Raw genomic sequence first — 123,833 nt, 5'->3', positions numbered from 1 at the left:
TATGGGGGGGGGGTCTTTATTTGTTGTTTTTATTGATTTTTAAGATGGACACATTGTTGTCAGAAAAAGTGATCTTCATATTACTAATTCTTGCACTTTGTTGAGACATGTTCTGCAGCTTAATACCTGGTGGATTTTTGTAAATATTTGCCCAGAGTTAGCCCTACTGCAAAGTTTGAGGGCCCAGTTTCCACAGAAGACTGCCCTCACTTCCCACACCCACTCTAAGGAGTTTCAGCCAACTACAAAGTTAACAGGAACAGTCCCCAAGATTGCTCTCACTTCCGACACCAACTGCAACTTCAGAGGATCCCAAAATCACTCTCAGATTTAATACCTTGCGCAGAGAACTCATAGAACTCACTGAAAGTTCTTATGCTTATGGTTATGGTTTATTACAAGGAAAGGATTAAAATCAGCTAAAGAAAGAGACACATTGGGCAGAGTTTGAGGGGTACCCAATGCAAAGCTTCCATTGTCCTCTCCTGTGGAGTCAGGATGCCTTACCCTCCTGGCATCGATGTGTGACAGTGTGCAAAGAGTGTTGCCAACCAGAGAAGCACATCAGAGCCTCAGTGTTCAGAGGTTTTTAAAATTTTTAATTTAATTTTTTAAAAAGTTTCAGATGTACAATGTATTGATTTAAGAAGTATTCAGGGACTTCCCTGGCAGTCCAGGGGTTAAGACTCTGTGCTTCCACTACAGGGGGCACGGGTTCAATCCCTGGTGGGGGAACTAAGATCCAGCATGCCGGACAGTGCAGCCAAAAAAAAAAAGAAGTATTCAGAGTTTTTATTGGGGCTCCATTGTGTAGATGTGATTGATTGATAGATTGATTGATTGCCCACATAGTTGAACTCAGCCTCCAGGTCGACCTTTACCACGTGACACAAAGCGCCCACTCTACATGTTCTGAGAAACAACAGGAGTAAAGCTTAGGAGTTAAGTCTTGGAATTTTCTCATTTCTAGAAACCTCCGTTTAACCAACTGAATCTGGCCCAAGTTTTCCTGGCCCAGGTCCTACTCTCCCCAGTGGATAAAAAGTCTCTTGAATTACTCTCAGTTTGAGAGCAGACTTTCTTTTGTAAACCTGATCAATAAAGAAACTAGATCTTTGTAAGAAAAGCCAGTCCCTGTCAAATTCTTTTAGTTTTACAGCAAACATAAAATAATACTTTCTCCTGTGGCCCTTTTTTCTGACCTTCAGTTTGAATAATTTCCTCTTCCCTGTATGCTTCATAAAAACTTTGCTGCTGGGTTAGAGCACTTATCAGATTCTGTTTTCCTTTGTGGTTGTTTATTTACTCTTCACTAGACTGTGATTTCCTACTTTATTTATTTTTGTATCTGCGGTACAGCCTAATCCAGAGCAATGACTACTGTACTGAATGAACTGGAGCTTTGAGATACAAAGGACTGGCAGGAATAAGAAAAAGTCACGGTTGGTACAAAGTTTATCTAGATCAAGTCACTGGTATTTCTATAAGGTGGACTCCAAGATAACACAGAGAAATTATCTTTTTTTTTTTTAAAGATTTATTTATTATTTATTTATTTATTTTAGTTACTTTTGGCTGTGACGGGTCTTAGTTGCAGCACGCGGGATCTTTGTTGAGGCATGCGGGATCTTTCGTTTTGGCGCGTGGACTCTTCGTTGTGGTGCGTGGGCTTCTCTCTAGCTATGGCGTGCAGGTTTACTTTTCTCTAGTTGTGGCACGCAGGCTCTAGGGCACATGGGCTCTGTCGTTGTGGCACGTGGGTTCCAGAGCGTGTGGGCTCTGTAGTTTGTGGCACGCGGGCTCTAGTTGAGGCACGCAGGCTCAGTAGTTGTGGCACACGGGCTTAGTTGCCCCGCGGCATGTGGGATCTTAGTTCCCCGACCAGGGATTGAACCTGCATCCCCTGCATTGTAAGGCGGATTCTTTACCCTGGACCGCCAAGGAAGTCCAGAGAAATTAGCTTTAGATATGTGTCACAATTTAAAGAAACATTTTGCTGTTGTAAACCTGACACTAACAATATTATAAATCTACTATACCTCAATAAAAAAAAAAAAGAAAAAGAAAAAAAAAAAAAGGAAAGGACACCTCAAAAAAAATAAATAAATAAAATAAAATAGGAAGAATGGAGATGTCATATTGACCTCTTCATGGTAGGGTTAAAGATTTCCCCCATCTTCTATTCTTCTTGGAAGTATTTTTCCTGTTAATGTTTAATCACCTGTGTTCCTACAACACATAATTCCTCAAAAACCTATAAACAATAAACGTCTATATGAAAAAATAGGTTTTTAAAAATATAGAAATATTTTGGAAGAGGCAGCAAACAGATTGTCCAAATTCTTGAGGTCAAGTCGTAGTTTCTGCAATCCATGTCTTTAAAAAAATATATTTTTACAACTAGAAAAAAATACATAGACTCATTTAAACTTGCTTTCCATTCTATAAAAGGGGACAATAAGTTCTATTAAGTTTGTTAAAATATTCTTTTCTTATAATCACTTCTTGTATTTTAAGGGCAGTTTTTAAAAGTTTTTGTTTAGGAATTTAGGAGATACTAATCAAACAGTCAATGTCTGACTACATACTCAGAACATGTGTGGTGTAAGTGCCTAATATTAAACTTTTTGATTGTAATGTAAGTGCCTGACATTAAGCTTTTGGTTGCTGAGGCATCCATTTCAAAGACATTCATCTCCGATAAACATATTGCCAGCTGTGTGAGGAACTTATTATAGAAACAACTAGATAAGGAAACAGGTTGTGCACCGCCCCCATCCATGAATTCCCCCCTTTATTAATTTATTTTTTAAAAAATTTTAATTTTTATTTATTTTTGGCTGTGTTGGGTCTTGGTTTCTGTGCGAGGGCTTTCTCTAGTTGCGGCAAGCTGGGGCCACTCTTCATCACAGTGCGCGGGCCTCTCACTATCGCGGCCTCTCTTGTTGCGGGGCACAGGCTCCAGTCACGCAGGCTCAGTAGTTGTGGCTCACGGGCCTAGTTGCTCTGCGGCATGTGGGATCCTCCCAGACCAGGGCTCGAACCTGTGTCCCCTGCATTGGCAGGCAGGTTCTCAACCACTGCGCCACCAGCGAAGCCCGAATTCCCCCTTTTAGAAAGCCCTGGGTGACCTAGATAACTGACCACTTGAGGGGTCTGCTTCTCCCTTCCCACACCTTATTCCTACTCTTATGCCTTAACTTTGCCAAAAAAAGGGTGAACTCATGAAACCTTTGGTACCCCACCCTTGAGCACTAATAAAAGCAGAACCCCAGGTCCATGCTCCCTCCCTCTCTCTCTACCCACGACCTTGTGTGGCCTTGTAGCACGCCCTGTACCCTCCAGGACCTGTGAGTAATAAATCTTGTTCGTCAAAGTTCCCTGATGGTTTTGCTGAGATGTGTCCTGCAATCATAATAAGAACCAAAGAAGGCAGTCCAGTCACAACATTGGCCCTGGTGATGGGGGGTGGGGGAATGTCTGGCCAGTCTGGAGACTGAATTCAACCATGTGGGTGATCAGTGAATCAACCAGTCATGTCTACATAATGGAGCCCCAATGAAAACCCTGAGGCTCGGATGAGCTTCTCTGGTTGGCATTACTCCATGCACATTGTCACACATCAATGCAAGATTGTAAATCCAGCAAGAAGCAAAGGATGCAAAGCTAGGTCCTAGGCAGGAGCGATTCAGGCCACCCTTCCAGAACTGGAGCCAGGCCACAGACCCCTGTGAGGACCCCGTAGGTATGAGTTTCCGAGCTCTTAGGGGCATATGTTTGGCCCCACGGGCATGGGACAGAGGCCAGAGAACACTCTTCAGAGAAGAAAACAGATACATGGCCAAGTGGGTGTCAGTCCAGGTCCCAGACCAAAAGGGACTTAGGAAATTTCAAGGAAGGCACTTCGAAGTGTGGGAGCCTGAAGGGGCAGGGCTGGGGTAGAGGCCCCTCTTGCTCTGGTGTGAGGGCAGTTACCACTACCGAGAAAATGTTTCTTTCAGAAATGCTTGCCTTTTGCATTAGTTGAGTTCTAATAGCATCATTCCGCACCTCCCCCTTGGAATTTCTGTGAATGTATGCTAATTAAATTGGAAAGCTGAGTACAGCAAAAATAGAGATTTTTAAAGACTATGCTATAAAATCCTTATCTTCTCTAATTCTTTGAGTTATTAACCTCTAGTCAGCTTTCAAACTTTCAACTGTATGCTCTAGGGCCTTTCACATCTGCAAATCCTCTTTCTAGAATCTTTTATGCGCTATACAGATCAAATTTCCCTAGAAGAATCCTTCCTTGCCTGTGTTATTTCCATTTCCGGGAAGTGTTTTACATCTGCGTTGCAAAATAGCAGTCATGCCTCCTTCTCACTTACCATCCCAGGATAAATGTTACTTTCCTGACAAGCAGTTTGGATGCCTTCCAACCCCCAAGGCTCTGTGCATCAGTCCTTACGGAAATCCTTTTCCCTTCCAGACAAGATTGTCTTCTCCAGTACAAAACGGATTTTGTACTCTTTTGCCCTATCTCAAACTGCCTTCCCCCATATTCTCTAGAGGTCCAATTCTTCTAGCAAGGAGGTGGAATAAACCATTTCTGACCTGCCACACTCATCCTCTCCCACACCCTTGCTGGATTACTATTTCCCCTGTCTCCCTGCTTCCACGCCTTTGATCATGTTCTTGCTTGCACCTGGAATTCCCTCTCCGTTACTCCCCTTCCCCTCAAGTCACCTCAAAGGAAGAAGAGCACCAGTTTATTCACAAGGCCAAGTTAAAGTACTGTCTTTCCAAGAGCATGATTGTGACCATTTACCTTTCAGAAGAGTCTAAGAAAAAAAAGCACAGAATTCCTCCACATGTCAGTAAAGATTTCCAGCTTTAACCAGCCCACATGCTCCAGGCCAGCAGATAGAAGTTGAAAGGGACACAGGTTTGTACCCAGCTACCAGCTGAACTTGGTGGCAGGGTATTGGGAAAAAAAAAAAAAAAAGGCACAAATCACATGGAAGGATGTGTGGGAGGGGCGAAAAATAAAAGACTGCCTTCTCATAGAAATGTGTTTTTAAAATTTCTACAGGTAGAGCTGTCAGGACTGCATATCAACTTTCATGGGCCTGACACATTTTGGGCCTATGGGTCTCCTCCTACCGTAATGCATGTTCATGGGTGCTAAAACTTTCCTTTTTCTCTGATATAAGAAAAATAATTATTTTCTTCAATCCCAAGTTCATTTTTTTCTTTTGATTTTAAAAGAAATTTAAACAATTTAGTGAGCCTCTAAAGTATTGTGGAGGTCTAGAAATTATGCTTAATGGATAGTTAGCCCTGAGACTGTATCTTACAATGTAGCATAAAAGACATGATTTGGTATAGTGTTTTAGAGCTGTAATCCAGGAGCCAGGCTGTCTGGGTTTGAATCCTGTCTCTGCCCTTCTCTAGCTGTGTGACCTCAGAGGAGTTATTGAATATCTGTCTTTGTGACTCAGTTTCCTCATCTGTAGAATAGGGATAATACTATCATAGTTTATTGGGTTATGGCTAAGGTTAAATGGGCTAATATGTGCTAAGACCAAAAACTGACACACAGTTCTATATGAGTACTATAAGTGTTAGCTATTATCATTATTAATTATTGTCAATGTTAGGTGCTTAACCAATATATATTTAATGAAACAACAAATATTCTTCTTATGCCAAGGTATTATTTTCAGCAGCATCAAGCCACGTTAAAAGAAGGATTTTAAATCTGGACATAATTAATTATTTCTATTTTTGAGAAAGAGGAAAAGAAAACAAAACCCTCTGGGAGATGAGGCAAACCCTTGACAATATATGAATGCATCTTGTTCTGAACATTATTGAAATCCCAAACTCTTTTAAGCTGGAAGCATTTAAGAGGCCATCCTTGATTTATATTAAATTAGTGAGCAACTAAACTCTCTAGGTCCTTTTTATATGAAAAATGATCAAACCAGGTTTTCTCCATTTTTTACTTCCACAGTTCATTTTATAAACCTGGTTGGAGAACTTTACCTTATTATGACTACTTCACATCTCACTATTAGACTAATAGCTGTCTATTAAATCTTGATTTTCTTTTAGCAATCACATTAGTTTTCCCACCCATCCTTTTACCATATAAAAACTTGATAAGCATAGTTTCTCTGATCTCATGTAAATCATTAACATATATCTTATCTAGGGCAGGGTCAGACCACTCATCTAAGAGATTGCTTCTGGGTTGACATATTTTGGAGATACAGTTACCCAAACAGTTTTAAATGTCCTGATTACCATCATTTAGCTCAAATGTTTTGGTCTTAGCTACAGTGTAATCAGGAAAGACTTTGTAACAGGCCGATTCACATCCACATTTAGCTTGTCTAGGCCAGTAGTTTGCCCAGACATCAGAATTGCCTTTCAGAATCTCCTCCTTTAAAACATAGATTCCGAGGCCCCACTCCTCTGACTCTTGAGTCAGTAGGTTCTAAGTGAGTCCTGAGAATTAGTACTTCCGTTACGGCCAGCGCCTGGGAACACAATGCTCTTCCTAATCCTAGTGTGGTTTGTAGATCCGCAGCAGCAGCTGGAAGCTGGTTGGAAAGACAGAATCTCCTCTCCTACCTCAGACCTCTTGAATTGGAATCTACCGATGATAGATCCCCAAGTGATTTGTAGGCACCTCAAAGTTTGAGGAGCACTGTGTAAGCCATCCCCATAAGTTAGCTTTCTAGTTACTCAAGAAGAAGGAGAAGGAAAGGGGGGAGGGGGCGGGAGAGACGTTCTCCCTCCTCCGCTTGTTTAACATTTGGACTTGGACAAATTATTTCACCTCCCTTTACCTCAGTTCCTTTGTCTATCAAATGGGCATGGTAGTCATCCCTACCTCACAAGGATGTTGTAAAGATTAAACGAGTTAATGTGAAACACTGAGAACAGTCCCTGCCCACAGTAAGCTCTCAGTGTATCTGTTCTGGGTTAAACTGTTCCCCGCACCCCCGCTCCCAAAATATATTGAAGTCCTGACCCTTGGTGTCTGTGAATGTGACCTTATTTGGAAATAGAGTCTTTGCAGATGTGATCAAGCTAAGATGAGGTCATTAGGGTGGGCCTTAATCCAATATAATAGGTGTCTATAAGAGCAGGAAAATGTCACCAAGGACTGACAACCACCACCAGAAGCTAGGAAGAGACAAGGAAGGATTCCCCTACAGGTTTCAGAGGGAACATGGTCCCGCCAACACTTTGATTTCAGACTTCCAGCCTCCAGAACTGTGAGACAACTCTATGAGATCCAGTTTGTGGGACTTTGTTACAACAGCCTTGGGAAACTAAAACAGTATCTTAGGTATAGTAATTATGGTTGTGACTATTATTACTACCAAGTGCTGGCACTGGGGAGACTGTGGTGAAGAAGACCCAGTCTCTGCCCTCAGGTAGATTATAGCCCAGAACTGTGCTGGGAGTATAGTGATGAATGGCTTGATACCCATCTGGGGTTCGGAGGAGAACCACAGTGGGAGAACAGCTGGGAAGGCACTAAGCATTCTTGAGGGTCTAGAAAGACTTTCCAGGGGAGATGCGATCTCTGCTGAGGGGCCGGTAAGGTCAGGTAGGTAAGAAGGCTACATGTACTGTTCCAGGCAGAGGGACCGTGTTTGAAGACCCCTGAAATGAAAGAGATGACTTTAACATCTCTGAAACCACATCTGCCATTTCTTTCAGCCTTTGGTCTTGTAGGTCACCTGGAGGTGAGAAAATGAGTTCCTTTTACATGGCCAAGTATCCTCACTTTTTCTTTTCCACCTGGAGCATCAGTTCTCCTCTTTAGAGTGAGTGCCCTTCACACTTCACTTGAAGACTTTTGTTGGAAAGAGGACTGTAAAACGGTGCTTGAGTGATTCTGTCATCTCACTTTGGCCCTCCCTCTTTCCCTCTCTTGTTCCAGCATCGTGCTGCCATGGTCCTTCTGTCTACTTTAGTATTTTCATGCAATCTGGGTTATAGTCTCCCGATACTTTTCTGATAAGGGATATATTGGTTTCGGGGATTTGTCCTTAGTTAAGCAATACATCTTGACTCTTCTAGGTTTCTGTTGTGCCTGTTCTTTCAAAAATGTTCCCTCATTAGAAAGCTACCTATTTGGCCACACTTTTTTCTTTAGAACTATCAAGAAAATTGCTTTTATTCTCATTGAACTCATTTGCAGCTTTATTTTTAGTGTTTTCATTTTACTATTTTCATTTTTAGAAACTTGCATGCCTGTTGAATATATTATTCTCTTTGGGGGCTTCTAACCATAGATTCATATATGTCTTCTCTATAAGAAGACATATATGTTCATTCAGTGAACATATATGTTCATTGTTCATTCATTCAATTAATATTTATTGAGCATCTACTGTGTAACAGGCGCATAGAACCCTGAACAAAATGATCCACATCCTTGTAGAGATTACAGTCCAGTGAAGATTTGTGTCTGGTTGGGTCATGCATTCTTAGGGGGGGTTGTTTTTCAATATTATGAACCCTAAGGTGGCACAGAGTCTCTGTCAGGATCCTAACAGCCAAGGAATACAATAACGAGATGGTGTCCTTGAGGATAGTCTATGAAGGGACTGTTTACAAGGTTGTGGACAGGGTGAAAAAAGCTAAGGACTAGCAACAGCAGGACATCAGTTACCACTCCTGTGTCGAGGTCAAGGAGAGAGCTGTAGCTGAAGGTCAGGGCCTGCCAACAGGAACAGTGCAGCCAGTACCAACCTGCAGCCTGGCAGGGAGGGAGCAAAGGCAATAAGTACTGTACCTGTGATGGTTAATTTTATGTGACAACTTGGCTAGGCCGTGGTACCCAGTTTTTGGTAAAAGAGCAGTCTTGATGTTGCTAGGAAGGTACTTTTTAAGATGGGATTAACACTGAAATCAGTAGACTTGGAGTAAAGCAGATAAGCCTCCATAATGTAAGTGGGCCTCATCTAAGCAGTTGAAGGCCTTAGAGGGAAGAAGACTGAGGTTGCCAGAGGAGGCAGGATTCTGCCTCCAGACTGCCCTCAGACTCAAGACTGTAGCAGCTCTTCCCTGGGTCTCCAGCCTGACGGCCTGCCCTGCAGATTTTGGACTTGCCAGCCCCTGCAATCATGTGAGGCTCGCTCTCTCTCTCTCTCTCTCCCTCTCTCTCTCTCTCCCTCTCTCTCTTCATATACATATATATATAACACATACATATACACATATATATAAACACATGGGTAATACATATATGCATATATATACATACATATATAATTACATATTTGCACATATGGTTCTGTCTCCCTGGAGAGCCCTGAATAATACAGTACCTAACCACTCCTTCTCCCTTTGGCTTCCCACCAGCGCTTGCCAAACACAACAAGCGAGCTGGGGGAAAAGGAACCCGTGGATGCTGTCTGCAGAGGTCAGCATCCTGAGGCACCGAGTAGGGAGGAGAGGGTGGATCTGATCTGGAGGGCCAAATCCAGATTGTCAAGACAGCTACTTTCCCACAGAGAGGCCTTTCAGAGTACCAATCTGGCCATGCTACTAATGGCTTAAGTATCTTTCACAGAATGGAGCAAAGCTGAAGCTCCTGGCCCACATGGCTGGCTGCATCTTTTATGACCTCGGCCCTTCCTTTCGCACCAGCCTAGCCTCCTGCCTCTCCACCACCTTCGACTTTATGTTTCCGTGGTAATTCCCTGAAGCACTTATAATTCCCTACCCTGAGCAGGTGTTTTCACGCTGCTGTGCCTCTCTGTACACACCACTCCATCTGCCTGGGCCGCCCTATGCCCCCCATCCACTGGCAAAGTCTTGCTTATCCTGCCAAATCCAGCTCACATGTCACATGCCTTGTGAAATCTGTGAAGTCTGTCCTGTTTGCTTGGTCCCAGAATTCCAGCAGCTTCCCTCTCTGTTACCTCCGTGGCATACACAGGATTCACCGATCGCCCAGAATTCAGTTATTTGTAGAGCGCTCTGCCTTCCCCTGCACTGACAGCACGGTGAGGACAGGTGGGTGTGGTCCCTCTCCATGCCCCAGCCTCCAACTCAAAGCCTGAAAACGACAGAGGAGGTGAGCGCGAGCCCCCTGTGAAGAGGCTCCTGGGCTTCTCGCTGAGATGTTGGATGTGCCCCTCTTCTTGGAACAGTTTCCAACGACAACTCTAGCTTTTTAAAACCCGTCCATTCTGAATGTACCTGCATTTCTGCACATCCTACATTTTGAGGCAGCCTAGGAAATGCACTGCAGATTTCTTCATTGGCAAGTATCTGATGTCAACCTCACTCATACCAACTACCCACAGTGTGTAATGAAACACACTGAGCTACATTCTTCAGCTGCTTCTGGCAGAGTGAAGTGCATAAAAAGCAATTCAACAGTTGGACAAGGCTCTCTTGGTTCATCTCGTCCTGAGGTCTCAGCACCGAGTCGAGCTGTTCTAAAGCCCTTTTCAAAACTGTTTCGTCAGTTGGACACTAGAGATTCATTTCATGGGGTTCTGTTAAGGGAAGGGTTGCACTCGACACACAGATTTCTGTGTGTGTTGGGGGAGTGTGAGGGGAAAACATAACACGTTTATTTAGTTCAGTTTTTTTTAGTACAAGCCTTATTCATGTTTCCTTGAAATAAAGTATAATGTCCAATTTCAAATCAGTTTCCAGAATCTCTCTAAGCTTAATGTGGAATTTCCCACTGCCAGTAAATGCTGAAAGGCTGTATTTCAAGCTGAAGTTCATTACAAACACCACCCCACCCACCAAGAATGAGCCTCTTTTTGATTGTTTAGGAAGGCTGGGCTTAAGAACAGAATGGCTAAAATAACGACATAACAACGGAGAATAAATTAAATACAATCCTGCTAGATTAGTAAATTTTGTACCATTTCACGTGTTTAATACCTGAAAAATATTATTCCACAGACATTTAATTGGTGACGTGCATGTACTAGACACAGAGCTGGTTGATGAGAGGACGCCCAGTGAGATGTTTGTTTCAGGGCACAGGGACATCTGGCACCTCACAGTCAAGTATAACTTAAACAAGAGGAAGGAGAGATTTGCTGAGATAAGCTTGGAAAGCTTTGCAGAGAGAGTGACATTTGAGCCTTGAAAAATGGTAGTGTTTCAACAAGTAGAGATAGGGGAGAATGTCATTCTAGAAAATGGGAACAACGTGGGCCAAGGTATAGAGTGGGTCACATGTGGGGACCCCTCAGTGTAAGGGGGCCGTGTCTACAGCATTAGGTGCATTGGGACAGGTTACTATGGGGAGATAAGGCTCGAAATATGGCTTTGCAATCACATCTTCAGGGACCCGAATGCCTCTATAAAGAATTGTAGTCAGGAGGCAGTAGGGAGCCATGAAAAAGTTTGGGCAAGGACATGGCATGATCTGATTTGTGCTTGGGGTCAGCGACTCTGGGAGATAGGAAGTGTAATGGATGGATTTAAAGAAGGGTAAGTGGGGAGTTCCCTGGTGGTCTGGTGGTTAGGATTCCAGGCTTTCACTGCCGTGGGCCGGATTCAGTTCCTGGTCAGGGAACTGAGATCCCACAAGCCGCGCAGTGCGGCAAAAAATAAAATAAAATAAAGAAGGATAAGTTGAAGAGCTCTCTTCATGTTTATGACGTTTCTTTTTAATACCTTACTGCTTAGACTTTATAGCTTGTTACACATTAACAGGTACAAGTTGTGTATCCATGTCCTCCTTCCTCTCTCCAAAGGCAGGAATTCTGCCTCAGTGAAATCATTCCCTCCTCCTCTCCTTAGGATGATAATCCCTACTATTATAATACATGTAGCTTCTTGTGTGCAACTGACTTGAGTTTTGTGCCCCTTCTAGTAAAAGTTAAGTTTGTGTTGTAAAATATTTACCTATTTGGCTTAAAATTGAAATGTGAACTTTTATTTTAAGATATGTGAATTCTTTGATCTAGCAATTCCATGGATGGAAATTTGTCCTAAAGAAATAATCAGGATGGCCACAAAGATTTATCTCTGTATTGCATATAATAGTAATAAACTGGAAGCAGCCTAAGCATCCAAGAGGAGATTGGTTATGCAGCCAATTAAATATTTTTTGAAAAATGTCTAATAATATAGGTAAATGTTATAATGTAGTGTTGAATTTAAGAAACAGATAACGAATAAATATGATTCCATTTTTTTTTTTAATTTATTTTATTTATTTTTGGCTGTGTTGGGTCTTCATTGTTGTGCGTGGGCTTTCTCTAGTTGCAGAGAGCAGGGGCTACTCTTCTTTGCGGTGTGCGGTTTCTCATTGCGGTGGCTTCTCTTGTTGCAGAGCACGGGCTCTAGAGAGCGGGCTCAGTAGTTGTGGTGCAGGGGCTTAGTTGCTCCGCGGCACGTGGGATCTTCCCGGACCAGGGCTCGAACCCGTATCCCCTGCATTGGCAATCGGATTCTTAACCACTGCGCCACCAGGGAAGTCCGTGATTCCATTTTGAAAAAAAATTTTTTTAAAGAATTCATGGAGAAAGATTGAAAGAGTATTGCCAAAATTTTAACAGTGGATATCCTTGGTTGATGAGTGAGTAACATGGGTGATTTTTATGTTATTCTTTGGCTTTTCTTATATTTTCTAAATTTTCTATAATGAGTATGTATAATTTTTAGTTATTAGGAAAAAATGCTACTTAAAAATTGCTTTCATGCTAGAGGGTAGATTACAGTTCAGAACCATTCTTAGCTCCTTTGCATCTCTTGAATGAGTCTGGGCTTCAGAGTCTTTATTTGAATGAGAGGATTAGTTCCATAAACTCTAATACCATTTACAACTCTAAGATGTCTCACCACATTTTCTGTGCCTTTCTGTGTTCCCACAGCACCAGGTACCTACCTTGTCATAGCACCACCCATCACAAAGTAACTTAATTCTTATTTAGTTACCTTATGTCTGCCTCTTCCAGAAGGACCCAAGCATCTTAGAGGAAGGAACAGTTTTGTATCACCTCTATTTGCCAGGAGCATTCTGGTTTCAAGTGACAAATATATTACTCAAACTGATTAAAGCAAAAAAAAAAAAAAAAGAAGAAAACTAATATTAGTTCCTAGCGCTAAAAAGTCCAGGGGGCGATCTAGTTTGGGTGTAGCTGGATCTAATATCCAAATGATGGTACCCAGACTCTGTCTCTCTCTGCTCTACTTTTGTTTCTGTTGGTCTCCTTGTCAAGCTACTGGCCCCCTCACATTCTCATAGCTTCAGTCTCCTTTGGAGGGAGGTCTTTATCTCCTTGATAGTTCCACAGAAGTCCCAGATTGCTTTTCTTGAGTTCCATGCACAGCACTGTGGCCAGGGGCTTAAAATTTCCAGTTACTCCTCCTGTACCTGTGGTTGGTGGTGGTCATGGGGGGCAGGGTGCAAGGCTAGTCGCTCTTGAATGAACCACATGAACCAAGAATACGGAATTCGTGTTTTCCCAAAGGAAAATCAAGATGCTGTCACCAGGAAAGGGAGAAATGGATTCTGGGTGAGTAAAAATGACAGCTATATCTCCTTCCATTTGTATCTCTAGCACCTTGCACTGTGCCTGGCATCAACTGGGTGAGGACTCAGTAAAAACCTTGTAGAATGAATGAAGGATCAATGTAAATTGTCATTTTTTCCCCCCTCAGAGAAACTTAAATCTCACCCAATTCTGATCAGCTGGGTGTACTCATGTTTTCTATGATTGTAAATTCTGGCTCGGACAGTCTTTCAAATAGTTTTTAGTCTTCGCTACTAATAGAAATTTGAAGTTGTTTTTATGAAATCATTTGCCTCTTCAGCCTTTATTACATATTCATTTTCTAAGAATCAAGTGCGAGTTTCTGTTGGATTAATGTAAAATGAGCATGACCATTGTTACTCTAAGTTCCAATCCAGGCACAATTATTAACTGATTCATACTTTGTCTTTGAAAGACTGTTGGAAAATTTTTTTCAATAGTATGTGGGAAACAGTCTAACTCAAATATGGACTACTTTACTTAAAGATTGCAAAACTTTCTTGCCAGAAAAGAAAAAACAAAACAAAACAAAACAAAAAACCCCAAAGAATAATAGGAATTCTATTGCTCACCACTCTGCTTTAATACAGCTTGAATACAGGTGAGATGCAGGAGTTTTTTTCTCTTGTAATTGGACTTCCTTTTTTTTTTTTAATTTTTGGCCTCACCACGCAGCATGTAGGATCTTAGTTCCCTGACCAGGGATCGAACCTGTGGTTAAGGGAGTCTTAACTGCTAGACAACCAGAGAAGTCCCCATATTATTATTTTTTTAAGTTTAATACAAGCACATGTAAAAAAAAAATCAAACAGTACAAAAGAACATGCAATGAAAGCAAGTCTTCTATCCCTGATTCCTCTTCAAAGAGGCAACCACTACTAATAGTTTTTTATGCATCTTTCCAGAGATATTCAATACAAATATGTATAAGCATATCTGTATGTACTTATCTCCATAGCTTCCCTTTCCCTTTTTACATAAATGGTAGTATCAGTGTACTTGTCATGTTCCTGGTTTTGTTCACTGAATATGTCTCACAGAGAGTTCCATATTAGAAGATGGCTCCACCTTGTTCTTTTTAATGACTGCCTAGTATTTTAATAGAAGACTATACTGTAATCCTCTTAGCCATTCCTCTACTGATGGGCATCTAAGTTGTTGCAGTCTTTTGCTACCTCGCCAATGAGGGCTTTCTGCTTCAGCTGACACAAAGTGTTTGCCTTTTATTAAAAGGCATCACTGGGGAACATCCCAAAGACTAAATAAAAATAACAGTAACAAAGAATCTAAAACCATGGCATTGGCAAAGTACCACTTTGTAGTTCCAGGTAAAGTTCTGAATGCTCTAGTTTTCCTGGCAAATGGTACCTCTGTCCTCCCACTCTATTTCTACCTATTCCTGTTAGATGTTAAGGGGAGGGGTATTTTATTCTTCCTGAGGTCATTACCAACCTCAAGTTCTGGAACGCTGCTACTCCCCAGAGCAGACCCTGACACTCTAGAACCAACTGATTGAACTGAACTGCTCTTCTGGGCACCCAGCTGACCATGGCATGCTGGAGTGTAAATGTTGACAGTTGGTTGTGTATTTTTGTTTTTTGTTTTTTGTAATGCAAGTACCTGACCTTAAGCTTTGATTGCCACAGAGAGGCATCCACTTCAAAGATGGCTATCTGGAATAAACACATCGCCAGCCACAGTTAGTTAAAGAGCCAGACCACCTCTCCCTGTTGAGGCTCCTTTGTTTTAGAGATCTTGGTTGATTTTGATAACTATTTGCACCATTTGTTTTTCTCTTTCCATGCTTTAAATTCTGCTCTTATGTTTTAAATTCACCAATAAGGAATCAGACCTCAAAACCCTAGGCCTTGACCACAGGAAAAGCAGAATCCCAGGCCGTCACACTCTCTCTCACTTTCCCTACCCGTGACCTTGCTGTGTGGCCCTAAGTGTGCTGTGTAATTTCCAGGTCCTGTAAATAATAAACCTTTATTTTTTAAGCGTTTCCTGGTGGTCATTGCTGAAGGACATCTTGCAATCATAATAAGAACCACAAGGGCTGGTCCAACCACAACATTGGTTATTGATAATGTGCTGAGACCAGCACATTAACACATGCCAATCATTGATCTGTGTATGAAATGATAGGCCAGGTGGGGCAGACCTGGACAGACTTCCAGAACAGTGGCCGTGGGAGAGTCATCAAAGTGGGACCAATTCCAGAGTTGTGAACTGGGCTCTGCACTCTCGAACGCTACTCTTCCCTTGGGAGGGGAACTTATGAGCTGCCACCTCAATCACAAAAAGATTCAGGGGGCTCTGACCTCTTCTTGGACCTGTCTGAGGGTCTTTCTACTGAAGCTTACTCAGCCCTCTGTAAGTGGTTTAGATACTTCACAATGGAGTCACAAATACACACATTTACCTTGCAAGAATTCTATCGCGTGTCTCGTGTGTCCTTAGCAAAAAGAGAAAGAGAATTCAAATAATGCATGAAACGGCCCTGCTAGTCTACCTGATGAGTGTCTGCCCAGAAGTAGATACAGCTGTGCCTGAAAACAGCAATACTTGTCATCTGAAAACTTCAGGAAGACTGTGGGAGTGACTGCAAGGGTTTGAGCCAAAAAGTCAAACTATTGTTCCTGGTGTTGGTATAAGAGTGGCGATAGAAGAAAGAGGGAGGAATTCATTGAGAGTAATCAATGAAGAGTTAGAGAATCTGTTAAAATTACCTTCAACACTGACCACACCAAACCATGTATTTTTATGGAATTGTACTTGGTTTTGCATTTGAAGGATTTTCAAAGTTACCATTGACTAGATATGAAACGTACCCTTAATGTGGTTGAACTTAAAGCCCATTAGGTCTGACCCCACCATATCTCATTGGAACTTCTCTGAGGCTCACAGAGATAAAGTAGCATGCCAAAATTCACAAGCCAATATGTGTCCAGAATTCAAACGGGTGCTGCCAGCAAGGCCTGAAGACGTAGCCTCTGCTCTTTACTGTGTCCTCATTTATAATTCTATTACCTACATAACTGGGAGTATGAGGGTGGCTTTGGGGTGAATAACCAACTGGGTTTACCCAGGACTAAAGGGTTTCCCAGGACTTAAAATTAGGACATTCCCAGGCAAATTGTGATGGCCAGTTACCCAATTTGGGTTTTGAAAGGCTCTGAGTCACATGATGTGACCATCCCATTTCATTGATCTATCTATTTGGAATGCTTCCTCTGATATTCTGTGACTGGACCTTGTTCTGAGTGATAGGCTCAAGAATAATGCCTTGAAGTTTAAAATGGGCCCTTTAGAGTCTATGAGACCTAAGACAAGCCATTTGCAATGGACTTTGAGCTCTCTTCAAGTTTTTACTGAAGTCTTGAACTCTGTTAAAATCAATACTTTGATAATGCACATAATCACTGACTGATTCATATGCTTTATAAATCTGTTCCCATGATTTGCTAGAGGTTGTGTTTTGTAACAAGGTGAACAAAGCCAGTGACAGGTATTGTATTGCAATACCTTTCCCATGAGACGGGAAACCAAAGCAGATAAAAACTATGTGATGGGGCTTCCCTGGTGGTGCAGTGGTTGGGAATCTGCCTGCCAATGCCGGGCACACGGGTTTGAGCCCTGGTCTGGGAAGATCCCACATGCCACGGAGCAACTAGGCCCGTGCGTCACAACTACTGAGCCTGCGCGTCTGGAGCCTGTGCTCCACAACGGAAGAGGCCGCGACAGTGAGAGGCCCGCGCACCGCGATGAAGAGTGGCCCCCTCTCGCCACAACTAGAGAAAGCCCTCGTACAGAAACGAAGACCCAACACAGCCAAAAATAAATAAATAAATAAATAAATAAATAAATAAATAAATAAATAAATAAATAAATTTATTTAAAAAAAAAAAAACTGTGGGATGGATAGGAAGTTCTACAAAGAAGTTATACAAATGGCCAATAAGCACATGAAAAGATGTTCAACATCATTAGCCATCAGGGAGATGCAAAGCAAAACCACAACGAGATACTCCTTCACACCCACCGGCACGGCTCTAATAAAAAAGATGGACAGTAACAAGTGTTAGCCAAGATATGGAGAAATTGGAACACTCACACCTTGTTGGTGGGAATGTAAAACAACGCAGCCACTTAAGAAAACAGTCTGGCAGTTCCTCAAATCATTAAACATACAGTTAGCATATGACCTAGCAATTCCACTCCTAAGTATGTGCCCAAGAGGAATGGAAAGATATGTCTACACAAAAACTCACACATAAATGTTCATAGCAGCACCATTCACAATGGCCAAAAGGTGGAAACTACCCAAATGTCCATCAATAATGGGTAAAGAAAAAGTGGTATTTTCATACAATGGAGCCATGAAAAGAAATGAAGTACTGATGCATGCTGCAACATGGATGAACCTTGAAATATTATGCTAAGTGAAAGAAACCAGACTCAAAAGGCCACATATTTTATGACTCCATTTGTATGAAATATCCAGAATAAGCAAATCCGTAGAGATAAAAAGTTGATTAGTGGTTGCCTACTGGAGGATGGGGGAATTATGGGGTGATGCCCAACGAGTGCAGGGTTTCTTTTGGGGATAATGAAAATATTCTAAATTTGATTTTGGTGATGGATGTACAGCACAACTCTGTAAATATACTAAAGTCCATGGAATTGTACACTTTGAATGGGTGAATTTTATGCTATGTGAATTATATTTCAAAAAGTTGTTAAAAAAAGAAAAGAAAGAAAGAAGAGATTGTTCTAAGCCTTGCTTCTGTCTCACGGCACAGCCAAGACCACATTGCAAACCTCCTGACTCAACGAGGTTACATCAAACTCAAGTGCAACAAGTTGCCACCTCATCAGCCCCTCCCTCCGTGTCGGCTGGGGAAGTTCCAGGGATTTTAAGTTCCTTTCACTGTGGAGTAAAAGTAAGTGATGAATCACCTACCCTCCTACCACAGGCAATGGCAAGCCTGAAAAGAACTCTTGTTTGCTGAGTTTTTATCATTTTCCAGCGCTTTGGTTGAATCTATAGGAATATCTTTAAAGAACTCTCCCAGGAAGGAGAGTTTATTTATGATTTTAAAATAATGCTTAATTTATTCTCTGTACCCTGGAAGCTAGCAAGGAAAGAAGTTTGGTCAATAAAAGGCTCTGATGCCTGCTTTTCTATAGAAGTCAAGCTTCTTCCTTTGGACTGATATGAGATTTCTGATTATTCAACCTGGGCAGGGCTCAAGATATAAGTGCAAAAACACCATCTCCAATAAAGGGTTTGCTAAGCAAACTGACATTATGAACACATTTTCAAGGACTCATAAACCGACTTAAGAGAACAAGTTGTCTTAAAAGTTCTCCAGATGAACATATGCGAACAAAGCTAGTAAATAAAAATGCCCCTTCCCTAGCCGGTGTCTGTCTGGACACATAGTACAGGAGCTGGGAGTTAGTTCTTGTTGTTGGAGGCACTTGAAAAAATTTCAAAAGAATATCTTTTAAAGCTTTAAGATAAAAATTATTGATAGTCTCTAAAGCCACTTAGTTTCCTCTTTTCACTTATGCAGAATGACTTTTCTACTAACAACTCCAAGGTAGTGAACATTGTTGTTTAATACTTTTTATTAAAAGGGTATTTCATGGACTTCCCTTGTGGTCCAGTGGTTAAGACTCCACTCTTCCAACGCAGGGGGCGGGGTTTCTATCCCTGGTCAGGGAACTAAGATCCCACATGCCGTGTGGTATGGCCAAAAAATGATAATAATAAATAAAATAAATGAAAAGAATTTTTTAAAAAAAGAGTATTTCCTGCACAGGCATGGGAGAGGTTGCATGCATAGCCAGATTCTCTGGATTTGAATCCTGACTCTGCCATTTACTTAGGTATTTAACTTTTTTGTGCCTCATTTCCTCTTCTAAAATAAAGAACATAGCAATATTACCTGCTTTATTGGTTGTCCTGAAGGTTAAGTAAGTTAATATATATGTACAGCACTTAGGATAGTGTCAAGTACTATGTGCATTAGCTTCATTGTCATGACTTAGCCAACTCTACGGTGGGCCTAAAACAAATTAATCTTAACAACTCAACCTCACTTTTTTTGCACCACCTTGGGAATTTGTATTTGTAAAAAAACCCAATAATTAGACCATCAATGTGTTTAGCTAACGCTTTCTCATCAGAATTCTAATACGAAAAAAGGTGTCTATGGCCAAACGGATTAAGGAATAGAATGCATAAGTAGGACTAAGTTTGAGAATGTTTTTTTTAGGCAGGGAAAAGTTTACAGAATCCCACAGATGATTTTTTTCCATGCTTACTTGGAAAATGTCCTATGAATTAGTTTGAGACCCTCAAAACTCCACCATTTTGGGGAATGTTTGTATCTGGTGTGAATCTGCTACCTAAGTCAACATCGCTGAGCTTGTCATGTGACAAATGAGGTAAAATAATTGCTTCCTATTAGAATAGCGTTTAAAGATTTTAGATATAATAATTTCGAACTCCTATTAGACACAGGTGCTTTTTATGTTTCAAGTACATGCATGTTCAATTTATTAGTATTTTATTTTTGGTTCTATTCAAAAAACATTCCCAAGACGGCCGGCTCATTTTAATGGAGGCAAAAATTTCACATAACAGTGTGAACAGAGAAGTGAGTAGTGAGTATGGGTGGAAAGCATTTAATAATTAACTGAGATAGGAGGACCGGATTCTCATTTTGTTAAAGCCCTCTTTGCACTTCATGATGCAGTAACATTTCGGGATGGAATGAATATTGTTGATATCACAACTCCTTTGGGTGCTTTCACTCATCTGTTTTTTCTATAAGACTTACTCTGAATATGGAGTGATCCAGTGTTTATGCTGCAAGTCTGAAATAATACCATTCTTTTCAACTACTTAAAAATATGGAAATATCTTTTGTTCAGAACTCAGAATATGTGAGAGTGATATATTTCATCCAGAAAGAAAAAAAATTCAATGTTCTAATCCCCACATTTGAAAAAACTGGTTGTTTTTCTGAAAGGACCATGCAAATAAAATTACAAGGAATGCAGGTATAGTTATAACTGAGTTAACAATTTACCCAAGAGGCAAAGAGGGGTAAGTTGCTTTGAAATTTCATGGATCTGAGATAGTGATCTGATGCATTACTAACCGTTAGAACTGAAGTATGTTATTGTTTCAAGCCACTGAGGCTGTGGCAATGGAGTGAAGAGGGAGCACAGATCTGGGCTGGAATCCCAGCTGAGGATGGTGGGTCTGTTTGACTATAGGAATGGGCAAATGCTATAATCAAGGCTTGCTTTGTTTGTCCAGAGCAGAGGTCAGGAACCTTTTTCTGTAAAGTAGCAGAGAATAAATATTTTAGGTTTGCAGGCCATACAATCTCTGTTGCAACAATTCCATTCTGCCATTATAGTCAAAAGCAGACCTAGAAAATATATAAGTGAATGACTGTGGGTGGGTTTCAATAAAACTTTACTTACATGTACCAAAATTTGACTCTCATATAATTTTTCACATCGCAAAATGTTATTATTCTTTTGATTATTTTCAACTATTCTAAATTATAAAAACCATTCCTAGTTTGGGCCATACACAAATATGCAGGCCATATTTTGCTGATTTCCAGTCTAGATTTAAGATAATAATGGTGAAAATTTTTTTTTTAAACATCTTTATTGAAGTATAATTGCCTTACAATGGTGTGTTAGCTTCTGCTTTATAACAAAGTGAATCAGTTATACATATACAATATGTTCCCATTTCTCTTCCCTCTTGCATCTCCCTCCCTCCCACCCTCCCCATCCCACCCCTCTAGGTGGTCACAAAGCACCGAGCTGATCTCCCTGTGCTATGCGGCTGCTTCCCACTAGTTATCTATTTTACATTTGGTAGTGTATATATGTCCATGACACTCTCTTACCCTGTCACATCTCACCCCACCCCCTCCCCATATCCTCAAGTCCATTCTCTAGTAGGTCTGTGTCTTTATTCCCGTCTTGCCACTAGGTTCTTCATGGCCTTTTTTTTTTTTTTCCTTAGATTCCGTATATATGTGTTAGCATACTGTATTTGTTTTTCTCTTTCTGACTTACTTCACTCTGTATGACAGACTCTAACTCCATCCACCTCATTACAAATACCTCCATTTCATTTCTTTTTATGGCTGAGTAATATTCCACTGTATATATGTGCCACATCTTCTTTATCCATTCATCTGTCGATGGACATTTAGGTTGCTTCCATGTCCTGGCTATTGTAAATAGAGCTGCAATGAACATTTTGGTACATGACTCTTTTTGACCTCTGGTTTTCTCAGGGTATATGCCCAGTAGTGGGATTGCTGGGTCGTATGGTAGTTCTATTTGTAGTTTTTTAAGGAACCTCCATACTGTTCTCCATAGTGGCTGTATCAATTTACATTCCCACCAACAGTGCAAGAGTGTTCCCTTTCCTCCACACCCTCTCCAGCATTTATTGTTTCTAGATTTTTTGTTGATGGCCATTCTGACTGGTGTGAGATGATATCTCATTGTAGTTTTGATTTGCATTTCTCTAATGATTAATGATGTTGAGCATTCTTTCATGTGTCTGTAGGCCATCTGTATATCTTCTTTGGAGAAATGTCTATTTAGGTCTTCTGCCCATTTTTGGATTGGGTTGTTCGTTTTTTTGTTATTGAGCTGCATGAGCTGCTTGTAAATCTTGGAGATTAATCCTTTGTCAGTTGCTTCATTTGCAAATATTTTCTCCCATTCTGATGGTTGTCTTTTGGTCTTGTTTATGGTTTCCTTTGCTGTGCAAAAGCTTTTAAGTTTCATTAGGTCCCATTTGTTTATTTGTGTTCTTATTTCCATTTCTCTGGGAGCTGGGTCAAAAAGAATCTTGCTGTGATGTATGTCATAGAGTGTTGTGCCTATGTTTTCCTCTAAGAGTTTGATAGTGTCTGCCCTTACACTTAGGTCTTTAATCCATTTTGAGTTTATTTTTGTGCATGGTGTCAGGGAGTGTTCTAATTTCATACTTTTACATGTACCTGTCCAATTTTCCCAGCACCACTTATTGAAGAGGCTGTCTTTTCTCGACTGTATATGCTTGCCTCCTTTATCAAAGATAAGGTGACCATATGTGTGTGGGTTTATCTCTGGGCTTTCTATCCTGTTCCATTGATCTATATTTCTGTTTTTGTGCCAGTACCAAACTGTCTTGATTACTGAAGCTTTGTAATATAGTCTGAAGTCAGGGAGCCTGATTCCCCCAGCTCCATTTTTCGTTCTCAAGATTGCTTTGGCTATTCGGGGTCTTTTGTGTTTCCATACAAATTGTGAAATTTTTTGTTCTAGTTCTGTGAAAAATGCCAGTGGTAGTTTGATAGGGATTGCATTGAATCTGTAGATTGCTTTGGGTAGTAGAGTCATTTTCACAATGTTGATTCTTCCAATCCAGGAACATGTTATATCTCTCCATCTATTTGTATCATCTTTAATTTCTTTCATCAGTGTCTTATAATTTTCTGCATACAGGTCTTTTGTCTCCTTAGGTAGGTTTATTCCTAGATATTTTATTCTTTTTGTTGCAATGGTAAACCGGAGTGTTTTCTTAATTTCACTTTCAGATTTTTCGTCATTAGTGTATAGAAATGCAAGAGATTTCTGTGCATTAATTTTGTATCCTGCTACTTTACCAAATTCATTGATTAGCTCTAGTAGTCTCCTGGTAGCATCTTTAGGATTCTCTATGTATAGTATCATGTCATCTGCAAACAGTGACAGCTTTACTTTTTCTTTTTCCGATTTGGATTCCTTTTATTTCTTTTTCTTCTCTGATTGCTGTGGCTAACACTTCCTAAACTATGTTGAATAATAGTGGTGAGAGTGGGCAACCTTGTCTTGTTCCTGATCTTAGTGGAAATGGTTTCAGTTTTTCACCATTGAGGACAATGTTGGCTGTGGGTTTGTCATATATGGCCTTTATTATGTTGAGGAAAGTTCCCTCTATGCCTACTTTCTGCAGGGCTTTTATCATAAATGGGTGTTGAATTTTGTCCAAAGCTTTCTCTGCATCTATTGAGATGATCATATGGTTTTTCTCCTTCAATTTGTTAATATGGTGTATCACATTGATTGATTTGCGTATGTTGAAGAATCCTTGCATTCCTGGGATAAACCCCACTTGATCATGGTGTATGATCCTTTTAATGTGCTGTTGGATTCTGTTTGCTAGTATTTTGTTGAGGATTTTTGCATCTATGTTCATCAGTGATATTGGCCTGTAGTTTTCTTTCTTTGTGACATCTTTGTCTGGTTTTGGTATCAGGGTGATGGTGGCCTTGTAGAATGAGTTTGGGAGTGTTCCTCCCTCTGCAATATTTTGGAAGAGTTTGAGAAGGATAGGTGTTAGCTCTTCTCTAAATGTTTGATAGAATTCCCCTGTGAAGCCATCTGGTCCTGGGCTTTTGTTTGTTGGAAGGTTTTTAATCACAGTTTCAATTTCAGTGCTTGTGATTGGTCTGTTCATATTTTCTATTTCTTCCTGGTTCAGTCTCGGCAGTTTGTGCATTTCTAAGAATCTGTCCATTTCTTCCAGGTTGTCCATTTTATTGGCATAGAGTTGCTTGTAATAATCTCTCATGATCGTTTGTATTTCTGCAGTGTCAGTGGCTACTTCTCCTTTTTCATTTCTAATTCGATTGATTTGAGTCTTCTCCCTTTTTCTCTTGATGAGTCTGGCTAATGGTTTATCAATTTTGTTTATCTTCTCAAAGAACCAGCTTTTAGTTTCATTGATTTTTGCTATTGTTTCCTTCATTTCTTTTTCATTTATTTCTGACCTAATCTTTATGATTTCTTTCCTTCTTCTGGCTTTGGGGTTTTTTTGTTCTTCTTTCTCTAATTGCTTTAGGTGCAAGGTTAGGTTGTTTATTCGAGATGTTTCCTGTTTCTTGAGGTAGGCTTGTATTGCTATAAACTTCCCTCTTAGCACTGCTTTTGCTGCGTCCCATAGGTTTTGGGTCGTCGTATCTCCATTGTCATTTGTTTCTAGGTATTTTTTGATTTCCCCTTTGATTTCTTCAGTGATCACTTCGTTATTAAGTAGTGTATTGTGTAGCCTCAATAATGGTGAAAATTTTAATAATGAATATTAAACTTAAAAATTAGTCATGTTTGTAGGAGTTGATTGGTATCTTGTGGGGCTGAGGTGAAAGGACCCTTTGCTGACATTCAGAGCTTCTGATCTGAGAGTCTGCTGGGTGATGGAAAAGTCTCCTGGAATTTCTTTGAGATGCACACTGCAGCTCCAGCAGCCTGGCGTCAGAGGTCCTTTGTTCCCTGCGAATCTGATATTCTTGTGACAGTTTTTCTAGGTCTGTGCTTCTACAGTGTCTGTGCTTCTTTACCTCAAACCTCTACTTCCTCGTGAATTCCATTGCTTCATGGCAACTGCTTAATGGCTTTTCTTGGTTTTTCTTTCCACTTCTGCTGCCAATACTGAATTCCTCTCTGTCTCACATTTAAATTTTTGCCTTCTCCAAATTAGGAGCAGTTGCCTGGCCCTGTCCCGGGCTGCGTAGTTCTGGGTGTGCAGGCACGTTGGACCTAAAGTTCCCACATGGCCCTTTTTTCTGAGCATGGGCAGAGCTCAGGGCCATCCTTATGCTCCTTCACTATTAATTCCAATTATAATATCTCTTTCTCATTAAAAAATGGTCACATGCTCACATGCTTTTTAATCATTCCTCTTTCTTTTTTGTCTCTTTCTACCTCTTCTTTTCATTTTAGACTCCAAATAACAAAACAAAATATGACTCTTAATCAAGAGAGTGATAGCAAGGAATACTGCTAGTGATACACTTTTTATTATTATTATTATTATTTTTTACTGAAGTATAGTTGATTTACAATGTTGTGTTAATTACTGGTGTACAGCAAAGTCATTTAGTTATACATATATATATACATTCTTTTTTGTATATTCTTTTTCATTATAGTTTATCATAGGATATTGAATATAGTTCTCTGTGCTATACAGTAGGACCTTGTTGTTTATCCATTCTATAGATAAAAGCTTACATCTGCTAACACCAACCTCCCACTCCATCCCTCCTCCAACCCCCTCCCCCTTGGCAACCATCAGTCTGTTCTCTATGTCTATGATTCTGTTTCATAGATAGGTTCATTTGTATCATATTTTAGATTCCACATATAAGTGATATCATATGGTATTTGTCTTTATTTTTCTGACTTACTTCACTTAGTATGATCATCTCTAGTTGCAGCCATGTTGCTGCAAATGGCATTATTTTGTTCCTTTTTATGGCGGAGTAGTATTCCACTGTATATATGTACCACATCTTCTTTATCCATTCATCTGTCGATGGACATTTAGGTTGTTTCCATGTCTTGGCTATTGTCAATAGTGCTGCTATGAACATAGGGGTGCATGTATCTTTTTGAATTATAGTTTTGTCTGGATATATGCCCAGGAGTGGTATTGCTGGGTCATATGGTAGCTCTATTTTTAGTTTTCTGAGTAACCTTCATACTGTTTTCCACAGTGGCTGTACCAACTTACATTCCCACCAACAGTGTAGGAGGGTTTCCTTTTCTTCACACCCTCTTCCGCATTTGTTATTTGTGGACATTTTTTAAAATATAAATTTATTTATTTATTTATTTATTTTTGGCTGTGTTGGATCTTCGTTGCTGCACGTGGGCTTTCTCTAGTTGCAAGAGTAGCGGGGGCTACTCTTCATCACAGTGAGCGGGCTTCTTATTGCAGTGCCTTCTCTTGTTGCACAGCACAGGCTCTAGGCGCACAGGCTTCAGCAGGTGTGGCACGCAGGCTCAGTAGTTGTGGCTTGTGGGCTCTAGAGCGCAGGCTCAGTGGTTGTGGTGCACGGGCTTAGTTGCTCCGCGGCATGTGGGATCTTCCCTGACCAGGGATCGAAACCATGTCCCCTGCATTGGCAGGTGGATTCTTAACCACTGCGCCACTGGGGAAGTCCTGTGGACTTTTTAATGATGGCCATTCTGACTGGTGTGAGGTGATACCTCACTGTAGTTTTGATTTGCATTTCTCTAATAATTAGTGAAGTTGAGCATCTTTTCATGTGCCTGTTGACCATCTGTATATCTTTGGCAAAATGTCTATTTAGGTCTTCTGCCCATTTTTGGATAGAGTTGTTTGTTCTTTTGTTGTTGAGCTATATGAGCTGTTTGTATATGTTAGAAATTAAGCCCTTGTTGGTCACATCATTCGCAAATATTTTCTCCCATTCTGTAGATTGTCTTTTCATTTTGTTTATGGTTTCCTTTGCTGTGCTAAAGCTTGTAAATTTGATACACTTTTATTAATTTTTAAATTTTGAAATAAATTTAGATTTACAGAAAGACTGTAAAAATTAGTGCAGAGAGTTCCCATATATTCCTCACCCAGCTTTCTGTAATGTTACTATCTTACATAACCATAATACAATTATCAGAACTAAGAAATTAATGTTGGTTATATCTAAATAAAAAGACAGAGAGACAGAGACAGAGGGAAAGAGACCAGAGAGCTCTCTCTCTACACACACACATGCACACAAACACACACACACACACACACACACACACACACACACACACCCCAAAGAAAAGCCCTGTGAGGACATGGTATAAAGCCAAGAAGAGAGCCCTCACCAGAAATTGCACCCAACTGGACCTTGATCTTGCCCTTTCCAGCTTCCAGAACTGTGAGAAAATACATTTCTGTTGTTTAAGCCATACACACAAAAGAAAAGACAGAAAAGAAAAAAATAAATTAACACTGGTACAAAAACTATTGACTTTATTAGGATTTCATTAGTTTTTTGACAAATGTCCTTTTGGTGTTTCAGGATCCAATTGAGGATCCCACATATCATTCACTGGTCATAGCTCCTGTATAGGTGTCCTATGCTGTGTAACAAATTACCACAAATTTAGTAATTTAACATATATTTATTACCTCACAGACCACTTACAGGAGTCATGGCTTAGCTGGGTCTCTGTTTAGAGTCTCACAGGGCTGCAATTAAGACATTGTTAAGGCCTGGGTTCTTATCTGGAGGTTCAACTGGGAAAGAACCCTCTTCTCAACTCCCTCAAGTTGTTAGCAGAATTCATTTTCTTGTGGTTGTAGGATTCATGGCAGCTGGCTTCTTCAAAGCCAGAAAAATAGAGAGAGACTCCATTGCAAGACAGAGGCTGCATTTGTATATAATCACAGGGACGTAGCCAGAATCACATACCTCCCATCACTTTTACCACATTCCATTAGTTAGAAATAAGTCACAGGTCCTGCCCACACTCAAGGGGAGGGGATTACACAAAGGCATAAATACCAGAGGGAAAACTATGGGGGCCACCTTGAAGTCTGTCCAACACATCTCCTTAATCTCCTTCAATCTGTGATGGTTCCTCAATTTGTCCTTGTCATTCATGACCTTGACCCTTTAGAAGAGTACTGATCAGTTATTTTGTAGAATGGTCTCAATTGTGTTTGTCTGATGTTTCCTCATTAGACTGAGATTATGGATTTTTGGCAAGAAAACCACAGAAGCAATATGCCCTTTTCACTGCATCAGATGAGGAGGTACAAGATGTTGATGTTTTATTGCTTGTTATGACAACCTAGATCATATGGTTAAAGTGGTGTCTACTGGATTTGTCCACTGTAAAATTACTAATTTTTCCCCTTTTTAATTAATAGATATCTTGGGATGTAAACTTTGAGACTATACAAATATCTTAGTTTCCCCTTGAATTTCCAAACACTAATTTAAGCATTCTTTGGTGGATTTGTCTGCAACAATTATTATTGTGATGTTCCAATGGTGATTTACTATTTCCTTCATTCTTTATACATTTATAATTTGGAATCTCTCTGAAAGAAAGGTTTGCCTCTTCTCCCCCATTTAATTATCCAATAATTTATTTATGTTAGTATGGGCTCTTAGATATTTATTTTTTCCTATGAGTTATAGTCGAACACTATCATTATAGATTTTGTGGCTCAAATTGTTCCAGCTTTGTCCATTAGGAGTTCTATCAAGTGGTTCCCATATCTTTTTTTTTCTTTTTCTTTTTTTTTTTTTAATGCGGTACTGAATTCTGTTTGCTAACACTCAATTTAGGCTTTTTTTTTTTTTAATTTATTTATTTATTTTTGGCTGTGTTGGATCTTCGTTTCTGTGCAAGGGCTTTCTCTAGTTGCGGCAAGCGGGGGCCACTCTTCATCACGGTGCGCGGGCCTCTCACTATCGCGGCCTCTCTTGTTGCGGAGCACAGGCTCCAGTCGCGCAGGCTCAGTAGTTGTGGCTCACGGGCCTAGTTGCTCCACGGCATGTGGGATCTTCCCAGACCAGGGCTCGAGCCCGTGTCCCCTGCATTGGCAGGCAGATTCTCAACCACTGCGCCACCAGGGAAGTCCCCCATGTCTTTTTAACATGCCCTTTTCTTTCTGTCTCCCTCCTTCCCTCCCTCCCTCCCTCTCTCTCTTTCTTTCTTTCTCCCCCCTCCCTTCCTTCCTTCCCTCCCTCCTTCCTTTCTTTCCTTCTTTCTGTTCTTCTTTTAGCACTTCCTTACTTTCTGGCACCATAAGATGCTCCAGCCTCATTTTGTATACTTTCTGCCTCAGCTCTGGATTCAACCACTTCTCCAAGGAGCCCTGGTTCCTTTTATTGGAGAATGATTATTTAGAAATCAAGATCTGGGCACTAGGTGTACTCATTGCTACTGTAATGCCATTGCTTTTAGACCCTCTCAGTGGACAGAGCTAGGAAATATAAGCATGTATACTAACACATTTATATACACATATCTATATTTCTATATCTACCTGTCTGTATATATATTAAAAGCCTGTGAGTTCACGCTAATACCTCTGATTCCAACCCAGCGCTAGCAGGTTCATCCTAGCTTTCCCGGCTCCTCATTTGTAATTATTTTCACTGACAGTGAGAAAGCTGGCTCTCATTACCCATAATATATTTACCTATTTGTTCGAACTTAATACACATATAAAATAGTCTCAGAATTGCTAACCCATATCCCTGTGAGAAACAAATTTACAACTAGAGAACGGTGTTTGCATGCAGTTCTTTTTGTCTTTAGCTTTACAGTGGGCAGTCAAAATACTCGTTTTCTAATGTAACATAGGTTAGTTCTTTGCCACTGTCTTCAGTGTGGTCATGTTATTCATTTATAATACATTTATGTTCATATTTTACCATTTTTTAAAATTAATTAATTTATTTATTTATTTATATTTTTTTGGCTATGTTGGGTCTTCGTTTCTGTGCGAGGGCTTTCTCTAGTTGCGGCAAGTGGGGGCCACTCTTCATCGCGGTGCACGGGCCTCTCACTATCGCGGCCTCTCTTGTTGCGGACGCGCAGGCTCAGTAATTGTGGCTCACGGGCCTAGTTGCTCCGCGGCACGTGGGATCTTCCCAGACCAGGGCTCGAACCCATGTCCCCTGCATTGGCAGGCAGATTCTCAACCACTGCGCCACCAGGGAAGCCCCCCATATTTTACCATTTGTATTTTATTTTGGATTTTCCCCACATACAGTTTTTTTGTTTGTCTGTTTGTTTGTTTTTAGTTCACATTCAGGAAAATTTACTCTTTGCAGTATACAGTTCTATAGGTTTGACAAATGCCCAGTCAGGTATCTGCCTCCACAGTCATGGGACAGAACTATTAGAACAGTTCCATTGCCCCCCAAACCCACCCGTAATGCCCGTTAGTAATCAAACTCTTCTCCCAACCTCAACCCCTGGCAACCACTGATCTGTTTTTTAATCCCTGGAGTTTTGCCTTTTCCAAAATGTCATTTAAGCAGAATCAAGAAATATTTGGGGGGGGGTTCTGGCTTTTTTCAGTTAGCAAAATATTTTTGAGATCCTCCTATGTATGTTGTTTTATGAATCAGTAGTTTCTTCCTTTTCATTGCTGAGTACTATCCCATCGTATGGATGCACCACTAAAATGTAGTACATCCATTCACCAATTTATTCATTCACCATTTGAAAGGTAGCTAGATGGTTCCCAGTTTGGGGTGATTATGAATAAGCCTGCTATAAACATTCATGTACAAGTTTTGGTGTGAACATAAATTTTCATTTCTTCTGTGTGAAACTTTAGGAATGGGATTGCTGGGTCACGTGGTAAGTGTACGGTGATATACCTTTTTAAAAAATAACAGTTTTGTTGAGATATAATTTACATACCATCAAATGTATTATACAATTCAATGTTATTAGTACAATCACCACAGAGTTGTGCTACCATCACCAATTTCTAATTTTTGGACATTTTCATGCCCCGCAAAGAAACCCCATGCCCATTAGCAGCCACTCCCAGTCCCCTCTTCCCTCAGCCTAGGTCTGACTTCAAGCCTAGGATTCTTTTGGTGTGCCCTGTACACAGCTCTTTAATGGAGCTGACCCACCCTTGTATCACAGCTCAGAGAGCTGGTGAAAGACCATTTGCAGGTAAGAGCCCTATCTAGTCTGACCACTCTTGGAAGCAACTTCCCCCTCCCCTGACTCCCCCAGAAGGATCCTTCAACCGGGCTCTGATTTCATTCTTTAAGTCGCTTGTTCCCAAAGTGTGGTCTGAATTATGTTTGTAAGGGGAAAAAAGGAATGTTGTTTTCTTACTTTAAGTAAATAAATTTTAAAAAGTAACCGAGTGTAATAATCCATACCATTCCTCCCAAACAAGAATAATAGAAGGGGGTAGGGTGGGAAATTTCCTTTATAATTCCATAGGAATTACTTTACTGCATGTGTGAGATTCAAGAAGCCTAAATAGATAAGATACCATGTGCTAGAGAAGAAACTTGATCGTTGTATCAATTCTTCCCAAATTAATGCATAATTTATTTATTAACAATTCAATAGAAGCCCTATACAATTTTAGGGAAGCTTAATAAAATAATTTAGTAATTAGTCTGGAAGAACAAATGACCAAAAAGTTCCAAGTTATAATTTATAACTGATCTGCTTCTCATAGTGGCTCCCTGGTGGAGAATCATAAGGATTTATTACTCAACAATTGCAAGGGGACACCCCTGCCAGCTAACATTTTGCATAATGGAGGAAGCACCACACACCAATAGAAGAAAGGATAGATTTTTCAATGAGTAATGTTAGAAAAAATGATATGGTGGGACAATATTTTCAAAATATTAACTGATTTTTATACCTAATATTCCCCTATCCTGGTTCCCTACCATTCACGCAAGACCATTCTGGGCTCAGGATGGAAAGTAGAAAATATAACTGGGGTTCTCTCCTGGTTTTAAAGCCTAAAGCCCTTAAGAAAAAGAAAGAGCTCTGAATAAACAAAGCATCTGGGAGAAAAGCACCAAGGTCTAATTAAAACCCCTCAACCAGAATTAGAACTAAGCGATCTTATGGAAGAATTCCCAGGATGGGATTCAGGAATGTGTGTTTTTATAAATGTAAATTTTGTGCACCCGTGGGCTAGATTAGTGGTTCCCTACCTGGCTGCAAAGTGGAATCACCCCCAGGGTTTAACATATTCAGAGCGGGGGCCCCATCCCAGAGATCTGTAGATTGAGAGGGAGAGAGGGAAGTCCAGGAACCTGAATTTTTTTTTTTTTAAGCTTCCAATGTGATTTTAATGATTAGTCAGAGCTGAGAATTCCTGGTAAAGTCTATTTCCTTCCTTGTTAATCCTATAAGACATTTTATTCACTGTAGTGGGATGATTTTTAAGAATATTATCCAAGGTTATCTCCCCAACACACCTTTTTCTTCTCTTTCTACTTACTTTCAAAATTTCCTAGAAAAAAATTAAAACATACGGGTGAGTTGGAAGACCTATATTGAAGGCAATGATCTGCAAACTAGACCGCCAGGGTGAGAAACTCTGGGCGTGGGGGAGGGGTAGCAGTCTGTAATTTCACACAAGTAATCTTGATGCAGCCTCACTTCTGAGAACCAATGATTCACTTAAAGTCAAACTTTGAAAACTTCTGATGCCTGGGACCCACCCCCAGATTTTGATTTAATGAGTCAGGTGTGTGGTGTCCTCAGATGGTTATAATACACAGTGAAGTTTGAGAGCCCTTGGGGCTTCAAAAGAACTTCCCCCTGTTCAGAGCGGAATTTTCTTTCTAAACTAAAAGTGAAGAAAAGAAAAACAACGGTGTGTAGGGGCTGGATTTAATGAAGAAAAGACAGTGTTTTAAGAATAGGGGGATTTCAAGGTTCAAGCCTAAGTTTGTTTCAGCAGTGCATATTAATAATTCGGGCCAATATTTATGATTTTATTATAATGGGACTGTTACCCCATTTATCTTTAGGAGCCTAAGATTACCCCTATGATTATAGTTGTATTTTTAGTATTTGATGAATAAAAATATTATATGAAGGTCAGGAAATGAATCTGATAACATTGTGCGTTTTATTCTTTACTGCAGCACTTAAATACATTTGAAAAATAGAAATATATATGTAGAACTATTACGTTTTAAGAACATGCTTAGCATCCATAAAAACTTTCTTGTAATACTTTCAGGAGGCCTGAGGCTCATAAGTTGGTGACTGTTAAGGATTTTTATACTTTTATCTAAAAGAGATGGAAAGAGCGAGAGAGATTATATTGATTTTTTTACTGCTTATCTTCCTATGATGTGACTGCCCAAATTTATAATAAAACCCTTCCAGAAGGTTTGGGACCCACTAATAAATTACGTTCAACATATTGTATTCCAATTCTTTGCAAATTAGCCATCCATTTATGGCATCTATGATATTCCCTAATAATTATAATATTAATTTATTACATCACCATATTTCTCAGTTACGTTGAGAACACTTACCATGTAACCCCATATAAGTTGTTTCTAAGTGAAACATTTCTGTCCTTCTACAATTATAGACAAATTTCTCAAATTATAACTCTAATTTCTTGGAATATGTCATGTTTTGTGATATTTTCTCAATTTTAGGCCAAATATCACGATTTCCATTTCTTTCTTCTTTTTTTCCTTCTCTCTTTCCTTTATTCCTTCTCTTCTTCCTTCCTTAAAAATATTGTCCTAAAATCTACTAAGTTTAGTTGGATTTTTCTAATAATTTAAATTTAAGTTAAATAATTTGTTAATTAAATAGTTAATAGTTAAATAATTTAAGTTTAGTTGGGTATTTTTCTAATAATTTAAAGGCTCTAAGTGACATAGATCAAGTTATCTTTCACCTTGCTAAACATCTTTAAAAAGAACCTGTTGAAGACTGAAAATGCAGCCAATTAATAGACTCAAGTAATTGATTTGCCTGCCATTAAACAAATGCAACTTGTTTCCACTGAGGTTTGTTGAATTTTGGAGTGAATTTTCCTAAATACCCTAAATGTTTCTATTTTGCAAAATGTGTGCACCTACTAATAAATGTACTTCTTTTTAAACTAATACAAAGAGTAGATAAAAAACTATGTACTGGATTCCACCCGAGAAATGGCAGAGGAGCGTTACTTCTGCCTGGAAGTGTGGGCTTTTCCTCTGGTTGCCTAAGTTCTGTGGGCGGCCTTTTGGTGATTGGGTCAGAGTTGTGCAATCTGGCTGTCAGCAGCTTGTCTCTGCTCTACCTGGGTCTTCAGTGGCAGGCTGAGGCACTTGAAGAGGCACAGGGGATGGCAGGGTAGGAAGTGAATGCTTCATGCAGCTGGGAACATCAGTCCAGGCAGCCTGGACCATCAGTAGGGTGACAGATCACTCTCCTATCTAGCTTTCTTTTATCCTTGAAACGCAGGTTAAATTATCACCACCCATTGGAATCTCTTCGTAGTCATCACCTTTGTGTGTGTGTGTGTGTGTGTGTGTGTGTGTGTGCGCGCACGCGTGCGCTTTCCCTATAACTTCGAATATCCCTTTATTCTGGCACTTAATCACATTCCCTTGGAATTGTTTGTGTACATATCCATCTCCTTCACCTCAGGACGGTGACTTCTCATCTTTGGACACAGCAAATGTCTCTATGACTAATGAGTAAATACAAGGCCATCCACATGGCTAATGCACCCCGATGAGCATAAAGAGAACATGCAACATCACGTCGCTGCCTGATTGTACATGGCACGTCCTCTATTACAGCCTTCAGCCTTCCCCCACTCTTCCGTTGAATCTCCTAAACTCAGCAATACAGATACTTGTAATTTTCTGAACATACCGTGTTATTTCATGCGGCTCTCTGCCTTTACATTTTTGAATTTACACATACCCTCACTTTGGGGAGGGGAAGGCTGGCAAAACCCTACCCTTCTTTCAAGTCTTAGTTTATGTATCATATTCCCCAAGAAAAAACCTGACATCTCTTTCCATTCTCCCTCCTTTCAAAGTTGAACTCTGTGCTCCCACAAAATCCTTCCTTTTAACTGACTGGCCAGTTTAATCCACGCTCTCCATTTCTTCTGGAAAAGATAATGACTGATGCCCACAGCACACTCAGTGTTCTTTGACAGTAGGACACACTGGAATGCCCACACACTTTAGCACCTCCACTCCCTACGCTGGATGCTTACTGAGATCCGTTGTGTTTATTCCCAAACCTATTTATGCCACTTGTACCTATTAGTGTAACTAAGTAATTTAGTGAGATGTGACTTAAGTGAATAGCATCTGAGAAGGAAAAAAGAGTTGTGTTTTCCATGAGAATAGATGGATGCTTTGGAAAGACCCTTAATTTTTAACTCTATAAAATTTCAAACTGGAAATTGTTGAAGATGCCTTATGAAAGTGGTTTTTGGAACTCCCACCAGTGTACCCATACCACAAGAGAAGCCTTTAGCCCTACATCAAAGATTAGTGAAGTGCATGTGTTTTAGTCAAAATAAAATGTCTAAGGTATGCATGTATCATTTTTACCTGTCCCAGTAATATATTGTAATGTACTTGGGTGGGGTTGGGAGGAAGAGACTGTCTCCTTCACTAGATTGTTTCTTGAAGGCAGGGACCATGTCTTGCTTGTCTTGGTAGTACCTGTGCCTGAGAATAGGAAGAATACTTGAATCCTAGAGGACTTTCTCTAAGGACTTCTTGACCCAAAGGAACTGCTGCACTTATTTCTGTACACGGGGTTTCAACAATTAGGTCCCTTTTATGCATTACAGCCACTAGGGGGCAATGCAACTGCATTCCTTTGGAACGGCCAATCCAGGGAAGATGGCTCCAAGCTAGATCCCCTAAAATGTGATGAGCCTCCCTAAAGTGTATTGGGGAACCTGCGGCATAAACATCTCACCAACACTGTCATTCTTTGTATATGTGTTTCCCTGTTTATTTGGGGAAGCTGACTCCATTTTTTCTAAACAATGAAAGGACCAAGTAGTAATCACAACCTCATTAAGTTAGTTATTATAGCTGAGCCAATTCCTGGAAGGAAGAAAACAAAAGAAAAACAGGAAGAAAATTTTGAAACCCTCATGCAAATGTTGCGAGTAGTATCAAGGATTGTAAATTGGTACAGTGCAGGCCACAGTGTCTTACAGTGGAGTCTCAGAGGAAACACTACTGAGAGAGTTATGGAGAGTGTGTCCAGATGACTGAACAGATCTCAACCCTTCCTTCCTTCCCCTAAATGAGTCTCCTCCCAGTTCTGATGTGCTAGATTCATAGACTTCAAAAATTAAGCTGCTAGTTGCTCATATCTTTCCAGAAGGAATGTCCTCTCCTAGGAGTAAGAGGGTAGTGAGAGGAAAAAGAATTCCAAACATCACCTTTAAAAGAAAGACCCTGGGAAAATAAAAAAGAAAGATTATTTTACTTTTCAATGAGCTGCCATGCTGAATTACAACTAAACTGATGATCTGTGAAGTTAAGGGATCTTAAACATCGCAGTTTGAGTCCAAGGGAGCTGAGGCCTCCTATTTCACACGTCTTTGGAAGTAATGAAAGAATATCTGTTCCAAAGTACTCTGTTTGAGAATTAATTAAATCTAAAACAAGATAAACAGTCCAGTTTGCAATTATCATGGGGGTTTTGAAGTAGCTGAACTAGAGGCTGAGTGATTCACTGCATCTGGGGAGCTGACTGACCTGGGTTTGAGTCTCAGCACCGCCCCTAACTAGTGAGGAGGGTCAGATTACCTCCCCTCTCTCAGCACCAGTTTTGCATTGCCCATCTGTGAAATACAGGGAGAGGGAAACTGGACAAACGATCCCAAAACCTCCCCCAGGTCTAAACAGTCATATATTTCTTTTCCAGGAAGTTGCCCTTATGGATTTGCCCTTAACGTCCTTCTGTTTCAGCTTTTAAAGAGGCAATATGAAAAAAACCAATCATGCAAATTGCTATTTCTCCATCAACACTTAATTTACCTTTTCTTTTAGGGCAGGATCTGGCAGGGTTCAAAATATGGTTGGAACTGATACCGGTGAATTTTTCCAATAAAATTAGAATGGGATGTTACTGTTTAAACCCCCAAAATTCAAAACATGCTAGTTTGTGTGCAGAACAGAAGCTCAAACCCAGCATTTGCCCTCTAGCTGCTCATATCTGAAGGGAGTGGTGGCAGCTTGCTCCAAATGAGTGAGAAAATAAATATACTGATATTTCAAGACTGGACAAACATGTATGTAGGCTGCCTTTTAAGTTTCTGACTCCTGATTTATTTATTTTTTTCCCACCTTCCCATGGAGAAAGGCAATCAATGAATGAATATTCAGATCTTTAGTGTCTGTCTGGAAAGCTGGCAGTCTTCCAGAAATACAATTAGATATGAAAGAAAAGTTCCAATCCTCACCTCCTTAGGCTATCACTTCAGCCTTTTCACAGAAGGAAGACCAAAGTTGGAATGGGCAGTGTGGCCCTTGGGCATCATCATGGTTCTTTTGTCAGTACTATCCTATTGATCTGTTTGTCACATTGTGCAAGGAATTAAGGTACAGAGGGGTGTGAGGCCTTGTGACTGCCCTCAAGGTGCTGTCACTAACCAGAGCTTCTCCTTCCTTACTTTTGCTTGTCCCAGACATTTGAGTTAAAAGAGTTGCCCTCTGATAAAACCTTGGAGCCCTAAGGTGTAGTGCATAAGCCTTGTCAACTTGTGCCTCCTCTTACTTTTTCGCCTCAGGGCCCATCCTGGTTGCTGAACACACGGAAGTACTATAGGAATGCTTTGGGGGAAGGACTGAAACAAGTGGCGGGGCTACTACTGACCATTTTCCCGGGCTGGCCTTGCTTACTCAACTTTGTGAGTAGGAGCAGAGCCTCAGCTGGCCCATCTGTAACAGGAGGAAAATATTGTGAGCTCCAAAGGCGTGAATGCATGTAAACCCCTTAGTCCCCTGAATGGCGCATAAGGTGCAGGCAGGCGCTACGCCTCCTGATTTCTTCTTCTTCTTCTTCTTCTTCTTCTTCTTCTTCTTCTTCTTCTTCATCATCATCATCAACATAATCATCATCGATGCTGATGCTGGTGTAGAAAGCCTGGACTGTGGAGGCTGACAGCCTGGGTTTGAATCCCCTCACTTGGAAGATAATCTTGAGAAAGTCTGAAAGCCTCAACTGCTTCATGGGAGAAAGTAGGACTCGATGCCTGGGTCAGGGGGCGCAGGAGGCTTAAGGCAAAGGTCAGCGGAGTGCAGAGGGAGGACCAAAAAATGTTAACCGTCGCTGTTATTACTGCATATGAAGACAAGCTGGGCATCGGTGCCCACTAAGGACCATGCCGACAAGCCTGGCGGTTTCAAGCAGGTCCCAGAGGCAGGAAGCCTTCCTTGGAGAGGCGGGGGGGTGGGAGGTGGTGGAAGCTCAGGCAGCCACCGGGAGTGGGAACGCAGAGAGCGAACTTAACCTCCGACTGCACGCGGGGCGTGTCCGTCCGAGCCCCCGGCTGCAAGGTCCTGCCTCCGACCCGGGCTAGCGGAGCCGCTCCCGGGCGTAGGGGGCCGGGCCCGGGACCCCGCCCAGGAGGCGGCCGGGTCCCCTGGGTTGGGCGCTGCTGGCGGAGCCGACGGGGCGGAGAGGAGCACGGCGGGAGGAGGAGTAGGAGGAGGGGGCTGGTCAAGGGAAGTGCGACGTGTCTGTGGAGCCTTTTTATACCTCCTTCTCGGGAGTCCGGCAGTAGCCACTGCCGCCGCCACCGAGCGTCCTAGCGCTTCCGCTCCCAGGAGCTGGGCTCCGAGTTCCAGCGCGCCGGGCATCGCCGCAGCCAGCCAGCATGTCGTCCGGGGTCAAGAAACAGAAGACGGTAGGCTTCGAGTCTCCTGCCTTGCTCCTCCGCTCCAACCCCGGGACGCTCGGAGGCGAGCAGCCCCGGCGCCGAGGCTGGGGCGCGGGGAGGAGGAAGAGGAGGAGGAGGGAAGCAGGAGGGCGAGGCTCGGCCGGGACTCCCGGGAGAGCCCTTGCCGGGCAGTCCCTTCCCGCCCCGCGCCTCTGGGAACCTGCGCCCCGTGGGGTCGTCACGGCCGGGACAGACCTCCGGACCTGGCAGAGTGGGTCCCAGTTAAGAGAAAGGACCAGAAATGGGAAATTTCCTTAATTCTCCAAGAGCTTTTCCAGACCCGTCTTTTCTTCTGAATGAGCTCCGCGCGGGTCCAGCGGGTGGTGGGCTGAGGGAACTCGGTCCTGCCAGGTTTGGTCGCGGGGCACACGTCAGTGACAGTCATTGGGGTTTTGTCCACGGAAACTCCTTGGATTGGACTTTCATGACGGACATTCATAAAGGAAACTACGACCATCTAGACGTAAGGGAGGAAATTGCATTTCTACACTGGCAGGACTCTCGCTTGATTCAGCTCCCTGTTGGAATCGGGTGGCACCTCAAGTTCAGTCATGGGGGGCCCCTCAGCTTGGCGGAGTGAGATGAGGGGACTGCTCTGAGGAGGCTCAATTTTATCCAGAATTAATCTGGGCCATCCCCATTGTGGGAAATAGAGGGTTCCTCGAAAAGTTCCTTTCCCACTTAGTGATAGGGGCTCCTATAAATTTTGCATCCTTAAACATGGTAACAGTGATCATAGACTCTTAGAGTCGGAAACAGCCTTGTAGCCAGCATTTGGGCCACACCAGGGGTGGTCTGCAAGCCTTGTTCAGATCCCAGCCAGCAGTCTGACTGCTGAGCACTCACCTTTTCACTACCACACTACAAGCCTCAGATGATTATGGTGGTTAGGGAATGCGCTGACCTCTCTCAGTTAGACTTGTGCTTGGCACATAGTAGGTGATCAATAAATAAATGTTTATTACTATTATTATATAATACTTATTACTGAAATATCTTTGAGGTGTATTTGTGGCAGGCGGCGGGAGAGGTGAAAAAAACATGAATGGGGGAAGGGGAGTGGAGGGGCCATGCAGGGGCTAGAAGTGTGGACTTCAGCAACAAGGGGAAGGGAATGGGGGCTCTGTGGTTTCAGGGAACCACACTGGACCCGCAAGAAGATTCAGGGGGAAGGTGGCATCAACTTGAGAAGGCAGAATGGTCGGGGTCCAGTTGCCTTTTATAGGAGCGATTTTAAAGTGGAGAGACTCTCAGTATTATATTTGAAAATATTGTTAAGTGCACATCACTTATGTTTTATTCCTATTTAATTTTATTAATTTCTGTAAAATTCTCAAGGGTATCTTCTAAATGACAACCTGCTGTGGCACTTAGTGGCCTTTTATATCAGTGAGGTTTTAATTCTTACCTCCTTGCTTGCATCAAGAATTCCTTCCCAATGGGGTTGCTTTGTCAAGCATTAGTAATGAAGGGACAGGTGGTCTTTCCCCTTCATGCCTCCAGTCAGCAAGAGCCTGTGAAGAGAAAGGTTTGAAAACAGGGGTTTTACACACTGATCGCGGCAACTGTACAGACAGAGAAAGTGAGAAATTTGAGGGCCGGAGGGTTTGCTTTTTGTGTTTACACATTTGGAACCTTCTATTTTTTGTTTGGAGGTGTGTGTGTGTGTGTGTGTTCTACATAGGATGAAATTAACACCTGAAACAGCTAGCAGGACTTGTGAACTTTTATTTAGCCAACATGATTATAATCCAGGGCACCAGCACAAGTTCCCCAAAGGGGCGGATAGATACTATTGGGTAAAGCAAGTCAGCTGTAAATGCATATGAAATCTCTCAAGCTTTAAATGTTAACTCAAAATGTGTTTTGAAACTTTGCAAGCCAAAGCAAAATCTGTTCACATGTGTGACCTCTGAACTAATCAATTATTTGAGAAGTGAGTCTTGCTGATCTAGGAAGGTTTCCTGGAAGTGAGGCTGGGCTGATCTTTTTAGGGACTCGCAGAAATCATTACATTATGTTCTATATTGTCAACAGAGGATGGTCAATTCACACCCCAGGTACTGCAGTAACTCCAAATATTTGTTGAGCCCCTACTGTGTGCCAGCCAGGATACTGGGGTGAATACATCTTTCCCAGGGTTTTTTTAGCCACACTCTCTGGATGAATATAGCCTTTCAGTTCAGACCAGTGTTAGAGGAGTAGGTAGTTTTGGTTTAAATGTGAGAAGGTAGGATGATTTTCTCACAAGCTTGAGAAAAATAAAAAAGGAAAGTTTCTTTTATAAGGGAAGGTAGCACATTCCTCCTGTGTTAGGCATCCTTACCATGGTAACCAAAGACAGCTACGTGTCACAGCCCTCCCTCCGACCCTTGATTTACTTCCAACTCTGGCCACCTCCCATCCCGTCGACACACACATAGATCCCAGGAGAAGGAAGGAGGCAGACTGCAGCCAGAGGACTGGAAAGAAAGGCAAAGGCCTGGTCCTTTCTTCTTGCATCATGTCCTGGATTAGCATTTTTCAAGGCCCACAGACAATGTTATGTCCTGGAGACAACCAATCTAAAAAAGTCAACTGAGATATTAAAATATTTTCCAAAGGGTCAAACAAGCCAGTGTTTGGAAGGGAGTGAAGGGCTACTGAAAAGTTAAAGCTCTCCCTAAATGTAAGTGATTATCCACCTTTTTATTATTTTAAAAACTCTGTACAATATTCTATTATTTTCCTGGAGGTAGCTACTTTTAAAACTATTTGAAGATGCTGTGTAAGGCAAGACATGAATTTCCAGATGAGCAACCATTGGAAGGAAGGAAAAACAAGTGCTTCCCAGAGTCCTGGCCCTAAGCTGTGCAGTATTTCATTTCATCCTCACAGCAGGCTTCACCCCAGAAAACCGAGCCTCACCTCTAGGGGAGGAGAAATGCCAGGAGCAGGTCAGGATTTAAATTCAAGTTTGTCCAACTTTGAAGCCCCGGCTCCTGCTCCCTCTATTTCTCTGGCCCATAAATTTCCTCGTCTGTAATGACTTACCCCTTACAACTGTTGTGAGGAGTAAGTAACTCCTAAAAACTGTCTTGCTCAATTCTAGGCCCATATGCAGTTGCTACTGTTATTATTTTTATTACACCACACTCTCTTGGTTTGCCCAGCAAGGAGAAGAAAGCACAGGTCAGACCATTCCAAAGGCTCAGTAAACAACAACCATAAGAATATTTAATAAAAGCAAACAAATACAGAAGGATAGAGGTGATGATTTGAATTCTAATTGTAAAAAGCTGAATAGAAGACAAAGGTTGATAATTAGTGTGGATGTACCAGAGTAACCCAAATAATCAGCAAGGTTTTGCCAACAACCTTGGCCAAGAAAGGCAATCTATATATAAGTTAATTTTAGACTAATTTCTCTTCACCCTTCCTGTGCCTTCAACTGTTTCCAGATCTATCTTAAAATTAATGTTGCCTGATTCATGCTGTTATTCCATGATCATCTCTTTGCACTTTTACCTTTAAAGATAAATATCATTAACTCTGAGTTTTTTTATCTCTGAGATAGTTATCTTTATCTTTCAGCACTTTGTCTTCCTGTTAATGCATGTGGCTCTCTGGTTTGCTTAGGGGATAATTAGGCTGAACTCAAACATGGAACCTTTAGGGAATGAGAGTCTGAGAAAGGAATCAGTGATGTCAATTTCAGTCCTAGGAGATTACTGTTTATTTCAAAACCTGTCACTAAATAGTAATGGGCACTCATCTTTGTGTTTGGAAGTCTCTGGAAAACACAGAAACTAAAAGTAAATAAACATAAATATAATGGCATTTCAACTAACCTTTCATCCCTTAGGTGATTTGCTTATCCGACAGGTGAAATGGCACCTATCCCCAGCAACTTTGCATAGAGCCTGGCACTGAGTAGGTGCTCCATAAATATTTTTTGCGTAAAAGGCTGCAGAATTCATTAGTGAATGAATTTGTTTTTAGCATCTCTACTTTGCTTAGATTTCCCCCACTCCCCTCTTACCTGTCTGCTCTTGTGTGCTTGCTTATTTTTGCCTGGATATTCATCATTACCACTGAAAAATTACCTGTAGGGATTCTTTGAGGCTTAGGATGAATGGCCTTCCCCCCACCCCGCCAACCCCCTGGAGGATTTGCTTTTGTTTCTGCCAGGTGCCTGGTGGCACTACTAGTCTGGCACCACTTTGACCTAAACTTACCACTTAAAGATTTTTAGACCACCCAGGTGATGTGAATTTGAGCTGCAGTTTTGCACACAGGGACCAGCTGGTGAGTACAAGTCCTCACGGACTGCCCCCCTGTGCCTCCTTATGTACACTTTCCATGTCAAGGCCATTGTCCCTGCAGTCTTTCGGAGTGGGAAGTGGGTTAATTCTGGTTCACTCTTATTTTTAGGGGGTGACTCTTGGGAAACTCAGCTTAGTGTAGACAAAAGCCTTTGTATTCTCCCCACTTGGGTACGTTCTAGGCTTCGATTTCTGTTTCACCTCCCCCGTGAGGCTGTCAAAATCCATGCACATCTGCCCCTATCAGGGCAAAAGTGCCTCCCTGCTTGCTTACCTCTTAGGTTCTTGCTTTCCCGCAGATTTTGGCCTGGTAGTTCCTTACTACCTTCTCGGGTATTTGATGTTTCTAATTAGATTATTGCATATTATAGCCTGCACTTTAAATTTGTTTTTATGAAGGATTGGACTGTATAACCTAGACCATCATTGCTGGAAGCAAAAAATCTCTGCCTTTTCTTGATTCCTGTGGATCATTAACATTTCATATCATACCTTTCCCTTATTATACCTATAACATTCTTACAAAAGGAGTACTTTAAGAACAAGTAAACTTAAGTCAGATTGCTAGTCAGAAATATTTAATTTAATCCCTTTTTCCCTACAAAGTGCTAAGGTCTGGGCTGGTGGGGGTGGGGGGAGGTGAGCAGTGCTCACCTTGTCTTGCGGCCTCTGCCTTACAGGCATCCATAGAGATGTGCGTTGTCCTGTCTCATCCTTAGTGTTGGTCCAGTTCAAGTGCATTCCTGTCTGAAAGCTCCTTCAGTGTCAGCACCTTTCCTTGCTTCTCCCATGCTCTCGTGGGTACACTGAGGTCACTGTGCTGCTCCAGCACAACTCGGGGGGAAATTCGGCTGGTCTGTCTAAGATCTTTGACGTTGCCCCCCTACTCCCAGAAGGGTGGGAACTGTGCTTCTGCTCTGGTGTGACCATGCTGGGACTCTGAGGGGCTCGAGGGGCTGCTGGAGTCTGTCTCTGCTTCCTCTCCCTTGGGATCTGTTGAGGATCAACAGCACACCCAGTGCCCCCTGCTTTCAGAGTCCCCAAAGCCATTTGGCTCCTCTCACCCCAAGCCCAGCACCAGGCCCAGAACACCACTCCCCTTCTCAGACTCCCACTGGCAGCTAAGCTCCCTTTGCTTCTAATAAATATTAAACAGAACTTTTTCAGAAAGGTTAATTAACATTAACATTGGATTCGTGACAAATGTGGTCTTATTGATCCTCTTTCCTGCCTTTTGATCACCAAATAATTTTTTTTCAGTTTAGAATAAGTTGGCACACAAGATGGAAATATTTTTTTTCTCTCTGCAAAAGAGCCGTTGTATTAAAACTTAAAATCTAACTTGCCTCTGATAACACATGGTGTGTAAAGTGACTTTCATCGGTTGGCTGGTGTGACTTCCTTTAAAATCTAATCAGCAGCTCTTTCTGTATTTCACATTTACTCCTGAAGTTGATTTTGCTATTACTGGTATTGTGAAAACATGTGTGCAGCATAAACATGGCAAGCTCAATCTAATATCTGTCTAGCACCAAATATTAAATTTTGGCAAAAAAAAATGTGACCTGTTATCAAGCTTTTCTAAAACAGTTACATAAATATATCAAATGCTACATCATTAAAAGTGATCATTTCTATGCTAGGTTAATATTTGCTTTAAATATCTAGTTAACATCTTTATATGGTTTGTTATAAAAATATGGATTTTTATCCACCAAGCATCTATGTCCAGTCTAATATTACCATTACTTTTTTTTCCTTTTTAAAGCGTGCTGAGTGTGGGCTTGAAAAATTATTTGCAGACTTTGCTTGGAGACTTAAACCACCTACAGTGTAGTCTGAGATTTTATCCCCATTACTTCATTCATCTATACCCTCCCCAATCATTTATTTGTGGATTATTCATGCTTTCTCAACTTTTAGCAAAATAGGCAACTAAGATGTTGGTGATGATTTTTATTTTTATATATTTCCTACTGTTAAAAACCTGAATTAACTTTTTCGTCCTCTGCTGTGATTCCATTGTATATTATTTTGTTTTCCTTTAAGAGCTCTAAAAACTTTTCCTTTTTTAGTTCGTGTCAGATCCTCACTTACGTATTTGTTCACTTCATTCACTCAACAAATATTTTTTGAATGACCCAACCAGGACCTTTCGTTTCCATAGTTTACTAGAGCTACCAAACCCTTATATTCTTTTTTTTTTTAAATTTACTTATTTATTTATGTTTGGCTGCATTGGGTCTTCGTTGCTGCGTGCGGGCTTTCTCTAGTTGTGGTGAGCGGGGGCTACTCTTCGTTGCAGTGCGGGGGCTTCTCATTGTGGTGGCTTCTCTTGTTGCGGAGCATGGGCTCTAGGCACGCGGGCTTCAGTAGTTGTGGCACGCGGGCTCAGTAGCTGTGGCACGCGGGCTCTAGAGTGCAGGCTCAGTAGTTGTGGCGCACAGGCTTAGTTGCTCCGCGGCATGTGGGATCTTCCCAGACCAGGGCTCGAACCCATGTCCCCTGCATTGGCAGGCGGATTCTTAACCACTGCGCCACCAGGGAAGTCCCCAGCCTTATGTTCTTTAATTATAGTTTTTTAGGCCATTCAAACACTGTCTTTAAACTATTCAGAACATAGCGTTTACTGTTTCTAACTGCAACACCCCACCCACAACTTGTATATTCTTTCAACCTTCTGCCCAGTCAGTATTACAGTGGCCTTGGGCCAAAAGCAATAAAATTTCCAACTGATTTTTCATACATTTTTTAAAATCCCTTTTTTTTTCTACTAAATTAGAAATTTAAATTATTTACTTTTTATTCAGGCTGTTCCTACTTTAAAAATGTATTTTTTGAAGAACCCTAGCACTTTACTTCTGTAAGGAAAATTAAGAACGCATGTTCAAGCCGTTCAAGTTGTTACACAGTATTTCAGAGCTTTGCTAAGGCCCACGACCATCTTCCTGGCCAGCTGGTTGGTGATAACCACCACTGAGCTGGAACTCTGAGCACCTAACTACAGGCCTAGCACTTTTCTTTTTATTGTGTGCCCTTTGAAAGAGGCCCTACCCATTTTCTATAGCTTTGTTTTTTCTTTTACATACTGGGAAATAGTTTCCATAAATTAAAAAAAAACACAACATTCCCAAGTTGGTTATCAGAGAGTCACAGTTACACTTTTTTTTTTTATAAATTTATTTATTTATTTATTTTTGGCTGTGCTGGGTCTTCAATGCTGTGCGCAGGCTTTCTCTAGTTGCGGTGAGCGGGGGCTACTCTTCGTTGCGGTGCGCGGGCTTCTCATTGTCATGGCTTCTCTTGTTGCGGAGCACGGGCTCCAGGCGCGCAGGCTTCAGTAGTTGTGGCACGTGGGCTCAGTAGTTGTGGCTCGCAGGCTCTAGAGCTCAGGCTCCGTAGTTGTGGCGCACGGGTTTAGCTGCTCTGCGGCATGTGGGATCTTCCCAGGCCAGGGCTCACACCCGTGTCCACTGCATTGGCAGGCGGATTCTTAACCACTGCGCTACCAGGGAAGCCCCACAGTTACACTTCGATTTAGCTTTAGCGTCTTGTTGTGGTATTCTGGAGATAGAAAACACGCACCGGAGAGCAGTGTTTGAAAAATGTAACTTTACCATTTTGAAATATTTTTCATGGGCCAGTCTGTTTCTCTTTAGAAAATTCAACTCATACCCCACCCCCAAACTCCCCAACCTCACATACTCTTCCGTAAACCTTCTCAAACAGTTTGTTTTATCAAAAACAAGAAAAAAGATAATAATGATTGCATAGTGTGCAATACAGATAAAACTGTATTTGGCAAAAGTTGGGGCAAGTTCAGTTACACATTAAGGTCTCAGTTCTTGTTGTAGTTCTCGGAATTTCCATTTTTATCTCTAAATCCATTCATTTTCATTGTTTCCTAAGTTCATGAAGTACCATGAAGTCGATCACAATAATTGTGTGGTCCTGCCAACTAAATCTACCTAATTGCTGAGTTCCAATAGAGTCTTTTCCTGAATTATATGAATAAGTACAGCTCTTGGGCCATTGTGTCACTAATACAACAATGTTTTGAGTAGTTACTAAAAAATAAAATTAAAAAATTTGCATTCATCTACTGTGTTTAGCCATTTGACTAAGAAGAGATCTAATAAAACATAGAGATTACAATTCCGACTATGGGATTCGCATATTTATCAGGAGTTTCGATTTTTAGAGCTTGTTTTGTTAGAAAATTCCCACTCTGTTGTGACTTGTTTACCATCTGCATTGAGAACTTCTGATGTGGCAGGCACTGTTTCCAGAGCCTGCCTGTGCATTAACTCATTTAGTCCTCACCATCTCCTGAAGCAAGTTTGTGAACAAATAGTCAGGAGGGAACTCATTTAACTGAAGTAAATCTTTAGAGAGTTCCCCACAGGAGAAGCTAAAATCTTATTAGCTCCTCTGTAGTTAATAAGTTGTTTATTTCATGGAGGGAATGAGACAAACGCCAAGTAGCAAACACAGCAGGATTGGGCAACTAGTAATATATTACTGCTTCATTTGTAAAATATTTTGGCAGCTGCCTACTGCTGATATCTCAAGATAATAATAAAGAATTCTATTGAGACATTCCCTAGCACTTTTGTATAAAGAGTAAGTGGCATACACTTGCAAATGCACGTTACCCTTGCCATCACACACGTTTCTTTCTTTATGGTGACATAAAGTGAATAATTGGAAAATAAATTTTCTTTGTGCTCAGACTCAACAAGTAGGGGTAATAGTTTTTATTGCCTAGTTTTACCACTAGGTCAGTATTCAACAAATGTGAACAGAATGATTTGTTTCCACTAAAGCTGCTAATACTTGAGACAAGTTGTAACAGTGATTTGTCAATGAGAAAAGGAAACCAGGCCACCCATGTGTTTTTCACAAAATAAAAATTTGACCTACCTGGAAGTCAAGGCTTAAGGATGTTGGCAACCAGATAATGCTTCCATTTCACTGGGGACCAATGAGGAGTGCCTGGAAATTGTGAGATCCTAAATGGCGCTTTCCATGACGTTTGGAAGAAACATTTGGGGAGTTTGTCTCATTCTGTCATCATAGGTCGGGAAAGTCTAAGTTTTCAGCAATCCTTGGCCATAGCCTCATTGACAGCCACTAGGAAGACCTGGATTCTGATTCCCAGGAGACCACTGTGTAAAAGGCCGGAGCCCACGCTCAAGGGGAGAAGAGTGGCGTTGGCTGCGTGTAGTTGTAGGGCCTGAGATCGAAGTCCTTTCATAGAGAGGTTACCTTATTTAAATGAAGGGAGTAGTAGTGACAGTAGAGAAATTAAATCACAGAATCCATGCTTTCACAGTGTGAGACACCTTGTGTACAAAATTCTGTTAAAAGGATGTGTTGCCTCTGCTTAGTTAGCCATTCAGTGAATGGAAGAATCTGGGTCATCATAAACACCTGGCTTCTCTCATTTTCTTCTCAGTGTTGAGGCTCGGGTTTAGTAAGTCCTTTAAACATCACATTGTGATGTTCATTCTTGATTAGGTTAAGAGTCTCCCTCAAGGTTGAGGAAGGTACCTTGTTGATCCAGTTGAGTTCCTTAGATAGGGGAAGGGAACAAGCATTTATTCGGGGACTTCCCATACAGTAACTCATCTCCTCCTCACAGTAACCCATGGAGTAGTTGATGTTCTTATCCACATTTTATAATTGAGAACAGTAAGGCTTATTGAGATTAAATAACTCGCCTTAGGATGCATAAGTGTGAGTGGCAGAGCTGACTCCCTCCTAAATTCGAACGCCATGTTTTCAATGATTCTTTTTTTTTTTCATTCGTTAATGTAATAGATGTCATGGATACTACAACTGTCAAAATGAAGGTTATTCTGATGATTGAAACATACATTTAAACTTTGTGGATGCAGATTAACGCAGTGAAGAAACTGAAAAGATTAAGTGGTCGCTTTGAAAGGGATTTTCCTCAGGTGCTTTTTGGAATGTTGTATATAATCTTTAGAAGATGTGGATTTGAGCAAATGCCATTAAAAGGCAATAAATGTTAGTTTGGCTGACACTTTGCGGCCAATTTTAGGAACGGTAGTGTTTGGAATCGAACCCAACATTTCACCTTAATAATACAAAGCTTCAGTGTTCTAGTGGGTGAATGCATATACCCAAGAAAAAGTGTCCTTAGAAGTAATTGCAGTGACTTAACATGTAACTCTAGACTTGGCCTTGTTCATTATGTGGGCGCTGCACAGTCAAGCATTCATGAGTTACAAGTTCCCAAAGCCCCACAAGCTACGGGCCTGTTCTCTGGATGTACTAGAGGTTTCATGGACATTTCCACAGCTCAGCACAGAATTTTAATCTTTCATGGTTCAAGGAGCCTGTGTCATATACACAGCCTCATTACCAGAACCAATTGCAAAAGAATATGAAGAAAATACACAGAGGTAATGAAACACAGCCTTCAGTGGAGCACTTACAGGGCTGGTGTTTAGAAAGGCAGCTAAGACCTGTGCTGAACACTATAATTGTGTGGTTTAGAGCATCTTCTGAAGGCAGTTACACATTTCTAGGAGACTTGATTTGATGTGTATTGTGTTTCCATGAGGGCAATTGCCCCCTCCCTGAATTATAGCAGGGTTCCTCTGGGTCTGCATTAATACCTTTCTTTCATCATACTCATCAAGGCTTATTCATAAATTCTTATTAATTATCCTAGCCGCTCTCTAGAATGGGTGGGTGTAAGGATTACAAATCTTTACTAAAATAAAGAGATGGGATAAATTCCCTACGCCTTCTGGTGAGCCCATATAATAGTAGAGACAACCCAAGTTTGCCAAGTTCAGTGGCCTAGTTCTTTGTTTTGTCTCCAAGCAGACAGAAGCTCAGGGACACCTGAATGATATTTGGAATGAAGGCTTTCTTATTGGGATTGTACCAAGTTAATTGTGTGCTGTGAAACACCATATGGTCTCATTTTCATTGGGACATCTAGTGCTGTGAACACTACAATACATGAATTAAGTGATTCAGCTAATTATACCCACTTTTTTATATGCTTCTAAAAATATAGCACGTGATCCTTGAAATAGAGAAGGTTGTGTATTCAAATTTTATTACCATTTTTTTGGTGTTGTGTCTGTATGTTTATTTTTTTATTTATTTACTTTTTAAATTTATTTATTTTTATTTATTTTATGGCTGTGTTGGGTCTTCGTTTCTGTGCGAGGGCTTTCTCTAGTTGTGGCAAGCGGGGGCCGCTCTTCATCGCGGTGCGCGGGCCTCTCACTATCGCGGCCTCTCTTGTTGCGGAGCACAGGCTCCAGACGCGCAGGCTCAGTAATTGTGGCTCACGGGCCCAGTTGCTCCGCGGCATGTGGGATCTTCCCAGACCAGGGCACGAACCCGTGTCCCCTGCATTGGCAGGCAGATTCTTAACCACTGCGCCACCAGGGAAGCCCCCTGTATGTTTATTTTAATGAGGAGACTGGAAACTAAACCATTTCTTTGCTGCTAATTCATGCTGGATTACCTTCGTATTTCCATGGGACATACGAATTCTGAAGCCATGTCTGTCTCCATGATAGCACCCTGCTTGGATCTGTGTATAGTTGCATATAAAGTATAGACGGAGTTATTACCTTAAAAAGCTGATTTAGACAGAGGCTTGAGGAAAGAGAAGGATACAAGAGTCAAGGAGATATCTGGAGAAAACTTGATCCTGTAGACCAGGTGTTAAGAAATTATGTCCTGTGGCCAAATCCAGCCCCCACCCTGTTTTGGTATAACCTGTAAGCTAAGAATGGTTTTTAAATGGTTGAGTGAAAAATCAAAGGAAGAATTATATCTCACAACATGTGAAAAGTGTATGAAATTCAAATTTCAGTGTCCATAAATAAAGCTTATTAGAACACAGTGATGCCCATTTATTTACATGTTGTGGCTGCTTTCACTGCAGAGATGAGTATTTGCAATAGACTGTATGGCCTGTAAAGCTGAAAATATTTATTATCCGCCTCTCTAAGAAAAGTGCGCCACCTCCTGCTTTTGACAATGGGGGGCCAGTGTTCAGTTCCGACTGACTTAGGTCAATGGCCTGTCAGCACATCACTCACATCTGACTTCAGAAAGCTGAGTACCCAGCTCTACTTCATGAGCCCCCAGTTGAATTGTGTTTGGTGTATTGCCATTGTTTTGTTTTAAAAAAACATTATTTTTTAAAAAGTTCTAGGGAACTCATTGTTATGTCTCTTTTAATGATATTATTGAAGATATTGTTCATTAATTACAACGCATGATATTCTCTTTATAAAGATCCATGGGAGAAATACGTCTTCAGTCTTAGTACCAGAAAGGCTGTATTTTTTCTGAGGATTTGTGTGTGTGTGTGTGTGTGTGTGTGTGTGTGTGTCTGTGTGTGTGTAATCCTTTGGAAACTGTGCATTCTGTGACTGTGCAGCTTTATTTTTGCCAAAAAGCTCGGAAGCAAATTTGTGGCTCACTTTCTATTTTTGCACCAGCTTCGTGCTTGGTATCATTTCACTTTATGCCCCTTATGTTGTTTTTTCTTTTTCTCATCCACTCAGAAGTGAGCTTTTGCTGTGCTTTATGGATCCTGTAAGTCACTGTACATGTTTTAGGAACTATGCAGGACATTAAAACATATATTAAATTAAAAATAAGATGCATTTGAACTTTAGCTCCAGAAACTCACAGAGCATTCCTTACGGTCCCACCTCAGAGAGCCCTTCACCTTTTCCCTACTGTTTTGTGACTTTCCAGGGCTCTGTGTCTGCAGGACCTTATGGAAACCAATCCTTGCAATGCTTGTTAAGTGCTTTGTGGTCTAATGTTCTATCCTTGCTGGAGGCTTATCATCAAACCCCCTCAAGGTGGATAAAGATATAGATCAGAAGTTCTTCATCTGGAGTCCAGAGGATTTAGGAGGGTTGTGAACTTGGATGGGGAAATTATTTTTATAACCTATAATAGAAAAGTCTCACTTCCTTCAATGATGATCACAGACAACAAATCATAGCAGTATTAACAGTACCTGTGATTATATCAGCAATAGAAGTTACAGATATTTTCATATCATGTAAGTTGTTGCCGATATTGCTGATGTCATGAAAATAACTGTGTTCTTTATTACTTCGAAATTAAGATGATTACTATAGCTGTCTACCTAAACATCAGGATCTTGTTATTTAATATGCTGATAAAGAAGGACATTTATTACTGTCCTGTAATTTTAAAAAACCATTTTGATAACTAATTCATTTTTTTTCTTTGCAGTCCTTTGTGTTTTATTTTATGCATTTAAAAACATTTTTCTGAGAAGGGGTCCATAGGCTACCAAAGGAGTTCTTGACTCAAAAAAGGTTAAGAAAGCTCTGTGCATGGGTACACCCACGCAGGCCCACACACACAGTTTTTACAGGCAGTTCCAGAGGGTTCACAGATGCCCAGACAAGGCCCATGTCTAATATGCAGTTTAAGAACTCAGGCCCTATTGGCTAAAATCCAAGATAGAAGGTCACATGAGGGAGGGTTTTTATTTTGTTTTATTTTCTGAGGCCCAGTTCAAATGAATCACTTCTAAGAATCAACCTACGGTGCTTAGTCATAATCTTAGTCATAGTATTGATTCTGGCTGTTATCATTTAGCATTATCTCTTTCATCCAAAAAGCAAGGAATGCACATGTCTTCATAAAATAATCTCTTGGCTTTTGCCATATCAACTCTTGATGTTTTTCAGTGAGAAATTAAAAACCTACCACTTCACACTGTTTGATTTTTAATTTCTATTGAAAAGAGCTTTGAGTCTTTGAATGGTCAGAGCTTGATATGTATGTATGTCATAAATTTGGAATTGGATAAAAAGTACCAGTACCACCAGATGTTAATGACATAATACCTTTCATGTTCTGTGCCTTGAATGTTTTTATTGATGTTGTCTTTACTAATCAAGCATATTTTTTTGTTCATGGAGCCACAGTTCATGTGAGAATATCATTCTCTGCTGATATTTGTGTGTTGTACACCCCTGGTTAGGATTTGCTTTACACTTGGACGGCTTTTATGTTTTTTTGAGTTCCATTTCTTGTGCCAGTATTCTGAATTCTCCCCTTCATTTATTGAGATCTGGGTGGGACCTTAGCGATTATCTAGTCTGGTGTTTCTCAACCCTGCTACACTTTACAAAATATTGATGCCTGGACACCACTCCCAAGAATCTGATTGAATTGGTCTGTGTGGGGTTCTTTAAAAGCTGGGTAAGAGGTTCCTCGGTTCTGCCTGCCTTGAGAACCACTGCCTAGCTTAATTCCTTCCCTCTACAAATGTGGGGCATTGTGACATGCCTGAGGACCTCCAGCTAGCTAGTAACAAATGGGTTTTCTCTACTTCAGAATGCTATTTGCTCTTTTCAGATTTTTTTTTTCAAAAACGCTAGGCCATTTACCAGCTAACGCAGACTTCTGGGATGGCTGCATTCCTCACAGAATATTTAAAATTAAATATTACAGCTGGAATGTTTAAAAGCTTGCCACCCTTGTCCTATTTTAACATTACCTAATGAACAGACAGCTTTCTGGAAAAACCTGGAGATCATTCTTTCTTAGTCAGTTGTTCCTGGCTGTGGTGACAACTTATCCCTGGAAATTTGCCCCATTCCTAAATCACAATTAAGAGAGTGGCTTGTTTTTGTAAGTAGCTTGTGATTCTTGATAATGTAAGTCTCCAGATCTTACTGTTGAACCTGGCACGTTCCAACGGGAATAAATCTAAAAAGATTCCCTTGCCACATTTGATGGCCTTGAATATTAAAGACCCACATTGGAAGAACTCTCCAAAAATCAGCCTGCCTTTCCATTGTGATTTGTCAGTGTAACTCTAACATTTCTAGGAAAAATATATAAGTACCTCATGGGCAGAAATGCTGTCCGTTTATATATTTCATACTTATCATCTGAATTTACTAAGAATGAATCAAATTAATTTATAACCATCTGCCTTTCCCACCCAAGCTAATAAACCTCTTGCCTTGTTTTGTCTGATCATGGATTTTGATCAACTTTATTTATCTCATTGGGTTTAAAAATTAATAATGCATTGCCTTATATGGTACTTATCTTCATAGAGATTATTCATTCTTAATGTAGTAAATGAAAGGAAAAAACAGATTTAATATAGATATTTGACTTAAAAAGATTAGATGACTCAAGCTAATGCAATTCTTTTTCTTCTAATTTATTTTTTATTGCAGTATAATTGATTTACAATGTTGTATTAATTTCAAGTGTACAGATTTCAGGTATAATATATATATATTTTTTTCAGATTCTTTTCCCATATAGGTTATTTCAAAATACTGAGTATAGTTTCCTGTGCTATACAGTAGGTCCTTGTTGGTTATCTATTTTATACATGGTAGTGTGTATATTTTAACCCAAACTCCTAATTTATCTCTCCCCCTGCTAATAATGGCAGTTCTTAAATTAATGGCAAGTTTTCTGATCTACAGTTGGTTTCTTTAGGACAGCAGCTTTCTTTTTGTTTCTTTCTCCTTCTCTCCCTTTTTTGTTAATTAATTAATTAATTAATTTGGTTGCGCCGGGTCTTAGTTGTGGCAGGCAGGCTCCTTAGTTGCAGGATGTGAACTTTTAGTTGCGGCATGCATGTGGCATCTAGTTCCCTGACCAGGGATCGAACCCGGGCCCCTTGCATTGGGAGGGTGGAGTCTTAACCACTGCACCACCAGGGAAGTCCCCCTTCTGTCTCATTTTGAAGTGAATTTGGTTACAGGTATTTTGAAAGCAATGTGCCCATATATATTAAACCTAAAAGAATTAAAATTTTCCTTTTCCTATAGTTCTCCTATAAAACTATCAAGACAGAAAATAAATTTCACCTACAGCAGGTCAGAACACCTTGGAATCAAATATGACACAGTGGACTTCCCTGGTGGCGCAGTGGTTTAGAATCCGCCTGCCAGTGCAGGGGACACGGGTTCGAGCCCTGGCCTGGGAAGATCCCACATGCCTTGGAGCAACTAAGCCGCCTGTGTGCCGTAAGTATTGAGCCTGTGCTCTAGAGCCTGTGAGCCACAACTACTGAATCCCACGCGCCTAGAGCTCGTGCTCCCCAATAAGAGAAGCCACCGCAATGAGAAGCCCACACACCACAACGAAGCGTAGCCCCCACTTGCCGCAACTAGAGAAAGCCCGCACACAGCAACAAAGACCCAACACAACCAAAAAAAAAAGACCCAATGCCTTCTTTAAAAAAAAAAAAAATCTGATACAAAAATGACACACTAAATGGCTTGTCCTCTAGAGAAGAACAAGAAGAAAAGGGAATTCTGCACTAAGCCCTCTCACCAGCCCTGTATAGAATCAGCACCAAGAACTGTCAAGTAAATTGCCTCCCCAAGAAAGCTCTGTGTTTCTCTTCTAGATCATCTTCATTTTTGCAGGCAATATAATTTCGAAATTTTGTAGAGTAGAATCCCTTTATCAAGTTATTACTGGAGAACTATCTGCTATCTTTTTATAGGATAACAACATTATCTACATAATATATAAGGTTTATATTATATGCATGCATGTGGATTGTACTTTGAACCACTTTATGTCTAGGGCCGATTCTAGATCTGTACCTGCCAAAGGATGAACATTAAAAAAATGTGATCACAGAGTTGAGAAAACAATCTCTTTTTTTTTAAGCTATGCTTAGCCTTATGAATATAGATAAGCATTTTAATGTATATTTTAATAATTAATTTTGAAAAGAAAAGATTTGATGGAGCAAAGATTTAAGCAATTAAAAAAAACCCCATAAAACTACGAGAAAAAAATATGGACCTTTTATGATCTCACAGCTGAGAAGACCTTTCTAAGTGTGACACAAATTCAGATACCACACACACACACACAAATACACAAATTTTTAAATTACCTGCCAAAATTTTAAAAAAAATTAAAATCAAATCAAAAGACAAACAACAACCTAGGGGAAGATTTCTAATTCAGAGAAGTTCTGCTTTCCAAAATATACAGCACTCCTACAAATGAGTATTTTAAAAAATCAGCAATTCAATAGAAAAAAAGGTGGAAAAAGAACATGAATTTCACAGAAAAGGAATACAAATGGCTCTTAAACATATGAAAAGATGCTGAATCTCATTATAAGAAATACAAATTAAAAGTATGAGATTGAATTTTTCATCTATCAGATTGGCATGGGTAAAAACTTAAGCCAACATGTTGTATTGGCAAATGTGTGAGAGAAGAAACAGTCTCATACATTGCTAGTGGAGATGTATATTAGTACAATCTCCATAGAGGTGTTTGGAAATATCTATTAAAATTAATATTGAGCATATTCCTTGAACTAGCAATTCAAATTCTGGAAATTTTTCTATAGAGATCTTGCAAATGGGTAAGATGATGTATGTGCAAGGCTATTCTTGGCAACATTTTGTAATAGAGGGTTGGAAACAACCTAAATATCAGTCAATAAGAGGATTCTTTAAGTACATGTTATGGACTATTTTGTTATTATAATATATGCATAGTACAAATTAATTTGCCACTGTTAATAAAGAATGAGTCCCCTAATTATACCAATATGGAAAGATTTCCAAGCATTTTGTTAAGTAAAAAAGGCCTGGTGCAAAACAGTGTCTATAGCCTCTTAACATTTGGGAGAAAAAGGAAAAAAGATGCATATAGTTATAAGTGCATAGAATATCCCTGGAAGAATGCATAGTAAATTAATAGTATTATTGCCTCCAGCAAAGAGAACTGAGTGGCTGGGTAGGAGATTTACTTTTCAAAAAGAGAAAGCTCTATCTATCTATCTATCTATCTATCTATCTATCTATCTATCTATCTATCTATCTAAATAGCAACTGTGAAAAGTCTATGATTTTATCCCAGCTGCAATCTAATAAGTTAACTTGCCATAGTTGCATGGTTGCTGGCAGAAAACAAGACTCCTGAGTCAGAGACAAAGGGCTTTATTACTCATAGCACAGCAATCAGTATGAGCATCAGTGTGTGTTGGTTTCTCTTGCCCCCATCTCCCAAGTGGGTGACATGGGTGCATCTAGATGGATATCCGCACAAGCAGTGAGTTGTATTATAGGAGAGGAACTGTAAGTGAAGGGAACCTGAATCTTTTTTATGATGGGCAGTGGAGAGGCTGACTCTTTGCTCTGGAGGAGACATTATCTCTCTCATCCAAGGCCGTTCACTATGCAAGCATCCTTGAAAAGATAGTATGAAATAAAAGGCAGTTAACACTCTGCACATCAAAAGATGTACAGAGACACAAGAGAACAGTGGAGAATTGTCTGTCTCTTGTTTATTTGTAAATATGTGCATTCATATACATATATGAGGTTTGAAGGCTAACAGTAACTCCTGATCAGATAAATTGTGTGGAGTGTGAACTCATTGGTTATTGTTCAGATTACTAGGCCTGGATCTGGTGTCACTTAATTGCCTCCATCAAAGAATGCTATGTCCATCCACCTCACTATTCCATTATATATATGTGCCACATCTTCTTTATCCATTCATCTGTTGATGGACACTTAGGTTGCTTCCATGTCCTGGCTATTGTAAATAGTGCTGCAGTGAACATTGTGGTACATGTCTCTCTCTTTTTTTTTTTAAATTTATTTTATTTATTTATTATTTTTGGCTGCGTTGGGTCTTCGTTGCTGAGCGTGAGCTTTCTCTAGTTGTGGCGAGCAGGGGCTACTCTTCCTTGCGGTGCGCGGGCTTCTCATTGTAGTGGCTTCTCTTGTTGAGGAGCATGGGCTCTAGGCATGCAGGCTTCACTAGTTGTGGCTCGTGGGCTTCAGTAGTTATGGCTCACGGGCTCTAGAGCGCAGGCTCAGTAGTTGTGGCGCACGGGCTTAGTTGCTTCGCGGTACGTGGGATCTTCCTGCACCAGGGCTCAAACCCGTGTCCGCTGCATTGGCAGGCGGATTCTTAACCACTGCACCACCAGGGAATCCCCCATGTCTCTTTTTGAATTAGGGTTTTCTCAGGGTATATGCCCGCTAGTGGGATTGCTGGGTCGTATGGTAGTTCTATTTTTAGTTTTTTAAGGAACCTCCATACTGTTCTCCATAGTGGCTGTATCAATTTACATTCCCACCAACAGTGCAAGAGCGTTCCCTTTTCTCTACACCCTCTCCAGCATTTATTGTTTGTAGATTTTTTTGATGATGACCATTCTGACTGGTGTGAGGTGATACCTCATTGTGGTTTTGATTTGCATTTCCCTAATGATTAGTGATGTTGAGCATCCTTTCATGTGTTTGTTGGCAATCTGTATATCTTCTTTGGAGAAATGTCTATTTAGGTCTTCTGCCCATTTTTGGATTTGGTTGTTTGTTTTTTTGATAGTGAGCTGCATGAGCTGCTTGTGAAGTAAGTCAGAAAGAGAAAAACCATATGCTAGCACATATATATGGAATCTTAAAAAAAGAATGGTTCTGATGAACCTAGGGGCAGGACAGGAATAAAGATGCAGACGTAGAGAATGGACTTGAGGACACGGGGAGGGGGAAGGGTAAGCTGGGGCGAAGTGAGAGAGTAGCATTGACATATATACACTACCAAATGTAAAATAGATAGCTAGTGGAAAGCAGCTGCATAGCACAGGGAGATCAGCTCGGTGCTTTGTGACCACCTAAAGGGGTGGGATAGGGAAGGTGGGAGGGAGACGCAAGAGGGAGGGGATATGGGGATATATGTATACATATAGCTGATTCACTTTGTTACACAGCAGAAACTAACACAACAATGTAAAGCAATTATACTCCAATAAAGACGTTAAAAAAAAAAAGAATGCTATGGCCACAAACTCCATTCTGCACCTGGTACACTATCTGTAACTACAAGTAATTGGTCAGGAGGGGCCCCAACTGAGAGTGAGAACATGTATGAATCCGCACAACTCATTCTCCCCTACTGTAACAAACAACGGGAGTTGCCACCTTGGGCATTTGTAGTACTCTCAGATTTGGGAACTAGACCCATTGTTTTTCTTTAGCTCTGGAGTGAATACTAAAGAAAGTGCTTCCTTTATTTGGCTTCATTTAGCTCAATTGCACACTGAAATCAGTTTTAGGCCTGTGCTTTGCAAAGTATGAATTGAAAATGGGTGGCGGCGGGGAGGGACTTTCTTGGCTTTGGCACCTGGATAACAAAGTAACCCAGGAACAGGCTTTTATTCATCAATGGAACACACTGGATTTCTGTCTCAGAGTTCAGGGTGGACCAGCAGCAGTCCTGGTGGGTCTGTGGAGGGATGAATTAGCGTCCTGTTGGAAAGGTGCTGAGCCCCTCCTGAGTCACCTTGAATGCCCTCTTTCTGCAGCAGCCACAGCAATGGCCCATATTTTTAAACTTTTTATTTAAGTATCGTATATAATATATGTATATGAATATATATAAATCTTAAGTGTCTGCCTGATGAATTTTCATAAAGTGAACACACTTGTATAACCAGCGCCCACATTAAGAAACAGAATACTGTCCAAATCCCAGAAGCCCCTTCCAGTCATGAACTCTCCCTCTGAAGGTAATCATCTGCTTATTTTTGCCTGGTTTTGAACTTTAGAGTACGAATAGAACTGTATATCATACACGCTGTGTATGGCTTCTCTTGCCTCAAGTTATATTTGTGACAGCCCTCCATATCGTCTGTACTGTTAGTGTGTGGTTGGAATTTGTTCTTTCTCATTGCTGCATAGCAGTTAGGGGTGATTTTGTTCCTCAGGAGACATTTGGCAACATCTGGAGACATTTTCTGGTCATTACAACTGGGGCGAGGGAAAGTTGCTGCTACCCACCCTACAATGCACAAGGCAGCCCTGCAACAGTGGCCTAAAATGTCACTAGTGCTGAGGCTGAGAAACCCTGCTGTATAATAATAATATTCCATCATGTGAATATACCACGATTTATTTACCCACATATTCCTTAGAGCCTCGACTTCAGCATTCATGACCATTGTACAGCTCAGGCCTGGCTTCGAAATTCTTGAAACTATGCTTACCACAGTCTCATCAAAATAAAAAAATTACCAAACAGGATATGCTTTTTACATTTAGGATAAGTGTTAGAATCAAAATGAAATATTATGTATAGTCTTGGTCATAGACAAAAATTGTATATTTTGGAATCACTACAAGAATTTAAACAGATTCTCAATGAGAGAATGAAATGGGCTAAATCAAGTAAAGATGTGAAGGACTATTGTTAAAAACAGCTTTATTGAAGTATAATTTACATATCATAAAATTCACCTAATTTAAATGTACAATGGAAAGATCCCTAGTAAATTTATAGAATTGTGCAGCCCTCACCGCAATCTAATTTTAGAACATTTTCATCACACCAGAAAGATCCCTTGTGCCCATCTGTAGTCACTCCTGTTCCTAGCCTGAGTCCCAAGAAACCAACAGTTTACTTTCTGTCTCCAAAGATTTTCCTTTTCTGGATGTTTCCTACAAATGGAAACATAAAATAAGTGGTCATTTGTGTCTGGCTTCTTTCACTTTGCATAATGTTTTCAAGGTTCATGCATGTTGTAGCAGATATCATTACTTTATTCTTTTTTATGGCTGAATAGTATTCCATTGTAGCTGTGTGTCACATTTTGTTTATCCATTCACAAGTTGATGGACATTTGGGTTGTTTTCAGTAGGGACTGTTATGAAAAATGAACATGGAGGATTTTTCTTTTAATTGAAGTATAGTTGATTTACAATGTTGTATTAATTACTGCTGCACAGCAAAGTGATTCAGCTATATATATATATATTATATATATACATATATTATATATTCTTTTATATTCTTTTCCATTATGGTTTATCACAGGATACTGAATATAGTTCTCTGTACTATACAGTAGACTTTGTTGTTTATCCATTCTATAAATAAAAGCTTACATCTGCTGACCTCAACCTCCCACTCCATCCTTCCCCCAACCCCCTCCCCCTTGGCAACCATCAGTCTGTTCTCTATGTCTGTGATTCTGTTTCTGTTTCATAGATATGTTCATTTGTGTCATGTTTTAGATTCCACATATAAGTGATATCATATGGTATCTGTCTTTCTCTTTCTGACTTACTTCACTTAGTGTGATAATCTCTAGTTACATCCATGTTGGTACAAACAGCATTATTTCATTCTTTTTTATGGCTGAGTAATATTCCATTGTATAAATGTACCACATCTTCTTATCCTTTCATCTGCGATGGGCATTTAGGTTGTTCTCATGTCTTGGCTATTGTCAGTAGTGCTGCTATGAATATAGGAGTGCATGTATCTTTTTGAATTATAGTTTTGTTCGGATATATGCCCAGGAGTGGGATTGCTGGATCATATGGTAGCTCTATTTTTAGTTTTCTGAGGAACCTCCATACTGTTTTCCACAGTGGCTGCACCAACTTACATTCCCACCAACTATGTAGGAGGGTTCCCTTTAACATGCAGGATTTTGAAGCATAGCTAGGTAAATGGCAAACACAAGTAGACTTTTGAAGAAAGGGTATGATTCTGGGTCAGATAATCTGTATTATTTTCAAGGATAATTTGACCAATTAAAAAAAAGAATAGGAAGGGGAAAAGACTGGAGAATGATACAAGGAATATTAGACTTGCAGGAAAAGGAAACCTCTGACATTTACCCATAGAGACCCTAGCACTTTTGAAGGCATTTTATAACCAAGTAGCCTAAACTACAGGGCAGCAAAGCTCTGCCTTAAGGCGAAGGATAATAGATAATTGGTTGCACTAAGAGAAGGTCATTAAACATGCCTCATTTTAGTATCTTATGTTAAAATAAATCATAACTCAAAATGAGTTATCCATTACCAGAATGGATACATATGGGACCAGCATATCCATTAACAAAGCATGGTATAGAGAAAGGGGCACTCAGGTGAAGTCAGGGCTTATACTTCATAGGATTGTGAAGATCACAGACAAAAGCAGCGCGAGAGTACTCTTTAAATCATAAGGCAATCTCTACAGATATTAGGGCTTACCCCTTACTAAACAAAGTAAGACCCCCCAAGGCTAAGCATATGGAAATTGGTCATTGAGAGCCAAAGGAATTACCTAGAGGTAGAATTGACTCCTCTGGAGCTGAATTTGTGCCAAACACCAGTGGAATGGGGAGCTCCCAGAGTAATGAACCCCTAACCCCACCCCCTTCACCTTCACTGAGGGTGTTCAAACAGTGGGAACATATTCTTTAGCCACATGGGATCGTGCGGCTTCATGGAATGGAAGTTGTTCATTTTATTAGACCTGAATAATTACGCAGTAGGTGTAGGTGTGAGGGGTCAGGTGAGAATGGAGAGGGTCAGAACACTTGATATAGACAGGTTCCTTCTCCTTTCCTCCCCTTCTCCTCACTCCCTCCTTCCAAGGCATAACTTTTTTTATATAAATAAACAAAATTCTTAACATAGTAACTAAATCTCTTTTTTTATGCAATAGAATAAACAAGATAAGGGACTTCTCACATTACAAAAAGACATCCTTCTCAAGGATTTGTTTATACAGCATTACATATACAACATTATATACTCAATAAGGCAAAATGAAGCTGAACTGTTTAAAAAATTAAGGTAAAGCAAATCTTATAAGTTTTTTTTCTCATTTTACTAGAAAGGAAGCTAAACTATATCACAAGTTCAAGTTCATATTGTTGGCAAACCTATTAGTGTTTTCCAAGCTTATTTGGCCAATGCCCACTTTTTTGTTCCCACGGAAAACCATAACCTCTCGAGGGACAATCTGGAGAACGCAGTTTGTGAAATGTTGATATGGCCAGACTTCATTTATGGTTCGCGCCTTATTTACATTACAGATTGAACTCTCAAATGAATCAAATTGGTTAGTTTAGATGAGAAATTGAGTAACACTTCATTCCCATTCAACAAACTACCAGATTTTTCTTTCTAGTGCCTCCGATGAGGTAAGTTGGTTCTACTATTACTGACCATAAATAATATGACATCTGGCACCACTCGTCAGCCAATTGCACTGCTGCACTCAAATGAATTATTTGTCTTGAAATCTTACCCTCAACATTCTAATCACCCAATCTAAGTTGAATGAATATTTGTTGTCTTTAGTGTGTGTATATTCAGGCTTAATCTGGCACTCTGGCTGCCAGAAAACACGTAATCTCTGTAAATAACAGAGAAAACAAAATTAAAGTCTAATATTGGAAAATGTAAATGACATCCAAGCTTTTTAAATCATATTTGTATCATGTCATTTCAGAGAAATTCAAGTGTGCATTTGTATCCAGGTTCAACAAATGTCCTGTACGAGAGAGAAAGAGAGAGAGAGAGAGGAAAGAAGGAAGGGGGGGAAGAAGGGAGGGAGAGAGTAGAGACAAGGGGTGGGTGGGGAGGAAAAGAAAACACAAAAACTATACCTTTTGCTTCCCTGATCCAGGTTCCCGTCTTGGGTACCTGGATCAGGGAAGCAAAAGGTATAGTTTTTGTCCATAAAAGATCTGTGTTTGCTTAAGTTTTGTCCATAAAAGATCTGTGTTTGCTTAAGTTTTGCTGAGTTAGTTTGTTCCCGTGGGGCTTAACTGAAGAGCAAAGCATAACACGCAGCACCCCTCCCTGAGTCCTGCTGGCACAAATCAACAAAGGGACAGCTTGTGAGGTAGGTACACAGAATCTGGTTGGCACAGCCTTGAGGCTGATTTTTCCAGTTGAACCAATAAGACCTTTGTTTTTTGAGGCAGATTTAATAAGTAACATCCAAACAGGGCATCTTTATAATGTACACTCCGAGAGGATTTCCCAGGGCTATATAAAACCACCTTAACTCAATGGGAGTCGTTCTCTAAAAGCTTGAGTTGGAGCTTTAAGATTAAGTCCTTAAGATGGAAAGTGCATATGTGATAATCACGCAGAATATTTGTAATAGAGAAAAGTTATGAAGCACGGCATCTAAAAATAGGTTTGAAAAAGAAAGAAAATATTTAGAAAAACAAGCATGAAACGATAAAGAGCAGTCCCACCATCAACGTCAAACCATCTGCCTCAAATGAAGCTACTGCTGATAGTGTCGCTATTAGAAGATACGCAGAGCATCTAAGTGGGGATGGCTGCAGTGCTCCTTTTAGCCTCCTCTACATAGGTAAGTGGAGGGGACTGAGTGAGTCAGAAGAAGGAGGAGTGTAGAGGAAAAACACAGTCAGATTGAGAGGTTGAGAGGGAGAGCCGAGCCATTGACTGTGCCCGGAGTGAAGACGAAGCATCTGGAAGCCTCTCTTGTTCATGCAAGGAATAGGGATAGAGGGTAAGGAGGCTTTTAAGCCCTGAGATGCAGTTTGTGCTTTCTCCACAGATTCTGAGGGTAGTGCAGAGTATTCATAATTGTGTAGTTCCCACATGCAAACTAGGCCCAGAAGCACAACAGTTCAACAAGGTGGGCCTTGTGTATGTCTGAGGGAATAACGCCTCACATCCACTCTGTTTCCATCACCTGACAAGAACCAAACAGAACTCTGTGGTGTAAATTTGCATTAGTGTGCAAAGTAGCTGCATAACGATCCTGCAAAATTGTGGTTGGAAATATTTTGTCTTGGTGTGGATTCATGAAGGTTTAAAAACACGGTCAGGCATAGAGAACAGACTTGTGGTTGCCAAGGGAGAGGGGGTGTGGGAGGGAAGGACTGGGAGTTTGGGATTAGCAGATGTGAACTATTATGTATAGGATGGATAAACAACAAGGTCCTACTGTATATATAGCATGGGATATATTCAATATCCTGTGATAAACCATAATGGAAAAGAGTATATATAAACAAAAAAAAAAGGATGTCAATATGTGTAAAAAAGAAGGCATGATCAGGGAACCAGTCTCACCAAGAGCTACTTTCAGGTTCCTCCACTTACTCAGAAACATTTTGCTTATACTACATAGAAGCAAAAAAGTATGAGTTGATATGCAGCCTGTGCAGCCATTTTGAATCCGTTTATAGTCACATTGTATCCATACATGTCTACAGAATGCAGCAAAATAAAGAGTTGTGGGGTGATCTTAATGCATGATCAGTGAAGACTGAAGCCAGCCCATGGGGTTAATCCGGTTAAAAAAAACCCTAGTCTTTCCCCTCCGGACCTAGATTTTTGCCTTGACTAGCTGGATAATTGTTGCAGGAGTTTCCTTCTGTCTGCCTGTGTGAAAGCAGCCATGGGGTATGTGATTGAATGTAGACAGTTTGTCATTCAAGTTGTAGTTGCGAAGGTAAGCCATGTTCTGTGTGGGTCCTCAAGGAACGGTTTACTTATGCCCATCACAAGTCTAGTTCACGGTGTGACATGTCAGTTGCACATTCAGCTGTCTCAGGAGGTCCACCTTGTCTTTGAACACTACACATTATTTGCTTTGCCTGTTTTTGAGCTCTAGATAAATGAAATCCTACAGTATGTACTCCTTTTGTGTCTGACTTCTTTCAACATTGTGTTTGCAAGACCCATCCTTATTATTGTACGTCATTGTATATTGTTCATTCTCGTTGGTGTTAGCATTTCCATTGTGTGAAACACCGTGATTTACTTACCAGACTACTGTTGAAAGGCAGTTGGGTGTCTTTCAGTATTTATAACAACGCTGTGAGGTAGGTTCTATTATTCTGTCCATTTTGCGGATGGGAAAACTGAGGCTTTGAGCAGCTTTAGAATTCATTTATCTCAAGTCACACAGGCTACTGTGGTCTAGACAAACTTGAGCCCAGGTCGCCTGACCTGAGAGCCCGTGATCTCCACCCTCAATCTATTTCTTTACTGAAGCAGTTCTTTGATCTGTTTTTTGTCTTCTGTCATTTTAACTGATTCAGTTGTGAACCTATGGGAGCTGGACCAGGAGACAAATTTCTGTCACCGGACCACACATGAACTCATCCCTCCCCCTGAGACTAAAGCTTTGTTCCTAGGTCAGGTTTACTGAGCTTAGAGTAAGGGCTTGCCCAGGTGGTTCCAGTAGTACACCTGATGTGTCCAAATCCCTTGTAAATGCTGTGTGTGGTCTCAAGCTGGGCTCCCCACTTCAAAAATATATTTAAAAGCTGAAGAGACTCTTGAGAGGAGAGTGAGCACATCTATTGTGTTAGTATATCTCTGGCTTTAACTGTTTTGGTTCCATGATACATGAAGAAACCTGAGGACTCTTTTGGGGTTTTTTGTTTGTTTTTTCTATATTGAGGATTTTTTTTTTTTCATGTATTGAGCCTTCTCTGGCTGTTTGTAGGAAAAGAAATGTCAGTTCATACTTTATTTTTTAAGAAAATTTTCACAAATGCGTTTTTCTTCCTGTTGCTTCCTGGGAGACCTTCAAGTGGAGGCTACAGATTAACATTGGAGAGAAAGACCAATTTTCTAGCCTTGGGGTCAGGAACCCAGTACAAGGAAGTTTATAGGAGGCCAGTTTTTGGCCTCTGCCTGGATGGAAATGGAGGAGCATAAACGGGACCACCCTCTCCCGAATTCCATCGTTAGTAGTAAATGAGATGTTCTGCTCTTGCGTCTCTGCGTGACCATCTTAGAACAACGCAGAAGTTTGCTGGATCTTTGGTGTGATGACAGGAGAGAATACAGAGGAGACCTGCACCTCCCCTCAGAGGACAGACAATCCCTACCCAGGAAGGCAGTTCATCCACTTTGCTTCCTGCTCTGGAACATACGGGGTAATTTTGACAGCCTTCAGATCTGGATGGAAGTTTTGCTTGTTTGTTTTCGTTTTGTTTTTAAATGAAAAAGTTGATTGTTTATATATGTATAGGTAGGTTTTACAGATTTTTAAAAGGCATTTAATAAAAGTTAAATGTGCGGTCCACCCTCTGTAGAACTTCATCCTTTTCTTCCAGACACTCTTTTCCGCTGTGGAATTTGTGAGCTGTGCTAACCAGAAGAGCAGCAGCTTAAAAAAAAAAAAAGGGCAGTTTTACTCATTGGTGGTTAGAGGGGGAGGGTGCAGCTCTTTAAAAATGTCTGAATTCAGTCTTTCTCCATTTCTGAAACTGCCTTCTCTTCTCCGCAGTGTCTTCATAAAGTCATCCTCACGCCCCACCCCACACCCCCTTGCCCTGCCAGGATTCTGTATTCCATCTCAGCCACTCCCCTAGCCAATGAACCTACTCACCACTAATTTCAAGGTAATGTGGGAAAGCTGTATTTCTTACGATAGAGTATTAGGTCTTGCTGGAAAAAAATATCTAAACTTTGAAAAATATTATGTCTGACGTTTCAGAACTGGCTGTAAAACTCTAGTCTCTTTAGGTAACACATACTGTTCTCCTATAATGTGTTTGTCTTTAGCAGTTAACAGTTTGCAACCAAGACTTTTAAGCTGTCCTTTCCCCCTCTGATTGACGTCAGAGAAGAAGGGCATTCCATTCCTATAAATTATTGAAAATAATTTATAAAGAGACAATTTCATAAATGGAGTATAAAAAAAGAATGAGGCACCGAGACAAACATCTTCAGTGTTCAAATGGCTTATGTATGTAGTAAATGCAAGGCTAGAACTTATTTTCTGAGAAGTAAACCCCTGGTAAGGTGGCAGATAAAATACAAGATTTCCAGTTAAATTTGAATTTTAGATAAACAACAAATAATTTTTTAGTATAACTATGGCCCAAATATTGCATGGGACATACTGTATTTTTATTTGTTAAATCCGGCAACTCTAACAAAAGTTTTCAATATGGTTTCAGCACAATTTCAATCAATTAATATTTTCTGAGCACTTTCTGCCTGATGGTTAGGCTCAGAGGTGGCCTCAGGCAGGCCTTGTGTGTGTGTCTTTCACCATTGTACCCACAGCTTCTAGCACAGTCTTTGGCATATAGTTAGTGCTCAATGAATATTTTTTGAAAAAATTAATCAAAGGAATAAAAGAAATCTAGAATATGATGAATTTATGACATGTGTAACCTAGGTAGGAACACAAGCTCACATATATAACAAGCTAATGTGACTGATGCTATCTTATTTTGGATTTTATCTAGTTAATTTACTTACTAGACTAGCTCATTTATGTAAAGGATCCAGATTCTGAATATGTGAAAGTTTACTCCCACTTTGAAAAGAAGTGATAACCGAACAGGACGTTGAACAACAGTCTTATCTAAATTTAATGCAGTCTTCTTAATTATCTATTTAAAACCGCCCTACTCGACATATTGCTACCTATCTTCTTTCACATACACTTTTGTTCTAATGTTCTAATCAAATAAGTCATGTATCTGTAATACATTTATTTCTGACAGGATTGAATTTGATCAAGAGGAAAACGAATGTGTACTACTAGTCAGGTATAACATTGAGCCATACTATAAAGTAAAAATTATTGATCTGTATTGTTTCTCCAAGGAATTTATAACTCTTTATAACACTTTCATTTATAATAGCACTAAATAAAAAAGTTGATTAATGTAATATTTTTCTAGTGTAAAAATTAGGCATATGGAAACTCTTATTGTTCATTGTTAGTTTCACTATTTTGCAAAATATAATGATATAACACACAAGAAAATTTAATCATAAATTCAGATCTCAGGATTGTAAGGACCTTAAGTATATTATTTATAATTGAAGCTATATATTCTCTCCTCTTTTTTTTTTTTTTAAATATTTATTTATTTGTTTATTTAGCTGCGCCGGGTCTTAGTTGTGGCATGTGGGATCTTCATTGTGGCATGCAGGCTCCTTTAGCTATGGCATGTGGGCTCCTTTAGTTGCAGCATGCAGGATCTAGTCCCTGACCAGAGATCGAACCCGGGCCCCCTGCATTGGGAGTATGGAGTCTTACCCACTGGACCACCAGAGAAGTCCCTTCTCTCTCTCCTTCAGAAGAAAAACCTGAAGAACTATAGAAATTTGCAAGGAACAAAAACCCAACCACTCTTATTTATTCAGACTTCCTTGTGAGACTGACTGAAACAACCCTCTATTTTTCTCACTTGCTTGAAGTTGTACTCAATTGAATTATACGTTCAACCCTACCAGTTGTGTCCAAGCAGTAGTATAACCAGAAAAAGTTGGAGTTCCAATTGAAAGAAAAGACTGATAAATTTAACTATATTAAAAAAAAAAGTATGGCAAGCAACACCATAAATAAAGTTATAAATAACACCATTCACAAAGTCAAAGTACAAAGAACCAGTGGAAAGATTTCCTAATATATAAAGAGTTCCTATAAATCAATGAGAAAAAGACCAACAATGCAATAGAAAAATGGGGAAAGGGTACAAATAAGAGTTTGAAAAATAAATAAAGGAAATACAAACAGTCCTAAACATAACAAAAGGTGTACAACATCACTCATAATAACAGAAATTCAAACTAAAATCATATTGAAATACCATTTTTATCTATCAAATTGGAAGAAATCCAGAAGTCTTGATAATGTACTCTGTGGCAATGCCATCGGGAACCTGGAACTCCCATGTATTGCTGGTGAAAGTATAGATTGGTATAATCTGTAGAGAGTGATTTGATTATATGGATCAATATCACAAATGCCCATACTGATTGACCTAGTAATCTCACTTCTAAGAATTACTCTCATAGACATATATTCACAAGTGAGAAATCAAGGTAATTCATTGTTGCATTGTTTGTAGTGGTACAAACTTGGAAGCCTTTGAAATTTCTACTAAAAGGGAGCTAGTTAAATAAATTATGGTATATCCATACAATGGAACAATGTGCAGGCATAAAATGCACAAGAAAACCCTCTGTATCGACGTGGAAAGATCTGCCAACGTAGATCTGAAGCAACAAGGTGTGTAATAGTGCGGAAAGAAGGGTTAAACAAATAGTATATACATGTTTTAAAATTTACTTCTATTTGTATAAAGAAACTGACAGGATATACAAGAAACTAATAAAAGTGCTTACACATTTTCAGAGGTAGGGAGGGTGGAGATGGGGCAAATGGGTAATGGGCGTGAAAGCAAGACTCTTCTGTATACCTTTTTGTATGTATATATTTAAAGTTTGTGAGTCATGTAGATATTACTTACTTAACAACTAAATAATAAAAAAGAGAATGGCATTGCATCGGCCCAGAAGCAAGAGACAGCTTAAACTCTGTGGGGAACTTCAGGGATTCAGACTGACACCTGTGTGTAGAGTATGAAAATGGAGAGTGTGAGCGATGAGAGGAAAAGATGCAGGAGGTGCCACGGAGGAAGCCTGATCACTGAACTGTGTCAGAGCTAGCAGGTGGGAAGGAGTCAAACCAGAGGAGCAAAGGTGATTTCTAAGTCTTAGAATGAACAAACTCCCTGCAGAGGAGGGAGCCCAGGAATGGATCCGGGGAAGGGCCCAGGTGATTTCTAGGAGCCAGATCTAAGTAGAAAGGAGTGGAGGTCAGGAATATATATAATGAGATAAGCAAGACGCACATCTTCTAGAGCCCAGACTGTATCCTCTGGGGTGTGGGGTGGGGAAGGCTTCTTCTAGGCAGCATTTATGCATTCTCATGCTTTGCCAGCCAGCCCCAAACACATCTTTACCAAGAAGCCATGGTAACTTCCGACAACTTATTTTGCCCCCTGTGGTCTTATTTCTAAACTGTGCTTTTAAGATCCCCAAAGATTGCTCGACTTGGAATAAGAAAACTTGGATCTGAGACGCTGAGTGACCAGCTGTTATGACCTTGGGTAAAACACTTTGAAACTCGCATTTTTGAACCTCAGTTTTGCCATCTGTGAAATAGACATGAGGAGACAAGCCATAGTCTGCTGTTTTGTGAAGCTCAGGTGCAGCTTTAGAAACTCTAAGGTTTCTGTGACAGGTAAGGGACTGATCACTGGCACTATTTTTGTCTATGCTTCAGTCAATAGACACAACTGCACATTCTGCACCTAGATAAGATGGCCATGCACGGTTTCCTCTGTGCTGAGTTTGAAATAGCAGGGCATGAGGAGGTTTCACAGCTGGAAAGTGAAGGAGAATGCCCTGGAGTTTTGAGGGAAATCATATTTCTTTCTACACTACATGTTTCAGGGAAGACTGAACAGAGGGAAGCACTGGGGCAGTCTTCATAATTTTAACTATCATCATCCACTTTATTATTATTATAATTATTTTACTAGTAAGTGAACTATTTTAATTATCATTAATAACAACTATTTGTCTCCTTTTAGCTAACATTTAGTGAGGGCTTAACTACTGGCCAGGCCCTGTGCTGTTTTATGTACATTTTCTTATTTAATCCTCATACGACTTCACTAAGGCAGAAAATGTTATGAAAACCATTCTACAAAAGAAGGAATGGAGTGGTTAAGTAATTTGCTCAAGGGCACGCACCTGGCACCAGAAGAACCAGGATGCCCTACCAGTCACTCTGACGTGGAGCCCATGTTAACCTTTATGCCGTTCTGCTTCTTTAAGGGAATATACATCCAGTTGAGGGTGGGAGCAAGAGCGTCTGTCTTTCTGCACTGTGAGTTTTATTCATATTGTTAAATTCGTCAGACAATACTAACAGGTTTGGCTGCCTCCAAATCTGTAACTCAGCCAAGATTTTGAAAAAATGTTTGACATTCTTATCACCCAATCCTACCACCTGGGCAGCCATGTTCTTCCAAGACTATCTCAGCCCCTGGCCCTCTACCTCTGCCCATGATACACATTTGAATAACGAATCAAATTTTGTGAACTATCATGGGAATGAAAAATTAGTTTGCGTAAAAATACTTAACATTCATTCAGTAAATTCTAAACTCCTATGATATTCTAGGTACATGGATTCCACGACAAATGTGGGTAGAGCAGACTAGCAAGTTCCCAATCTGGTGAAGTAGACAGACATGTCAGTAAATACAATAGTCCCTCCTTATCCGCTGTTTCACTTTCCGCAGTTTCAGTTTCCCGAGTTGAACCATAGTGTGAAAATATTACATGGAAAATTCCAGAAATAAACAAGTTACAAGTTTTAAACTGTGCACTGTCCTGAGTAACATGGTAAAATCTTCCACTGTCCCGCTGCATCCCATCCAGGATGTGAATCATTCCTTTGTCCAGCATGTCGGTGCAGTATAAGCTACCTGCCCATTAATATAGGAAAACACATAGTATGTATAGGGTTCAGTACTATCTGCTGTTTCAGGCATCCACTGGTGGTCTTGGAATGTATTCCCTGCAAATCAGGGGGGACTACTGTGACCATAATTAACATAAGTTCTCTAGTATCGTTAGTGTCTCCTAGATTTGCCGGAGCATTAAAATCACCTGAGGCACTTTTGAAACAAAACTACAGGTTCTTGGGCCCTACCCCAGACCAAATGAATCGGAATCTCTTGGGGAGAGTCCTGGGAATCTGTGTTTTTCACAAACACCCTCTCAGAGTCTTACATCAGAGTCTTAAGTAAGTTTGGGAAAGGAACTATTAGTAGAAACAGGATACTATGGTGTCAGAGGAAGAAGCTAAGTCTGTCTGTGGGTGGGGAGATTAGCCAAAGGCTCACAGCAATGTTTACGCCACACATTCATGAGTGAGTAAGAGACAAATCGAAAGAAGGGCACTCCAAGCAAGGAGAATGTGGGTGAAAGCCCAGAAGAACGGCGTGGGGGGTGCTTGTTCTGGACTGGTGCATGGGGTTTGTGTGACTGGTGCATGGGGTTTGTGTGACTGGTTCATGGAGTTCAAGGCCACAAAGGGCAGTAGGTAAAGCTGAAAAAGGAGGTCATGGCGCCAAATTGAGGTCTCTGGACTTTACCATAGAAGCCAAAGGATTTTAAGCAAGAATTTTACTCTGGGGATTCCCTGGTGGCGCAGTGGTTGAGAATCTGCTTGCCAATGCAGGGCACACGGGTTCGAGCCCTGGTCTGGGAAGATCCCACATGCCGCGGAGCAACTAGGCCCGTGAGCCACAACTACTGAGCCTGCGCGTCTGGAGCCTGTGCTCCGCAACAAGAGAGGCCGTGATAGTGAGAGGCCCGCGCACCGCGATGAAGAGTGGCCCCCACTTGCCGCAACTAGAGAAAGCCCTCGCACAGAAACGAAGACCCAACACAGCCAAAAATAAATAAATAAATAAAATTTAAAAAAAAAAAAAAAAAAAAAAAAGAAATTTACTCTGGTGGCAAAGGAGAGAATAGCTTGAGAGAGATGAGGAGTCCAGTTTGAAGGCTGTCAGGGAGGTTCTCGTGAGTGATTAGCTAACAACAGTGAGATGATTTGAGAGGTATTTCTTAGCTAAAATTGACAGGACTCAGTGATAGATTGATTTTTTTTTTAATGAGGGAGGGGGCAGTAGGATGTCTCCTAGCTTAAATAATAGATAGACATGTGGACCATTACAAATGATGAGGAATATGGGAAAAGGAGTAAGGGGTGATGACAAGAAAATGAATTCTTGTTGATGCTGAGTTTCAGTGGTTCTGGGTGACTATACCTGCTAGGCATTTAAATATTGATATTTGAAGATAGAGATTTTGCAGTCCATAGCATATTGATAGTAGACAAAGCCTTGGGAACAGGTGAGAGTCACTCAGGGATGTATAGGGGAAGGGGGGAAGGGTGCTGGAGAAGAACCCTGATACGTAAAGGGATGTGGAGGAATGTGTGAAGGAGCCCGTGGAGGAGAGGTGAGAAGGCAGAAAAGCACAGGGATAGAATAACATCTTGGAAGCTAAGGAAAGAGGGAGTTTTCCAGAAAAGAGTGGTCAGTGGGATCAAATGGAAGGGAGACATTGTTTTACGGATTCTTGGCTGCTCACTTTCTGCTCCCAGTGCCTTGATTTGGCAACTCTAGTACAGGTTCTACATGAATCTCCAATCCAAGGACTGCGTATGTAACTGACTGGGTATTTTGTATAGCTTAAATTCTTAAGAGAATCTCATTGATTCAGCCCGTGCATTGGTTCCACTTGGGTCCATCCATTACAAGCAGCGATGTCTGGGGAGAGTAGTTGGGGAGGTTGAGTCTGTAGCTGTGGCCAGGCAGACTCACTAAGTAGAGTATGCAGGGGAAAGAGATCAAGTCAGATAAACACTGAAGATCTTGTCAGGGACGATCATTACAGTGACTACTGATTAGGCGCTGTTTTAAACACTTTACATGCAGTAATTTGATCTGTTTGAACCTGCTGCTGGGCATAGAAGTCATATTGCAATGGATTAGAGTCCTTTACTCCTAATAATGACAGTGAGTCTTGAGAAAGGCATTAATCTGGTTCTTACACAATTGCCCTTTGTTTTGTGCTTCTTTACAGAGGCAGAAGCCTTCTCTGGGTCCACTCTTTTTTTTTTTTTTAATTGAAGTATAGTTGATTTACAATGTTGTGTTAGTTTCAGGGGTACAGCAAAGTGATTTATATATATATATTATATATATATTATATATATATATAATATATATATTCTTTTTTCAGATTCTTTTCCCATATAGGTGAGTATACTTCCCTGTGCTATAAGTAGGTCTTTGTTTCTGGGTCCACGCTTAATAATCAAATGGAAGACTGCCTTCTGATCTTATTTCCTTTTCCTGAGTTCTCTTAATTGAATCATGAAAATATTACACATAAAAAGAAGTCTTTGTGCTGGGCAGATATGACCACACGAGCATTCTATGAGTCGGTTTACTCCAGAGCTTGATGGGTTTAAGTGCCCTCTCTTATCCTTAGGAATCTGCCTCACTGTGAACCAAGAATATAGGCAATGTAGCAGATGAATTTTTAATCTGATTTTTTTTGAACAGAGAGTAAACAATGTTTTCATGTAACAGCTTTTTGATGTAAACTGTTCAGAATGGTGATTTCAGGCCATTTCAAGCTGATGGGCTCTTTTAGTTCACAATAGTATACGTTTTAGTTGCCTGTCTCTGGATTGTTTATGTTATATTTGTGAAGGAAAAACCAGTGAAATAATCCATGTGAGGATGTGCTCACAGATGATGTGGTTCATTTAACTTATTCAAGCAATGCATTAAATAAGTGTCCAGTTCTGTATTCTATTGGATTTAAGTGTTAATGACTTAGATTTCAGCACTAACTGAAATATGTTAGATCCCATCAGCTTAATTGATTCTCAAAGAATATGGGAAACTCACCAGAACTATAATCACAAATTGTTATACACAGTTCCTTGATGCAAATTTCAAAGAATATTTTACAAATGCATTTGTGAATGGGAGTTCTGTTTATTATAAGGTTTGGACTGCTTTGGCTGTTTTCTGTAGTGATGGCTGTGAGAAGACTTAGGACATGGCAGGTCTCACTTTAAGAAGTGGGTAACCTTCTGCAGGATACAAAATTAATGCACAGAAATCTCTGGCATTTCTATACACTAATGATGAAAAATCAGAAAGAGAAATTAAGGAAACAATCCCATTTACCATCACAACAAAAAGAATAAAATACCTAGGAATAAACCTGCCTAAGGAAGCGAAAGACTTGTACTCAGAAAACTATAAAACACTGATGAAAGAAATCAAAGATAACATAAACAGATGGAGAAATATACCATGTTCTTGGATTGGAAGAGTCAATACTGTGAAAATGACTGTATACCCAAAGCAATCTACAGATTCAATGCAATCCCTATCAAACTACCAATGGCATTATTCACAGAATTAGAACAAAAAAATCTTACAATTCGTATGGAAACACAAAAGACACTAAATAGCCAAAGCAATCTTGAGAAAGAAAAACAGAGTTGGAGGAATCAGGCTCCCGGACTTCAGACTATACTACAAAGCTACAGTAATGAAGACAGTACAGTACTGGCACAAAAACAGAAATGTAGATCAATGGTACAGGATTGAATGCCCAGAGATAAACCCATGCACATATGGTCACCTAATTTATGACAAAGGAGGCAAGAACATACAATGGAGAAAAGACAGCCTCTTCAATAAGTGGTGCTAGGAAAACTGGACAGCTACATGTAAAAGAATGAAATTAAAACACTACCTAACACCATACACAAAAATAAACTCCAAATGGATTAAAGACCTAAATTAAGACCAGCCACTATAAAACTCTTAGAGGAAAACATAGGAAAAACACTCTTTGACATAAACCACAGCAAGATCTTTTTTGACCCACCTCCTAGAGTAATGGAAATAAAAACAAAAATAAACAAATGGGACTTAGTTAAACTTAAAAGCTTTTGCACAGCAAAGGAAACCATAAACAAGACAAAAAGACAACCTTCAGAATGGGAGAAATTATTTGCAAATAAAACAACAGACAAAGGATTAATCTCCAAAATATACAAACAGCTCATGGAGCTCAATATCAAAAAAACAAACAATCCAATTAAAAAATGGGCGGAAGACCTAAATAGACATTTCACCAAGGAAGACATACAGATGGCCAAGAGGCCCATGAAAAGATGCTCAACATCACTAATTATTAGAGAAATGCAAATCAAAACCACAATGAGGTATCACCTCACACCAGTCAGAATGGCCATTGTCAAAAAATCTAGAAACAATAAATGCTGGAAAGGGTGTGGAGAAAAGGGAACCCTCCTGCAATGTTGGTGGGAATATAAATTGATACAACCACTATGGAAAACAGTATGGAGGTTCCTTAAAAAACTAAAAATAGAACTACCATATGACCCAGCAATCCCACTACTGGGCATATACCCTGAGAAAACCATAATTCAAAAAGAGTCATGTACCACAATGTTCATTGCAGCACTATTTACAATAGCCAGGACATGGAACCAACCTAAATGTCCATCGACAGATGAATGGATAAAGAAGATGTGGCACATATATGCAATGGAATATTACTCAGCCATAAAAGGGAATGAAATTGAGTTATTTGTAGTGAGGTGGAGGGACCTAGAGTCTGTCATACAGAGTGAAGTAAGTCAGAAAGAGAAAAACAAATACTGTATGCTAATGCATATATATGGAATCTAAAAAAATAAAAATGGTACTGATGAACCTAGTTGCAGGGCAGGGATAAAGATGTAGACATAGAGAATTGACTTGAGGATACGGAGTGGGAGGGGGAAGCTGGGATGAAGTGAGAGCAGCATCGACATATATACACTACCGAATGTAAAATAGATAGCTAGTGGGAAGCAGCGGCATAGCACAGGGAGATCAGCTCGGCGCTTTGCGATGACCCAGAGGGGTGGGATGGGGAGGGTGGGAGGGAGGCTCAAGAGGGAGGGGATATGGGGACATATATATGCATATGGCTGATTCACTTTGGTGTACAACAGAAACTAACACAGTATCGTGAAGCAATTATACTCCAGTAAAGATCTATTAAAAAAAAAAAGAAGGGGGTAATCTTCTTAGCCATAAAGGTGGCTGTAACCACAGTTTAGAATATGTCATTTTATTGAGTAGTGATACTAAAGCATATGTGCTGATGAGGACCAGAGTTTGTTTAAGGATATCCACATCTGTCAATCAGCCAGCAAAATATTTATTAAACTTGTATTATTCATTCAACAAGCATTTACTGAATACTTAATGAAGTCCAGCTACGTCACATTTGCTTCCTCTTTTTAATCCTTGCAGCAGTTAACAAGAATTATAATCCCACAATTTTGGGAGACTTAGAGAGGTTAGGCTTAACTCATTCAAGCTTTTAGTGGAGCCAGAAGTTGAATTGACTCTAAACTGTCCAGCCTCAAAATCTATATTATTTTCTCTTAGCTGGGCCCTGTTGGGAAATCAAAGCTGTATAAGCTACAGCCCCCACCATGTAGGGTTGACAGTGAAGTCTAAAATACAAGTCTCTAAGTCTATAAAACATCAGATATAAGTCTAAAATATCCAGGATCTAATGGGGACAGGAGTTTAGCAGAGAGGCATCAAGGAAGGTGATTTGAACCCACAGGGTTTGTGCTGCTTGTTTTTTTTGGCCACACCATGCGGCTTCCAGGATCTCAGTTCCCTGACCTGGGGTTGAACCCGGGCCATGGCAATGAAAGCCCAGGATCCTAATCAACAGGCCACCAGGAAACACCCTGTGCTGCTTGAAGAACAGGCAGTGTGTGGTTAGGTGGAGGGTAGGAAGAGATTCTTCCAGATAGGATGGGCCGAATGAGAAAAGGTGCAAAGCCAGAATGAGCTGTGTTCAAAACCTCCTGCTTGGAATAGAAGTTCTGCAGTGTAGAGTAGAAAATGTTATCGAAAAGGTCGCTGGAGCCTGCAAATGAAGGGCCTTAAATTCCAATCTAAGAATTAGGACTTTATTCTGTGTAAGGACTTCATTCAATGCGGAGCCATTGAAAGTTTTGAATATAAAAGTAACATGATTAAAGGGTGTTTTAGAAAATTCGTCTGATTGTCAGTTGGAAGAGGAAGTGAGAGAACTAAAGATTATTAAAGGGGTTCTGAGCCAAGGGATGGATGTGATGGATGCTTTACAACCTTAGGGAGACCAGGACGAGCAAGATTCACGGGGGAGGGGCTTCCCTGGTGGCGCAGTGGTTGAGAATCTGCCTGCCAATGCAGGGGACACGGGTTCGAGCCCTGGTCTGGGAAGATCCCACATGCCACAGAGCAGCTAGGCCCGTGAGCCACAACTACTGAGCCTGCGTGTCTGGAGCCTGTGCTCCGCAACAAGAGAGGCCACGACAGTGAGAGGCCCGCGCACCGCGATGAAGAGCGGCCCCCACTTGCTGCAACTAGAGAAAAGCCCTCGCACAGAAACGAAGACCCAACACAGCCATGAAATAAATAAATAAATAAATAGATAGATAGATAGATAGATAAATAGATAAATAAATAAATAAATAAAATTAAAAAATAAAAATAAAATAAAAAAAAGATTCACGGGGAACTGTGCTGAGGAATAAGGTTCAAAAAGCCGGGCCAAGCCACGGGGATAGTTATTCATGACAGTGGAGGGCAGTCCAGCCAAGAGGAGACTCCAAATTATGGTCAAGAAGACAAGCAAAGGTCAGAGCTGGAGAAGGCGTTCATAGCATCCGGAGGTCTGAGGAGTGAAATGTGATTGTATATGAGAAGCAAGCCAGGAGGACCTGGAGCAAGCTCTGTTGGAGAGGGTGACACAGATGAGGCCACTGCTTCTGGACTAAGACTGAAGACCATCTGGAGACCTGCTCACCACGTAATGTGGAAATAGGCCTGAGCACTAAAGTGGAAGTCATGGTAAGGGTCTAAGTCAGGGTGTTAACAGTGGAAACTGGAAGAAAGATCCTTATATGAGAGATACTATGAAGAAAAACAGGACCTGTAGATGGATGATACATAATTAGAGAGGAATGAGAGCAGGGGCTCCTACAAGCCCTCAGAGTCATTTTAAGAACAAGTCATGTTCCAGAGATTAACTTGGAAATGAGTTATGCAGGCCTTGGAAAAGCTTCATCAAGAACCTTTCTCCATCAGGAAATGTTTTTTTAAAATTGTCAGTCTAACATGCCAGGAATATTGCTACCCCCAGTATAACCATGGAATCTAAACTTCCCCTGTCCTCACTCACCATCTTTCCACCTGCTTCTCAGTGCAGGTGTGAGCTGTCCCCAGCCAAATCGCTGAAGGAGGCAAAATTTTGGGTCCAGGTGTGAAGATTTGTGAGCATCTGTGGGTGTGTGAACCCCTCTCCTGGAGGTCCTGAGAAGGAACTCCACACACATACACCCCCAACTTCCAGCCACATATTTCTCCATCCTGGGTCCACTCTAGGACAGTATGCAATTTCCGGATTCTTTGGTCCAAAAATAGTAACTCTTTTACCCTGCAATAAACTTCATATAATCTCTTCTCTTCCACTTTTCCTGCTTCTGAAGCAAAAAAACATAGCCATTTTGAGGGTTTTTTTTCTCCCCTAAGGAGTTTCAGATCTCCGTTTTCCTCCTCCTTTTTTATGTTATTTACTCACATCCCTCCATATGGAAGATTAAGGGGTGCATGTGTCATAACAGGAGGTTTGGGGACATAAGGAGGGCTGAAAGAGGCTGAAAGACAATTAATTCACCTCCATTTTGGAGGGACAAAAGGGGCTCAGAAGAGGGCACTGCTATGTTTCATCAGTTTCTTCTAAAACCAAAATCTTTCTTTCTTGTAATATTTTAGAATGTCGCCATAAACAATGTGGGTATGTCACAACTTATCTATGTATTTCACTCTTATCAATGTCTTACCTATTTATCTTTCTGTCCTTCCTCTTTACTCCATGGTGTGCTTATAAAAGGATTTCTCAAATAACTCCAAGTAATTTTAATCCTTAAATTAGAAGTAAAATAATAGAGTCAGTGATTTTAAGAAATGTGATCAGGAAGGATAAAGAATCCAGCAGTGCAGAAGCCAAGGTGATTTATAGTGTTTTGTTTATTGCCAAATCTTGTAAAAATGCACTCTTTTAAAAAATAGACTTTATTTTTTAGAACAGTTTTAGATTTATTGAAAAAATTGAGAGGATGATACAGAATTCCCATATATCCTGCACTTAGGTTACACTGTTACTAACTTTAGTGTGGCACATTTGTTACAATTAAGGAACTAAAGACACATTATCATTAACTGAAGTCCATACTTTCTTCAGATTTCCTTAATTTCTATCAAATATTTTTTTCTGTTCCAGAATCCCATCCCACATTGCATTTAGTTGTCATGTCTCCTTAAGCTCCTCTTGACAGTGACAGCTTCTCAGACTGTCCTTGTTTTTGATGACCTTCACGCTTTGGAGGAGTACTAATCAGGTATTTGGTAGAATGCCCCTTGGAGTTGGCGTGGTGTTTTTCTCACGGTGAATGGGAAGTGACATAACGTGGTTGCTACGTCAAATATGATGTCAGGCCAGAGCAGGGATCCTGCCCGGTCCGCCCAGTGCGCTCCCTGCCCGATAGGCAACTCCTAACAATTGTACCCCTCGTGGCGCAGGCCTCTCTCTGTCCCCGCGGCGTCGAGGGGGCGTCGAGAGGGCGACTAGGGGGCGGTGTTGGCGCCCGGGCTCCTGGGTTCCCTGGGTCCGGCATATAGATATATATTTTTTAGAACGGGATTTTTTTTTTTTTTTTTTTTAAGTTAAGATTTTTTTTTTTTTTTTTTTTTTTTTTTAATTTATTTCTTTATTTATTTTTGGGTGTGTTGGGTCTTCGTTTCTGTGCGAGGGCTTTCTCCAGTTGCGGCAAGCGGGGGCCACTCTTCATCGCGGTGCGCGGGCCTCTCACTATCGCAGCCTCTCTTGTTGCGGAGCACAGGCTCCAGACGCGCAGGCTCAGCAATTGTGGCTCACGGGCCCAGTTGCTCCGCGGCATGTGGGATCTTCCCAGACCAGGGCTCGAACCCGTGTCCCCTGCCTTGGCAGGCGGACTCTCAACCACTGCGCCACCAGGGAAGCCCTAGAACGGGATTAATGTTATTTCCTCTGTAACCTGTTTTCGCATTTGGGCATACAGCATGATATAGTTTTAGGTCAATAAATACAGATGTGCATATTCAGCATATGGATATGCCATAAGCTATTTAATTGATGGAAATTTTGATGGCTTCTCTTTTAAATAATATTATTATGAACATCTTTAGGTAATGATTCCTTTTTCTGTATTATGATATTGAGGTTCTTTGAGAATTAGCGAGACTAGCAGGGGAAATCATAGTGAGGCCTTGCATGTTCTCAGCAAGACTTGAATAATTTTATTTCCATGGAAAAATGTGTTTTAAAATAAACTAAAATTGAAAAAAACATTTTTAAAGAAAGAGCTTTTTTTTTTTTTTTTTTTGGCCACATAGCTTGGCAGAATCTTAGTTCCCTGACCAGAGATCAAACCCGGGCCCCGGCAGTGAAAGCACTCAGTTCTAACCACTGGACTGCCAGGGAATTGCCAAGAAAGAGCTTTTTATCTTCAGAATTTTAAAACATATTACAGAGCAACAACTATCAGTACCATAGGTGTCCACACTAAAAGTAGAAAAATTCTGTAGAAATACGTAAGAATATATAAACTATAAATACATAAGAATTATAAATATATAAGAATTCTAGAAATAGATTCAAACTACTAAAAGATTTTCAAAGTAATAGGGAAATGAATTATAACATATTTTGAGATCACTGGATAATAATGATGGAAAAGAAATAAAATTGACCCATGTAAGCACATGACACATTATTAAAATGTCAGATGTATCCAAATAGAATAGTTTAATCATAGTTTAATCATATCAAAATAGATGTCTAAAGAACATATTTGGCTCAGCTATGATGAATGATCAAATGGAAGACATCAAAGACAACAGGAATATTTTTATATATTCTTAAAATACCCTTTAATATGATATATTACATATAATATATGTGATATATAATAAAGTGTATATCAAAAGGAAAGTGAACAAAAAGTGTATATTATAATTAATAAAATTTTTACTATACAAAATACAGAAAAAAGTACCAGTATGCTTTTGGCTGCACCGCGTAGCATGCAGGATCTTAGTCCCCCAACCAGGGATGGAACCTGTGCCCCCTGCAGTGGAAGCTCAGAGTCCAAACCACTGGACCGCCAGGGAATTCGCGCACAATACATTTTTAAAAAGTGGATGAGGTCATTGCCTAGATTGTCCTTACTTAATACCAAAAGAGACAAACACACAAATATCATAAGTAACTTACAACATGGAAAAATACATATTCTTACTAGTAACTAAATAGGTGCGAAGTAATCTAGGGGGAAAAAAACATTAAAACTGCAAACATAACAAGTTAGTTGGAATATTTAGAAACAGGTATATTGTGTAGCCTGGTAACTTGGCTCTGTCTTTCTGGAAAATGAACTGGCAATACATAATGAGACTTACAAAATAGTTTATAACTTTTCATACTCAGTTGTTTCACTTTGGGCTATAGACCCCAAGGAAATACTCTGAAAGGAAAGAAATATAAATAGATACTTGTAATGGTAAAACATTTGAAGCTACTCAGGTTAAGTAATGAAAATGAAATGAGAATGAGCTTTTGATTGTTTACATTTTTATGTAGTATCAAAAGCCATAATATGCATGATACCATTTAGTCCTCAATGAGGAAGCCGTGACACAGAGGTCCCGCAGCTGGGACTGGAAACTAGGAGTTCTGTCTGGGCAGGAGTAAGACCTGCACTTGGAGTCAGGAAGCCTGGCGGTGTGTTCTGCATCGTGCAGGTGTGGGACTTCAACCAGTAGTTTAAGGATCTGCAAATGGGTCACAATGCACAGTCTCCTCAGCTCCCGGGCTTTGAACGGTAAGTGAGATAATGGCTGTGAGAGTGGAGCTCCTACCATGAGCCTAAGAGGGTGATTACTGAGGTTGCTGCTTTCTGCAGACAAACCTTTAAATGAATCTTCAAACTGCACACCGAGGTCAGGGAGGTTTGGGACACTTTTAATTAGCAAGACAGCAATGAAACCATAGCCCAACAGCAGTGAGGGCCAAATTCAAAGGCAACAGCAGAGTTGTCATTAGAGAAGGAAAGTGGATTTGTTTGCACTGCGGGGGAGGCAGGAGGGTGTAGAGGGAATTCAAATCCACTTACTTGTTTTTGATTGAAGACATTAGGCACACACCAAAAGCCTTTGAGCACTGAGAAACTCGTAAACTGACCTGCGCTTTCCAGCTTCCTCATTCCTCCAGCGCCCGCTCTTTCATAAGCCTACTCACTGTAGCACAGGCTCTGATTTGGCTCCAAGGGTGCCCCGCCCCGCCATGAAATCATCTGAAGTCTTTTCCCCATGTAGCATCTTTTCTTCTAGGCACGCGAAACCAAGGCCTGCCGTGACCTAGCCTATCCCACCCTGAGTTCCAGAAGCTCCTTCATACTCCCCTTTAGGCATCTCTGATGGGAGTGAGGAGTGGATCTGGCAGAGATAACTCACTGCAACCCTGGGCTGGGTGATAAAGTCCCATCTTTAATAGCTCATGAGGCTAACCTGGGGCAAAGGCCATCCTCATGCCGGCGACCAAGCATTCATGACTGAGACAGCCAGCAGGAGAGCAGTAAGTGTTGGGTGGGTAGAACAAGGAGGCTTCAAACTGGTGCACCTTGGAGAGGCATGTTACTGGCTGGGCTTTGGGTCAAAGAAAATGATAATCAGAACGGCAACAATATCCTCCTGTGCTCCTGTGCGTGCGTGCGTGTGCATATGTGTGTGTGTGATGCTTCACCCCTACAAAATTGCTTTCCTATCCATTGTCTGACTTGATCATGAGCCCCACCTCCCCAGACTTGCCTTAGAGTGGACCTAAGCCTTAGAACACTTCTAAATCTGGGTGACTTAGGCCTCAAACTACCATGATGTCTCCAGAGTAGATTAATGCCTCCTGGGCCTCATCAGCCTCAACATCTTACCTTGTCATGTATTTTCTTTGATACTTTATATAGAAAATTATTTAATCCATTCAGCAGCCCTATGAGGAAACTATTCTTAGCCCCATTTTACAGAACAGGAAATGGAGGTTTGACGATGTTTAGCACTTGCCCAGGGTCACTGAGCAAGTAGGTTACGAAGAGGGTTTCAAACCCCTATTTGCTTGACGCCAAAACCCATCCTCATGCGACTCCTGGGAGTTTTTCTGGGTCAGTGACCTGGAAGAAGGTAGGGATTTTTGCATTTTTTTTCCTTAGGAACCCAGAATAGAAGTATGCCACCAACTTTGTGGTTTCTGAGCCACTTCCGGTTAAGAGTCAGTGTTAGACGAGGTGCCGTGGACGTCTGTGTGCTCCTTTTCTACTCACGAGGAGGCAAGCATTTGTTCTTTAACATGTGCTTTGCTTTCCGTAGAGAGAATCCTTTTTCTGACGGCCACTTTCTTTCCGAAGCTTAGAACACCATATGCTCTTAAGAAGGAAGGAAGGGTTTCCACAAGGAAAAGAAAAGTTTTCGGCTGCCTCACCCCTTTGCAGTTCAAATATCCTTCAAAACATCTGCTTCTATTTTATTTGTTTGCCTTTTGGAGAAAATCAAGGGTAAATGTGAGATAAATAAGAAGCAAAATATCTTCCCGAAACAAACAAAAAAACCCCAGTACCTGGCCATCTGAAAAGATTTTATTTGTTTGTTTAAAACATTGTTGGAGTGATAGAAAATCTGGACAAACACCCATGATTAAGATGCGGTTAATAAAAACCAAAAGTTCAGAGATTAACTATTACACACTGTAAGAGAGTAGTTCCTTCCGGTGGACTCTGATGGTTTTGGAAAACCAAGTGCTTGTTGGGGAGGCAATTAACAAGATCATAACAAAGTTTCCACAGAAGACTAGCAAAGCCTGGAGTTTATTCTGGATCTCAGCCTCTAGGGAGAAGGAACAGCCAAAAGAGAGGAAAAAAACCCATCTCTGTGGACAAATTAAGCACTGGGGGGCATTCACGTGCACAGGTGGGCAGCAGCCCCTTAAGTCAAACGTGCTGTGGTGGGATCAGAGCCCTTTTCCACAAACGCAGCTGTGCTGAACAATATCATTCCACCATCTGAATCTTTTTTCTTTTTTCTTTTTTTTGGCTGTGTTGGGTCTTCGTTGCTGCGCGTGGGCTTTCCCTAGTTGCTGTCGGAGGGCAGGGGGTGGTTTCTCACTTCAGTGGCTTCTCTTGTTGCGGAGCACAGGCTCTAGGCGCACGGGCTTCAGTAGTTGTGGCACACGAGCTCAGTAGTTGTGGCTCACAGGCTTAGTTGCCCCGTGGCATGTGGGATCTTACCAGACCAGGGATCGAACCCATGTCCCCCTGCATGGCAGGCAGATTCTTAACCACTGTGCCACCAGGGAAGTCCCCCACCACCTGAATCTTATTAGGTATTTTCGTATTTGCTTAGTTTTTTTTTTTAATGGTTCTTTTTTTGCATGTGGTAAAACTTACATGTAATGAAATACCCATCTTAAGTGTACATTCCATGAGTTGCGGCAAATGCAAACACCTGTGTACCTCAATCTCTTATCAGGACGTACAGCATTGCCATCACCCAGAGGCAACTGCTCTTCTGACTTTGCAAATTAGTTTTCCCTGATGGGGGACGTCATATAAATGGAATCACACGTAGGTTTTTTGGGTAAGACTTCATTGACTCAGCAAAATGTTTTCATTTATTATCATCCATGTTGCATATATCAGTAGCTCATTCCTTTTTATTGCTGATTAGTATTCCATTAGAAGAGTATTCTATAATCTGGGCGTTTTGTTTTGTTGTTGTTGTTGTTATCTATTTTCCTATTTGATGGACACTTGGTTATTTACAGTTTTTGTCCAAAAACGTTGCTAATCATATTCTTGTACAAGTCCTTTTGTGGGTATAAGTTTTAATTTCTCTTGAGTTAATGTCTATGAATGCAATTGCTGAGTCCTTAAGGGAGGTAAATGTTCGGCTTTATAAGAAACTGCCAGGTTTTTTTCTGAGATGGTTGGACCACTTTACACCTCCACTATCAACATATGAGAGCACATGGACTTCCCTGGTGGCACAGTGGTTAAGAATCCACCTGCCAATGCAGGGGACATGGGTTCGAGCCCTGGTCCGGGAAGATCCCACATGCCGCGGAGCAACTAAGCCAGTGCACCACAACTACTGAGCCTGCGCTCTAGAGCCCATGAGCCACAACTACCGAAGCCCGCGCAACTAGAGAAAGCCCACGCACAGCAACAAAGACCCAGTGCAACCAAAAATAAGTAAATAAATAAAAATTAAATTAAATTAAAATTAAAAAACAAACAAAAGCATATGAGAGCCCATCCTTGCTGACTTTAGATATTATCAGTAGTGTCTCATTTTGGTTTTAATTTGCATTTCTCTCATGACTAGTGACATTGAGCCCTTCTTCATGTGCTTATGGGCCATTTGTGCATCTTCCTTTGTGAAGTGACTGTTCAAACCTTTTGCCCATTTTTATAAAGTGGGTTGTCTCTTTATTATTGAGTTGCAGGTATTCTTTATATATCTTCATGTCAGAGGACTGAGGGAACACATAGTGCCCACTGAACTAAGAAGGCATCTTGAGACTGAAAAAAATGAGGCAGGCAACTCCATATAATCAATGGATCAGTTCATTATGGGGTAACTTACTCACAGGATGGGATCAGGATTGTGTCGACAACCATCCAGAAGCATTCACAGCTGTACTCCATGCCACCGCAGGGCCATTGGGACAATTTTATATTAACCTAGAGTGTGGGGGTAGGTACTTGGAAACAGGACGTGCCTTTCTATGTCAAGACTTACGAACGGGTAACGAGTTTCGTGGGCATCAGGAATACGTCAGTGAAGGTTTTCGTCATTGTTTGGGAACTAACAGGGCATAGAGGAGAGGTCACCTGGTTCTAATGATTATTAAACAATATGTATTAACTACAAAGCCCTTGATGACAGAGAAGTGATTCACTTTACATTACAGTCCCTGGCAGGGTCAGCAGAAGAACAGGAGAGACTGTAACGGCCCAAGATGGCTTCAGTTATGCTAACAGCCATACACTTCATACAGTAGAGAGATACATGTCTGAGACCCTCCCTCTCCTCTGAGGGGCCCAGTTACTTGATCTTTTTGTCTGTATTTCCCCCTAAAATATTGCCAGGAATTCTGCTTTGTTTAGTACTATATTCCCAGTGCCTAGTATGGCCCCTGGCACTTAGTAGGAGCTCATTTACATAAACATTTACCGAAAGAATCAATGAATGAACAGATGAACTGACTTGTGGGCCTGATATCCACACACAGTGTTCTTGAACTTAATGGCAGTGATTAACAAGGAAATGGAGAGAAAGAAAATTTTAATGTTATCCTTGAGCCATAAAGTGTACTTGGCACAAAAGACTCAGGATACCTTCAGGGGATTTATTCACCCAGGGAAAATATGGCTAGAATATCTCATGGACTAGCCTCATTTGTCCCCCTTTATGAATCCTCTCGTGCAAGCCACCCCTGCTCTCTACTATGTCCCGACCCCTTCCAAGTCTTGGGTTCTGACCAGGTTTGTTTGATGGATGATCAGAGCGTCTAGCCTTGGAGAGTTTTAGGTAACTTAACCCAGCCGATCCCAGCTTTCAACACCTACCTCTTGGCTCCCGCTGACACTGATAATGCTGTTCCCTGCCAGCTGGCCCCTTTGTTGGGCTCTGTGCCTCACTAGCAGGCCCACCCCACGGGTGTGCACTGCCTTTCTGAGCCCCCAAGGGCCAGCAGGGGGCCCCTTCCTCCTTGGTCTTGAAGTGGTTTTCCTGATCCTAATCCAGATGGCTCTCCTGCTGCAGCTATACGCTGAACAATCATTGTCAGCATCCGCATTTGTAGGGAACTTGGCCATTTACAGAGCACGTTCCCATCCATTATCTATATAAGCCTCCAAACAGTCCTATTTGTATTCCCCTTGATTTTTTTTTCCCTAAGGAAAGGCATAAAGAGGTGATTTAATTTGCTCCAGAATGTAAAAGTTGCCCTCATGTGACCCAGAGTTTTCTAAGACTCTCTGGGTCTTGCTCAAAGAATATTGGAGCTTTTTTTTTTTAGCTCTGGTGGGTATACATGTACAGTGTTTAAAAGCCTTCATAGATTTTTACAGTTCAGCAACTTGGATTACATCTGTCATTAGAAATTTAATTACCATACCAGAGACACATATGGGCAGTTCTCAACCTTTTTATTTTTATTTAACCATCATTATGGGTTCCCCTGATCCACCCCCTCCCCCCTTGGATCACATCTTCACATATTATTTTTTTAAATGTCCACCACTAACTGTATTTATTGACTCATTTTACCTTTTTTTATTCATCAGACATGTACCTTCCAGTCAGAGTTTAGGGTCAGGATCAGATAATCTGTGTCCTCACGGGGCTGATTTTATTACAGCCAAAATAAAGACATTCGAGATTTGAGTTAGCCTCCAAGACTAATAACTGGTACATTTCCATTTCTTCAGGCCTTTTTGAAAGATTAAAAAGTTCATACACTGACCCTTGGGAAAGTGGAAGCAGATTTCAGTACTTGTGGAAAAGGAGTCCTATTTCGGGGATCAACTCTCAAGTTGCTGACGTCTGTGTCTGGGTGGGAGCAGGAGGGGTATAATGGCCTCTAACTCTTTGTTCTGTGATCGGGGCCTCTCCCAGCTCTCTAGAGAGGAGCTCAACCAGCCTCACCCTATTATTTCCTCAGTGGCTGGAGTATTTGGGCTGTTTTCAGTTCATGCCCATGGGACTTGGGAAGAACATGAATTTACAGAAACAAAGACATTCCCCTAACCATTACCTAAAGGTACACATTTTAATATGTCATGGAACCAGAACTTTTACATTGCATCAATAATTGCCTCATTCAAATTATACTTTCAAAGGGTGGTGATGAGTATGCTAAAGGCAGTGTCTGTTTCTAAATTAGTAGAGTTAATTAATGTTACTCTGTATGCCAATTATAAAAAAAGGAGTTTCTGTTAGGGAAGACTATTTATGTAATCTGTTATTTTATTATTTTATTATATGTATACATATGAGATTTATTATTTTATTAATTGAATATTGCGCTTGCTCTTGTTTTGTAGGAGACCCAGCAGAAATCCACCAATGTTGTGTATCAGGCGCATCATGTGAGCAGGAATAAGAGAGGGCAGGTGGTTGGAACAAGGGGTGGATTCCGAGGATGTACCGTGTGGCTGACAGGTATGCTGTGTTGAGATCTATATATTTTTTAATGGAAAACTGATGGTGACACACAATTTTTAGGAAGATAGTGTCACATACATATTACATGTGTATTTCAACATTAGAAGGAGGCTGAGAGCTGTAATAGAAAGCTTGGGTGTTAGTCCTAGCTCTACCCATCAGTGAGAAATAGGACTTCCATCAAGTCATGGAATGTCTCTAGTTCTCTGTTTTCACCTCTTTGGCAGGAAAGGATGGGACAAGTTGATTATGACATTCCCATTCAGCTCTAAGGAATTCTGTAATTCTTAATTTCATGCCTAAACACATTTGCTGGCAGTTATGAATGGGGCTCTCCTAATTTGACATCAAGCATTTGGCTGTCCATTAGAGATATTCTTTATTCTTTTCTGATGTTTTAATATTCTAGGGGGCTATTTTACTTATTTTAAAAAATTAAAATCTCTGCAAGAAGCAAAACTAATGTTTTCTGTGTAGCTGAGTATTGTCCCTTGTGTATAAAAAAAGAACTCATTCCCACCGAGGTGACCAAATGAATCTCCCTTTTCTTGTGTTTTTATAGCCCCAGACTGTCAAAGCTAAGGGTTAGTGACAGAACTGGAATTAGTCCTCGGCTGTTACCTTATACTCTTGAGTACAAGGTAGAGGAATTTGATTCCTGGGAATGCAGGTCCGACATAGGCTGGACTCAAAAGAAAAAAACAGGTTCATGTTGTAGACATAATATTTCATATGGAGATGAACTCAGATGCAAAGATATGTTTATCCAGGTTATGAAATCAACTTACGTGTTACTGTTTGATCACAAATACTAATTTATTCTAACCTGAAGATAGTTCTAAACAACACAACAAGCGAGGACCTGCCTTGCGTCTTTTCTCGCATTCTGAGTCTTTCCTATTCCTGTCTAAAGCAGCCTCATTCTTCTCTTTCAAGTTATTTCCTAGTGCCTGTGGCACTTGCCCTTGGTTTCCGGGTTTCATTCATCCCTGGAAGAGCAACTTTCCCTGCTTCCAGGGTGAGGCTGGACAGAGGGCAAGGAGGCTGCTGTGTTCTAGAAGGCAGATTCACCTGCCGCAATTCCTGATATGTTTCCCTCGCTTCCTCTGAGAGACGTGACGTGCAGCAGTGAATAAAACAGCGTGCTCCAGACGTTTTCCTCTTGCTATGTGTTTGCCTTCATGAGATGTTTTGCCTTCATGTGTTTGTCCAAATTTTGAATCAGGACATACCCACAGAGTCCATTTTTCTTAATGTAAAACACCCTTGAAAAGACAGAAAGAACAGGTAGAAGAGAAAAAAAAATCTCAAGGGTATACTTCCTCTGTCTTTTCTTACTCTCAAAAAGTCATCTTTTCCTAGTTTATTTTTTATTCTCATATTACAGATGTTGGATATTGACCAGGCAAATCAGGAGAAACCAAATACTTCAAATCTAGAGAGTTGGAGTTGGGTACCAGCTTCACCTACATTAGCTGTGTGATTTTGGACAAGCCAACCAACCTCTCTAAGCCTCGGTTCCCTTATTTGTAAAATGAGAATAAAGATAATACCTGCCTCATAGAGGTATAGGTAGAACAAAATGAAATAAAGCATATATGCACTTAGCACAAGTCCTGGTCCCTAGTAAAACTCTCAGTAAATGTAATTGGTGTTACGTCAATGTATTAAAATAAATGTTCCAATGATCTATTTTAATACAGCTAACTGTGTTAGAAATTTCTATTGTTTCTCTCATTTTCTGATGCAAGAGAACATACCAGAGATTCAGGAGTCCCATTTCTCCTACCCCACAACTGGACATAACTTTTAAGAGGAATTTATCACATTAATTTCTATCCAAATGAAACTGAATTACATAAGATGTAATAGACAATGCCTTGATTTACAAAGATTGCCAACACATTCTTCACGTAGCCACTTCTTCTAATGATCCTCTGTCAAAGCCAAGGGCATGACTTTAAAACATAACTAAAAATATGGAAAATACTTGTTTACCTTTATATATCACCTTTCTTTCCAAGTCTGTCCTGCATCCCTTCTTTACTCTTACTTTTTCTTTTGCCTCTTTCCCCCTGCTGTCTTCTCTGTATTAACAATTTCTTGACTTTCTTTTCTGCCCCCGTCCTGACTTTTCCTCTTCTGGGTGCTGTCTGACAGTGGCTTGGCATCAACTGCATTTTTCTTCAGGTTCAGAGATCTTTAGAACAGCTGAATTTTTAGAGGTCTCCTTTTCCAGGGTGGTTCAGATTTTGAGCTCTTAAGTAATTTTGGCGGGTAGCATTTCGTTCCCTTTCTCCTTACATTCTCCCTCATGTAGAAATTATAGTGTGTGTTCCCAATCACTGTGCTTTGAAGCCATGGTAGAAGGCACCTTGTAACTCCACTCTCATGTAAAGACTCCAGACACCTAAGAGTATATGGCAACTCTAACTACATCTACAGCGTAGCTCAGGGTGGTTCTCCGTCTTTATGTTTTGAGAATCATTTTGGAAAATCTTGAAAACAAAAGGAGAGTATGTTGGTTCTCTTGTCAGATGGGTGCTTAGCAGCACCTACAAGGGAGGTGGGCCTCCCAGTCTCCAAGGTCTGGCTGTCCCTCCCTCCAGCTGATTGCTCTCATAAGGGGATATGAGGACACCACTGCCGGAGCCTCTGATTTTTTTTCAAGAGAAGCCATAATCTGAATTTGTATGCACAACTTTCTAATCTATCAAATACTCTGCGGGCAAAGTGTTACCAACTCAGGTACTTGGACTCCTTAATCAATAGAAATTGATAAGAGGCCAGACAAGGAGTTCAGGCAAGGCTTTATTGAGGTCCCTGCTGCAGCATGAGGGAGCGAAAACAAGAAACAGTTGCCCTTGCTCACTCCTAAGGTGGGGCAAACCGGTTGCTTAAATGGGATGCGAGTAGGGGCAGATGGGTGGTCAGGCTGGAGGGGCGGCTTAGGCGGTCGGCTGACCCCCTTGGTGGTGGTGCCGTGTGCAGGAATCATGCACAGTACCCTGCTTTTGCTCCCTGCACCCCAGAAATGGCAGCTGGTTTCTGGCCTTTTTGCATCTTATTGTTTATAATTTGCCCCAGCTGTGGATGCGTGCAGGTATTTTTAGTCCCTTACAGTTTCTTTGTACTCTGTTGCTCCAGGAGACGTTTGTCCAGGTGCCAGCACTCTGGTAAAGGGTCCCAGGTCCCAGCCCATCTCAGAAGCAGAACACACCAAGGACCATACATAGCCTGCCAAGGTCTCCCTATTGATGAACCCCTTTTGCTTTGAAAGGCTATAATCCTAACAAGGGACAAATAGTTATTTCAAGATTTGAAAGAAATGCTAGTACTTGACTTGTAGTAAACTTTGCTTTTTCTAGACTTGAATGGTTTTGATTTGAGGTCAATCCAGTGATTGTAATGAGGGTTTAATTATGCTTGAATTAGGTAAAAATTAGGATCAGTTCACAATTAGGTTCAGAGCACAATTTATTATCTTAAACAGTCAGAGACAGTGCCTGTCCTGTCTTGCCCATTCTGAACAGGTCTCTCTGGTGCTGGAAAAACAACGATCAGTTTTGCTCTGGAGGAGAATCTCGTCTCCCACGCCATCCCTTGCTACTCCCTCGATGGGGACAACGTCCGTCATGGCCTCAACAAAAACCTTGGATTCTCTCCTTGGGACAGAGAAGAAAACATCCGCCGGATTGCTGAGGTGGCCAGGCTGTTTGCCGACGCTGGTCTGGTCTGCATTACCAGCTTCATTTCTCCTTTTGCGAAGGTAAAATGCTTTGGCAACGCACACAACTGCCACGCACAGCGCCGGTGCTCTCAAGCTGCCAGGATGAGGAGCCAGCGGAGGGGAGGACAGAGGAATGTCATACTTTCAGTCTCCCCCACTGGCTCTCCCTCCCCCACTCGCTCCCTAATTTCCTCTCTTTAATATTGGTTATATAAAGAGAGTCCCTTCGTTTCCAGATGCGAGGGCACCAGGTGACATAAACCCTTCCACTTTCACAGTGGTAAGGTACACTTGGCCAGAGTTGAAAGGAAGAGAAAGTTAAACAAGAAAAATTTCCAAAGCTCGGTAATTTTATTGGGTTGGCCGAAAAGTTCCTTCGGGTTTCCCTGTCCCTCTTAACCGAAAAACCCGAACGAACTTTTTGGCCAAGCCAGTATTTCTCCAAAAAGTCAGAGAGCTTAGCTTACTAAAGAAAACAGCAGTTCCTCACCAATGCATCAGGTTATGTGTGTTCAACGTTGAAATCAACGAGGTGGAGTGTTACTCCTCTTGTTTTAAAACAGGAAATTTCTGTGAATTACATATAAGACACTATGTACTTTGAACACATCCTTTGAATGAAATGCTCTTATATTGCCAGCCCTGTCTTTTGGTTGGGATTCTTTCCCATTCTTTTTTGTTTGTTTGTTCGCTTTTTTTTTTTTTTGGAAAGTACTTGGGAGAGTTGTTTACTAGAGTGAAATTTCTGGAGTTTCTCTAAAGGGCTAGTTTCCTGACACCTCTGAAGAGCTCAAACCCCAGGGTTATCTTAAGGTCATGGACGACCAGAGCACACAGTATTTTGTGATGAAGAATTTCATTATGAAACCTCTTCTTACATTCTTTTTTTTCTTTAATTTTTTTTTCTTTGCCAAGTTTTTTTTTTTTTTTAATTTATTTTTGGCTGCATTGGGTCTTCGTTACTGCACGTGGGTTTTCTCTAGTTGCGGTGAGCGGGGGCTACTCTTTGTTGTGGTGTGCGGGCTTCTCATTGCGGTGGCTTCTCTTGTTGGGAGCACGGGCTCTAGGCACGCAGGCTTCAGTAGTTGTGGCACGTGGGCTCAGTAGTTGTGGCTCATGGACTCTAGGGCGCAGGCTCAGTAGTTGTGGTGCACGGGCTTAGTTGCTCTGCGGCATGTGGGATCTTCCCAGACTAAGGCTTGAACCTGTGTCCCCTGCATTGGCAGGCGGATTCTTTTTTTTTTAATTAATTAATTAATTAATTTATTTATGGCTGTGTTGGGTCTTTGTTGCTGCGCATGGGCTTTCTCTAGTTGCGGCGATTGGGGGCTACTCTTCGTTGTGGTGCACAGGCTTCTCATTGTGGTGGCTTCTCTTGTTGCGGAGCACGGGCTCTAGGCGTGTGGGCTTCAGTAGTTGTGGCATGCAGGCTCAGTAGTTGTGACTCGTGAGCTCTAGAGCGCAGGCTCAGTAGTTGTGGCACACAGGCTTAGTTGCTCTGTGGCATGTGGGATCATCCTGGACCAGGTCTCGAACCCATGTCCCCTGCATTGGCAGGCGGATTCTTAACCACTGCGCCACCAGGGAAGCCCGGCAGGCGGATTCTTAACCACTGCGCCACCAGGGAAGTCCCTCTTCTTACATTCTTAAAGGTAATTTTTTTCCAGGATCGTGAGAATGCCCGCAAAATCCATGAATCTGCAGGACTGCCATTCTTTGAGATATTTGTAGATGCGCCTCTAAACATTTGTGAAAGCAGAGATGTAAAAGGTCTCTACAAACGGGCCCGAGCTGGGGAGATCAAAGGTAGGAGAGCCAGTTCAGCGGTATCTTTGCCACTTACTTATGCCACCAATTCTTATTAGTCTGTGCCCAGAAATCTGTCTGAAGTTTCAAAAACTGTTTTCCAAAATTGCATATAGTGCACACAACTTTTTATCAAACCGTAATATCTTCAATATGTCCGTGGGCTAGTTAAAATGTGGGCTTGTATTTTTCAAGAACTATCACCCCAGCCACAAGCAATCAAGTTTAGAGAACTAAAATGGATATGTGTATGTGCCTGTGTGGAGGAGGAATCTTTCAGTTTTCCTCCTACTTGTTTTCCTTTTCCATTCTAATCAGCTGCAGAGGGCTTGGACTCAGACAGATTTTGTTGATAATCGGGGCTTTCTGTATTGAAAACACAGCTGTATATGTTCTTATCTATGGCTAGAGGGCAAGGAGAGCTGTTTGACCTTTTCTGTTTTAATCTGAATACAGCGGTTGAAAACATTATTGCAACATGTGTCATGTCTTATTGAGTAAAAAGATTGTTCTGTTGGTGCAGATGTGATTTTCAGCCTTCTGCCTTGCAGGGTTTACGGGTATTGATTCCGATTATGAGAAACCTGAAACTCCTGAGCTTGTGCTTAAAACCAATTTGTCCTCGGTGAGCGACTGTGTGCAGCAGGTGGTGGAACTTCTACAGGAGCAGGTGGGTGGACTGAACGTCTTTTTTTTTTTTTTTTTTAATAGTTTTATACAGTCATGAAAGATCATCTGTTTACTGAAGTGTTCTTTTTATAGTTTTCATTCCAAACTGTTACCAAGTCTGCTTCATTTCAGAACATTGTACCCCACACTATAATCAAAGGCATCCACGAACTCTTTGTGCCAGAAAACAAACTCGACCAAGTCCGAGCTGAGGCCGAAGTGCTCCCTTCGCTATCAATTACCAAGGTAAGAGGGTGCACACTGGCTAATGGAGACTTAGGCTTAATGTCAGTCATTATAATCCATTTACAATTACTCTTAATGAATAAGGAAGGTAGGCATAAGGAAAATGCAATGCCTATAAAGAAAAACACTTCATTTTGCCAATTTTTTTTTACCTCTTCTTCAAGAAAATCTCTCATCAAGTGTTGCCACAAGGCAGCTGATCAATGCCATGTACAGAGGCAGACTGGGAACGTAACTTCTATATTTGCAGAGGACAGTTTTACATGGTTGTCATTATACCTTCAGTTATGCCAGCGCGCAAGCATTAGGCAGTAATTATTTGTTGGCAGTTGCTGAGAAAATAGTTTGTCCAGAATACAGGTGTTTCTTGGACCATTGAGAAGGAATTTGAAGAAAACAAGAAGCAACCCTGATCTAAAGTGACATGAATGCCTTGATCTTTTTCCTGCTCTGCACATCCCACTCTTCCCTCATCAGGGAGAGTCCAGTCTGAGGAGAGGGAGCTTTGGTTGCATTGATTCTGCTACCTAGAAGATGTTACGATGCAATCCCAGCAAACAGCCCTGCAGATGCCTTTGCCTGTTTACTGGTTAGTGTTAGTTGGTTCATATAAGGTGATCAGGTCTTCACTGGTAACCTTTTGGTATCCATTAAAACCTTGGACATTTTTTTTTTTTTATTTTTTTTTATTTTTGGCTGTGTTGGGTCTTCGTTTCTGTGCGAGGGCTTTCTCTAGTTGCGGCGAGCGGGGGCCACTCTTCATTGCGGTGCGCAGGCCTCTCACTATCGCGGCCTCTCTTGTTGCGGAGCACAGGCTCCAGACACGCAGGCTCAGTAGTTGTGGCTCACGGGCCTAGTTGCTCCGCGGCATGTGGGATCTTCCCAGACCAGGGCTTGAACCCGTGTCCCCTGCATTGGCAGGCAGATTCTCAACCACTGCGCCACCAGGGAAGCCCCTGGACATTTTTTTAAGAGGCAGAGTACATTGGGAATGTGCTTCAGCTCATGAAGACCCAGGCTTTAGTAAGTCATGGTGAACTTATAAACACAATAAATTCTGAGTTTTCCAATGCTCCAGGCAGATGAGAAACACATAATTATAATTACAGTGTGGAATAATAGTTCCAATAACAAAATGGTCTGCAAGGTACAGAAGAACTTCAAAGAATCTAACGATTAATTCTTTTGATCCTAGGGGTGACAGGAAAGATTTCAGAGCAGTGACCCATGAGCTGGGTTTTATTTTTATTTATATCTATTTATTTATTTATTTTGGGGGGGGTTATTTTTTTATTTTTATTTTTTGAGCTGGGTTTTAAATGACGAACAGGGTTTTCAGGTAGAGGGGAGGATGGGCTTGAAACCACGTGTGTGTTCAGACTGCACACTGTCTGGCACTGTGGGTGACTAGGCCCCCAGGTGGGGAGTGGGGGCAGGTGGACATCCCTACATGAGCCCCTGGGGCCAGAGCTTGAAGGCCTGTCAGTATCACGCTAAGAATTTTAGACGTTTGTCTTTTTTTAAAAAAATTTATTTATTTATTGTTTATTTTTGGCTGCGTTGGGTCTTTGTTGCTGCGCGTGGGCTTTCTCTAGTTGCGGCGAGCAGGGGCTACTCTTCGTTGTGGTGCGTGGGCTTCTCATTGCAGTGGCTTCTCTTGTTGTGGAGCACGGGCTCTAGGCACACGGGCTTCAGTAGTTGTGGCACGCGGGCTCAGTAGCTGTGGCTCATGGGCTCTAGAGCGCAGGCTCAGTAGTTGTGGCACATGGGCTTAGTTGCCCCACAGCATGTGGGATCTTCCTGGACCAGGGCTCGAACCTGTGTCCCCTGCATTCGCAGGTGGATTCTTAACCTCCGTGACACCAGGGAAGTCCCTGGACATTTATCTTAGTGTCAATGGTTTGCTCAGTTCAGTCAAATAACTAACACATTTGGTGAAAAAAATGTAGCCAAACCAGAGTTTTTGTGGAAAAAAGAATGAACAGTGAATCTTCAACACAGTTGCACATTGTAAGGATAGATACAGCCTAAAGTGTTCAAAGAAATCATCCCAATTTGAAATCTTTTCACCACTCTCCCACAGAAAGTTCTAGACTCAAACTTCTCCAGCCCCTAGATCATGGGTCAGCATTACATATGGAAACGCTTAAATCATAAAAGGTTCTGCCTTCATTCTCCTGTCAACTGAATAAGAATGGACTGCCCTGGGGCCAGATGGCTGGAAAACGGAGCTTATGGAAATGTTCACCTGCTTTTTTGTGTTTTGCAGCTGGATCTTCAGTGGGTCCAAGTTTTGAGTGAAGGCTGGGCCACTCCCCTCAAAGGTTTTATGCGGGAAAAGGAGTACTTGCAGGTTATACACTTTGGCACCCTGCTAGACGGTATGGGTTTTTGTTTTTTCGTTTTGTTTCTCTTTATTATTAAAGAAAAAAGTATTTCTCAGAAGTTTTCACAGGAACAAGAAATGCTAATCCTTGGTTTGTAAATCCTATTGTGAAAATATTTAGATTATTTATGGTGTGTCCAATTATGTATAAGCTTCCATTTTTAGGATTTTTTTTGGTTATCCTCTAAGGATTATTGATTACTTAAAGCTAAGGCACCATAAAATAAAGGTTTGACTTGCACACAAAGCCAAGAGAAGGTTAAGTCTTTTTCACCTCCACCTGCCCTTTGCTGGCCTTGATATTCAGAAGGCAGTGGACAGTCAGAAGTACCATTGGCAGCTGCTTGGACCATCCTGGGGAAGCCAGGATGAACTCAGCACTCATTGCTGACTTACAGGATGCCTCCCATCCTCCAGCAAACATTATTGCAGCAGCTGCTTTCCTTGGTGGATAATAAAGTGTCGATATTCATGCCCATACGTGAAATATATTAGGATGGCTTCATCCACTAAACTCTAATAGGGGGTGTTAAGGAAGCTTTCTGGGCAGAAGCTGAATGGTTTTTAGAGAACTGCTCCTGTCAAGGTTAGAAGGATGTCTCATTCAGAAAACTTCCAGATCCTTCTCTGATCATTTCCTTCCTAGAACTGTCTTGACCTTATCAAATAGAACTTATTTATTTCAAGATCTTGGGGAATAGCTGATAAGTGGGGGAGGGATAGGATAGAGGCATACTGAATTTGTAATACTTAGCAGGGCTGCAAACCTTCTAGGGAGAAAAATCAAATCAGATGTTCTTTCCTGAGAAAGATGTTCATGTTCTAGGTTTGTGCCTCTGTCTGGGGAATGGGGCGTAAAGCAACCCCAGTAGTAGTTAGGTTTCAAAACTCCCCATACCCTCCAGAAGCCTCCTTAATTCCTACGTAAGTCAATTAATAAAAATACATACCAGGGATGTAACATGCTGCCCACCTCTACCTAAGTAGAGGCAGAATATCATAGTGGATAAGAGTGAGCTGTGGAGCCAAACTGTCTGGGTTCAGGGCAAATTGCTTAAACTCTCTGGGCCTCAGTTTCCTCATCTGTAAAATAGGGATGTTAATAATAGTACCTACCTCAATGGGATGTTGAATGTTTAAAAGAATACAGTACCTGGTCCAATGTTAAATGTTCCATATATTAACAACCCCCTCACTGCATAAAATTAAAAGGACTTCAAAGTCTTGAACAGACCAAGTAGCTTATCTCTAGTCACATCCGTTTGGAAGTAGCACAGATAAGATGTTCATCAGCTAGCCAATAAATATTTATTGAGTGTCCTCGGATGTCAGGGTTTGTTCTAGCTGCTGGAGATAGATAATGAAGACAAATATGAGCTTGCTGGGACAGGCAGTGCAGTTCATCTTCTGAACGCTAGTCCGGAGGGGTTTTCCCGCCACATCAGTGGTTGTCAAACTTTTTTTTTTTTTCAAGTCATAACTATTTCAGTGAAATCTGAGGCAATATATACAACAGATGAAAATGGAACTGCTCCTTTGGAAGAAGTGGGCTGTCTTTCTCCCACCTGGACAGCAGCCCTGAGGGTGTCTAGGGAAAACTGGTTGAAACACTGCCCTCTACCACACCATGACAGTCTCATGACAGAGCTTGACTCGATGGCTTTTGGACTGAGTAGACACAGTTAAATTCCAAAAATGATGTCTCTCTGCATCAGAAGGTTGGGCAAGGTATCATTTGTATGGATATCATTTAATTTTAACCAATTTATGAAGTTTGAGTCACCACCATTGAAAATTTGAAATAATTTTTGTAGCCATAGACATGTGGCCATTTTCATCTACCATTAAACAATTGCACATTTCTTGATCACCTACAATCTGCAGGTAAAATTGTTTCTATTCTGACCCTGTCTCCCAAAAGTATTTTGTTGGTTTTAATTTTCTCAAAGGTTCACAATTTCCCCCTACAGTAAAAAAATAAAATAAAATTAGCTCAGTCTACTCAGTCCAAAAGCAAAATCAAAAATTTTTTAGTGTTTTTGATGATTATATAGTGTGAGTTACTCCCTATATTACTCAAGGATCTATTTTCATGTCAGTGTATTATTATTATTTTATTTCTCACTGGATATATAGTTTGGGGGGGCTGTCATAGATCCTCCAATGATAAATGTCACATCTAAATTTACAAATGGAACCTCAAGCTTATGTTCTTGACTGGTGGCATCCAAGTAGGGTTAAGACATAGCAGCCTTGTGAGACCTGATCATTTAATGGCAAGTCTTCTGCGGCTCTGACTTTCCAAGGCAGGGCTTGAGAGCTTTTCTATATACTGCCAGCATTTATTCAGCACATAATGTGTTCTGACCCTGGTGCTTGACGTAGGACATCACATTTAATCCAGATAATACCACTGTGAAGGTATTTTGTCCATATGAGGAAGTAAGTATTGGGAAGGTTAAATAACTCACTCGAAGCCTGGATTCAAATCCAGGTTTTCCTGGGATGGGCATACTTTCGTGTCCTGTAAACATCAGGAATTCTAGGACGTTCTAAAGCAGTTTTCCTGTATACCTCCCAAAGCCTGGTTTGGAATCATCTGACAGTAGTTATAACATCACATATTTGTAAGAGACAACTTCTTGCTTAAGTTGGAGGGGCTATTGACATGTGTTATAATTATTTAAAAACATAATTATTTAAAAATGCTTTTGGATTGTATTGGACAGTATTCAATACAAATTCTGGTTTCACCAGCTTTTTGCTGTCACATATGCTCTATTTTTAGAAATAGCAGTAACAAAAAGCTCCGTATCTTTGTATGTTGTATGTATGAAACTTCATAGTAGGAGTTTGTTCCTTGTCATTGTTGCTTTACTATTATTTTGGTGGAAAGTTGAAAACAATATGTTTCTTAATTGTGTTTGTATTTCTCTAGGCATGTTCCCTCCTGGTATGTACTTTAACTTTATAAGTAGTTAAATTATTATAATTAGATATGTTATATTAACTAGAAATGGTAAGGACATAACTAAAAAAAAAATCTAAATGAACCAGTTGGAATTGCTAACAGTTCATGATCCAACCAGTTAGAATAGAATAATGCTGCATTCCTCTGTTGATAGGAGTCCAAGTAACAGGAAATTTCTGGATCAGATGCAGCTGTTGTTTATAATGTTTTATCTGGCTAACAAATTAAACTTGTTTCTAAATTTCTGTTGCACATTTTGTTCCTGAGATTTTAAAAATTTATGATCCTCTCTGTTAATTACTTCTACTGAGTGTTGGTCCCCATTTTGTTTCACAAATCTGGAAATTTTTTTCTATTGCATTTATAAAACATTTTTAATTGATGAAGGATAAATCAATTTTAGATACAATTTAAAGTGGATGCACCTGGTTGGATTGTGGATAATTGTACTTCGTTTGTGATGAGTAATTATTATGCATGAATTTAATTTCAAGCTATGACGATTGATAGTTATAAAACTGGGAATAAACACGTACTCGCTGCAATTCTAAACTTCTGCACTGTACCAGAAGAAAAAGGTAAAATTCTGAAGATATCATTTATCTTGAGTATTGTTTTCATCATTGTTGTTTTTCCTTGAAAAAGGCTAATTAAGCAATATAAAGTATTTTAGTTTTTGCCCAGAAATAGTCCCAAACAAATGATAAGCATAGCTACAAGGTTAAAACAACAGGCTTGAAAATTATTTAAAGCAAAAGCAAGATTATTCAATTAAACATGAAGTTAAGTGTTGGACTAACTGTGGCTAAAACACTACGATACTCTTTTCCAAAATGAGTTATACTGCAGTAAAATAATCAGGGTGGTTCCCACCAGAGCCGAAGCACATGATGGAAAAAGGCCGAAAGCCCGAGTCAATGTTTAAAGCCATGGAGGCTATTTCAGCACAGAGTTAAATTGTAGGATAATTTTATGTATTAGAAAAGTTGATTAAGATGATAGGGAAACCCCAGTAAATCTGCTTTTACCTGTGTGGAGTTGTAGCTACAGGTGTATGAGATCAGTTGGCACTGTTACTCGGTAGAACTCCCACAACATCCCACAGATTAGTCTCTTGACAACCTGTCAGGTAGTGCTGTTTCCTTAGTTGGGATTTTCACTCAAGGCCAAGATGAAGGTGGATCAGAGGCTACGTTGTGCTGGAACCTAGTGGACCAAAGGAGGCGATGGCAACAAGCAAGTGGAGTATTCTTTGGATTTCAGCCCAGAGTAATTGATGGAAGGCAGCACCGCAAGCATGTTGCAGGCAGAGCTGGGTTTCCGCCAGCATCCAACCCGCCTTTTGCTTTGCATCTTGTTTTACTTTATTTTGGTCAAGGCACTCTTTGTAAGCAGTGTGGTCATGCTATCCACAGAAAGCCTCTTCCCAGCAACGCAGGGATATACATATTATTTATGATCCCGTTTTCCAAGTGGAGAAACTGAGGACAGAGAAGGTGAGTGACACAGGTAGTAAATAGGAGATTGCTTGGCTTTGAGTTCAGTGCTCTCTGCACAGGGCTTGCTTGGACTACTCTTATTGTCTGTGAACTTTGAAACAAAGGAGTTACTTGAGTGAGGAAACTCATACTTTCTGTGTACAGTATCTTCCTTGTTGTTTATGAGGCTCCCAGAGCAGGTTGTGGGATTTTATGATGGATGGGATTTCTTTATTGCTGGAAGTTGCTGTATATATCCTGTGACATTCTTTATGTCCTAGTAACTTTTGGACAGTATTTTAAATGTGCAAAGTGATATGCCTGTAGACTTTTGTTTCATAGCTAATGGGGGAGTATTATGCCCCAAAGGAATAGAACTCAGATCTCAGATCTTTAACTCTATCAGAAGTGGTCTAAATGTTGGATTTTGAAAGTTAGATTTAAAAGACTTCATTAATCTATGGTACATTTCCTCCAATCCATAAATAACAGCATTTGCTTCCTCTTTTGGAAATCCTGAGTTTGTAATAAGGAAGAACAAATTTTACTCCACATTGGATCTGTTTCTTTTACTTTAACCTTTTTATTCTATTGCTTTTACAAGTTAATCCCTAAAGGGATGTTGCCTATGAGCTTAAATTATACATAATGGCCCATCTCTGGGAACACTGCCTCTCATGCGATGAAGTTTAAGCTAAAAGACCTTTGTTTAGCTCACAGAAAACATCCTGACTAAGCCCACCTGTGAATGACCGCAGGGAGGAAGAAATTAACATCCCCTGAGAGTCTGACCAGAACCAGAAAATGTTTGACTTTATCCCCTCCCCTTTTAGTATAAAAGAAGCCTGAATTCAGGGAAAGTGGTTCTTGGGGACACTAGTCTACCATCTTCCCGGTCTGCTGGCTTTCCAAATAAAGTTGCTATTCCTTCTCCCAACAACTCATTTCTCCATTTATTGGCTGGTGGAGCGGCAAGCAGTACGAGCTTAAATTGGGTAACGAGTTGAATGTTTTTTTTACTCACTTTCCTTTCGTTCCCTTCTGAGTCTTGAACTTGGGAACTCCCCCCAAACCTCCCTGATATTCTTTAATATTATACACTTAATTCTGTGCCCCCGTTTTCTCACTGTAAGTACAACTGAAAGCCTGACATATTTGCTAGAATGTTAGGGCACCATTACAAAAGGGGAGAAACAGCTGTGTGATTTCTTTTACATTATCTGGCTTCACTAAGAAATCATAGTCATCCCTCCCAATCTGAAGGGGGTTGGTTCCAGGACCCAATGCAGATACCGAAATCTGTGGATGCTCCAGCTCCACAGTCCAACCTCTGTATCTGCGGGTTCCTCATCCACGATTCAACCAAAGGTGGATCCTGGATAAGGTTCGCTATCCACGAGGTGGTTGAATCTGCCGGTGTGGAATTCGCAGATATGCAGGGCATTGCCCACGTTTATTTTATCTAGTTGGATTTTTAAAGACTTTAAGCTTCCCAGTGTGTTGAGGTCAGGACCAAATTTTAAAAAGGGAACTCCGAAGGGAGCCACCCCCTCGGGCATGGTCCTCCAAATCACTTACTGAAGCCACTCCTACGATTTGAAACAGCCCACTTTTCACAAACGCTGCATCTTTTGCTTTGAGAAGCCTCTTCTCAAAGGATTTATCACAGACGCTAGAGAAACTAGTGCAGCCAACATAACCTTGTTAGAGTTAGGTCTTAATGCCTTTTGCAGGAAATGTCTGGAAGAGACATTGTGCGCGTCTGAGGCCTCTTTAAAGGAGCCCACACCTCGTATCCCACATTCACGCATCGAATGGCTCTGTCCACAGACGGAGTGATCAACATGAGCATCCCCGTCGTGCTGCCCGTCTCTGCGGACGATAAGACGCGGCTGGAAGGGTGCAGCGAGTTTGTCCTGACACACGGAGGACGGAAGGTGGCTATCTTACAAGACCCTGAATTCTACGAACACAGAAAAGAGGAGCGTTGTTCGCATGTGTGGGGCACAACCTGTGCAAAACACCCCTACATCAAAGTAAGTGGCATAATCTTTGGAAGGTCTTTCTTTTAACTTAGGATAAAAATAATTCTTTTTAATTCCTTCGCGAAGGACTTAGAAAAACTGGGGTTAGATGAAAGAATGCGTTTCTAAGGGAGGTCTTGCAAGCTTTGCCTGGGGAGATGTTTTTAGATAGGGCAAAGAAATGACTTTCTGTTGGAGGGCTGGTCTAAACGGTCTCTTGAGCCCTCAGATCCTGTGATGGCTGTGACTCCCTCAGCTAAATGGGAAACAACTGGACTGGGGAGATAATTTAGTCTAACATCATGAGGCGAGAACCAGAATCATAGCTGTGCTATGCACAAAACCACAGCCAGAGCCTGCAGCCCTGTCCATCGTGAAATTCACAAGGGAAGTCAATTTCTTCATACGGAATGGATCCAACTAACCTCTGGAAAGAGACTGAAGTTCATGCTCTGTGGCTGTTGTGGGGAGGGGGGTGGTCGGTGACATTGTTTCAATAAACAAAAAGCACAGGTAGCGGCAGAGTTTCCAGAGGGAAAATACCACATTTTCATCGGTGGATATTTTTCAGATTGAAAAATGTGTTCATCTGATTAGGATTATTTTGGAGTCAATCTGCCTAACGGCAAAATAGACTAAAACTCCTCAGCCTCCTTCACAGCTTCTAATTGTTGTTGGTGACAGGGTGGGATTGCAGGGAGTGGAATTGCTGGGTGTGGTTCATTTCCCATAAAGAAAAATATGTGAAAATGAATGCAAAAGCAATCCCTTATCCGAGATTAGAGCATTAGGGTTGAAATTTAAAAAGACATATACTAGTGATTCCCTAGCTGGAGTATCTAACTTTCAGAAAGTTCAAAGGTAATAGGGAACCATCTGAGACCCAGGAGACTCTAAAAAGCCTTGTGGTTGGACAAGGCACGTCCTCTCTCTTGTCCTCAGTTTCTTCATTTATAAAAGGAGGGGGCCAGACTCAGTAACTGAGATCTCTTCCAGCTCCGTGACCGTACACAATGGATGTTTGAATAAACCTGTTCAAATCTGTCAGACAAACTTCCCTTTGGTTTTGTTTTGTTTTTTTCAGTTGTGAAATGTTGCAGAGTAGGGAGGGCTTTTGCAAGGCCCCTGGTGGAACACAAGAGGTCAGTGGGGGAGCAAAGCAGCTTTTCATTTATTGGACACAACTAGCCACCCTGCAGATAAGCTCAGAGCCATCTGAACATTTTCTCTCCAAGAGGCTGGGAGACAGGCCTTGAAGTTACTGGACAATAGCTATTTGAGGAATTGTGTTCCGAGCCTTAATTATATCTTTGTCTCATTCCTTTTCTGATCATAATCCTTTAGGTTTGGGCTCTTATCTGCACTCAGTGACCTAAAGAATAGTGGCCTTTCTTCATGCCAGCTCAGATATTTCCACTCTTTGGGCCTAACATCCACATATACATGGTTAGCACTAAAAGAAAAAAAAAAATCTAAGGAAGCCCTTAAGCAATTATTTTTATCTTGTCTTGCATCATGTGCTGGCAGTTGGAGGTCAGAATTTTTTTAGATGGCAGGAAGAGTGGTGGTGTGATTTGTGGCCTTGAAAATATAGTCAGTGACTGTAGCATTAGGTCATTAGAAGGACTCTGTAAACATTCCCAGTGAGCTAATGGTGAGAAATGGGCCATGGATAACCAGAGAGAAAACCACTCACCCTGTATAAGCTACACTTGGAGCACTGAAGGTGTGTTTATGGGAAAGGAACTGTCTTCACTGTACATTTTTTAGCACCTTGAAATTCACAGTAAAACTTAAACATGGTGTTTTGGTTTTAGAACCCCAAACCTTCCAACAGTAATTTCTTCCAAAAGTAATTATGGGCCTTCTTGTGTTTCCATGTGGCACTGGGAGTTATATTTGCATGGAAAATGGTCAGAGTCACCAAGGAAACGGTCTGCCTCTGTTGCATAGCCCCTCACTGCAGTTACCCTGACCTTCCATTCAAATCCTCCCAACCCTCTCTTTCACTAATATGGAACCACGTGACGTGTCACAGATGCGAGCATGAGGAGAGAAGCAGGTGAAACTCGTAAAAATAATGCTTAATGTTGCCTTTCGTCCATGGATCTCAAAGCTTTTTCAAATGGTAATTATTTCTCACAATGTTCCTGTGAAGCACCTAAGAATCATTACTCCCATTTTACAGATTTAGAAACCAAGAGAAGAGAGTATGACTTCCCAATGAAGGATAGGAATGAGAGTGTCTATATCCTTTAGCCCTGCAATGAAGACCACATCGTTAGCTGGAGCAACAGAATCACCTGGGGAGCTTTAAAAATTTCCCATGACCGGATCTCTCCCTCACAGACTTTGATTTAATTGGCTTGGGCTCAGTTCTGGGTGTTGTGTGTTTTGAAGCTCCCTGTGATTTTAATGTACTGCGAAGGTTGAGAACCATGGCAGTAGATAATTATCCGCAGCTGTTTCTTGTGTGCTCCACCTGGATATATCCTGCAAGCATCTCGCACTCACCATGGGCAACTTCACCCCAGCCTTGTCCCCCTCCTGTGTCCCCCACCTCCGTGAACAGCTCCGCCATCCAAACAGTGGCCCATGCCCAAAACCTAGATGTCATTCTTTTTTTCTTTTCTTTTTTTATCATAAGATCAACAACATTTATTTTCCATAATGAATTTCCTCAGTTTTGAGTGTACATCTCCTGGCATTCTGAAAAAATATATATTTTCTGTGTTATTTTCAAAGTATTATTTTATTTTTTAAATTGAAGTATACTTGATTTATAATATTGTGTTTCAGGTGTACAGCAAAGTGATTCAGTTATACGTGTGTGTGTATTCTTTTCCATTAGAGGTTATTACAAGATATTGAATATAGTTCCCCGTGCTATACAGTAAATCCTTGTTGTTTATCTATTTTATATATAGTAGTGTGTTTCTGTTAATCCCATACTCCTGATTTATCCCTCCCCCCCCACTTCCCCCCTGGTAACCATAAGTTTGTTTTCTATGTCTGTGAGTCTGTTTCTGTTTTGTAAATAAGTTCATTTGTATATTTTTTAGATTCCACAAATGAGTGATATCATCTTTGTCTTTCTCTGACTTACTTCACTTAGTATGATAATCTCTGGGTTCATCCATGTCGCTGCAAATGGCATTATTTCTTTTTTAAAAAAAACGTTTATTTTATATTGGAGTATAGTCGATGTACAATGTTGTGTTAGTTTCAGGTGTACAGCAAAGTGATTCAGTTATGCATGTGTCTATTCTTTTTCATATTATTTTCCCATATAGGTTATTACAGAGTATTGAGTAGAGTTCCCTGTACTATACAGTAGGTCCTTGTTGATTACCTATTTTATATATAGCAGTGTGTATGTGTTAATCCCAATCTCCTAAATTACCCCTCCTCTTGCCACCTTTGCCCTTTGGTAACCATAAGGTTGTTTTCTAAGTCTGTGAGTCTTTCTGTTTTGTGAATAAGTTCATTTGTATCATTTTTTTAAAGATTCCACATATAAGTGATATCATATGATACTTGTCTTTCTCTCTCTTACTTCACTTAGTAGGATAATCTCTAGGTCCATCCATGTTGCTGCAAATGGCATTATTTCATTCTTATGACTAATACTCCATTGTACATATATACCACACTGGACGTCATTCTTCCTTCTTTCTTCTCCCTTGTCCATTCAATCACCAAGTCCCAACAGTTCTGCCTCCTAGGTACTGCTTGAAGTTGTTCACTTCTGTTGCACCTTGGGCCAGGGCACTTAATTTCTTCCCTGTCTCTTACCCTACTCCCCTCGAAGCCCCTCTCCATTCTTCAGCTAGAGTGGACCGTTCAAGCTTTATTTGGGAGCTCACATAAAGCTATGACTTCACCTTACCACCTCTAACCACCACCGCCCAAGACAGTCCCCTCCAGCATCTCAGCTGGTCATTATATCATCCTCTGTCACACTTTTGCACATGCTAGTCCCTCAGCCTAGGACACTGTTCCTTCCACTCCTGCCTCCTCACTTTCTCTGTTACACCTTCCCACCCTCAGCTGCTCCTCTCCTTCTGATGTGCACGTCCCCTCTTCCTCTCCAGGTTGTTCATTTCCGCTCTTCCTTTCCTTGCCCTCTTTCAGCCTGTTCACCATAGCTTTCTTAGTCTTCATCCTAGTGTTTGAGCTCATCCTCTCTCCTTTTTGCATTCCTGTTGTCTGTGATTCCAAGCCCAGTTCCTCTTTCGCTGCTTCACTAGACTCCCTTAAAGCCTGTTCCTCACACCTGTGTGTCCAGTTCTGCAAACTCTAGCTGTGGTCCCACACCTGCCTTTAGCAGGAGGCTTGGAAGGAAGTGGGGACTTACGGGCCACAAAGCCCTTGGAAATTAGAGCCACTGGACCTCCCTTCCTGATAGCTGGACCACAGTTCTGGGGACAGTTGAGCCACCTTGGGGACAGAGATGCTCTCTGTCCCTCCTGATCCCAGAAATGCCAAAAGCATAGTTTCAGCATTGTTCTCCGGATATATTTTTAGGCTGGATGGTGAATGAAACAGGTTCAATATTGCCTTTGCCAATAGAACAATAGAGGGTGGACCCCTAGTGCCCAGAATGAGTTACTGCATGCCCAGGGATTTGGGGTAACTCAAAATTTTATCTGCAGTTTAAGCAATGAGGAGAAAGTAAATGTCTAGGTATGGGTATTTGACAATATTCTTGTTAAGTGATTTTCCTGAGCATAGAGTTTAGAAGGGGGGCCATGAAAAAACAAGCAAATCCCTTGCAAATCATCCTTTCTCTACCCAGGGCTTCCTTTGTTTCGGGGGCTGTCCTGTGCAATGTAGGATATTGAGAAGCATTCCTGGCCTCTAATCACTAGATGCCAATAACACACCCTTCCCCACTCCAGTTGTGATGATCACAATTGTCTTCAGATAGTGAGATGTCGCCAGGAGAGGCAAAATCGCCCTCTGTTGAGAACCCTGGCTCTAGCCCAACCTCCCATTCCCTGAAAACCTCTGGAATGCAAGTCATTGTAAACTCCAACATCTGGCCATGACAGGAAATTGAATCAGGGGTATACCATCACCACCTTGATGTCTTCTGAATTGGTGTCATAAATCAATCAGCTTTCTCTCCCCTTTTCTTGCCTCCCTCTTTTCTGCCGACATTACAGGCTGGTCACACTGTCCTTGGACACTGCAAAAGGCAGTTATGGAATTTGATCAGGGGAATGACTGCACAACTATGATTTGACTGAGAAGTAAGACTTTCTGTAATGTTTGTCTCAATGACTGAGGAGAGACACCTGCTCTCAGTCGTAACTTGTTGCACTGCAGCGTCATATGGAACATATTTAAGTTTATAGAAAAAATAAAAGGTTGTCATGTTTTTCTTTGTTCAGGATGAGATAATACGAACACATAACAATGTATAAGTTTCAGATGTACAACATAAAAACCATGGTTAGATGTCACAAAGTAGGTGGCAATGCATTACCCATATGTGTGTTGTCAGGCCTGGGGCCTCTTCCATCCATCCTTGTCAAGGAAAGTGCTAACCCTCTCCTTTCATCAAACACTGTCAGGCCTTTCTTTTTCATTACTTTGACCATTCTTCACACCAGGTTCACACCTAATATTTGTGCGACCCAGGGTAACAATATGAGCTGAAGCCCGATACCATATTTAAAAGTTACTTATCTAATAAACTTAAATATGTTTTGTCTTTCTACTTTGGCAATATGCCTTGATCACAATCTGGAAGGCCAGGTTCAAATTTAGGCTTCTCGGTTCTGTACCAGAACATGGTAGTGTGTGGACAGTTGGCTCTTGGCCTGCAGCCAACCCTTCCTTCTCTTTCTATGCTTGGCCTTGCCCCATGCCGTGGAGGCCCTCTGGGTCTGCCTGTGGGCACCCCAGGCTGAATGTCCCAGGTACACATCTCATGGTGGAGAGTAAATGCGGACTTCAGGTGGGCCTGCCCACCAGGGTTTCCTTGCCCTGACAGAAGGGGCACAGTTGAAGACGCCAGAGTTGGGCCATCTGAAGTGTGGGACAATGTATAGATGGTTCTTTCTAAAAGTCTCCATGTTCTGTTCCTTACCCACCCTTTCCTGAAGTCACTTTTTCAACTGAGACTGGGTATCGAAAAGTAGAGTATTTATAGTGACCTCAGTGAAAAATGAGTCTTGTCATCTATCATCTATCTATCTACCATCTATCTATTTACTTATTTAGGTAAAAAACATGTAACATAAAATTTACCATTTTATCCATTTTTAAGTGTACTATTCAGTAGTGTTAAGTATATTTACATTGTTGTGAAACAGATCTCCAAAACCTTTTCATCTTGAAAATCTGAAACTCCATACCTATTAAACAACAACTCTTTCCCTTCCCCAGACCCTGGTATCAACCATTCTATTTTCTATGAAGTTGACTACTTTAGATACCCATGTAAGTGGAAAAATACAGTATTTATCTTTTTGTGAATGGCTTTTTCACTTAGCATAATGTTTTCAAGTTTCATCCCCCTTGTAGTCTCTGGCTGGATTTCCTTTGTTGTGAAGGCTGAATAATATTCCATTGTATGTATATCATTCACATTCATTGTTCATCCATTCATCTTTCAATACATATTTGGGTTTCTTCCACCTTTTAGCTATTGTGAATAGTGCTGCTGTGAATATGGTTGTGCAAATCTCTGTGAGACATTGCTTTTAATTCTTTTGGATATATACACAGAAATGGGATTATTGGATCAGGTGGTAGTTGTATTTTTAATTTTTTGAAAAAACTCCATACTGTTGCACCATTTTACAGTCCCACCAACAGTACACGAGGGGGTTCTCCACATCCTTGCCCACACTTGTTATTTTCTGGTTTTGATAGTAGCCATCCTAATGGGTGTGAGGTTGCACTTCTCCAGTGATTAGTGATGTTGAACATCTTTTCATATCCCTGTTGGGTTGGCCATTTGTACATCATATTTGGAGAAATGTCTATTAAAGTTGCTGATTTTTAAATTAGGTTATTTAATCTTATATCAAAGAAGAATATCCACATGATAGAAAAAGGCTATTCAGATACTCTTCCCTTTTCCAACTACCTATCTGTAGTTGAATTTTCTTTACATATTTCAGGCAAAATAACATATTGCCACAGAATAAATGCAAAAGTAGATATGAGAATCCAGCTGCCTTCTATTAAGTCAGATAATGAAGAGATTTGCAAACATGTAAAACAATGCCATTTTTCTCTCATGTTTTTGGAAAATATTTTTCAGTAAAAAATAAAATATTTATGTTAATATTTAATAAATAATAAATATTTTATTGTTAGTTTTAAGTCAATAAATATTTTAAAAGGAATTAAGTTTTAATTTCTAATACAGAAAATTATAGATATAACCAATATAAACAAAAGCTCTTTGCAGGTCCTCAATAATTTTTAAGAGTAATAAAGGATTTGAGAGACCAACAATTTTGATAAATATTGTGCTTGAAATGTTGAAGAACTGAAGGCAGTTCTTCAAGTAAGCCAAGATTGGTTCAGAAGAAGAAAAATTTTTAGATAAAATGGAAAACAGTATTAATCACTAACAACTTTAATAACGGTCTTTCTAGATGGTGATGGAAAGTGGGGATTGGCTGGTTGGTGGTGACCTTCAGGTGCTGGAGAGAATACGGTGGAATGATGGGTTGGACCAATACCGCCTGACACCTCTGGAGCTCAAACAGAAATGTAAAGAAATGAATGCTGGTACGTAGCCTGGCTCTACGGCATTTGTTAATACTCCTAACCCTCCTCTGCTTACAGAATTAAGGATTATCAGCAAACAGCATGTTTATAGTTTTGAAAAGCTGAAAACTTTTATCATCTATTGATATGTCTGTTGATATGGAAACACCTTATAAAGTTGAACTACAGCAATATTATGCAGTAGTTAAAAATATGCACTGATCCAGAAAGATACCCCAAATATATCTATTAAGTAAAAAAAGCAAACTGCAGACGGTATTATAGAATAATTCTGGAAAACAAAATAAAATGTAATAATTGCTTTAAAAACTCAAACCTACTTCTGTGTGTAGCAGAAATCTCTGGCAGCATGTGCACCAAACTGCAGATGACAGTGGCTACCTCTAGGGGTAAAGCGGGACCAAAGGGAAGGGAAGATTTTCACTTTACATATTTTGAAAAAGAGAGAGAAAAAGTAATGATAGGATGATGGATGATTTTTTTTTTTAAGTTATTATTTATTTATTTATTTATTTTTGGTTGTGTTGGGTCTTTGTTTCTGCACGAGGTCTTTCTCCAGTTGCAGCAAGCAGGGGCCACTCTTCATCATGGTGCGCGGGCCTCTCACTATCGTGGCCTCCCTTGTTGCGGAGCACAGGCTCCAGACGCGCAGGCTCAATAGCTGTGGCTCACGGGCCCAGCTGCTCCGTGGCATGTGGGATCTTCCCAGACCAGGGCTCGAACCCGTGTCCCCTGCATTGGCAGGCAGATTCTCAACCACTGCGCCACCAGGGAAGCCCCGATGGATGATTTTTAAATTCTATTTTGGGCTTTTCTGTATTTTCTAAGTTTTCTATGATGGATATACATTAATTTATTTCATAACCAGAAAGAAAAATTAAGGCTCTCAGGAGTTCATCACTAATTGGAGTAGTTTTGAAGATTTCCCTAAAGTGAAGAAATATTTTTATATCTTTAAATTGTTAAACTTTTGCACAGACCCCAGAAAACGTTCCTTATCAATAGTCACTTCCCAGGGAAATGAGGCTGGAGCAGGGTGCAAGAGGACTGATTAATACTGGCCCCTGCCTGAGCCTTGGTTTGTAGGAAAGGTCCTGGCAACAAATGTGTTCATTTATGAGTCAGGCTCTCCCTTTAGGGCTTCCTACCTTTGTGTCCTATTCCTGTCTAAGCAGTCTGGCACTGGTTGGTACCTTTGGAGTAACACCCCTAAAGATCCGGGTGGATTCTCCAGCCGGTCCTTAAAAGCAAGTGGACGTAACAAGTTCACTGAACAGTAAACACAGCTGCATCTTCTCCTTTCTGTCCTTGCAGACAGCGCATGTCTTTGACCTTGGTGCTTCTGCTTCCCTTTCCCAGATGCAGTGTTTGCATTCCAGTTGCGCAATCCTGTCCACAACGGCCACGCTCTGCTGATGCAGGACACCCGCCGCCGGCTCCTGGAGAGAGGCTACCAGCACCCGGTCCTCCTGCTGCACCCCCTGGGCGGCTGGACCAAGGATGACGACGTGCCCCTGGACTGGCGGATGAAGCAGCACGCGGCCGTGCTCGAGGAGGAGGTTCTGGACCCCAGGTCCACCGTCGTGGCCATCTTCCCATCGCCCATGTTGTATGCGGGCCCCACAGAGGTGCGCAGCTCCCCGGGCTGGGCTGGGGACTCAGGAGTACAGCATCTGATTTTACTTAGAAGAGCCAGTGAGCTTCTGGGATTCTTCTTCATGAGCAGATTCTAAAATCTTCTGGTCTCTTCACTTTATCCAACTTAATTATGTTTCCATATAGTATCTGTGAAAATGCTAGAAACACCAAATCAAACCTGTCACACACTGCCTTTCAGACTGTGGAAGTTGGTATGTGAACGAGGTGGATAATACAGCTTACCTGGGTTACAGGGCAAGATGTATCTAGCCCAGTATATCAGAAGTTCCAGTCACTCTTAAGTGATTCACCATGCTCGGTGAGCTATATTAGAAGGGAGAAGATGTCTTTAAAACCTTAATGTCTCCCTTTCATCATAACACACTGAGCCTATCAAACAGAGACTTTCTGTGTCCCACTGCACCACCAGTGTAGTGGATTTCAACAAGTTTACAGGAACTATGATGAATTGAAAAGGTCTCAACCCTTTGGAATGCTCCAAACTGAGTTTAATGAATTAATTCTCTTCAACCAGATCAAAGTTCCAGGCCCCTCGCTCTCTTCCCCATCCTTTATATTTCTATCTGAGCTCAAGGAGGGCAACTTATTTTGAAATCCCAATGCTGTGTCGAAATGGAATCAATGTCTGCATATGAAGGTTAATTAGCTCATTACTGGCAGTCAGATCGTAAGAGATATTGGAGTTTGTAATTTCCCTTAAACTGTGATTTATTTTGAATAGGGAGGAACTGGGAAGTGAAATCCACATAGTTCTGTGGAACAGTACGATCTGAGTGTTCCTGGTCTGTTAGTCTGGAGAGGTTAGGAAATATAAACTCATGGTCTAAGAGGGAGGAGTCTTATCTTTAAAGCTCCTATATCCTACCCAATATAACCAAAAAGATGACAAGGGCAGGAGTCTTGGACACCTCACTGACTTCCTTGCAGCTATTAGTTGACCCACATCGCTGAATTACTTCCAAAGCAGAATAAAGGGGTGTCTGCATAAACAGGGACCCCACAGGATTGGCCAGTGATGACCAGCATGTCCTTTCTGTGATGTTTCCTAGGTCCAATGGCACTGCAGGTCCCGGATGGTTGCAGGGGCCAATTTCTACATTGTGGGCCGGGACCCTGCAGGAATGCCCCACCCTGAGACCAAGAAAGACCTGTATGAACCTACTCATGGGGCCAAGGTCTTGACCATGGCCCCTGGCCTCACCTCTGTGGAAATCATTCCATTCCGAGTGGCTGCCTACAACAAAGCCAAAAAAGCCATGGACTTCTATGACCCAGCAAGGTAGGTTTTCAGAGGAAAATTCTTTAAATCAACATCTGTACAGCTGGAATGATGAGGCAAAATTTCAGAAAGCTCCCCAGTGCATCTCCACATGCTCCTTATTGGAATGAGAGTCCCTTGAAAGCTAAGACCTGGTCTTGCACATTTCGTGTCCCCTGAAGTTGTAGCACAGCCCCTTGCATATAGCAGATGGTCCATGAATATTTCTTTTTTAACATACATTCCTTGAGCATGCCCTGAGTGCCTGGCACATTATGTGAAAGGAAGTAAACACAGAAAAAGATTTCAATGAGCATTTACAGAGCACGCACCACGCTCAGAGCTCACACAAGTAGGCAGAGCTAACAGAAGACGCTTCCCATGAACTGAGTAGGTGTACAGTATTGAATGGGTAGCTGCCATGACTTCCCTTTCTTCTGCCAGTTCCTTTACTGAAGATTTAGTGAATTGCTTATTTTAGAAGATGCAGCATTTTACAGAAAGAAAACAATGTGGTCTCAGAACCCATCCTCCTCCTGGGATCTTTAAGGTAGATGTTATTTACCTACGCTGAGTTCTTTGTTGCTACCCTCTGACAGGCACAATGAGTTTGACTTCATCTCAGGAACTCGTATGAGGAAGCTGGCCCGCGAAGGAGAGAATCCCCCAGATGGCTTCATGGCCCCCAAAGCATGGAAAGTCCTGACAGATTATTACAGGTCCCTGGAGAAGAACAACTAAATGCCCTTCAGCACCAGAGTTTCTTTCTGAAGTGCTCTGTGATTTCTTTTTCTATTTTTGTGATTAGATGCTTTGTATCCAATTGCTTCTCAATGATTGACTTTAAAGTTAATGTTTTATAATGAGGTAAAAATGTTCTCTATAATTTAAAGTCAACATATATATACACACACACACACACACGTGTGTGTGTGTGTGTGTGTGTGTGTGTGTATAAAGTAAAACTGAAGACCAAACCTTAGCAGGTAAAAGCAATATTATCATTTCAGAATGAAATTTTAGTTGTATTTTCTACTGCATCTGAGCAGTAGGTCCCAGATTTCGTAAAGCTTTGACCATGTGTCTAGTTTACTTGCCAAAAAGTAAAGCATGTCTCCCAGCTTAAGTCTTGCCAACCTGCATTCTCCCATGTCATATACCAGTAGTAAAAGAAATCAGATGGGCAGCTCCTTCTATACAGTTGACAAAAAAAGAAAAAGAAAAGAAAATCTCACCCCAAATGAGGAGTGGCTCATGTCAAGATTCTTGCCAGTATTTCCCTCGTGCCCGTATCCAGCCTTACTGCCCAGTATCTTAGGTGCTGAAGTATGACCTGACTGGAGAAACCAAATGTGTGAAAATGTGAAGTTAATCTCAGAGATCTATGCAACCTAGTTCTGCCACGGAAGTTATATTATCTAAGAAGAAGAGAAGTCTTAATATTTTTCTGTGAATAACATAACTCCAGTTAAACGGTGTCTTTTAATTAAATAGCATACAGGGCTTTGATGAAAAGATTTGCACCCACGCCTCAAACAATCTGGCAATGTTGTGGAGAGTTAATTTTTCTCCTCTTTGCTGTGGTCATTGTGTCTATGGAGAGGCTGCGCCTATTACCTGCAGCGGCATCAGCTGTGACCGAAAACAGTTCAGACCATCAGACTAGCGAGCTGCTGGAACCGGACAAAAACGCAGGAAGCTCCAACCTTTTCATCTTACAGGTGACCAAACTAAGACGATGCACAAGCACAGGCTTCATGAGCTATGAGCACTGTAACAAAAGTGCCAAATTGGCATTTTGGAAGTGCTGGTGGCACTGAACGAGCACCCAGGCCCCTTGACTCCCAGGCTGGTGCTTTGTCTACTCTGTACAACACAGGAGCTGGACCTGGTTTCCCTCAACTGCCTAACAAAACTCCTTGAACAGAGGGCACTTACCAGTCTTCTTGGATGCTGTAAGGTCTGGAGTTTTCTAAACCCAGCTGATTTTATTGCAGTTGAAAAAAATACTTTCCCAAAGACTCATGCTGTTCTGAAACATGCAACCTCTGATGGCTTTACTTTCTGGGAGGCAGTCTTGCACCTTCTGCATAATTCCTCGTTACTAAGGAATGTATGAAGAAATAGTACCTTTTGTACATAGGTCTCTCTGGAAGAGACTTAAGACTGGAAGAGAAAACTGTGATTTTTTTCATACTCAGCTTTGTTTTTTTAAATGCTAAACCAAGCTAATGAAAGTTCTTTTGAGAATAAATCACAGTGGCCACAGCAAAAAGTATGACTATCTTTAATAGCACAGTGCCTATATTCATTTAATCAGAGGTCCTTACTGCCTTTTTAAAAAACAGCATATTTATTGAAAACATGAGACAAGATGTAGGTGCCTTAACCAATGTATTTTGTGATTTTTTAATATATTTAAAACTGCTCTTCTGCTTGAGTACCACTTAGTGCAAATGATTATTTCTATGTACAACTGATGCTTGTTCTTATTTTAATAAATTTCTCAAAATGAAGGCTGAGTCTTTCCTGCATCTCGTATCAAGTGTGCGTTGACATCTGTTGGTTGAAGCCCTTGTGACTTTGTATAATTGGAGAGAACAGCAGCTCTCTTTCAGACCATAATTAAGAGACTGTTTACCCTTGTTCCTGTCATTTTTTAAACTGTGCTCTCGATGTGAATGACACATGGTTTCAGCCAAGCACTACAGTTCCTCAGGGACCTCACCCCAGGATTTCAGTGCATTGGGATCTGACAAACTTTTAAAATTTTTCCTAACTTATTGTTCCCTTTTCTTCAAAGTGCCTCCACAGAGTTTCACCAGCAGGGTTAGAAGTAGTTGTGCTTCTTCCACAACTCCCACGCCTCCACTCACCTCAGCAGTTGCTACTGGTGTACGCAGAAAGGATACCTGTTTCCACCCACACTTTCAGTGGCCTTCAGACAGGCCTGCAGCTTTGGGGCTGTTTCCCTCCTTCAGTCCCTGCCTCTCTTCCGTCCTGAAGGCTTCAAGGCAAATTTTTGTTTCCTGTCCTCACTCCAAACAAAACTGGTGTGATAGCCAGCTCAAAGGTGCCACTTGTTCCCACTTCCTCTTTCTCCCCAGATCCTTACTTGCTGGCACCTGGACAAAGTAGAGCAGGGAATGTGTAAGTACATAAAGATATAAGTGTGCCAAGGGAGTATGCCATACTGCACAGGGCGGTGCGAATGGCATATGTGAATCACTCATTCAGATAATTGTGGACTTACAAATCTATCAGCATTTTATCAGGCCACAGATTCCTTTCCAATCCATCTTCCCTGCAAGAAGAAACAAATCTCAGTGATTTGAGAACAGCAAGTTCATCTTAGTTTCTTCTTCCTCATCTTCCTCCTATTACCTACCTGACTTTAGGTCTAGCATGGATCGTGAATATACTTTCCTGATAGGTAAGTAATCAGGAAATTAGAGGAGCACCAGAGCAATCAACAATGTGTGAAGGTTTGATAGAACACTTTTGCCTTTGAGATTTGAATGATAAAGGTTTCTATTATTTATGTATATCCCACTACCAATAATGCACAAATTATCAAGAATTAACTATATAGATATTGAAAGAGTAACCACTAATTTTTTCTTCTCCCTAGCATTAATTCTTTGGTCAATATTAGCTATTATTGGGCCACTCATCATACATATTCACCAAATGATTAAAGTGATGTATACAAGCAATTCACTAATACAATACTCCAAAGGTGCCTATTTTTTTTGCTTATATTGTAATTTTATTGAAATTATTACTAAAAATAAATGGATCAATGACGAGCTTGGACATTTTAGTCTGATAAAAACCTAGACAAAATAAAATACTTTTTTTACGGGGCTAGGAAAGAGTGATGACGCAAAGAACTCTTGACAAACTGAGAAACAAGCCTTTCGTAGGTAAGTCTTGTAGTTCTTCAATGGCTTATCTTTAGTAACGGAGGTAACCTCCCCTACCCGCCAAGCCATTAGCTTTTCCATAGATTTCCTCATTCGGATTAACTGCAGGAAAGACCAGTCTCAATCAGTAAGAAATCTAAATTATAGAATGTTTTAAAAAGTAATACAGTTTTATTACCTTCAAATACATAAGCGACAAACAGAGGGGCACAGCTTTTTAAATGTCATAACATGTATTTGTAATTGTTGGCAGCAATAATACATACTTTTGGTAAAGTTCTTAAATAGGGTTGGCTTGTTTCAGAAACTCAAACCTGCTCTGCACCTATTTTAATAAAACGTTTGTGAAAGCTCTTACATACTGTAATGTATTAAACACACTTATGGGTAAAAAGAAAAATCTTGATTATATTTATTGCATAAGCCTGTTTTCCATAAAGAGTTCAAAGGTAAAGTTCAGCTCAGCACAGGTTTAAAAAATAATGGCCTACTTCCATGTAAACAACTCCAATATTGATCTGGTCTTTTAAACTAGTTAAAAGACTGGCGTCTATAAATGTATTCACCAAGAAGAGCCTACATTTATGGAAGAAATTAATTCCATCAACCACTAAAGAGGTTGTACCCCAATCCTATCCTCAAATTATAAAAAAAATTATATAAAGTAGCAGATCTTTGGACATTCAAAGTAAACAACCAACGAAAAAGCTTACAGCTTCAAAAGAGCCAAAGAAACACATTTAATAAACAAAAACACCAAGTACCTGGAAGTGTCTATGACTACCTAATGGCATGTTTCATAACTTATGCCTATTAAAACAAGTCCAGGGACTTCCCTGGTGGTGCAGTGGTTAAGAATCCGTCTGCCAATGCAGGGGACATGGGTTCAATCCCTGGTCTGGGAAGATCCCACATGCCACGGAGCAACTAAGCCTGTGCGCCCCAACTACAGAGCCTGTGCTCTAGAGCCCATGTGATGCAACTATTGAGCCCACATGCCACAACTACTGAATCCCATGCTCCGCAACTACTGAGCCCCTGTGCTGCAACCACTGAAGCTCGTGTGCCTAGAGCCCATGCTCCGCAACAAGAGAAGCCACCGCAATGAGAAGGCCGTGCACCGCAACAAAGAGTAGCCTCCACTCGCCGCAACTAGAGAAAGCCTGTGCGCAGCAACGAAGACCCAATGCAGCCAAAAAAAAAAAAAAAAAGGCTCCATTCTTGAAGACTCCAATTTAAAAAAAACAAAAACAAGTCCATTTACCAAGGCTGACACCCATCAGTAGCTAAGAAAGTCACCCAGTTTAGAAGTCCTGATGATCAGGTCAGTATTGCTATTGCTAAGGCCCCAAGATGTGGCCGTGTCTCTCAACACGGCCACTGTTGCATCAGTGTGCTGTTTAGTGAAAACTGGGATGGGAACTTAAAGCACATCTATTTCAGCATTTCCATTATTGTACAGATAAGGAAATGGAGGCCCAGAAACGTGAGATGACGACTCTAAGGACGTGATGACCTACAGACATAGTCACTTGCTAGTTTCCGAGGCATTTTCATATGTTTCTTAAAACAATAACAGAAGGTACACATTATGATTTCCATTTACAGATAAGGGAACAGACGCCCACAAAAGTAAAGAGATTTTGCCCAAGGCTACACTGTGCACGCGCTCTCTAGCGCACTCTCTAACATAGAGTTCCACAACTGGGACTGAAACTTATAAAGCTGAAAATGAACTTTACATGACTTATAATAAATCCCTGCACAATTTCTTCTGCTAGAATGTAGAAGGATGCAAAAGACTTTCACTTCCATATAGTAACAAGAAAAGGCCAGACAAAATAAAAATAATACTTTTCCAGGAGACTAGCAAAGAACAGTGGATGCAAGGACTTCTTCATTAACTGACTTCCAGGCAGAAATAAGCCCTTCCGAAATGAGCAGAGAGCCTTGGTACCTTTTTTTTTATACCAGGGTAGACTCCTGAGAATGGATATGGTGTGTGGAAGAGCAGGCCTGCCTTGGATGGAGAGACTTTGCAGCCATGTGGAGAATTCAGCCAACACTCAGACAATAGTGACTGAAATCTGGAAACACATTTAAAAACAAACTGCTAGGCTAGACAAGTCCCCTTCCCTGGATTTTTCAGAGAAAATGGCAGAAGAGGGGTTCAAAGTCTTGTGCATTGCCAGAACCCTGTCAGAACTGAATATGGAGAAAAACCACAAACATCTGAACCTGCACCCAAACCCCTCCCAGCTCAAATACTGCCAAGATCAAAAGGCAACTAACTGCCTGAGAGGGTAGGGGTTGGGCTAAGCCTGGTCTACTCAATCTTGTTAAAGCTACAGCCCAGACTCAGCCTGACTAGACTCTAAGAGAAATGGGAATGATCAGCCCTTCACACTAACTGCCTATCAGAGGAATGGGCTTGTAGTTCCTGGAAATAAAACAAAAACCCATATTATACTTCAGTCTCCACTGTTTTGTTTTACACCTACTATCTGGAACAACATAAATTACAAGTTAAAAAGTGATCACCTGGCTGCAGAGTTGGGCATACCAAGTAGCAATCCATTATCAAGTGGTAAAGCTTATGGGACTGGACCAAACAGTCCCTAAAGGCCTGTCCACACAAACTGTAATGTATATTGCTCGTATGTCCGGCATGCCCACCTGAGTCATAATACTGCCCTTGGCAGTACTGGCCTCGTGTGACCAGCTGGTCATTTACCACTTTCTTGTCTAGCCACGTTCTCCACAATACTCAATTTTCTTTGGATGAAACCCCACTCTCCTTTTGCAGTTGACCAGTAAATCCAGATACAGTTGGCCCTTGAACAACGGAGGGGTTAGGGGTGCCAACTCTCTTCACAGTCAAAACTCCCCAAATAACTTATAGTCGGCCCTCCGTATCCACAGTTCCCCGTATCCGTGGTTCTGAACCTGCAGATTCAACCAACCGCAGACTGTGTAGTACTGTGGTATTTACTACTGAAAAAAGTCTGAGGATAAGTGGACCAATGCAGTTCAAACCTGTGTCATTCAAGGGTCAAGTGTACTTTTGCTCTCAAACCATTTAAGCCAAAGGAGTTCCTGAAGGGTCATTCTCTCAAAGCTCCATAACTGCCAGGAGGTGATTTTTGACCTGGCTTTGCACACTTCCAGGATTTTGAATCTTGAATGGGGCAATTTAAAGATAAACATCTGGAGTTCATTTAATCCAGTAGAGGAATAAAAGCAAGATTCTTAAGCAATTCCTGTTAAAAAAACTTCTGGAGCTTTCAGAGTTCCTAACCTAAGTCCAGTTCTTCAGCTTCCCTCTGATCTTAAAAGCTCCTCATATCCTTCAAATAAATCCTTTATTGCTTAGGTCAGCTAGAGTTGATTGCCTGCAATGGAACCCTAACTGGTACTCTTCACAAGGCTATGACTGTGGCCCGGTAGACAATGCTCATCTCCCTCAGACATGTCTGCAAAAGGACTTTGTTTACTGGATGATATATTACCATCCCCTGTTTGAGTATCTTGGTCATTCTTAGAATTTCTGGAAGCTATGTACCTTCAGGGCAGTGAGGCATACTCCAATGTGTTCTATTCTCAGCTCCAAATCTTGCATGTTGGTAATTATTTCAACGTTTGGCTCTAGTTTTAAAACTGAGCTGTCATGATTCACAAACCTGTGTCCTTGATGCATTCCACAGCAGCACTAACATTCACGGAAACTGTATCTCAAAGCAAACAAGCTTTTATCTAAAATTGTTCTCAAGCAGATTTATAACAGTAAATATTAGACAATCACAAAAATATACTCCCAGTTCAGTGTTTTGGTAATGAGACCCTTATGCGGTGTTAGTATTAACAGTGTAAAATTCACACCAGTGTTAACGAAGGAGGTTTTATTTTTACTCACATGCTAAATGGTTTTTTTAAGGTTTGATCTCATTTGCTTTTGGCATCTGTGCTATGCAGGCATACCTTGGAGATATTGTGGGTTTGGTTCCAGACCACTGCAATAAAGCAAATCTCTCAGTAGAGCAAGTCACACAAATTTTTTGGTTTCCCAGTATACATAAAAGTTATGTTTACACTGTACTGTAGTCTATTGAGTATATAACAGCATCATGTCTAAAAAAACAATGTACATACCTTAAAAAATACTTTGTTGCTAAAA

The 123,833-nt window shown here is 40.9% G+C and overlaps 1 protein-coding gene, 1 long non-coding RNA gene and 1 other non-coding gene across 7 annotated transcripts; 1 reads left to right on the top strand and 2 right to left on the bottom strand.

The window, feature by feature from the left end:
* The first annotated feature begins 38,594 nt into the window (after positions 1-38,594).
* PAPSS2 (3'-phosphoadenosine 5'-phosphosulfate synthase 2) lies at positions 38,595-118,249 on the top strand. Of its 5 annotated transcripts, XM_036828485.1 has the most exons (15): positions 38,596-38,790; positions 67,221-67,335; positions 89,631-89,748; positions 93,285-93,520; positions 95,149-95,287; positions 95,839-95,957; positions 96,089-96,202; positions 98,472-98,583; positions 101,527-101,541; positions 104,868-105,073; positions 111,458-111,511; positions 112,681-112,816; positions 114,176-114,444; positions 115,525-115,754; positions 116,333-118,249. In XM_036828485.1, exons 2-15 carry the CDS (start codon positions 67,309-67,311, stop codon positions 116,472-116,474), a joined length of 1,917 nt encoding a protein of 638 aa, XP_036684380.1. In that variant the 5' UTR covers positions 38,596-38,790; positions 67,221-67,308; the 3' UTR covers positions 116,475-118,249. The 5 variants fall into 5 exon arrangements, with proteins under 5 accessions (XP_036684379.1, XP_036684380.1, XP_036684381.1 ...); XM_036828484.1 differs by lacking the exon at positions 67,221-67,335 and having other exon boundaries at positions 38,595-38,790; XM_036828486.1 differs by lacking the exons at positions 67,221-67,335; positions 101,527-101,541.
* LOC118883138 lies at positions 110,508-110,634 on the bottom strand. Its single transcript, XR_005016931.1, has one exon. It is a non-coding gene; the product is annotated as a U6atac minor spliceosomal RNA (small nuclear RNA).
* On the bottom strand, positions 117,928-120,579 carry LOC118882569. Its single transcript, XR_005016802.1, has 2 exons — positions 118,987-120,579; positions 117,928-118,858 (listed from the first exon to the last, which is right to left on the bottom strand). It is a non-coding gene; the product is annotated as an uncharacterized LOC118882569 (long non-coding RNA).
* Positions 120,580-123,833: the final 3,254 nt, after the last annotated feature.

Source organism: Balaenoptera musculus, chromosome 16 (genome assembly GCF_009873245.2).
Source record: "Balaenoptera musculus isolate JJ_BM4_2016_0621 chromosome 16, mBalMus1.pri.v3, whole genome shotgun sequence".
Lineage (NCBI taxonomy): Eukaryota > Metazoa > Chordata > Mammalia > Artiodactyla > Balaenopteridae > Balaenoptera > Balaenoptera musculus.
This window is presented reverse-complemented; position numbering and strand designations above follow the sequence as displayed.

Coding starts and splice junctions, on each gene's coding strand:
- PAPSS2 (XM_036828484.1), top strand. CDS start 38,761: ATGTCGTCCGGGGTCAAGAAACAGAAGACG. Junction 89,749..93,284: donor ATGTACCGTGTGGCTGACAG/GTATGCTGTGTT, acceptor CATTCTGAACAG/GTCTCTCTGGTGCTGGAAAA. Junction 93,521..95,148: donor TCATTTCTCCTTTTGCGAAG/GTAAAATGCTTT, acceptor ATTTTTTTCCAG/GATCGTGAGAATGCCCGCAA.